A 128,137-nucleotide genomic window follows, 5' to 3' on the forward strand; every position below is an offset into this window, starting at 1 on the left:
ACGATTTGCTGGATTTGGACTCTTTGGTGATTTATCAATCTTGCATTGCACTTTGCAAGATTCGATTCAGAACCGTGACATTGAGTCCAAACTGTAGTAGCTAATGAACAAAACGAATTTCACGCATTCGCACGCGGAACCAGAGAGTTCTCGGGCACGTCTACAACCTCTATTTAAAACCCAAATCACATAAAAAGCCAAAAAACCAAGAAAATTCGAGAAACCTAGGTGAGAAAATGAATGCATAACCAAAAATTGAGTAAAACTCATTAACAATTGCAGAGATAAAGAGAGACCTCAAATCCATCAAGAAAAAAAAAAGAGATCGCCATCTCATTTGAGCCATTCGTGGAAGAACTTATTCGAGGCCTGTAACAGGATTGATAAAAAAATTGTGAAATTATATACTTGTATGTAAATAATATCGGACACTAATATTATAAGGAGTAGGGTGAAGCACCAATAAATATTAAAATGTGATCTTATGGATTATTTAATTTTGTCTTCTTCTTCTTCTTTTTTTAATAAATCTAAAGGTCTCATTAAAGTGAAAATTACACAAAAAGGTAATCACTTACATGTTTGAGATTGGGGTGTCTCTATTTACACACCACATTTGGTCTCAAGGCACACAACTACTCAATTCACATCTTTAATAATTTGAAAAAACACAATTTTTCTTAACGCACACCACAACATTCCATTTTTGCCCTTAGTCCCACACCACTTAGTACACACCTCAAATTCAAAAAAAAAACCCCTAATCTTTCCAACTTTCCAACCCTTACCAAATTCTAACCATATTCTTAACTACCATCATCACCGACGGCTACCATCCCTTCTATTACCACCCTCTTCCCCAACCATCTTCTTTTTCTTCGTTTCTTTCTTCGACGACTCTCACCACCCATCCACTGTCCATCAATTGATACAAACATACCTTCATCTTCCACCACTCTCTCTTTTACATACTAAACCTTTCAACTTCTCAAGCTCCATTTCAGAGAGAGAAAACAAGCAGAGATCAAAGAAAAGTCAAGCAATCGAACGATCAAGATGGCTTTGACTCATCGGTATTCGAATTTTCTAAAGTCGTTCTTCACCGCGGTCTTATACATCCCATCTCTCCGCCGTTCATTCTTCACCAATGATTCAACCTTCATTACCGCCGAGACCAGCATCCCTTTCACCAGCCACAACTGCAAACATCGACTCATATCGTCACCCCCCCAAATAGCTCATAACCTTGTTTCGAGACATGGCGATGATGCGTTGGATGGAGATTGCTGCCAATTCGCTCTACAAAGCGAAACTGATCCGTAGTTTCTGCTACCTCTACGGCGACCAAGAAGCTGTGGCAATCAGAATGGAAGCGGTGATCACCAAGAAGGATTGCATCATCACCGCTTATCGCCATTACTACCTCTTTCTCGGCCAGAGTTGGGAGCAACCAACGAAAGTGCAACACTGGTTATGGTTGGTGTGTAATTAGAATTCTGTCCAAAATGGTAATTTGACTAATGGATGTTATGTATTCAACTAAGGTGTGTATTTGGTCATTTTGATCATTTTAGATAAGGTCACTATTGTAATAAAAAATAATCAATTAATGGTGTGCCTTAAAACAAAATGTGGTGTGTAAATAGAGGCACCTTTGAGATTGAGTTTAATTTTCTAGGAATAAAAGTGGGTTTCGTTAAATGTAAAATTACACATTTGGGTAATCCGTACTATAGAATTTTTAAATTTTTCCTGCTTCTAGAACAAACCCACATTCTGAATAAAAATTTAACACTCTAATTTAACATACTAAAAAACTCCTTGATGCACTTTTTCCAAATGTAACAACGTAACACTCCAAAAAAACTCATTAGTGTACTTTTTTCTAAACGTAACACTACTATGTAACACACAAAAAACTCCTTAATGCACTTTTAAAGAACATAACACTCTAATCAATATAATACCAAACGTAACACTTCAATGTAATACACAAAAATACTAAAAAATTTCTTAATGTACTTTTTGTAACAGCCACAACCCATGATTAATATTAATCCATGCTTAATTATGCCTAATAAGTAATTAAAGTGAAATTTTGCATCATATGTTGCCTTACGTGTGTTTATATATGTTTAACGTAGAAAGATCTATTCATATTTTCATTTCGATTTGCGAATTGAAGGCCTTATCGGCATCCGATTCAAAAATTGACTTGATTTATGTGTTAATTAGAATTTTTAGAATTTTATGGTAGGTTTAATTAAAATTTGATTCGGAATGATTAAATTAGAATAATTAATGCTCAATTAAGCCTAACTAATCAAATTTTGATCTAAGCCTATATAAGGCACCTTTTATACCCCCACTCATTCTTTTCCTTCATTTTATATACATCTTTGAGCTCACAAACACACAAAAATGTAAGAGAGAGAGAGAGAGAGAGAGAGAGAGAGAGAGAGAGAGTGAGTGAGTGAGAGTGGGAAGATTTGGTCCTAAGCTTGAGAGAACTTGAGAATTTGGAGAGAACTTGGAAAACTAAGCTCTTACACTTGAGAATTCTGTGAGACTTGAGCTCAATTAAAAGGAATTGCTAGAAAAGAGAAGGATTTGGAGAGAACTTGGAAAACTAAGCTTTTACACTTGAGAATTCAAGGCTTGAGGTAGAAATTCACTCTTTTAGTTGTATATTTGTAGTCTTTAATGCATGAATTTAAGAGAATTAGTTAATTAAACCACGAATTAAGCTTAGGAAGAAAAATAAAAAAGATGATCATACTTGCATGCAAATTCTTTTGCATTTAGAGCTTTATTTTGAGGAAGTCTCACATGCATGCATTGATCATGGCTTGATTTTGGAAGTTCATCACATTTTATACGTTTTTTTACCTCATTTGATTATGTTTTGGAAGGTTAAAACTCATACCATTACATGCAAGTTATATTTTCAACATTTCAAGTTTGGTTTTGTATAATTGACAAGCTTTTGAGCTTTAGTTTTGTGAAATGATTTCGAATTCACCATGGTTTTACCATTTATAAGTGTTTCCTATAGTTTCCTCAAGTTTTTGGCCCTAGAGACCATGTTTTACAACTTTGAATCTAAGTTTTGAGCTTGGGAGCAAATCTAAAAATTTCAGAATTCTGCTCCTACGCTTAAGCGATGGAATCCACGCTTGAGCAACAACTCTGAGTACGTGCACTTCTGTTCGAGCGACCTGAAATCCGCTTGAGTGTGAAACGCATGCTTCCAGAAGTTCTTATGTTTTGCAGACCACTCGAACGACAAAAGTTACACTCGAGCGAGGGCATGTCTCTCACGCTCGAGCAAGCGTCGAGCAAAAAAATCAAACAACCAGCACTTTTGCAAAAGTTTGCAAACCGCTCGAGCGACCACTCACGTTTTGCTTGTCCGCTCGAGCGTAGGAAGTTACACTCGAGCGAGGACCCTGTTTTCAGCAAGTTTTGTTAAGTGTTTTCAAGTGCATTTTTGCATCCTCATTCCATCCTAGGCATTCCTAGGCCAAGATTAAGACACCATAATGAGGATAAAGAAGTAGAAACACACCAAGATAAGAAAGAACTAAGTTGATTACTCCGTGTGTGTAATTCAGTACGTATTCGTTCTATATGTGTGTAGGTGACGCGCCACGAGATATCTAAATTGCCTACTCTGTCCGTTTACTTGGAGCCATTTGTTATCAGTCAGTAATAACTTAGTAAAGCTATGTTCAAGTTAAATTATTTTCTGTATATGGAATAAGATCTGTTCTACAAAAAGTACATTAAGGAGTTTTTTTGTGTGTTATCTGTGAGCCATCCTTTTTTTGGAGTGTTACGTTTATGAAAAGTACATTAAGGAATTTTTTTGTGTGTTACATCAGAGTATTGTACTAAAAAGTTTTTTTTAATATTATATTGAAGTGTTACATCTGAAAAAAATGCAATAAGATTTTTTTTTCGAGTGTTACGTTTGAGTGTTATATTGGAGTATTACAATTTGAAATTATGCATTTGCCCAAAGTTTTACTGATGGGTTTTTGTACTCCTTTTGAAATGTTTGAAGAATCCATATCCTTTTGGAATGTTTAAAGGATTCCATATTTCAAGTCATTTTTGTACTTCTTTTGAAATGTTTTCCAAATAAAAAGATTCCCATATAAAAATTTATCCCGAATTTGAGTCCCATAGATTGTGTATATTATCTTTCTAGCACAAAAGAAAAAAAGAAGAAGAAGAAAACATTATACAAATAAGAGGTAGTCCCCCGACAGACACTCCGGCGATCAAGTTAGGTTAGGGCAAATTGAGAGAGAGAGAGAGAGAAGTAAGGGATGGAAAAACTTAACCTTTAACGTGTCCCGAAAGCTTTCTTATATCCTTTGCTCATCATTTCCTTGTCCATTCCAAGCTGTCTTGTTAGTCGAAAGTCCATAGCCTAGTTGAAATCGTTCATGGTGATTATGCCACTCCGGCGTGAGGAGTCTTGTTGCATTTAATGCTACGGTGGCCTTATTAAAGGCCTGACATGGGTACAACAACTTTGCACGATCTTTATCTGCTTACATGGCTAATTCCCTGCCTGCCCGGTGCTTGAATGCCATTGGTCCTAACCCAGCACTAGCTTCTTAGAGTTATTGGGCTTTTAACACCTGGGCTATGGGTTAGACCCCGCTGTGAGCTGGGCCTTCTTGCGTACCCATCAGTAAGAAATGTGGCCATTAGTATCAGTAGTCCCTCATTCCCGAGTGCAGCTTTAGTCCAACGAAGGGAATAAGAAAGAAAAGAGTAGTCCCCCATGACGCCAAAGAGATTTGGTGGCCGAACGAGAGAGAGAGTCGACTGGTGTGGTAGCCGATCCAACGTCAGGGCCGACTGCGAAAGAAGGCGCCAGACCAACTGGAAAAGTTAGCCGACCAAGGAGGAAGGTGACCAACTAAGGAGATAGGTGGCTGACCGAGGTGGTAGCCGACCGCTGGGGAGGGTGGCCGATTGACAAGGAGAGTGACCGACCGAGGAGAAAGGTGGCCGATTGAGAAGGTAGCTGATCGTTGGGGAGGGTGGCCGACCAATGATAAGGGTGACCGACCGAGGAGGGAGGTGGCCGACTGACGAGGAGGATGGTCAATCGATGTGGTAGCCGACCGCTGAGGAAGGTGGCTGACCAACTGAGGTAGTAGCCGAGCGCGGAAGAAGGTGGCTAACCGAGGTAATGGCTGACTGTTGAGGAGGGTAGCCGATCGACGAGGAGGGTGACTGACCAATGTTATGGCCAATCGCTGAGGAAAGGAACCGACTGGCGAAGGCATTAATAATGCACGGGGCTCGAGGTACAAGAAAGCACGTGATGATGTGATGTGGAATAGATGGGGGGGAAGAAGAGATCGTGGCAGTACGCGTGGGATAATCTGGACGAGTGGAAGTGAAGGGGCTGTAAAGAAAGGAGGCGGGGCTTGGGAAGACGGGGGATTTTAACTTGGTGAATTTTTGAACTGGCGAATTTTAATCGCAACCCTTGGAATACAGGAAAACCCGTGGCCTTTGGACTTGTGCGATTTGCATACCTTATTGCGAGAAACCAACATATTCCAGACTTTACTTCGTTTATCTCATTTGATTCTCCGTTTTACCATATTGCAAACTTCCTCACCCCTGTAACTGAAACAATATACAGAAACGTAAGGAGGATAACACAAAACAAGGCGCCAACCATGGTGTCTGATGCGTTAGGGGAAGATGATGGGGCTACATTGACGGAACAGTACAGGGTGGAGAGGCTAGTGGAAAGGGGGGCAGTGCAAATGGAGTGACCTATCCCGGCAACGATGATTTCGGCCTCCCAACCAATTAGCCAAGTGGCGTCGGACCACTGGCATACCAAGGCGGATAAGGCCACCTTGACGGAGGAGGACTTGGAGGAATTTCGTAGCAGGTACCAAATTCCGACGGATGTAGGGTTGAGATTGCCAACGGCGAAAGAGAGGGCGTCAAACGTATGCCCAGTGGAGTTCACGCTATACGAAGAGGCACTACGTAGGGGCCTGAGGCTGCCTCTCCTATAATTGGTGGTTGACGTGCTAAACTGCCTAGAGGTGGCCCCAGGACAATTGATGCCGAACGCATGAAAGATTCTATTTACTTGTGTGGTCACGTGGCCATGGGCGACCGGAGGGGAGTAATGACAGTGGACAAATTTTTTTCATGTTACAAGGCTTCAGGGCAACAAGAGACATGGGTGACTGTGATAACCCTGTCTCGTATTATGTTAATTAATCTTGATTATGATTGTGATTATGTGTTTAATGTGATTTTGAGTGCTATTTATATGATTATATATGTTTTTGAATTTTTATCTGTTTATCGTAGGAAAATCTGTTTAACTTTCTATTATAGAATTTAAATTGAAGACCGTAGAGGTTTCAGAAACTAAAATTGACTGTATTATTGTGCTTAGCATGATTTTTAGAGCCTATGGTGAAATTTAATTAGAAACTGATTTGAATCAAAATAATTAGATTAAACTGATTGAATTAAGCACAATTACCTAGCGTTAATCAAGTTTGATTAGGCAAGCATATATAAGGGCTTAATTACACTTAACCTCTCCATTTTTGAACTCAAAATATGAAGTTACACTCTAGAGAGAGAGAGGGAGAACCGAATTTATAGAGAGGAAGGGCTCAACATTGAAGATTTTGCAAGGAGTTTGGAAAACTAGTGAATTAGCACAAGAAATAGGCATAATTGGAATAATTGAAACTCCTAGGTGAGTAATTGAGCTCAAATTCATGAGTTTAAACTCATAGCTAAATGAATTCAAGCATATTATGTGACTAAGAGCAAGAATTGAGTGAATGTAATGAAATTGGAATTGTATATGCATGTATGTTTACATTCACCATAATTATGTTCATTTGAGCATGAAACATAAAGAGTTGAGCACCAAATCATACATGCAAGCATAGTTTTGTCGAGTTTCATGGTTATAAACATCATCTGTACCATTTGTAATGAAATTGGAGTCAATGAGTTACATGCATGCATGATTCATGGAAATATGTAACTTGATTTGTATGGGTTTTGAAGAACTTGAGATGATTTGGGAAATTTGAGAGATGGACCATGATCTTCGGTCAATTGGTTTCAAATTATCTAAGATTTCATGATTACCCAATGTTTTCCTATGTTTTGGCATTGATTTGCAAGTTTTGGAGCCTTTAGGGTTGAGTTTGAGCTCCAAACAGAGTTATGGAAAACCTAGAATTCGGCTTATCTGCTCGAGCGGGGAAAGTGCCGCTTGAGCGTAGAAATTGAACTCCAAGAAGTTTTATAGAGAATACACGGAGGCTCAAGCGACCAAAGCTGTGCTCGAGCGTACCCTGTTTTGCAAAACTTCTCGCTCGAGCGTCGAAAGTCTCGCTCGAGCGTAAATTGCAAGCAACCGGTACTTTTGCAGACTAAAGGGGTCTGCTCGAGTGGGGAGCCCTGTTTCAAAAATTTTGAAAAGTCATTTTGTGTTTTGTTTTTCGTTCTCTTTCATTTCTAAGCACTCTTAGGCATGCATTGAACATTATAAATGAGTTAAAAAGATAAGAAAGAGGCCTAAGAAGAGTAGATAAAATTTAGAATGGATTGAATCGTTTGTGACCCAATATGTTATGCTTATGATATATGTAGGGTCAAGCACAAGGGCAAAGATTCCGCCAGATCACTGTGAGTAATATCTTATTAAAGATAGGTTCAAGTACGTTATTTTCCAAACATTACTTCTATATGAGCCTTATGGATTTGTATTTTGAATTATGGATAAATCTGTCTTTTGCATAAGACTAATTAAATACGAATATGATCATGATCACGGATATGCAACACACATAAATACGAATGTGAAAAAGGATTGGGCCAAAGGCCGTTTGACATAAACGAATCAGGCCTAAGGCCATTTGACATAAACGAATTGGGCCAAAGGCTGTTTGACATAAACGAATTGGGCCTAAGGCTGGTTGACATTAATGATGGGGCCAAAGGTCATTTGACATGAATGATTAGGCCAAAGGCCGTTTGACATGAATGATTGGGTCAGGGGCCGTTTGACACGAATAAATGGGCCAAAGGCCGTTTGACACGAACAAATTGGGCCCGAGGCTATTTGATAAGAATGAATTGGGCCTGAGGCCGTTTGATGCATTTGGGCTTAAGGCCGTTTGATGTATTAGATAGAATCATAAATGGGCCTAAGGCCGTTTGATATGACTGCTACAAATTTCATTCATGTACTCCTTTATTTTGATATTATTCACTGGGCTATCGCTCACTCTCATTTATGTGTGTGTAGGTGAGCAAAGAGATGTCCAAACCCAGCCCCAGTGAAAGACATGAGAGGAGTCAAGTTTTTGTGGTGTCAACACGAACGTCTCACGCATGAGACTTTGTTTTGTTTCTTTTATTTTTGATCCTCTTTTTGTTATCGTAGTGAATATGTTGTATCGCCATGTACATAAGCTTTTCGTTAGGCTGACTGTATGTTTGAAAGGTCCTGGATGAGATATTAATTTTGCCTATACGTGTGAGTTATTATGGAATGTTTGTTTTAACATGTAAGCACAGCTCATTGGACAGAGTTTTCAAATCTGCTTCTGTTTTGGCCCCTTTAATATTTCTGAAATTGTTTGAGGCCTTAGATAATCTCATGATTATTGGCCGGTTATGACCTTAATTCTTAGGGGCGGGATCGGGTCATGACAGTGACCCTGCAAACAATAGCTGAGAGGGGGTTGGTGGCGAAATTACCCTCGTCGGTGAAGGGGTGAAGGCCAAAATGGTTTCTTGTGTCGAGAGACGGCAGAATGGGAGTTCGTACGACTTGGAAAGTCCCAACCAAGTCAGTTGAACCAAAGTTGGACGTTGTAGTGGAGAAGAGAGTCAAATAGGTGAAGGAGTGAAGGGAGAAAGAGCGGCTAAAATGGGATGACCTAGTCCAACCCTCAGCCTTGTTTTCCCTAAAGTTAGGGCCTGAGCCGACCGAGGGAGATCCTGCTCCAGAAGAAATGGAGGTAAGGAGGAAAGGGCAGGAGGCAGAGGATGCGCGAGCTTTTGCCATGGCAGACCAATATAAGGAGAAATAGTTAAGCCCAACGTCGAAGCTGGGTGCAAAAAAGTCGTTCCGACCATGACCCAAACCCTTGGGAGAAAAAGACTTGGCAACATTTGTGCCTCTACGAGTGCCGGTAGATCCATTGAGGAAGAGGAACAAGAAGGAGATAGAGTCAGTTTTGAAAAAGAAGCAAAAGACAGTGTCAGAGGGAGATGAAGAGAGAACGCTGTGGAAGAAGACCAAAAAGGGGGTAGTGAGAGCGCTCCTAGAAGTAGAGGGAGAAGAGGCCAGGGTTAGTGTAGAGGCGGAGGCAAGGTTGACCGAGCCCCTGTTCGTCTAAGTGCTAGACGGGATATGCGAGCAAAAAAGGTTGTCAACGACCGACCAATCAATAGATGTGCCTTCCAAAAAGGTGCTCTTAAAAGAAGTGCCCCCAAGTCAGGAGTTGGGGAGAGAGAGGGCGAGCGAAGCAGAGACGAGCGTCGTGTTGGGGTTGTTTGGGACTGTCACTCATCATGTGTGCACGGTGGTCGGCCGCTTGGTGGGTAATGGAAGTGAAGCTAGGGCGGCTATAAACCGCCTACTGGGAGTTAAGAGGACATGATCGTGCGAGGGATGTCTCAGTATACAGAGGCAGACCTCGTGAGAGGGTTCCATTTAGCACAGATGGAGGCGCTAACCCTAACTGCCGCTTTATTGGGCAAAAGGGTAGAGGTGAGAGTAAAGGCAAAACTGCTTAAGGCCCAGCTGGAGGAAGTGTGGTCGCAGCTGCAGAATGTGAGGGTGAAAACAGCGAGTTGGAAGAAAGCGGCGCGAAGCGCATGTGCCAAGGGCTTAGCGTACACTTAGTGGGCGAAGAAAATGAAGGTGTTAGCGGTGGTGCAGGGTTATCTGGCTGAGCGTGCCAGAATGGGCCAAGCTGAGGTCGCCGCCGAACTGTCAGTTGTTAAGGCAGAACTTGAAACGACACGTCATAAGGCGGTGTCATTAGAGTTTGAATTGGTGAGTGAGCAAAAGAAGACCGATGAAGGTCAACAAGCCTATGCCACAACCAATAAGCGGTTGGAGGAGGCCCTTATAAATAATGAGGAACTGTTTGATCTAGTCTTAAAGGACAAAGAGGTGGCAGATGCACGAGTGGCTGAGCTGGAGAGGGCCCTAGAAGAAAAGAGGGCCAAGACAGTGGAGTTAGCCAGGGCATTGGCGTCTGAGAGGGCTGTTTATCTAGACATGTGCATAGTTGCAGTGGAATAATTTAAGCTATCCCTTGAGTTTCAAATGGTCATTAATGCAACTATGGCAAAGAGCTTGGCCAGGGAGGGGGATGGTGGTGCTAGACCATCCAATGTGGCGGTTACTGAGCTGGTGAAGGGGCAAACCAAGAAAGAAATAATCCAGAGGTTTCAGCAGTCGGATTATTACAAACACGAGATGAGTATGTACTAGGATAGTGGCTGAATGAGCTTCAAGTACATGGCGGAAAAGTTCTTCCCAGACATGGACTTCAGCAGCGTGAGGCCAGGAGAATGGGACATTGTCTAGACCCTGCTGGATGAGGGTGTAGAAGAGGAAGACTTGGCATTTAGCGAGGACGATCGAGGCGAAGGCGGAGCAGTTTGAAGAGCCCCCTTTGTTTTTTTGTTTTTTGTTTTTTTTGAACTAAAATGGTTCTTTGTACTAAAATAGCTCTTTGTAAAGAATTTGTGTTGAAATTACAATGGTCGTTGTCTAATGTTTGTATGGAATATGTGTGTTATGGCTTAGTTTATTTGTGTTGAGACTACAAGGGCAAGTTTATATATACATTTTATTTATAAAAACTTAGCTGGTTGAGGAAAAGTCTGTGCATGTAATGGTAATGATAATATTGTGAACTGACCTGGTGATAATATAAGGAAAGACTATGAACAATGTGAACTTGTATGATTTGTCCGTTGTGTGCGCTCATTGGAAAAATGAGGTGTTAAGAATGAATCTTAGAGTGACATGGGTTTTGATTAAAAAGGGAATTAATAAAGCATGCAACTAGCTGGGGTCTAAATGCTCAGTCTGGCTGAGGCTTGATGGAATGCAGTCTGGCTAAGGCTTATGTGACTCAGGCTGGTTGAGCTCTTCAGTCTCAGTCTGGCTGAGACTTGAGATGCTCAGTCTGGCTGAGGCTTATTTAACTTAGTCTGGCTGAGCTCTTTAGGTTTAATCTGGTTGAGACCTGAGATGCTCAGTCTGGCTGAGGCTTGAGATGCTCAGGCTGAAGCTTGTTTAACTCAGTCTGGCTGAGCTCTTCAGGCTCAGTCTAGCTGAGGCTTGAGGTGCTCAGGCTGAGGCTTGTTTAACTTAGTCTGGTTGAGAGTTGCAATGCTCAGTCTGGCTGAGGCTTGTTTAACTCAGCCTGGCGGAGCTTTTCAGGCTTAGTCTGGCTGAGAGTTGCAATGCTTAGTCTGGCTAAGGCTTATTTAACTCAGCCTGGCAGAGCTTTTCAAGCTCAGTTTGGTTGAGACTTGCAATGCTCAGTTTGGCTAAACTCTTCAGACTCAAACTTGCAACGCTCAGACTGGCTGAGGCTTGTTTAGCTCAGTTTGGCGGACCTTTTTAGGCTCAGTCTGGCTGAGGCCTGTTCTTCAGGAAGAAAGATACAACACCACAGAATGTAGATTGAAAATTTTTGTCATTAAAGCATGGTCCTGTAATTATAGAGTTACACATTGTATGGTAAAGACAAAAATAAACAAGTGTCTTGAAATAGCAAAGTGAATAATCTAACAGTGGGACCATACAAAAATGGAAGACGCCATCTTATTGGAAGTATCGCTTCAAGTGCTCAGCATGCCACGGGTAAGGTAGGTCTCTGCCTTCTGTGTCTTGTAGTCGGTAAGGGCTTGACAATGTAAGCGCTTTCCCACTTAGCCGCTAGCTTCCCCTCAATCGGGTTTTTGGTTGCAAGGGTTGTTGCTCGCAAGACTAGATCTCCCACTATGAATTCTCGGGGTCGGACTCTGTGATTATAGTGCTACCTTACTTTCTACTGGTATGAGGCCAGTCGAACGGCGGCTGTTTCTCGCAGTTCTTCAATGAGGTCTAGGTCGACCCTCCGAAATTCTTCGTTCAATTGTGGATCGGGATAGATGACCCTGGGCGTTGGTAAATCAATTTCTATAGGGATGACTGCCTTGGCACCATATGTTAAGCGAAACGGGTCTCCCAGTCAAAGTTCAGGCGGTCGTCCGATAGGCCCAGAGAACATTCGGCAACTCCTCTACCCAGAGTCCTTTGGTGGCTTCCAATTTAATTTTGATGATTTTCAATAAGGAACGATTGGTGACTTCGACTTGCCCATTGGCTTAGGAATGGCCTGGAGAGGAAAAACATGGTCTGATGCTAAACTTTTCATAGAATTTCTTGAACTTGGCATTGTTAAATTGTTTGCCATTATCTGATACGATGGCCTGTGGGATTCTGAATCGGCACATGATTGACTGCCAGATAAACTTAGTTGTGTTCTACTCAGTGCTTTTAGCAAGAGGTTATGCTTCCACCCATTTGGTGAAGTAATCAATGGCAACCACAACGAACTTGACTTGGCCTCTGCCTGTGAGTAAGGGACTAATTAAGTCGATTCCCCACTTGGCAAAGGGGTAGGGACTATTGAGTGTGATCAGTTTTGCTGGTGGTGCATGAGGTATGTTGGCAAATCATTGGCATTTATCACACTTGAGCATGAAGGCACTGGCGTCTTGATTGATTGTGGGCCAAAAGTAACCCATCCAAAGAATTTTATAGGCCAGAGACCGTCCGCCTAAATGGTTACCATAGACGCCTTCGTGTACTTTGCTCATCACATAGTTCGCTTAAGTAGGACTTAGACACCTGAGGTATGGGCTTGAGAATCCCCATTTGTACAATTGGCCGCCGATGATGATATAATTACACTACCGAGCCCTAACTTTAGCGGCCTCCTGTTTATCGTCTGGCAACACCCCTTGTTCCAAGAACAGGATGATGTCTTGGACCCATGGAATAGGCTCGTTCTGGAGAAAGTGGACCTCTTGTAGATCTGGTGAAACAGCTGGATGGGTTAGGTATTCAACTCGAATGTCGTGACTAAGGTTCGACTGGTCGGTCGAGGCCAATTGAGCCATTTCGTCGGCCTGAGAATTTTCTGACCTGGGAATGTGCCTGATCTGGAAACTACTGAAAAGGCGAACGAGGGAAAGGGCGATGTCTCTGTATGCTCGCATTGTCGCTTCCTTCGCGTCGAACTCCCTAGTTATCTGTCCGACAACCAATTGGGAATCACTAAACAATTGGATATGGTCTACCCCAATGTCTTTGGCCAATCAAAGACCTGCTATCAAGGCCTTATACTCAGCCTCGTTATTATTTGCGTCGAACAGAAAACAGAGGGCACACTTGAAGTATTCGCCCTCTGGGTGGTGAGGATAAAACCAACTCCGCTATCTTCTTTTCAGGATGAACCGTCAACGTTAAGGGTGTGACGCCCCGATTCTACACTATTGGTTGTAGTCAAGGAAGAATCACGAATGAGTCCTATGGTCAATAACCAAGTAAGATCCCAGTTCGCCGGAAGAGACAAATCAGCCTCTCTTCTATGTCCGGCTTTCTTAGACAGCGCACTACCCTTTTAACAGATCTTAAAAGGCATTGACACAAGGTCTCATAAGCAACGATAAGGTTCATACATATAAGTAGAATATAAATACATAATAACCACGAATAACCTTAATTCAAAAGTTTGTTCTGTTACATTACATCCCAAGAAAATTTAAATCTTCACATGAGTCTTACAAAACAACAAAAAGGAAATTTCTAACTTTACTAAGATAGCCAAAAGTCTTTGAAGGTTTCAGCCTCTTCGTCTCTAGCTGTAAGTTCCTCTTCATCACCTGGCATGATACGCCGTGAGCTTTGAATGCCTAGTAAACACACCCACACCCCGTCCTTTTTTTCCAGTCCAATACACAATCTCAAATATAACAACAAGTAGTAAAGCATGATACTCAAAATAGATAAACAAAGGGTTACAAGTTAGATGTTAGTAAACTAGAAATCCCCCAAAGAGATTTCGTCCTCTCAACCACAAGAATCGGATTCGGATTATTCGGTATGCCCCCTCTTTTGCTGCTTTATTGCAGAACTAATCTCGGATGCCTACCATCGATTATATACAGCGTAGCGCCAACCGCAGGGCCTCAAAAGAGACGGTAATAATGGGCCTTGCCCAATTCCCTCCTCACACCAAACCACCTAGGGTCCGAATACAACCGCTCCGTTCAAGGGTTCCGAAAGCCACTAACGCAAGACTTTAACTTCCAAGTAGGGAACGCATCCCAACAATCCACACATCACACATTATCATTATTACTCAAGTGATCGGAAACCCAATACCATCCCAATTAAGTTTCCCATTGAGTTAAATGTTTTTAAACAAGGTTAAACCAATCTTAACAAGATAATAATATCCACATAAGCATGCATCATTAAGATAAAGGAGAATAAAAACATAACCATAATATGTACAACATCATGCCCAGATATGATCATATGCTAATAAACATTTTCATGAACAAAAGAGCATAAAACACCTATGCATAACAAGATTTCCAAATTCAGTATCACATAAGGATTAGAAAAGAAGGGCTATTTTATAATTTTTACCGGACTCAGCCTTCCTATGGTTCGTAGAGAATCTATTCTAGTTTCCAGAACATATTTCGGAAATGGGATAGCTTTCCTAGATTTTAAGTTATTTAGAAAACACTCCAGCGCTGTCCAGATTCGTCGATCGTTACGAAATTTGATTTTCTTGCAAACCACTCATTGTTTTTCCATGAAACTAATTTTAGTTGAAATATAACTCCTTAAGAAAGATTTTGACATAAAATAGAGGTCCAGAATAATTTTATATATTTTTCTAGAATTTTTGAAAGTGGCTGCAGAAACAGATTCTAAGGTACAATACCCAAAATAAGAAGATTTATGAGAAAAGGGATCCACCAAGGGAAAATTTTCGTCTCTTTTATGATGAAAACATGCTAACTGGCATATATCAATGACACATCTGAAAACAATATTTAGAACCCTTAAGAACATGTATTTGAAAAAAGAAAACGAAAGAGAAGGTTGTGTTGTGGCTTACTTGCTAAGCTTTGAACAAAATGACTCTCTTCTCCCTTCCTCTTCCTCTCAAGACTTCTCTCTTGTTCTCTTTCCCTTCCTCTAGCCGAAAGTGTGTGTGTGTGAGTGTGATGCTTGTATTTGCCAAGCTAGGGAGTAATGATATTTATAGGCAATTCTGGTGTAAAATGACATAGAAGCCAACTAGTTGGAATTGAATGGACAAGCTAGAATTTACTTGGAGTTCAATGAATTAGGAGTGCTTAGGGAGCTTAACCTTGGAAAGTTCAATGAATTATATTTATATAGGTCTCAATTAATTGATGGTACTTATAGTATAAGGTACATGTACTAGTTTTGGGAAAATTTTGAATTTAAATAAAGAAGTGAGGGCTTGAAGTTAAATTCATGTATTGGATGTAGAATTCAATTAAATTAGGCTAAGGAACCTAATCCAACTAGGATATTTTGGTTTTGATAAAAAAAATGCTAACCGACAAGATTCGAAATAATTCAAGTAACTAAGGGCTTTAAGAAAATAATTTAAATATTAGGGTTTTTAAAGAGAAAACATTTTTCAGGAGCTTCACAAAGGGTCCACAAATGGGGATTGGTTGCCTCGAGAATGGTTTGTGGCAGTGGAGGGAGTATGTGCGGGGTAAGGTTGGTGAATTCCAGGATGAAGTCAGCAACGGCTTGGCCTTTGATAGTTGTTCGGGGTCGGTAAGAGATTTCGTATTGGCTTAATTCGACAGGCCATTGCATGAGTCTACCTGATGACTCTAGTTGTTGCATAATTTTCTTTAAAGGTTGGTCAATGAGAACCACGATGAAATTCTGAAAACCCATATTTAAATTGTTCTTAAAAGAAAATAAATAAATAAATTAATTAATTAATTGTATTCAGAATCTACCTAAAATATATAATAGTGTAAAAATTAGTTTTAAATTAATCCAATTCAATCACTAACAAAGACCTTATTAAGAACAAAAATGTTGTGGATGTTCAATAATTATTTAATAAAAAAAATATTAAAAAAAAAAGAGAAAGAGAATCAGATTCGGCGACAAGGATATGCAACATGCTAACTTGCATGTAGGCTTGGTAAATTCCACCACATCATGACTCTTGGGTAGAGTAAAATTGTGGCAGAGAATAACAAAATGAGAGAGAGAGAGAAAGAGAGAGAGATCTGTCTATATATACCCTAGATATACTAAGTTTATTCTCACATACAAACAAAAGAAGTATATACGGGTGAGGAGAGATTCAGTAGAAGGAAAAGAAGAGGGGAAGGTTAAGGAAGCAAAATTTTTCTACCATTTCATCACCCATTTGAATCCTACTATTAAGTAAGAAAACCCTCTCAATCCTCTCTTTTTTTTATATATTTGAAATTTTCAGATTACATACATATGATAAATTGTCTAAACTCGTAGATAAGATTTTATTTATACTTGTATAAAAAATTTATGATGGTATATTAAATATTGGTAATCTGAAAATCATGATAATATTGTGGAATTTAGACTTGCATGTATAGTTTATGCAATTAAAAGATTATTGAAGATGTTATTTGACCTTTTAAATCTGTCAGAAAGTTGTACGAATTTTTAGACAATTTTATACTCAAAATTTCGAGATGATTTCTTCTACAAAATTGTTGAGAATGATATCTAGTTCATCCAGGAATTTTGGCAACAATTTTTCAGCTTTCTACGAATTTATAAAATTTTTTAATTAAATCTGAAACTGGGTTGAAAATAATCTTGAATCTACCAGAATGTTTGCCCGAATTTTTAGACAATTTTATACCAAAATTTAGAGATGAATTCTTATAAAAAGTTGTTGATAATGTTGTTTAGTTCATCCATGAATTTTGGCAACAATTTTTGAGCTTTCTACGAATTTATACAAATTTTTAACTAAATGTGAAGCTGTGAGACAGATTTTACTATGTATTTGAAAATTTATTTAAAATTCTATACTAAGCCAAATCTGGTAATTTCTAACTAAAAGATGAAATTTGAGAAGTCTAGTTTCATGATATTTTTTTTTATTATGGATTTGATCTATAAAATTAAGCATGGAATTAATGTAAGCAAATGTGACAAATCTGTGTCATAAAGATTGCTGAAAATTTTACAGGATTATTTACATCTTATTTTTCTGAAATTCTTTCTGAAAAGTGACCTAAACATCCCTATTGAGTATTCTGTTCAATTGCGCGAATTTTAGGATTGTGTAAATAATATATTTAAAATTTTAATATCTAAGTTTTTATGTTCATACCATGGTTTAAATTAATTGTCTATTAAATTTTGGACATTGAATAATTTGTGTTTATTATATAGAGTTAATGATAGAGGGTTAATACCGGTTATTTAGGGTGAGCCCTGGTTTTTAATAATTTTTAAGTAAATTGTGTCGCGAAACCCTAAGATGGCACGGGGATTATTTGAACCTTTATCGGTATTTGGTTTTGGAATAAGGGTGGATGTGCGGGTGGCACGCATGAAAGTTACATACCCCTGGCAGACCGTTCCCTTGGGGCAGACCACGGATGTCATGGCTTGGGTATATAACTCTGGGCGTGGGCATCTTTGGTAGTTCTTGAATATTTGACCAAGGGGGGGGGTTTCCAAATTAACCGTGGCCATGACTTAGTTGTTGGTAAGTTAAACCTCTTTGGCGAGATTTCAAAGGTCACCTAAGTTATTAAAATTATTTGAATTATTTTATTGGTTGTAATTTATGTTTACAATTAGGGAGCTGTTAAGATGTGCACCTCAATAAGATGTGCACATCATATACACATATATTTTAAGCCATTAGATTTTCACAAATAAATCTCAGCCAATGAAGAATTTGATTTGGAATATTGGTAACCCCTTCAACCGGTTACTTTTTTTTTCAAATTGTTTCAGTTTTTTCCCCAAACCCCTCTGTTTTGGAGACAGCACGCAGACCCTCCGTCTTCGCCATCGAAGACCATCACTCGAAGGCCATCCCTGCGAAGACGACCCACCATCGACTTCGCCTGAAGGGAGACAGCACGCAGACCCTCCCTCTTCGCCCTCGAAGACCATCACTCGAAGGCCATCCCTGCGAAGACGACCCACCATCGACTTCGCCTGAAGGTATGTCTCTCTCTCTCTCTCTCTCTGTAACTTTTTTCTCTCCCCCTTTCTCCATGTCCATTGTATGAAACCCTAGACCGCCGCAATCCCTTTCTTTGAAACTGTGAGTCCACGTTTGTGAACTCACTGGGTTTGTTTATAAAAATAGGAAAATATTAGGTTTAGGTTTTTTATGTTTGTTTGCTTTGATAGTTGTTTTGATTCCCTTCTTCGAAATCCCCTTTTGTTAACCCCCATTTCCTGTATCGATTGTTGCTGACACAACCTTATCAGTATTTTGGAGAGGTTAGCTAAAAGGTTAAATATATTGTTATTTGATTGTCTATAACTTTTTATTTATTTATTATGTATTATGAATCGTTTGTCATAATACATTATTTTTGAAAAATTTGATTTTATGTCAATCAGGCTTGACTTTGAACTTTGCATTTAGGGCCTAGGAGGTATTTGTGCTTAAGTGTGCCTCACACTTTTACTAACATTGATTTGAACTCGTAGTAGATTCACTAGTAGCCTTGCTCCTCAAATTAATTATGTCTTGTTACTCATGCAACAAATCATAAAAAGTTGGTGAACTCTCTCAATTTCCCTTGCATCATTGTCTCCAATCAAAATAGAACTCCAATACACTAATTTTTTTACCTTGAATCAAGTACAACAACATTTCTTGTAATATCATGTATATTGCCCGATATTTTTTTGACCACCATTTTTTATGCCATTGATTTAACTGGCTCAATAGAACAAGAGAGCCATTGAGACAATTCCATCCTAATCTCATATATATTTGGAAAACAAACATTGGTTATGGGTTTTTTATGTTTGTTTGCTTTGATAGTTGTTTTGATTCCCTTCTTCGAAATCCCCTTTTGTTAACCCCCATTTCCTGTATCGATTCTTGCTTCCCATTCTTCAAAGTGCCCCTTTCACGTTTGTATATATAGTAGAAGGATTGCGAAGCTCATATCGTGAGAAGGATTAGCTATGGTTTTTGCTGCAAAGAGAGAACCTGAAGAACATAGACAACATGACCACAATATGAAGAGAGATTGAACACAAAATACTTAAAACCTTTGAGCCAAGAAAGGTGAAGTGTTGTAAGAGTTATCCAATTTTGGGTATTTATAAGATTTATGAGAATGTTGTATTGGTTCAAGGAATCTTCATAGTCAGATTACTTGGTATGACAACTATGAATGATTATGTGAAAATCATTTATGCACTTGGATTTACTTTTTGATATCCTTAAAAGCTAGGAATGTTCGTGGAAAAGTCTACTTTTAGAGAGATTTTGTATATTTCATGACAAGAATAACATGCGCGACAATGAAATTTTTGAAAATTTAAGCCTTAAATAGAAGCCCACAACACAAATTAGGCTAAGGACATAGTAGCAGTCCTTGAATTCAAAAAACTATGGATGTATTCAAAGTTGTTGTCTTCTCATTTATTTATTTATTTACTTTCCTTTTGTATGTAACTTAGCCTCTTTTTCTTTTTCTTTTTTAATTGTTTTCTAGTGGTAATCTGCTTTGCAAGTTGTCAAAAAGGTAGACCTACTTGGATTTTTCAGAGGAATGACACATTGACTTCTTGAGAATTTAGTTTAACCATAAAATGAACATACATGAACCTTTTATCTCAAGTTGGTGATAAGTATCTTATTCAAAAGTAGTACTATAACTGTTTCTAGAAACATAATTTAACACTTCAAATACTTTCTACCCACAATTGTGCCCTCCATTTACCATCGCATGTTTGTGTTTGCTTTTTGATTATTTGTATCGATTGTCAATGTAAAGAGTGTTTTTTTAGTTGTTTGCACATATTATATGCATAGTAGAGCCAAAGGCGACATTAATTTTTATGATGATGATCACATCATAATGAAAATTTTATGTTAGCTATGAAATTTGGATTTATCAAGGAAAGGGAAATATTGAAACAAATAAATATTTTTGACTTTATTTTCTTCTTTTCCTTTTCTTTTCCTTTGTTGGCCTCCACATATAATCAATGATCCGAACATAATCTTAAAGTTTTCGTATTTGTATTTGCATATCCTGCATTAAACTGTTTTAGGAAGTAAACTTGTTTTTGCCTGAGAAGATGGTTATACTTGTATATTTTTTTTACATCTTCTTGAATATACAAGTTATGAAATTCTTAAGTTCTATTTACAATAAAGTACCCAAAACAGTGTGTCAAATCTGTTACAGAAAAAAAAAACACCAGATTAAGAAGGGCCTGCCATTATTTTATTTTATAGTAGGTAGAAGGGCCTACTGCTAATATACATATAATTTACAAATATGTGTTTTGTGTCTAGATGCATCACCATATTTGTTGCAAATTAGTTTTCTTTCTTCATGTGTTAGTTCAGCATTGGTTCACTGTTAAGTTATTAAGATTAGGACTCTAAACCAACCGAGTTGACCTAATAGTTGACTTGAGAACCTAACGAATTTTAAATTGTATTTAATTTAATAAGTTGGTCACAACCCATTGTGATATTCAGTTATAACCCAACGTGGTGTTCATCACGATTCATTATAGTGACTTTCTTTTTAATAAAAATGGTATTTGGAGGATTTTGACCATTGTGATATTTATTTTTTCATGCACATTCACAATTATTGACCAGTACCACATGTTGTTAATTCTTTGAAGGATCTCATCATGCTTCATCCTTAGACAACATAACTCCTCCTGCAAGAGTTTTGCTGAGGTTCTTGATTTGGCATTTGAAAAACAAGACAAAAGAGAATTAGGAGATGAAGAAAATAATAATGCTGCACTATGAGAAGGAAACTCATAAGTTTGCCATAATTCACAAGGAAATTCACTGTGCTCCCTTAAAATTTTAATTCATATAAAATTTTGTCTCATTTTTCATCTCTTTTACACTAAATATAAAATTTAGCATTGATAATCGATATGTCTATACAGTATCTATCAGCTCCGATTGCTTTCGCCTTAATAAAAAGGATGTCTAAATATGAATTGAATCGGTTTAGGTTTTTGATGTTTGTTTGCTTTGGTAGTTGTTTTGATTTCATATATATATATACATATATACACTTCAAATTTGGCTTAAGTGTGTGAAATCTGATTTGTGGGTGATTGTATTTTGTACTCATGTAACTGATATGAGACTGTAATTTTTTATTTGTTTATTGAAATCTGTTATGTTTGTAACAATTACTCTTGTGCTGGCTTGTTTTTCCTATTAGAAAGAAAATTACAGTGGTTTGGGATGTATTACCTTTAGCAATTGTTTGGGAATTGTGGAAAGTGAGAAACGAATGGATTTTTTGATGTTATTGTAACTTAGTTGAATATCCATTTAGTTATTTTTGTTTTTTTTTCATCAAAAGCGTTAAAAAATTATCTGAAATTATTTCATTAAATCTCATGAAGGGAGAGTTATTTCTTTTAGCAAATTGAGAACCAATACAGTAAATCAAAATTTCATGGGAAAAAAAAAAAGAAGAAGCATTGGAGATGGGCCTGATCAAATTTGATGAAAAGGGAAATTTTGGATAAGAGGAAGGTGTTTAAAAAGATTTTACTGAAAGGATTTGAGTAGTTCATATAAAATCAAGTTTTTTTTACTCAAATTTGAAATCAAATTAGTTGAAAGAATTGGTGAAAGGTTGGAGATGCTCTAAAATGGTTTATGAGTTACCTTGGAGGCGATGAAATGCCAAAATTTGATAGGACTAAGGCCTACATTAGAAAATCTACAAGGTATTAACAATATAATAAAAGTTATGAAATGATGAGATTTTTAACAGTGTATGAGGACACCAATGTCTTACAACTATTTTTGGGATTCTATGTTTGAGGAGCAAATTATTTGTGCAAAGTTCATAGAAATTTAATTTAGCTACCAAGTTGTTATGATTTGAACTTGTAATTGACCGTGCAAAAGTAAAAATAGGGATATCTATAACTAGTGGTGTGATTTGTAGAACGTGTGTATCTTAATGTGTTGAAATAAACTAGCAAGACGGATAGTTAAAAAGTAAGTTTGTGATGATCGGTATAGGTTGCTTGCATTAGGCTAGGTAGACAAGCATGCATTGTAGGCATAAGATCAGTCTAAGTGTGATGCTTGTCTTTTATACGAGCCTTGCTTCTTGGGCTCGAGCCTTTGTTTTTTTAAGCTGCAAGGTTTTCTTGTAAGCTGCATTCCTTGATCTTCGAAGTGAGTCTTAATCCATAAGCCTCAACAGCCTTTTAAATTGATTGTGACATTGTTTGAAAATAGAAAAATATGTATTAACAGTGAACATGGAGGTAATGCATCTTTTGATGATATGGCTAGCAAGGTAGGCAATAGAAAGCGCGCTTGCCTAGTAACATCATAATCATATGAGCATTTTTTTTATGGGATCATCCACTTCTTTGTTCCACCATTTAGTGTTGTAAAAAAATGGCATGAATTAAAAATTGTCTAATTTCGTCTATTTTCGTTTCTATTCACAATTCCTATTCAAATTCAATATTCAAGCATAACCTATCAGTACTTATTGTTTAATTGACTCGCATTACATGGTGTACTAAACTATTAAATTTTGTCATTTTTCCCTTGTTTTTCCTTTTTGCCCATAAATGCAAGATTCAAATACAATCTAAAGGTATTTTTGTTTAATTGACTCACATGGCATGGGGTACTAAAATCTGTTAAATATTTTTCGTATATAGATTCTTTCTTTTCTCGCCATAATCATTAATTTCCTTAACTATTGTCTTCTTTACTAACTCAATTTCGATGTTTTGTTTTTGTTTGTCATAGGTCCTCAATTACTCCATCTTAACGTCAAAATAAACCTATACCTCCGACATCCCTTCCTTCGTAGCGGTTGCATTAGCAGGTATGCTTTTTAATTTATTTGCTGTTAATTAATAGGCAGGGCACTGGCGGGTGTGCTATTTTATTTATTTGCTTTTAATGAATAGCAGGGCACTGGCGGGTGTGCTATTGTATTTATTTGTTTCATTTTAATTGATATTAGGGTACTTGCTTCTGTGTTTTTGAATTTTTTTTGCTTTGAATTGGTAGCAGGGCACTGGCTGGTGTGCTTATTTATTTGTTTTTTTAAATGAATAGCAGGGCACTGCCAAGTGTGCTATTTTATTTATTTGTTTCATTTTAATTGATAGTAGAGTACTTGCTTCTGTGTTTTTGAATTTATAGCATGGCACTGGCTAGTGTGCTTATTTACTTGTTTGTTTTTAATGAATAGCAGGGCACTGGCGGGTGTGCTATTTTATTTATTTGTTTCATTGTAATTAATAGTAGGGTAATTGCTTTTGTGTTTTTAAATTTATTTGTTTTGAATTAACAAACAACACAATTGACCCCTAGCGACAAATAGCATGAAACTTGTAGAACATAATGGCCTCGTTTGGAAAGTGGCTATTTTAGTAGGCCATTTGGCTTTTTGGCTATTTTAGTAGGTTATTTCAGTTTTGGTGTTTGGGAAGATGAGATGAATTTTTAGTTGGGTTCTTGTATTGGAACGTGTGTTGAAATGATGTTTAAATTTAAAATGACAAATTTGTCCCTAACTTTTTATTTTTTAAATTGATATAGAGGGGCAAAATGGTAATTTTCCCATTGATGTATCAATTCTGGCTGTGACAGTGTAGGCACAGCATACACTGTCCAGCGCAGTGCCTTTTTTTTTTTTTTTTTTTTTTGTTTCTCCAAAAAAACTGTGAACATTGCCACTTTTTGGCTTATTTATCAAATGAGGCTATAATAGCCTCGTTGGCAGCTTCCCAAACAGCGCCAACGTTCTGTTTTGAGGAGAAAGGATAAGAGGATTTGTACATACACCAGAAAAGTCAGGAGTGACATGGTTCAGGATGTCCTCAATGACTTGGAGATTGGGCTTGGCATATACATCACGCCCATCAGGCGAATGGGTTCCCTGAATTTGCTTCATCATGGCACTGTCATCAGATAATGACATCCGACGGACATTCTTGGCCAGTTGCTGCATTATGGGCTTCTTTTCCATTTTTTTGGGAATTAAGAAGGCAGGATGGGGATAAAATGGGTTTTTGTGTGGTTTTGCAGTGGCTCAGGGTAAGCTATACATAAGGACGAAAAGTTGGAATAAATTCTATAATTGAATCATGTTATACCTTGCTTGCCATAGGGTTTAAATTTTGTTAAATCCATGCTTGTCAGGTGGATAGAGATGTAAGAAAAAGGTAGGCCCATGATAACATTGTCTTTACAGAATTTAAGAAGAGGTTTCCCAAAAGATTAATGTTTAATGTTCCCTTAAGCCCTTTTTGAGGTAATTTGATTAACATTAACATGTTAGTTGATAAAGCTACCAGAAGGGTAGGTTTGTGCTTTTTGTTGTGACAACAATACCATGCTCAGTCACTGCTCATGGATATGTTTGGTTTGTTTTCAAATTTTTTGGGGAAAGAAAAAGTAGAAAACTAGTTTGGCAAACTTTTTCTGAAAACAAAATGTTTAGAAATATCATATATTCATTTTTGAAAACCGCTATCACAAGTTTTTGAACTTTGTCATGACGGAACAAACGAAAACAAAGTAACACAGCGGAATCACACAAGAATACAAACATACGAGTGGTTTGTCTAAAAGCCTACATCCACGAGCAAAAAACGACAAAGGGTTTAACTATCAAAAGAAGAGAAATTATAATGACCGACTGTTTCTATCAAAAGTCATTTTTGTAGCAAAACTTTTGTTTAATCTCATAACCCTAATCCTCAAAATAACTCATAATATATATTATGATTGAATGAAACAAGAATCAGGTCAGAACTAGTAAGCCCATTAATTGAGTCGTAAGCATCGCCAATAGGTCATAAGCACAAATTGGATAAAATAACCTACAATTAGACTTTTAATTGAGTCGTAGACTTTTATCTCTGTTATTGCTTATGCAGTTTGTTAAGGTGAAAAGATGTGCAAAATAATATTTTTCGTAGATAGATTCTTTCTTTTCTCGCCATAATCATTACTTTCCTTAAGTATTGTCTTCTTTACTAACTCTATTTCGATGTTCTGTTTTTGTTTGTCATAGGTCCTCAATTTCTCCATCTTAACGTACAAGTAAACTTATACCTCCTCCATCCCTTCCTCCGTAGCGGTTGCATTAGCAGGTCTGCTTTTTAATTTATTTGCTTTTAATTAATAGCAGGGCACTGGCGGGTGTGCTATTTTATTTATTTGCTTTTAATGAATAGCAGGGCACTGGCGGGTGTGCTATTTTATTTATTTGTTTCATTTTAATTGATATTAGGGTACTTGATTCTGTGTTTTTGAAATTTTTTGCTTTGAATTGGTAGCAGGGCACTGGCTGGTGTGCTTATTTATTTGTTTGTTTTAATGAATAGCAGGGCACTGGCAGGTGTGCTATTATATTTATTTGTTTCATTCTAATTGATTGTAGGGTACTTGATTCTGTGTTTTTTAATTTATAGCAGGGCACTGGCTGGTGTGCTTATTTACTTCTTTGATTTTAATGAATAGCAGGGCACTGGCGGGTGTGCTACTTTAGTTATTTGTTTCATTTGAATTAATAGTAGGGTAATTGCTTTTGTGTTTTTTAATTTATTTGTTTTGAATTGATAGCAGTGCACTGGCTGGTGTGCTTATTTATTTATTTGATTTTAACGAATAGCAGGGCACGGGCGGGTGTGCTATTTTATTTATTTGTTTGATTTTAATTTATAACAGAACACTGGCAGGTGTGTTTGTAATTAATTAATTTTATTTTAATTTATAGTAGGGTACTTACAGGTGCTTTTTTATTATTGGCATATAATTGATAGCATAGCACGGACTGGTGTGCTTATTTGTTCATTTTCTATAAAGAAGTAATAATTGGTAGCACAATATTGGCGGGTGTGGTTTTTTTGGTTTTTTGTTTGGTTTTAGTTGTTAGTAGGGTGCTTGCAGACATGTTTGATTTTTTTTGTAAATTGATTGCAAGGCACTGGCAGGTGTGCTATTATATTTATTTGTCCTGGAGATGTAAATTATAGCAGCGCAATGGCATGTGTGTTTTTTAGTTGATTTGTTTCGTTTTAATTGCTAATAGGGTACTTAGAAGTGTATATACAATGGATGAACCTGAAAGTAGTAGGCCTGAAGAGGTCAATACTGAAATTGATGATCAATTTGCTCTAGATGGCAAGGATGATGTTGTTGATGTGAAAGAAGGGTTAGCTTCCCAAACCTATGATAGTTTACGAATGCTTACTAAGGAAGATGTGTTGCAAATGAAATTCAATTCAGAGGATGATGCTTATACTTTCTACAATGCATACGCTAAGGTCATCGGTTTTAGCGTACGAAGAAGTAGAAAAAGAATTACTGGAGACAACAAATTTGTAGAGAGTAGGAAATGGGTTTGTTCAAGGGAAGGTGTAAGAGAAAACAAATACTTGCAACGTGTGGAACGGGTAAGAACTCCTAGGGCAGAAACTAGACTTTTTTGTAATGCCACATTTCGTGTGCGTTATGACAAGACAGCTAGGAAATATGTTGTGACCCACTTTGTAGGGGAACACAACCATCCGTTGGCAGCACCACACTGCGTCCCTTTTCTTTGGTCGCATAGGTTTGTAACAAGTGCAGACCAAGCTCAAGCAAAGGCCATGCGCAATGTGGGTATGAAAACGAGTCAGATCATGGATTTTATGGTCCATCAGTCAGGGGGTTATGAGAAGGTGGGCTTCATTCATAGAGATTTGCACAATCAATTCCAAGCTGAGCGCAAAGTACAACTCGCAGAAGGGGATGCAGAGGGTGCGTTAGGATACTTGTCAGCTAAATTAGATGCAGATCCATTATTTTTTTTCAAATACAACGTCGATAAGGACAACCGGTTGGACAAGATTTTCTGGGCAGATTGTAGGTCTCGAATGGATTATGCTGCATTTGGTGATGTATTGGTATTTGATACAACTTATCGTACAAATGCATATAAGAAGCCATTTGTAATTCTAGCTGGCGTGAGTAACCATTTCATGACAACTATATTCGGATGTGCTTTGTTGCCTGATGAGACAATGGAGACATACACGTGGGTGCTGGAAATGTTAATGGAGGCCATGGATGGTAAAAGACCCATCTCCGTTGTAACAGATGGTGATAGGGCAATGCGTCAGGCAATCAAAAGAGTTATTCCAAACTGCAGACATCGTTTATGTTCTTGGCATCTGGAGAAAAATGCCTCAACAAATGTCCACATACCAGACTTTACAACTGATTTTGCACAGTTGATGTTGAAGAAATGTAAAATTGATGAGTTTGACAATGCCTGGGCTGCTATGGTGAAACAGTACAAGTTGGAGAACAATAACTGGGTGTCGGATATTCATCTGAAGCGTGATAATTGGGCTGAGGCATATCTCCGTGGTCACATGTTTGCTGGAATGAGGAGCACTCAACGTGTCGAGGGTATAAATGCATATTTCAATATATTCCTAAACCAAAAGGTTAGGCTGTATGAATTTGTAGCGCAGTATGATAGGGCTCTTGCTAGAATGCGTGTTAATGAGGCAGAAACAGAATCTAAAACAGAGAATAGTTTCCCGGTTTTGACTACGCCATTGAGGAGTTTGGAGAAACATGCAGCTGAACTCTTTACTCGGAAGATTTTCTCATTGTTTCAACATGAAATCAGGAAAGAGGGTAAATTGTTTGTGATGGAAAGAGTTCAGCTTGAGGATCATCGCACCTACCGTTTTGGTGAGTACAAGTCACCAACATGCACGTGGACGGTTGAGTATTTTCCAGCTAATATCACAATGAAATGTTGTTGCTTGAAGTTTGAGTCGTTTGGCATCCCTTGCTGCCACATGATTGCTGTTATGAAATCTGAACAATTAATGTGTATTCCACCGAGTTGTGTCTTGCAGAGATGGACAAGACGTGGTAGGTCAAAGTGTCAACAACCAAGTCTTACCCAAATTTGTAGCACCCTAACACAGACAGCTCGGTTTGGTATACTCAGCTCCTGTTTTAGTGAAATGTCATATTATGCCTCACACGCGGACAAAGATTTTGAAGAGGCAAGGGAAATAGCTTTCCAGCTGACATCGCAGATGAAAAAACGTTGGGCAATGAGAAAAGAATGTAACGCCGAGGCTGGGGACAAAAATATTGCACCCAAACTATATGGCGTTGGTGATCCGAATGTAGTGAAGACCAAAGGGAACCCCGGAGGGACATCTTCTATGGGTAAACCTCCAAAACCAAGGCGGTGTGGGTATTGTAGGTATGGTACTTTCATTGTATGACCTTTTAATATCCTGTTACATGCATATGATTATTAAAATCGTTTATGCATTATTTGCTACTGTAGGAGCATCGGACACACGAAGCGGACGTGTAAAAAATTGGCTTCAAGTAGCCACAGAGAGGGTAGCAACTCAGACAGTGAACCATTCATGAACACAGAGTTGGATCCCCACACGGATGATATCGATGAATTGCCAATTTATCCAAATGATCCAGTGTAGTTGACTTTCATGATGAGGCTTACAGTGATCGAAACATTGTTTTTACAAGGAGACATTAGTGGCTAGTAGTTATGTTTTGTTAATGTCTTAGTTGTTTTAATCTTAGGCATTCTTAATAAATTTCGTAGTTTGGAGAATAATTTTGAAAATAAAGGTGAAAACATTCAAAATTTGTTTGATTGCTGATAAAATAGGGAGTTGCTCATGCCATTACTTTACAAACAATCACTGTTAATAATACCGAACTGTCTCTATTTCTCTTTTGTAGATTTTTTTAATTGTCTGTTTGCTTGGTAAGAAATGGTGGACATTGCTGTTAGGTGACACATAACTATGCTTATAGTGGAATGGTATGGTATCGATGTATAGGTATAATAAGAGATGATGGAGATGTGCATTGTCAAAATATAAACAACTTCATCACCCAACAAAAAATTTAGTAACATGAACCCAACTTGTCATTCAAACAATAGCGTACCATTAAACCAACTTTGCAAATGTACTTCCTTAAAACTAAAAGCATCTAAGAAAATTTTGGACTTGAGGCTGTTGATGCAGTCAAATTAGGACTTGAGCTTATTTGGCTATTTGCTCACACAAGAGATCCGAATCATGGAATAATCTTCATTTTAAAATTTTATTTATATTTTATTTAATTTCATTATTTAAATTTAATATATATATTATTTAATTTCATTGTTTGATTATTATTATTTTTAAAAACAAATTTATTTAAAATTTTAATTAAAAAAATAATGTATATTTGTATTGATATTTTATTTATTTAATTTCTTAAAAATAAATTTATTTAATTGTGTAAAAAATAAAATAAAATAAATTTTTATTTAATCTAATTAAAAATAATTAAAATATTAAAGATATGTTTAATATTGCTATTACTTAGTAAATAATTAAAAAAAAATAAAATAGTCTTTTATTTATTTATTCTATCCATTCCATCTAACCAAACGTTAAATTTACTAAAAATAATTATTTTCAAATATGTAATCTCATAAAAAAATAAATGCAAGATATATATTCAACGCAACCAAATAATCTGGAGATTCACTCAAGTCCTATGATTCTAATACCTGTATCCCTTGCTGCCATTGGTGGCACTACCTCAGTCTGCCATCCTCCCACCGGTGTCGCCCTACTCCGACGCCGTCATCGTCCCACTGACGATCATTCGAGTAGAAGGTGCAGCAAATCCCGATCAGAGCTATATGAGGGTCTCTCTCTCTCTCTCCCCCCTCTCTATTTATGAAAAGCTCATACTTTCTACTTGTCTTGGCAATGCCAAGAGATGATGAGAGACTTCCTAGTTTATGCTTGAAAATTTCAAATTTTCTAGAATAGACTTGATCAATCTGTCTATATCTCAAATGTAAACTGAGAATATATTATATTTAAACTTTCTGAGAACAATAACTCTTGCCTATTCACTTTCTGAGAAAATATCTCTTGCCTATTCCATAAGTCTGATATAGACCTATAAAATGGTTACCCACATCAACCAATTGTACGCAACACATGGCGTGAGACTTGTCTGGTTACCAGTACTTCTAGTGCTCATTCTATGTGCAGCTACTTATGTGGCACTTCTAAATTTCTCTGTGACATTATATCACAAAATTCTCGGATTTTCATGTAGTCGTCTTTTCATGTTTTTGGTGTTTCATGCTATATGCGTCGTTATTGTCAAAAGTTACAGCCCATCATCTACTGATGTACTTGATCCATTCTTGCCTGTCCTCCACTTTCGTTATGGAGTAGAGGAAGAGCACACCGAATACACAGACAGTACCTATGAGGAGCAGAGCAGCCAACACGGCAGCAAGTACAACGACAATTACAATGATGACGATGACAAAAATATATAAGCCATTTATCATGGTTCGGATGGTTACGATGAAGAAAATGATGACAATGGTAGCGATGGTGTTGTTGGTTAGGATGATGATAAAGACGAATTTAACAATGATTTGGAGAGCAGAATTGAGGGATTCATCGACAAGGTCATAAAAGGATGGAAGGAAGAATTGTTAAGAGAGAATCTTCACAACGGTTATGGGATTAACAGATTTGGAATGAAATACTGTACATTAATGTTCTATAGTATAGCAAGTTTCACTTTTGTGTTTTGTAACTGGTTTTCTATACCTATTTCATTTCTTCTTTTCAAATCTAAACTTCACCTTTTTTGGTTGGGAATTTAGGGTCTACAATTGTTATCTTTTTCATTTTCCTATATGTGTTCACTTTTAGGGACGATTAAACGTGCACCATTGCTTTGCACCACACAAAAGAACTGTTGTAATTTTTTGTTTTCTAATAAATATATAATAGTTTCTTGTGTTACTTGACCCATCTTAAAGAGTAAATTTTCTGTAAATAAAACGCTCGCCAAACCAGAAACAATCTTTTCAGTTGTTGATAATGTTCCAGCTAAAGTTTCTATTTTTCCCCAAATATGGACGAAAAATGTCCTAACAGTACAGTTAAAGTGACTATATAAGGCATGTGAACACTCCTAAAGTGACTCAGTTCCTTCTGCTGCTTCTGAGGTATGTGAACACAAAATGGCATTATATTTGTTTTTTATATAGGTGTCTTCTTAGAAGTTTCTATATAAGGGTGCAATTGAGGTTAGTAGTTGAACACACAAACTTAGAAGCTCTTAATTGTATTGGAACACTATTGGATTAAATTTAAATTTGATTGTACTATTGTATGGTATCAATCCACTCCTAGCCGTTAGTGCAATTTGAATGAGATGAACTCTCTTTCAATTTCTGACTGTGTTTTTATTACGCATTAATAAAAAGAACTTAATTTCAGAAATAGGAGCCAGCTGGTATTGTTGTTCTGCCAATTTTTTTTTCCCCTGAAGCATGTACTCTTTCTTGTTAGTTCTTATAGCAAGTTCCCATGTTAGATTTTTTGTTTTACTTTCTTATATCTTGTAGTTAGTTTTTGCACAATAACTATTGCTTATCTACTATTTTTTGTGTTAGGCTTCTACTCGGGAATCTGTGGAAGTTGTCCGTGATTATTGGGTAATATTCCTTGATTCAGAGCAGCAACTAATCAAACTTGAAGATGCCACGGAAAAAGACAACAAAAAAACCGAGTAAAGGAAAAGCGGAAGCTCCTCACGTTGACCTTGGTATTTTTGCTAAACGGGCTATTACGGTAGAGCGGGCTGTCAAGTTGAAGGAGTTAACTCATACTGATATTCCAGCAATTGTGGGCCACCTGCATATCCAAAACCTAATCGAACGGGAAGGGAAGGCTAATGTCAACCTGGTACGGGAATTCTTTGGTAGCATACAAAAGCCAACTAATACAGAGAACTTGATTCTGAAAACAAAACTGAGGGGGAAAGATGTGGTGTTTTCTGCGGATTGCATATCAAAATTCTTAGACATTCAGCGACCAACACATGATGACAAAACACAATATCCATACCTTCCTGGTGTTGACCTTCCTAATGAAGCCCAAATTGTTGATGATTTGTACATTGAAGGAGTCATACCACAAGACAAGTATCATGTAAAGTTCCTGAAGCCTGACGTTGCCGTTCTTCATCTTATCTTGTGGTACAATCTTGACCCAAGGGGGGTGAAATCCACTTTTGACCATGAACGAGCACTCATGTTGTATGCTGTCCATAATTTCAGCCCTCTAGATGTTCCGAAGATAATTTGGCAAGTTGTGGATTCTGTCGCAAAAGCTAACAATCCACATGCAGCATTACCATTCGGCCTCCTTGTGACTGATATGCTACTTGAGCTTTGTGTACCGACTCGACCAGATGATGAATGGAAGGGGCAGATGAGCCACATAGGTCGTGGAACGTATGGGAAAACACAAGGGCAAAGTCGAAAGCACCGTGAAAGACAAGATCCTACTTCATTGGAGAGCATATCAACTCGTTTGTACGAGGCTGTGTCCATGTTGAACCGGATGGAGTTGCAGCACAAGAAAGACATGAGGAAGGTCAAGTTAGAGCTAAAAAAAATGCGGAAAGCCTTTTGTGGTGAAGATTTTGAGAATTCAACTAGTTCTAATGATAGTGAGCATGAATCTAATGGGTCCAACCATGATGACAGCCAACAAATGGACACAGACAATGATGGTTGAACAAAGTTTGCAAGGCCAATGATTTAGCTGACACTGTTACTTTTTTTTGCAAACAGTGTTACTTTTTGTCCCATACTTTTGCGAACAGTGTTACTTTTTGTCCCATACTTTTGCGAACAGTGTTACTTTTTGTCCCATACTTTTTGTCCCATACTTTTGCGAACAATGTTACTTTTTGTCCCATGTATTTTGAAAAAAAAATTGAAACAATGTTAGGATTCATGGATGGCTTATGTGATGGACAACATTTGGATGGTTTATGTCAACAATATTATTTAGTATGATGCTTCGACATTTTTGATAGACATGTCCAATTATATATTTTTTTTTTGGTTCAAATCCAACGATGTATGTATAGCTTGCTGAAATTTATGGATACCAATTGACTACACAGTTGATACATCGATTCCAAAACTTAGTATGATATTTATGCACGGAATGTGATTAACAACTATAATTCCTTAGATTTCTTAGACGTTCTTTCTTTCTAAGTCGTTGAAGGGTACATTAGGTGTTGCTTACTAGCAAGGAAATGCAGGTCCTCTGTTGCTTTTTTGTAGCAAATACTGTCATTGTTCTTGGTGTTTTTAAAATTTGCAAAGAACTACCTTTGCGCGCCTTCTAAGTGGGGAGATGAAATGAATTATCACTTTCTCTGTATTAACAATATATTTTTTATTTAATTTTTTTTTGTATTGTTCATTTTATGTGTTTTCTTAAACGTAAAATTTAGAAAATTTATTAGTTATTTTGTTACTCTGCCAAGGACTAGTCCTATTACACTCTTGTCATTTGAAATGTGTACATGATAGTATACACTAATGGCACAATTTTAGTTGGACATGAACTGATTAAGCAACAAAAATTATTTTGTACTATATATGTAGCAATGCATGGACTCGTACTCCAGTTTTTAAAACAGTTTCCCCACTAACATTTGGTACATGTGTGTAATTTTTGATGGATTGTAAATGTAACAACCAAGATTAATGTGGTACAGTTAAATATCACAAATAGTTTCATCACCCCAATCTTGAGCAACAATATAAATTCCATACAAATTGAAACCCAAAAAATAATATGTTTTTTCAATCGTCCACAAAATACTACCAAACTGGGTTACTTTAGTCATCCATGTTTCTTCAACCATCTAATATGTTCATAATTGTGAATAAGCATAGTGGCAAAAGTACGGTAAGGCGAATCAATCTTTTTCAAACAGCCATGTTTACAATCAAACTTTTTTTTTCCTTGTAACCTTCCGGAGCCTAGAGTACCTGTTACAAAAGAAATTGCATTCAGTAAGTAATCAGCTGAGTTTATGAAGGGCATAAGTTGTTCATGGTTTGGGGACGCACCTCTCTTTGTATTGTTCAAGCCTATTCATAACCTCAATGTAAATACGGTTGGACGAATCGTTCACTAGGTCAACTAGTAGCCTAAACCTTTCCAGTTTATCAAACTAAGGAAACAAAACAAAAAATTTTCCATCAACAATACCATCATATGACATTGTAATTGCAATAGTGTAATTATGTGGTTAACATTGAACAGTCACCTTGTGTACGCCGGTCGGCATAACAACACCTTGCATGTACTTCATGACAAACATACCACAGTCGTAGCTTCATGACAACATACATATGAATGTCAAACTTGTGTGTAATGTTAATAAGAAAGCCAAAAATGAATAGCGAATGAAAAAATTTTAGAATACCTATCGGTTTTATGTTGGAGACAAGCGTCTTTCAACCTCTCTAATTCGAACTCCTTCACATTTGCAACATAAAGGTCTCCAAAATATTGTTGCAATAACAAATGCATTGTTTGAACCTATGCATGAATGTTGTAAGATAGATGCAGCTGATTGTTTTTTTTCTTTAAAAAAATAAAATAAAATAAACGACTTACCAATTTCCTTGCCATTAATTCACGACGTTTGTCATTTGTGAGGCTGGGACTCGAGTCAAATATATAAGCCATGCGATGTGCCATATCTATGTTGACACAAAACCAATGTTCTTCATGGTCGTTCACCGGAATATATATCTGAGTGACAATAATAAAAAAAGGGTCATGCAACGTTGCCCAACCAGTTTAGAAAATTTATAAAAAAAAAATAGTGACGCCGTTGATACCCTAAAAAACTTAATAAATAATAAAAATATTAGTAAAATGGAGGGGATATTTAAAATAATCCTGTAAAATGGAAGAATGCTTGACACATTACTTCTTGACAGGCATGAAGCTTCCCAGTGTATCGAGACTCCCCAAAATATTCGTCACATAGCTTTGCATGGTCCGCCCCATTGATAATATGTTGCTACAATTGATAATGCACAAGTATACATCAATAAGTATACATGAATAACCAAACATAAACATGACACACTAGACTACTCACCGATACATATGTGGGAAAGTACCACGTCCTATGACACTTATCGGGGAAGAGCCTCCTTTGTGCGTTTGTCAATTGTGCTACAACTAAATTAATAATCTGAAATACATGCATCAAATAATAATTTGAAACCTATATCCTTAAAAATGACTTCACATAGCAATATTGATGCATGAAATGAACACTTACGGAACCACAAATCCATGTTTTTGGTTGTAATGAGCACAAATCGAATCGGGTGGCAAATTCAACCGGCGTGTAAAACAACTCCATGACCACAATATCCTCACTGCATCATGTACAATTGAAGAGTTTCACTTATTGGTGATAGAGAGGAACATACAAACGCAATAAAATTACCTGCTTTCCAAATCCTTATCGAAACAATAAGCCTTAACAATTTGCTCCTCAGCAGATAAAGGACATGGCCTCACAATTTGTGTAGTCGATGACTTGTGAATTTAACCGAACACATAAACAATAAATTGTCATACTTCTTGCAGTGCATTAAAATAAGGGGATTGGAGATCAAGAACAATAATGAAATTAGTAATAACCTCAATGGCAGTAGCAGATGCTTCAAAATTGAGGCCAAGTAGTTTTCCAAGTAAGTTCAAACTCTAAAACAAATTACAACGAACAATAAATAATGAAAAATCCTAAAATATATTTATAGGAATAGCAACATTGTATAACACATATATTATGTACATGACTTACTTGATCAAACTTATCCTCCTTTGTATCGAGAGATGAATCTGATTCATCTAAATGAAGCTTTGTCTTGGTTGGTACTTTCTGAGTGGCTTTCCTTTTCTTACCAGCAATGGCTGTAAAAGGTGAATGTATGTCCACCCGCGCATCCGAATGTTGAGTGCAAGGACCGCCATATGGACCAATGGATGAACTAGATTCATCAATAAGTTTGAGTTTTGGGATTTTCTTTCTTCGATTGTTGTTCAATCTTACCTTGATTTTGTTCTTCGCTTGTTTGGTTTGCTCATGAAGATGGGCATCCAATTGCAAGTTGGATGGTGTGAGCGGGATTCTATTTTCCTCCATGTTCTCTAATGCTACCACAACATTAGGTTTTGGCGGGAGTGTATTGTTCTCATGTTCAACTGTAGGTACAACCGTAGATTCAACCACAACATTAGGTTTTGGCACGAGTATAGGGCTGACATGTTCCACTATAGGTACAACTGTAGATTCTACCACAACTCCAGGTGCAACTATGCCAGGTTCACATTTACAATGGCCGTGCCCCGCTTCCTGTTGTTTTGACATTTGCAGTGGCTCACATTTTTCCATGACCTTTGGAATGGAAGAATTAGTTATTCCACTTTTAACAATAACAACTAGTTCTTCCAAAACACTTTTCATGTCACAAACAGTCGTCTCAATTTTTGAAATCCGAATATCATTCATATTTTTCATTTCCTCACTTTGTACAAATGGTTGCATTGGCTCGTCAACAACAAAATTAACATCAACCTATTTGTAGACACATCGTAAACAATTTAGTTTTCCATTTCAACATGAAAAATAACAAACAAAAACCAAACATAAAAGAAGGGCTACGCTAAGGATGACCTCCTCATTCTGGTAACCTCCTGATTTTTGGAATAGTTTCAGTGTCGCCTTTATTTCTGCATCACCCCAATAAGCCAAGGAGGGGATCGAACGAGCACGACCAGCATCACAACCACTAGGAGCAACACGATCAAAGTAAAATAACTGCATCAAAAAAATGTATTAATTTAACATGTACTATGTAATGAAAAAGGCATTGAAGTCAAGTATTTCTAACAAAACAATTTGTAATTGGTTAGAAGCATACCATTATAAGAAATAAGCATCCATTTGGTTGTGAGTGACTTTTCGAATTGTACTTGCATAAACCACGAACAAAGAATTGAAGAGTGAACTTTGACCAATTATAATCCTTCATGCCATCCACATTCTGAATGAGGTGAATGAATGATTGTTTAACAACATCCTTTGTGGTTGGGCATAAGAAGGCACCTAACATGTATAGGGCAAATATCCTCATAAATTCCTCTCCAGCTCCCTCTGTTTTGGTCAAATACTCTCTCAAAGCATTCAGTTTGATAGGTCCTTGGACAACTCCAAGTTCTTTAAATAGCTTGGGAAATGCTTGTGAGGAATTTTTTAGTTCTATTGTTTTGCCTTCGGCAGGAATGCCCAATAACTTGTGAACGTCTAGTTCAGTAAGGAGGAGTCGGCGCCCATGAACATTCAACGAACAAGTTTTCGGATCAAATTTCTGAACCAACCATTCGCAGAGGTCATGATCAAGCTTTGTACATCTGAGATTCAAGAGCCCTCCTAACCCACTACTAGTAACTGCTTCACGTTGTTCCATGCTCAATCTTCTTATTATTTTAACAATTGATCTCAAGGCAATTCGTGTTTGGAAATGCCACTGACAAAGAATATAGTGGGTATTAGAATAATTTAAGAAAGACACTTTAAATAACTTCATAATAGTGTGTGAATCAATTTCTGTGAGAAATATGAAAATACAAACATGTTATTACAATGTGTGAAATATGTCATAATAAAACAATAAATTGTTGTTCTCTTTGTATTTCACCTTTCTTGGTTTTGTGGGAAGGGGACCTTCGCACTTGGCTTGCTTATCAACAGTCCACATGTCCATCTCTTTGTACTCCTTGTCTTGCTTTTGCCGGGTTCTCCATTCATGTCCTATGTCCTTCTTCATATACATTGCCTCAAAAGTAAATATAAGTGATGCAAGTAGAACATAAAAGACAAAGATAATATAAAATATGTAAACAGTATGTGGTAGGTAGGCAATGTGCAAACCGTGTCGGTAACTGTTATTTGTGCTTCTTGCATGCTTTTGTTTTCATCTTTGCTACAGGTTCAACCAAATGTATAATAAGGGCTAATATTTAAACCGAACATAAAACATGTATTTAAAATCATACATTGAATAGTGTGAAGAAATAATACTTGTAGAAGAAGAAAGCTGGTGTAAATCGTTTGTGTATGCAAGGTTTGTTGCTTCCTTCGCTCATTGTGTATTCTTATATATTATCTACATAAGCAAAGGTGAAATAATCATATGAGACAAAATCAAGTTAGTAAATGCAAGAAAAGTATACACACCAAAAGACAAATAATAATAAACACAACCCCTTCCTTATTTGAGAGATATATACTATGAATACAAGAAAAGCAATGTACTGATTAGTTGTATTTAGTTGACGCAATAATACAAGCACACACTAGTTGTAGCTGATGACTTGATGGGGACTGTTACTACCGTCTCATGTTTTCTCTAATTTCATGTATTGAAGAACATCTAGTCCTTAAAATGTAGCAGAGTGATGACTTAATAACAGTAAATCCAAGCAGAAGCACACTGAGAGTTAAAATGTTGCACGTCATGTTCTGTGGCACCAAATGCCAAAATTCTATATTCTATTTTCTATTTCATCTCAAAAAGGGAAAGAGAAGGATGAGGAGGAAAGAGAGAGAAAAGAATAGGATTTTAAATTCCATTCTCCAAGTACAACATTTTGGAATGGATCTTCAAAGTGATCTTTTCCATCCCTCTCCATTTTTTAAGGGAAAATTAGTGAAAATCCCATGGCATTAACTTGTTCCCATGACTTCTTTGTTAATCTGTAAAGTCCCATTTTACAAATCGTTTGGAAGCTTAAATAGGTCCCATTTTATAAATTTCTGGAAGTTAGAATCACTTTATTTGTTTGTTAGGTATAACAAATTCATCATGGTACAATTGGACACCCAGAAAAAATAACAAAAAAAGAAAAATTTGTTAAAGATTGGACTATTTACATCATCACATGGCGACCAACGAGGGACGCAGTGGATACCCTTTTTGCCTTGCTGACTTCGGTGAGTTGATTATGGTGAGAGTGGCATTTTGGATCAATGCTCATTTTAAGGGGTGTTCTTATTCAGTCCAGGATCTGCAACTTGCAGCAAATCAGGTCAAATAATGTTTAAAGTACAGGTGGTGTTGCTGCTGGTTCAAGTTGCTGTGGCTAGATGCTGCTGTTGTTCTTCTCTGTTTTGGGCCATTTTGCTGCTGCTAGTTGATACCAATTATATGTAGCTTAGGGGATTGTTGTGGGTACCTTAGGGGACTGCTACGGCTGAGTTGTTTTGAGTCTCGGATGGGTATATTTAGCTTATTTAGGTCCTCTGTTGCGCTCATTTTTTAACTCCAAATCATTCTCTTCCAATTCAAGGATTGTACAAATTAATGACTATCATAAATAAAATTTTAAAAATAACTATTCCAGTGACAATGAGGTCTCAATTTCTGGTTTTGTTGTGCTATAAACTAGTCTCTCCCTTTGTACTTTTTTTTTGGTTTTTGTGGTTTCACTATTTCTTGAGTTGAGAGTTTGTAGTTATACTATGATAGATTTGACAATATGGGGTAACACTATAATCAATGAATATCCTAGCAGAAATTAGGCTTAGTTTGATTCCTCTGTTTTCCCCTGTTTTTTTACTGCACAATCTGAAATTCCTTTCACTTTTCAATGACAAAGAAATTTAAAACTCTAACCTACCTATTATGGAGAAAAGTAAGAAAGGGATAGTAGAAGATTTTGAAGTTCAGAATTTTCTTATTCGAATGGGTATTGTATATGCAATATGAACAAAAACATGAGTATTTCATCATATATAACTCATCAAAAACAACTAAGTCTCCAAAAAACACAGCAAACCCTGGACTCAAACAATATCAACAATAAAAAAAAAGAACATACCGTAGGTCTCCACAGCATGAAGGTGTTGGCTAATAGTTGTGGTGGCAGCAGCAACAACTCTATTGTGGGATCAAACAGTGGCTGATACAGACAATATCAGACTGGCGGGTTGAGGGAAATTGAGACCAGCAACGTGAGAGAGAAGAATGATATGCCAAAACCCCAAAACATATGTTTCTGTGGGAGTTTTTGGGTGGCCAAATTAAGCATGTTTTGATTTTGTAGGAAGTTTCAATTTGTTTTTTTTGGAAACACGCACAGACTGTGTGGAGTTTTAAGAAGTCTTATATTATTTTTTTGGAAACAAAATATAACTATTTTAATGGAGGTGGAGTGCCTACAGTCCACAATCTGGACTGGACCGTATTGTTTGGACTTTTTGAGGCCCAATTCATCCCGTTTTGATAATCAGAAATAAATAATTTAGGTGTATTTTATTTTTTTAAAAAAAATTAGGTCCCTAAAATGATCATAATCTTTTCAAATTATCGCATTTGTCATTACAAAAAGTGATGATTTAATTTTAAATACACCAAGTTTATACATTTTTTTGGTGACCACCACGGATTGCTCTATCTTTTTGTGTTAATGAAATACACAAAATTAATGGTTTGGATTCAAATTTAGAAACCGTGATGGGCCTCACGGGCCCAAACAGTACCCTCAGATCCAAATTATGGGGGGTTGAGGTAATCAACCTTTTTAAATTTGGTGAGGTCAAATAATTATGCAAATTTATTAATATTTTTTTATTTTCTATTTTCCACGGACTATTTTTTTTACAATTTTTTTTTTATTGAAATTTCACTTTTACAAAATATCATTTTTCTCTCAAACTATAACTCAAATAAAATATTACTCCACCATCAATTACAGTCTATAATAAAATAAAGGGAAAATTGGTCTACGGTCCCTCTCCCACTTTTCGTAATGGAAGAGATCCACGATATTATTTTTTGATGTCTAAGGTCCCTCCCATCTATCACAGAGAAATTCAGCCCCCTTCATTTTCTCTACTCTCACTCATCACCACGATCAAATACGCACACACACAGAGTTCACTGTTCGTGATTGGAAACGCAATCATCATCACTCTGTTTCTGAAATACAGATCGATCATGGAGAGCTGAGATGATCATCGGAACCCGGCCTGCCTTTCCTTCTTCAATGGCGCACTCTAGCAACCTCCCCTGCGACGAAGACGGCATTTGCATGATCTGCAAGAAGAAGTCGGCGGAGGACGAGACCATCACCGAGAGAGTGAGGGAGCTTGTGTGTTGCTGTGTGTGTATATCTTTTTTTTTTTTTTTTTTACACCAACAACCAGCAGCACAATCTTGAACCCCGAAAGATGTGAAGAAGAGAGAAGATGCGAACTCTAATGCTGCTTCTTTTTCTTCTTGCTTGGCTCACTCTCGTTTCATCTAGCTCTAGCTCTGGTAATTAAATTCTCAGATTTCTGCATTGTTTGGTTGTTAGAGTCAAAGGTATATATTATGGAAGGCAACATCTCTGGGTTCAACTCTCTGGGTTGATCCAAAGAATTTCTCTGGTTTCAAGCATGGATCTTTTGGCATGTTGAACATTAAAGAAATTTTCCTTAGGTTCCACACATCCAGTAACATTAACGAAATCTTTTGGCAGAATTGAAGAATTTGTAATTCATGATCATATAACCAGGATGCTGCTAGAAAATTCAATCCAACCCAGACAAATTCTGGGAATTTCCCAGAGAAATTTTCCGGAGAAATCCTTCAGAGAATTTCTCTGTCAATTTCCCAGAGAAATTCTGGGTTCAAACCAGAGAGAATTGAAATTTCTCTGAGTACCAAAGAAATCCAGAGAAAATCCAGTCTGAGGAAACTAGAGAATGAATCTGAATCCAGTGTGAGCTATGAAACTTATGTATAGTTGGTATAGATCTTTGATAATTGCAAGCTCATCACTGCCTGGTAAGCCCATACAACTTTGTTGTCTTCAATTTTTAACCCTCAAGCAGACAACCTCCTCTTCTTCTTCTTGCTCAATTCTCTATCTCGTATACAAATCCACAGAAGTATATAGAAAGCAGCTAGCACACCAATAGAGATACCTTTGACCCCAATCTATGTGCTTGTAGTGCTATACTGGGTATATAACTTACAAATTGATCCAACCAAAATTAGCTAACATGGAGATTACCAAATATACTAAAATGCTTAGAAAGTCAACCCCGATCTTCCTCTTGGTAGAAAATATACATTCTATAATGACGTCTTTAATTTTACATTGTTTACAAAATAACAGAGAATACCTTACCGAAGCAGTTATTGGCAATAGAGAGATTTTCTCTGCTTAAAGATAATAGATCAATCATCGGGGGATAACCCTCAAGCAGACAAGAATCAACTTAAGAGTATAGTTGGCTTATTAAATAGAACTACAAATAGTAGGTTAGTCCCTCTACTTCACTATAAAAGTGGATTTGACCTTAATGTTTGAGGGAGATGCTGATTTTAGTGACTCACATTGGCAGCAAATTGTGTAGAGAAAATTTGTGTAGTTTTGTGTGGTTTTATCAAAGAAGATTATGCTAGAGAAAATTTGTGTGGCTTTGTGTGACTCTATCCAGAGAAAATTGTGTTAGAGAAAATTTGTGTGACTTTGTGTGGCTCTATCCAAAGAAAATTGTGTAGAGAAAATTTGTGTGGTCTTATGTGGCTCTATCTAGAGAAAATTGTATAGAGAAAATTTGTGTTTTTGATCAAACCAGACAAAATTGATTAAAAGACACAAAAAAAAAAAAAAAAAAAAAAAAAAACAGATATGAAGCTATGTAGAGAAATTTGTGTGGCTCTATCCAGTAACTTCACCAAAAGTCACCAACCAAAAGTCTTTATGTATAAAAGTCCAAAGACCAAACAATTGCAGATATAGACTTTTGGCAGAATTAACATTAACGAAATCTTTTGGCAGAATTGAAGAATTTGTAATTCATAATCATATAACCAGGATGCTGCTAGTAGAGGATCAAACCCACGGCAGATAAATTTGAATTTTCTCTGGAGTCCATGAAAGGCTAAGGAAATTTCTCTGGCAGTGTCCATGAAAGGCTAAGGAGGTCAGAGAAATTCAAAATTTCTCTGGACCAATTTTCTCTGACTTGAATTTTCTCTGACTTGAATTTTCTCTGGACCAATTTTCTCTGGATTGTTGTTGAGGGACCGTAGACATCATGCAAATATTTGATGTCCTTTATACTATAAAATCATAATATCAGGGACCTTAAAAAAAATACCCCTAAAATAAAAGTTGCTCATGTGGCACCCAAAATATCAATTAGTTCTCTGAATAAAATGAAGTTTGGAGGTCTAATTGATATTTTATAGATAGTTTGGACAGTAAAATGAAATTTCAAATGTTATTTCCATGTCAGTAACTTTCATTGGATTACAAACATAACCTAACAGCGGGGGTAAAATTAATCCAAAATTAAATAAACTAAGTGTACAATTAATTTTACTAAAATAATACAGGTTAACTTAATTTTCAGTGATAGTATGAGAGGCAAAATGATATTTTTTTTTTTACCTTTATTGAAATTATTAAATCTTCATATTAAATTATGTTAGCATATTTTGTAATAATAAATATTAATTATTATGATATTAATTACATCAACAATTTCTTCACAGATTAAGGCATGGTTTACATTTTGTAAAATGGTAAATTACACCGTCACCTTGCTTACCTATGAATACTTTCTCACTTTGGACTTCAAGCTATTATATTCTTTTCACTTTGGTCCAAATTGTAAGAGATGTTATACTTTTGTGACGGAAAATGCGGCATGGGTAAAGTTGACCTACATTTGTTTTTGAAATGACCAAACTATTATATTCTTTTCAGTTTGGTCCAAATTGTAACACATGTTATACTTTGGTGACGGAAAATGCGGGATGGGTCAAGTTGACCTTCATTTGTACGAAGACCTCCGCTGTAGACCACCTGAACATGCAATCCTCCATCGTACAACACTTCCATTTACCGTTTGCCATGACCTATCTATTTTGAAGTGGGAGAACAAAGTTTTCCAAGTTCTAAGAATGCTTAAGAACATTACCGTGGTCATATCAATAATTAAGATTACTCTATCATAGTCCAAGAGTAATGACTACTTAGAATTCATTGATACCATGAGAATAAGAACCAATGACTTTCTTCTACTGAAATTGAAAATTTGATGATTGGTTAATAAAGTTTATGAATGTTTCGAGTTTGAATTGTTCTTGTGACAACTGACCCGGGATCCTTGACGGGAATGCGAATATTGTATGTGTGTTTTGTCAAAGTGAGGTTAAAACAGTGGAACATATTCTTCTTTCTTGCCCTTTTGTTTGGAGGCTTTGGTCTATCATTGTAAAATGGTGGGGTCTTCAGTGGGTTATTCCTGGTTCCGTCAATGGAGTGCTACAGTGGTGGTCTGGGTGTAGAATGAAAACGTTGGAAAATAAAATTTGGACAGTTATTCCTCTACCCATTCTCTGGTCCATCTGGACACACAGAAATGAGAGTGTGTTCCAGGGCATCCAACCGAATTCGGACGAGTTGTGTGATATTGTGAAGGTGAGAGTAGCAATGTGGATAAAGTCTTCTGAAATGGCTGTAGTGTTCTCTGTTACTGATCTTGTGTATAATATGCAACAAATGCAGTACTGCATCAGGAATGGAGGCTGAATCTGCTACTATCTGTGCTCTGCTGTTAGACTGCAATGTTGTGCTACTGCTGGTCTGGTTTAGCTACTGCTGGTCTGGTTGTGCTACTGCAATGGTGATCTGTGTCAAGTACTGGCTGCAAGTGGGCTGTGTAAGATAGAATCTGGCTGCAACCACTGGGCTGGGCTGGTGGTTTGCTAAGGTGAGCTTGCTGGTAGGCTACAAGTCAAGTCCTGTGTGTCATCTGATCCAATCTGCTGTGGTTCTGCCTGTGGGGTGTTTTGTGTGTTTGAATCTGTTGGTCTGATGGTGGATGGCTGGTGATCTGCTGGGTAGATGATCTGTTACAATGCGAAGGTAGAATCTGGCTGCAAGTTCTGGGCTGGGATGCTGGTATGATAAGGTGAGCTTGCTGTTAGGCTGCAAGTCCAGTCCTGTGTGTGATCTGATCCAATCTGCCGGGGAATATGCTGGTATGGTTGTGTTAAGACTGTGGGTGCAATTGGTGCTTTGATGTCTGTTATGCTGCTTGCAGTCATGCTTAGGCTAATCTGCTAGTCTTATGGTGGATGACTGCAAGTTATGGGATTGGGATGCTAGTATGCTAAGGTGAGCTTGCTGCTAGGCTGTTACTCAAGTCCTGTGTGTGATTGAACCTGTTGGTCTGATGGTGAAGGGCTGGAGGACTGCTGGGTAGAATCTGGCTGCAAGTTTATGGGTTGGGCTGCCAGTTTTGCTAAGGTGAGGTTGCTGCTAGGCTGCCAGTATGGGTAGAATCTGTTACTATTGCTTCTGGCTGAGACCCAGATGAAGCTGGTATGGCCGTGTATTGCTGATCTGCTCTGTCTTGCTGATCAAGGCCACAACTGATCTGTTCTGTCTTGCTGACCTGCTACCAAGGCCACAACTGATCTGTTCTGCTCTGTCCCTGAGTGGAATGATCTGTGTTGTTTGTTTTGTTTCTTTTTTTCTTTTTTGTTTTTTGTTTTGCTCTGCATGTTGGTTACTCACCAACTTCGAGCTCAGTTTCTATTTATTTTTATTTTCAATAAGTATTCCGAGCTCAGATTGTTATTAGCACTTGTGTGGGTTCTCTCATCCACTAAGGTCGTAAAGTTATAGTTTAGTTGAATCTGTAAATATTTCTTTTAAACCAAAAAAGGAAAATTTCTTCATGCACAATCACTTGATATAGATGGGACTACATCTGGTATTAAAGAAAATTGAATCAAGAAGGAAACTTATACCACTCTTGCATATACTGTACAAGAGGTGGCTAGGAGAATATTGAATTTCCATTGCAGCAGAATTGGACTTTGGTGGTACTTTATTATGAACTTTTGGAATCTACTTTCTTTTCTCACTAGTGGTTACTACTCACTCCCCTTTCCATCCCATTTAATATACCAACCCATAGACATGCAAACCTCATTAAATTAGATATTATTTCCTAATTTTACTAAATATTTTTTTTCTTTGCATCTAAGACCACTATAAAGAAGGAAGTGAAATGACCAAGGAAATGTGCAGTTGTAGCTGATTTCTATCGTTGATGGATTAAGTGCATGTTGTATTGTCTACAATCTGCCCTGCTTAAATGTGCAAATACTTGTAGAAGCTTTTCTTTTTCCTTTTTTTTTAAATACAAAATAATAGCTAATTAATTTGACTGTGTTATATGGCACATAGCATGCATAACTGTCCCCTTGTAATCGTTGATTCTATATTTTCCAGGTGTATTCTTTGACACTTAAGGGGAGTATTATGAACATTTGAGAGAGTTCCACCAACATCTTCCTTCATTGTTGAAACCTGGTGGGATCTACTCATTTTTTAATGGCCTTCGTGGAGGTAATGCCTTTTTTCATGTTGTTTAATGTCAGTTGTTTTTTCTAGTTTTCCTTGATCTTCAACGTGTTTAATCAGTGGACAAGCCAGTACATTTTACTAATCATATTTCAAGTTTAGATGGTTAGGAAAGTTATGGGAAATTATCTTTGAGAGATATTGTGCTCTCTTATGGCTGTTTTCTAGTGTATGACCTTGTCAGTGTATGCTCTGAAGGTAACTGAAACTTGGTTTCATTATATTCACTTTATTAGATCAAGACCAAAGAATGAGTTTAGCATGTAGTGTTTGTTTGTGTATCAATTCTTGCGCATTCTATATACATGCTCTGAAGTTTTCTAGCTTCTGAGCAGTGGAATCAAATTTAACAAAGTGTGTGCTTTGGTTTGTTTGGATGCAATTCCATGGAAGAATAATGAGTTATAAATTTTACGTATTTCGTTTATTCATTTATTCTTAAACAGAGGATTTATTTACAACTTGACGTACTTCACCACTCATGATTCTGAGCTGTACCACTACAATGTTATCCACTGTTTTTATACAAGATATTGGTGCATGTTTTGGTAAATTTGTCTGATAGATGCTAGATTGTTCGCATAAGCTTCTGGATCGCATTGTAGGCTATATAATATATGATGGTTTGAACTTGCAAGATTAAATTTTTCTGGGTTGTTGGTTGAGGCTAATTTTATTTCTTGAGAATGTAAGGGATGAAATTCTAATTAAATGACAATGGAATGGGCATTTGGGAAATTGCTTGATGCCATGTAACTTGTGATGACATAAAGAAATGATGATATAAAGAAATTGGCATGGCATGGCATGAGAATCATGGAATCTGTAACATAATATTGATTAAAAAAAAAACCATTTTTTGAAAGAGAATTGAACTGACGGAATGTAATTCGGACTTGTAGGCTTCGAGTTTGAGCCGAAAACGCCTTAAACTCGATTAAAAAAAGGCGTTCCGGGTGCAAAAATTCAAACCAATCCCCAAACCACCTTGTCGCTCTCACAGACAGCTTCCCCATGACAAATAGGACTTCTGACAACTGACGGAATGTGTTTGGACCCGTAGGTTGGGAGTTAGAGCCGAATACGCCCTAACCTTACTCGGAAAAGGGCGTTTCGGAGGCGAAAAATCAAAACAGCCCCCGAACCACCATGTGACTATCACGGGCAGCTTCCCCATGACAAATAGGACTTGTGACAACTGACGGAATATAATCCGGACCCATACGTTGAGAGTTAGAGCCGAATACACCCAAAACTTAATCGAAAAAGGGCGGTTTGGAGGCGAACATTCAAAACAGACCCCGAACCACCGTGTGAATCCCACCGGCAGCTTCCCCATGACAAATACGACTTGTGTCAACTGACAGAATGTTATTCGGACTCGTAAGTTGGGATTTGGACCCGAATATGCCCAAAACTTACTCAAAAAAGGTCGTTCCGGGGCTGAAAATTCAAAATAGCCCCCGAACTGCCGTGTGGCTCTCACGGCAGCTTCCCCATGGAAAATAGGACTTCTGACAACTGACGTAATGTAATTCCGACCCGTAGGTTGGGATTTAGAGCCGAATACGCCCAAAACTTATTCGAAAAAAGCGTTTCGGGGGCGAAAATTGAAAACAGCCCCCAAACCACCGTGTGACTCTCACGAGCAGCTTCCCCATGACAAGTAACACTTGTCAAAACTGAAGGAATGTAATTCGAACCCATAGATTGGGATTTAGAGCCGAATACGCCCAAAACTTATTCGAAAAAAGCGTTTCGGGGGCGAAAATTGAAAACAGCCCCCAAACCACCATGTGGCTCTCACGGGCAGATTTCCCATGACAAATACGACTTGTGATAATTTACGGAATGTAATTCGGATCCGTATGTTGGGAGTTAGAGCCAAATACGCCCAAAACTTACTCGAAAAAGTGCATTTCGGAGGCGAAAAATCAAAACAGCCCCCGAACCACCATGTGACTCTCACGGGCAGCTTCCCCATGACAAATAGGACTTGTGACAACTGACGGAATATAATCCGGACCCATACGTTGAGAGTTAGAGCCGAATACACCCAAAACTTAATCGAAAAAGGGCGGTTTGGAGGCGAACATTCAAAACAGACCCCGAACCACCGTGTGAATCCCACCGGCAGCTTCCCCATGACAAATACGACTTGTGTCAACTGACAGAATGTTATTCGGACTCGTAAGTTGGGATTTAGACCCGAATATGCCCAAAACTTACTCAAAAAAGGTCGTTCCGGGGCTGAAAATTCAAAATAGCCCCCGAACCACCGTGTGACTCTCACGACCAGCTTCCCCATGACAAATAAGACTTGTCAAACCTGAAGGAATGTAATTCGAACCCATAGATTGGGATTTACAGCCGAACATGCCCAAAACTTAGTCTAAAAAGGGCGTTTCAGGGCCGAAAATTCAAAATAGCCCCCGAACCGCCATGTGGCTCTCACGGGCAGCTTCCCCATGACAAATAGGACTTGTGGTAATTGACGGAATGTAATTCGGATCCGTAGGTTGGGAGTTAGAGCCGAATACGCCCAAAACTTACTCGAAAAAGGCGTTTCGGAGGCGAAAAATCAAAACAGCCCCCGAACTACCATGTGACTCTCACGGGCAGCTTTCCCATGACAAATAGGACTTATGACAACTGACAGAATATAATCCGGACCCGTAGGTTGGGAGTTAGAGCCGAATACGCCCAAAACTTACTCGAAAAATGGCAGTTTGGGGGCGAAAATTCAAAACAGCCCCCGAACCACCGTGTGACTCTCATGGGCAGCTTCCCCATGACAAATAGGACTTGTGACAACTAACGGAATGTAATTCGGATCCGTTGGTTGGGAGTTAGAGCCGAATATGCCCAAAACTGATAATTGATTCATCATGGAAGGTTGCTTTTGTGATTGAACATACATTTCTACATATTTCCTTTTGTGATTGAACTTTATTTTGGTTATTATTTTTCTCACATGTTCTAATATCTTCAATGAAATGGCACTGACAGACATTAATAAGTAGGGATAGTTTTATATCCAATCTAATGATTCAAGTGTTTTTTGCAAACAATTAATGAGAAAGTTGGTAAAAAGAATAGTTTCTATTCACATCGGGCTTTGATATTGGTTTAGCCATAGAATTTGGATACATGTTGCATACAAATAAAAGATTGTTACATTAGCTTTATGTTAGTAATGACAGATTTAGTAATGATTGTTCTGCATTTAACAATGTTCCTTATAACAAAAGACTTTAGAAAGACTGATAATTGATTCATCATGGAAGGTTGCTTCTTTGATATGTTATTTGTAACTTGTTCCCAAATTCATTCATGAAGTTGGGCATTTTTGGGTCCAATTCTAACGTTTTTTTGTTTTTTTTGTTTTTTGTAGATGACTTTGTTGCGTGGACTTTCAGAGTAATATTTTGGTGTATGGAGAAGAAATCTCACTTTTGTATAGAACTAATGTAATACTTTTGTTATCCCCGGCGTTTGTGCAGTTCACTATTACTGATACAAAAAACTTTTGGCAGCCAACAGATAATTACAGGCATGGTACATGGATCACCTTTTGTCGTCGTACATATATATGATTTTTTGTCGTGGTACATAGATGTACTTTTGTCTTGGTACATACATCACCTTTTGTCGTGGTACAGATTACGTGGTAATTTGTACCATGCCAAATAGTCATTTCACATGGTAGTAAATTTATTTTTTGTATATGGAAGGCTTTACTTTTTGTATGATTCTATATTTTGTATGAAATTATTATTTTAATTTGGACAGTAGTTGGTTTGTGTGTACTTTGAGAGTTAAAGTTATTTATTTTTTGTACACAAAAATTGACTTTTGGCGACTAAAAATTTAGTCGCCAAAAGTGAAAATTCTTGTAGTGTATGTCAAAGTCATTTATACCCGACGTCATCATTTGGACATAATGACAACATGACACTAGTAGTGGCAACAATGCTATTATAATGGGCTAAGTCGATGATGATGGTTGTGTTTCAGTGGATCAAAGGGCATGATTAATTGAAGTTGGTAACAATAACATTGCTGTTTAATTCACTAATAATGACAACGAAAGAAAGAGTGAGAGTGAGAGAGAGAGAATTAAAAACGAGAAACGTAGTTGGAGTGTCATGCGTTTTTGTTAGTGACAATGTTTGAGGTAATAAAAACACAAGAACAAAATTACGTATAAATGGCAACCGATAAACCGATCAATTACTATTCGAATATTGACTACATTGATATTAATGATTAGGCTTTTACTAATTCTTTGGAAACTATGAACAAGTTGGGAATTAATTGGTTTAGCGTGGCTTATGAAAACTAATTGATTACTGAATCAATTAGGTTTATTATATCAAGGATCCCTACAATCAATTATGCAATCAATTGTCCAATCAATTGTCATATTTCGATCTCCCTTATATTCTAATGGATTGTACAATCAATTGTGAAAGTTCAAAACACTAGCCACTAATCGATTGTATAATCAATTGTGGTCTTTCAATCCAATCGATTTTGCAATCAATTACGGTTTTCCATTCACTCCAATATGCTATACCAATTGATTACACAATCAATTGTGTTTGAAAATTTAAAAGTTATGATGTTTTGTTAATGTTGTTATGATTTTTGGGACAAAATTATAATCAACATGCCATGTTATGATTCATTGATAAAAGTTATGATAGTTTGTTAATGTGGTTATGATTGTGGGAAAAAAAGTTATACTCAATGTGTTATGGTTATGAATCGTCACTAAAAGTTATGATTTGTACCACCAAAAGTTACGATTCAAATGTTACGATTCAAATGTTATGATAATTAATTACAAATAACTATATTTGTTATGACTTGTTATCATATTGTTATGATTTATAGTGTCTTTGTTATGACACTTTGGTGAATATTATGAAATTGTTATGATTCATTGTAATATTGTTATGATATTACAATGAATGTTATGATTCTTTCTGTAACCTGTTACATGACCGGTTTAGCAGGTCATTGTTTATGATGTGGCACGATATGGGCCATACAATAAGTGCATATCATATGCCCTTTTATAAGGTGCACATTGTAGACTTTTCCTTACAATTATATTATTATCTCGTGTTTATAATCTCATTATTTTCTCTAAAAAAGAATGGTAGGTTGGTTATGTTTTCTTACTGTGTTGCAAAACTCATGGCATATATTTTGTTGCCTTGGCGTTTCATGCCAGATTATATCGAGGAAGGGACTAAGGCTGAAATTGGAGCTGCTGCTAATATCGAACCTTGGCTAACTTAGAGTCAAGAATTTATCAAAATAAAATCTTGTTATTTCTTGTATCAGTACTTAACTATGTTGTGACGTTGTGTGTGAACTTGTAGTTTTATTTTATTGTTGGACTTTGACTATGTAAGAATTTAAAATTTCCTAATTAGTAGTTAAAATTTTATCTAGCAAGTTATTGTTATTTAAATCTTATGACGTTTCAAAAAAAAATTTGGGGCATCACAGAAATAGGCTTAGAAGTAGGGTCAAAGGCGTCTGGAGGCGATGACCAAAGCTAGAGCCATCTTTTCTAATAAGGGATAGTTTTGTTCAGGCCCCAAAAGTGCTCGGCTGATGTAGTAAACCGAGCATTATACCAAGGCTTCCTCTCTTATTAGGGTAGCATTGACCGCGGTGTTGGAAACGGCTAGGTAGAGGAAGAGGATCTCCCCTGGGATTGCTTGGGAGAGTAGGGGAGGGTTCCCCATGCATTGTTTTAGTTATTGGAATGCCTTATTGGATTCGGCGTTCCAGTCGAAGGTCATCCGAAACACCTTGAAGAATGGAAGACACTTGTCAGTTGCCCTGGATATGAAGCGATTGAGGGCTACTTCTCTGCCTGTGAGTCATTGAACCTCTTTCACTGTTCTAAGGGACTGCATTTCTGCTAAGGCCTTGATTTTTTCAGGATTGGCTTCAATACCTCTGTGGCTGACCATAAACCTCAAAAATTTACCAGACCCAAAGAAGGTGCACATTCCTCTGGATTGAGCTTCATCTTATACTTATGCAAGACTTGGAAAGTTTCCCGTAGGTCAGTTAGGTGATTTGAGGAGAGTTTACTTTTGACGAGCATATCATCAACGTAGACCTCCATATTTCTACCTATCTGGTTTTTGAAGACGACATTAATCAGCTGTTGGTAGGTGGCCCCCGCATTTTTCAAACCGAAAAGCATCACACGGTAATGATACGTCCCTCTATCAGTAATGAAAAAGGTGTGCTCCTGATCGGCCGCGTGCATTAAAATCTGGTTATATCCCGAGAACGCATCCATGAAACTGAGCATCTGGTGTCCTGCTATTACGTTGACCAATAAATCTATTCGGGTAGTGGGTAGCTATCTTTAGGGCAAGCTCGGTTAAGGTCGAAGTAGTCAACTCAGAGTCCCCATTTGCCGTTACTTTTCCAAACCAGTACCACATTGGATAACCACTTGGGATAGTCCACATTTTTAATGAATTGGGCCTTTAACAGCTTATCTGCCTTAGCGGTGATGAGATTGTTGCACTTTGAATGAAAGATGCGTTGCTTTTAGTGGAACGGTCGAAATTGGGGCTTGATGCTGAGGCAATGAGTAATGAGAGAAGGATCGATGCCGAGCATATCCGAATGAGTCCAAGCAAAGACATCGTTGTGCTCGGTTAGGAGAGCCGTAAAGTTGGCCTTGGCCTGTGGGGACAACTGGTTACCGATCTTAGCCATCTTCATTGGATCGTTAGAATTGATGGGTACTTCTATTAATTCTTCCACTGGTTCTCCCCTGATTAACTCCTCCTCATCCCTGATGTCAAGACCTTTTATGATCATAGCTTCTTTCATTTTTACTTCTTTTAACGAAGCGACGTAACATTCTAGCCACGATTTGCTCGCCCCTTACAGTGCCGACCCCATGATCGATCAAAAATTTTATTGCCAAGTGATAAGTGGATGTCACAGCTTAGAAAGCATTGAGTGATGTGCGTCTAAGGATAACGTTGTAGGCGGATGGGCAGTCGACAACCAGAAAGGTAAGAATCTTCATATTTTGCCTTCGGTACTCACCGATAGTGATTAGTAAGTCGATGGACCTTATAGAGATTACCTGGTCTCCGGTGAAGCCAACTAAGAGCGTTTGCAGAGGCGATAACTTTTCTTCACCAATCTGTAGCTGCTTGAAAATTAAGGAAAATAATGTCTAAGGAGCTACCATTATCGACGAGCACACGTCGAACCTTATAGTTGGAACTGAGAGAAGAGATGACCAGTGGGTCGTCATGGAGGTATCGGATGCCTTTGCAATCTACATCTGTGAAGGTAATTGGTTCCGACCATTGCTTAGTTTGCTTGGCAGGTCGGTCAACCAGCGTTACTTCCTTGTTTGACCCCTGCCTGATTCGTCGGAGCTCAACTCGTTGTGTCAAGCGCGACGGTCCACCGCACGCGAGTCCACATGCAATGACCCTGATTTCACCAACTGGAGGAGCCGGGGCTCCTGGAGCTCGAGGTTGGTGTTAGGCCCTATCAACCTCTTGTCGGGGCTGGTCAACCGATCTTGGTGGGGTGCGTCTGTCGTTCTACTTTGGGAGGTCGGCCATGGCCCTTTGGTAAGGTCGGAAGGTAATGAACCGAGTTAGGCATCCTTGACAGACCAGGTCTTTGACCTGATCCTTAAGATTGACACAATCATCCATGTTATGACCATAGTTGCGATGGAAGCAGTAGTATTTGGACTGATCTCGTCAATTGGAAAAAAACTTAGAAAGTTGGGGCCATTTCAAGTTATAATCTTGCTGGATTTGGTTTAGGACATGCTCCATGGGCGTGTTAAGAGGGGTGTACCGCTCGAAGCGACTGGGCGGTAGGGGAGGAACCGCTTGGTCGGAGAGTGGAGGTCGGTCAGGATAGGTGTATTAAGGATGTTTAAGTTCCGACTCTTTTCTCTTCTCTTTGGGTTGTGAAGGTTTAGGTGTGAAGTCTTGGCGGGCTTCTAAAGAGTCTTCAGCGTTCATGTATTTCTAGGCTTTAGCAAGGATGGTGGCCATGGGGCCGTCGGAGGGTTTTTGGAAAGAGAGAAGAAGAAATCTGACGGGCGCAGGCTGGCCATGAAGGCCGTTAAGATGACCTTATCATCATTCTCCTCAACCTGGAGGGCTTCTGAATTAAAGCGAGTGACAAAGTTGTGCAACGATTCTCCGTCAATTTGCCGAATATTCAACAACTTGGTCGCCGGTTGTCGCTGACGCTGAGTGCCAATGAAATGGCTCAGAAATGAGTCACTTAGCTGTTGCAAAGTGGTGGCAGAGTCCAGCAGTAATTGACTGAAACATAGTCGCGTCGACCCTTTGAGCGTTATGGGGAAAGCACGATATATGATTTCGTTAGGGAAAGCATGGAGGATCATGAGGGTCCTGTAAGCTTCTAGATGGTCGATCGGATCGGTTGTGCCGTCAAAGGTGTCAATTGATGACATTTTGAACTTGGAGGGTAGGGGTTTGTCCCTGATGGACACGGCAAAGGGGGAGTTGGCTGTTGTGGAATTTTTGTTTTTCATGACTCCCTGAAGTTGGAGCTTCATGGCTTGCAGTTCCGCGTCCCAAATAGGAACATTGTCGCCACCGGAGGGAAATGAGAGTTGAACACTACTAGCCTCACCTTCAGGGACGGGAGTGTGGTGTAATCGATGTAAACCTTGAGGTGGGGGATGTACATCCTGAAGCGGGGGCCGTAGACCCTCCGAATTTGGCAGGTGAGCTTGTGAGATCAAAGGTGGAGGAAGAGGTCCTCAAGGAGCATATGGTTGGAGTGGGTGGTTTGGAGTTTGTTTCCAGTTTGAAGGGATGTCTGGTGACGGTAGAGGAGGAACAGGGAGATCCCGTTAGAGTAAGGCATTGATCAAGGCCTTGTTTTGCTTGGTCAAGCGGTTGATGCTGTTGATGAGTTCTGTGAAATATGGAGGTGGGTTATTTGGGTTAGAGGATTCAGCTTCAAGGTTGAACATTGTGTTGGCAAGCCATGGACCTGGTCGTGACCATCCACCCTAACGTAAAAGGTGGGTGATAGCGGGGTTCCTTCCGGTGACAATGAACACACCTGTCTTTCCGGAATAAAGTTCCCACAGACGTCACCAACTGATGATGCTCTTCCTTTCAGCGGATGATGGGTCGGACTGATCCACACTTCCAATTAGGGGTGAGCAGCGGATATACCGATCCGCCAAAACCGACAGAACCGAACCGATCCGCTGCATTTTGGACGGATGCATGATGACGAGCGGACGGTTGCGGATTGATTTTCTCAAATCTGCCAATTTGGCGGATGGATGGCGAATTTGAGGTTCCTTTGGCCGCAACCGAACCGCCAAACCGCGAGCACCCTTAATAATTTATAAGATTTTGTGTTTTCAATTGAAAAAGAGTTTAAATATTCTGTTAAAAAAAAATTTCAACTTGAATATATTTTTTTAATTGAAAAAAATAAACGTATTGTTTATTTATATTTTTTGGTTTTTAAATCTAACTCTAAAGTAATAAATAGAAAATATGATATATGATGGTTGGTTTTTGTTTTCAAAAACATATATAAATGTAACAATACAGAGACATACATCTCTACTACTGCTATGTTCATGGTTTTGGTGGTTTGAATTGTTTTTATATTTTAAGAACCACATATTGTAATACTTTATGTGGATAAGACATGCTGTGATTGTAATATGTGGATGAGGCATGCAGTGATTTTGATATTCTAAAGTTTCAAACTTTCTTTCTTTGGATGAGGCATGCAGTAATTGTAATACTTTTTTAAGTTATTGACTGTAATACCTTTTTTTTTTTTTGAGGAAGTGTACAAGTTGAACTATGTTGAAAATTTATAAAATTTCAAACCGCCAAACCGATTCGCATCCATCCACCAAACAGCCAATCCGCTCAATCTACATCCGCCGGATTGGCGGACGGATGCGGATTGATTTTCTCCAATCCGCCAATCTGGCGGACGGATGGCAGATTTGAGGTTCCATGGCCGCAACCGACCCACGCCCACCCCTACTTCCAATGGATCTGCTAGTCCTGAAAGAGAAGGAGATGTGCCTGCAAAACGGTCCAAAGGAGAAGGTAGTCCCCCAACGGACACTTCGACAATCAAGTTAGGTTGGGGAAGATTGAGAGAGAGAGAAAGAGAAGTAAAGGATGGAAAAACTTAACCTTTAAAGTGTCTCGAAAGTTTCCTTATATCCTTTGCTCATCATTTCTTTGTCCACTCCAAGCTGTCTTGTTGGCTGAAAGTCTAAAGCCTAGTTGACATCGTTCATGGTGATTCTGCCACTCCAGTGTGAGGGGTCTTGCCGCATTTAATACTACGATGGCCTTATTAAATGATTGACGCGGGTGCAATAACTTTGCAGGATCTTTATCTGCTTATATGGCTAATTCCCTGCTTGTCAGATGCTTGAATGCCAGTGGACCTGACAGGTATTGAATAATTATTAGTTTGTGAAAATCACGTGATTAGCAATTTTATTAGAAAAAATGACCGTATCATTACTTATTTTTCAATTAATTTTGTTTGGAGAAATTAATATATATATATATATATAATAGAGCACTAATAACAAAATAAATTTTTAATTTTTAATTTTATCAATTTAAATTCTAACATTTTGATTTATTTTTAACCTAAACCAATTGTCTATTTTTATTAAGAAAAAATAATAAAAAAATAATATTTTAATCATTAAACTCAATAAAAAAATGAGAAACTACATCCTAGTGGGATAATTTTTTTTTTTTTTATACAAAAATATAGAGGGGTGTAAATGACACTTGCACCTCCACAGTATTGCACTTGTACCTCACCACATAATGGCTTATACCTCACATGTTTTTGTAATTTTTTTTTTATATCCTATTACATTATAATTCCCCTATAAAAAATGATATTGAAAAATTTATTTATATACTACATTGTCAATTTTACTTAACCCAAATAAGTAAATAGTTTCAATTAAAAATAAATAAAATAAATAAATTTTAAATTAATAAAATAAAAAATTCATTTTAAACCCCAAATTTTTTTCTTAATTACCCCATTTTAGTTTGAATTTGGCTTCTCTCTAGTTAAACTTTCAATTGGACCAGACAATTAAGGTTTCTTATCGATAAGAATCATTAAACGCAAGTTTCTTATCAATAAGAGTCATTAAATGGAAATTTTTTACCAATAAGAGCCTATAAAAATATAATCCAGTTAAATTTTTTCAAAAAATTTTACCAATAAGAATCTTAAATTTAATAACTTTTATTGGTAATAAGGTCTCGTTTGGCATGCAGCACTTTTAGCCTAAAAGTCAAAAAATTACTAAAAAAATCAAAAAATCTATAACTTATATTAAAAAGTCAAAGATTCCATTTTCTCTCTACTTTTTGTACATCTTTTTATAAAAAATCAAAAAGTCGTTTCAAACATATTAATTTTTATCTCATATTTTAACCAAAAAAATACAAAAATACAAAAATAACCTACTTCCAAATGAAATCTAAGCTTCTATTTAATAATTTTTACGGAAAAAAAATCTCAATTATTTGATCCAATTGAGGGATTGTTTGGGAAGTGCTAAATAAGTATTCTTTTTGACTTTTTGCAAAAAAAAAAAAAGAAAGTGAAATATGAGTTGAATTTGAAGTGATGAGATGAAAAAATAATCACTTTGCTTAGTTCCATTTTTTCAAAAACATTTTTTAAAAAATTCTACTTTCTTATTTACCGTATTTTTTTGTTTTTACTGAATTTTTTTAATATTTTAACCAATATTTTTTACTTTTTAGACATACCTAACTAGGGGTGTTTGCGATTCGAATTTGAACGGTTTGCGGATCGGTTTGGACCTGCCCGCATTTATGCGATTTGGGGAAAAGACAACCCGCAACTGCCCGTAGTGCGGTTTATGCAGATAGGGTTCGTGGATGTGCAGGCGGTTGCGAGTGGTTTGCGGATTGAACTTTTTTCTTCAAAAATTTATTTTTGAGCCTTATTTTTTTCCTATTTTGTAAATATTTATTTTGGGCCCTTTTCTTCCCATATTCTAAAATGCTCCAACATTAATGATTAATGAATTAAAACTTATAAAATTAAAAACACAACAAAACCAATTTATAACATAAACAAATCATTCAAAATCTTAAATCAAATCATAAACTAATACAAGCACATATTTCAAAATCTTAAATTAGAACTCCATATTCAATAAAGAATTTAAAATTCCAAATCACAATTCATTCGGAACAAGTTCAGTTATGTAACAATAATAATCTGATTAGTATTTATTTAGTTTCAGTTGATATAATACTATTAGCAAATGTAATGCTACAGTAAGTTCAAAGAATAAATGGTGTTTTGTTTTAGGCAAAAATATCTAGGTGGGATATAGGAATGAAATCAACGGTTAATATATACATATATATATAAAGAAGAAAGTGCAGGCGGATTCTTGCGTGTACGGGGTTAAACTCGCAACCCGCCTGCAACCTGCAAACATGGCATATTTCAAACCGCATCCACCTGCATTGTATTTGCAAAACCGTCCATTTGTATGTAGGTTTGGTGGTTTTTGCGGATTAGATAAACCGTTGCCCACCCTTATATCTAACATAAATATACCTAAAAAGTAAAAAATTTGTAAAAAAAACCTTTTAAAAATTCACTTACCAAAAATACAAAAAAAAAAAAAAAAAAACGAGAATTTAGTATATTTTTGTATATTTATGTATTTATTAATTTTTTAAAATATTTTTTTACAAATTTTTTACTTTTTAAATACATCTAAGTAAGATACATCTAAAAAAATAAAAATAAAAAAAGTTTAAAATTTTAGAAATATTCACTAAAAACAAAAAAAACACGAAAATCAAAAACTCAATTTTAAAAAAATTTAATCTAAAAAACTCAAACCAAACCCACTAAATATAATCCAAATAAAATAATTATAATATAAATAAAGTAATGTTATAATTATAAATAAAATAATGTGAAAATTATGGAGCTAGAGCGAGAAAGAGAGGGGAAACCCATCTCTTCAGAGGAAACAAATTTGCTCCGGCGGAGCACCAAGAAAATCAAGCGACGACGGGAGGACGGGTCACTGGAGGAGATTGACGACGATGGAAGTGGTTCCTTTGGCATGGACTTTGGGGAAGCTCGTGAGGTATCTCACGCCCCCTCGAGGCTGCCTGGTTCGTCTTTCATGGAGGCCCTCACTAGCGGTAACACCAAGCTCTGGTACCAGGGCAACAGTGACAATGAGGAAACTACCCTACACGAGGCGGCTGACACCCAGATGGTCCCTGATTGCCCCAGAATCACAGTTCCACCTGAAGAACTGTCAACCCTTCGAGCTCCATGGCGTAAGGCCCTCATAGTCAAGGTCCTAGGGCGTGCCGTCGGATATTGTCTCTTGACATAAAGGATGAAGCAGATTTGGCAGCTTCAACACTCTATTGATGTAGTTAATGTAGGCAAGGGCTACTATCTGGTTTGATTTACATGTAAGGCTGATTGTGTCCATGTTCTGTTGGATGGACCATGGGTTATTCTTGGGCATTATCTCACCGTCAGTAAATGGCGCCTGGATTTTCGCCCACTTGCTAATGAACTACCGTCTACCATGGTTTGGATTCGATTTCCGGGAGTGCCAATTGGATACTTTAATGAAAACCTATTACTTCGATTAGGTAGTTTGGTCGGTTGAGCCATCAAAACAGATAAGCTTACAGCGGATGCATCGAGAGGGAGATTTACTAGGGTCTGTGTTGAGCTTAACCTCAAGGATGCTCTGGTTTCCAAGGTGGGTATCAACAATGTGGAGTTTGTTGTTGAATATGAAGGTTTACACCTTATTTGCTTTGAATGTGGGAAGTATGGCCACAAACAAGATGGGTGTCCATCGTTAATGCCACCTATGGGGACGGAAGTTGGGAATGATACTGTGCCTGAGGCGCCGGCTGTCGACTCCTTGCACACCGGCATCGAGTCAGGGCAAAAGTTTGGATCCTGAATGCTTGCCCAATCACGTTCTCGGGGTACAGTCAGCCACACGCATCGTACGAGTTCTGACAAAATAGATAATCCCTCATTCTCTGGTAATGGTGGGAGGAGGACAGTGGGTCCAGCCAGCGCATATTCAACCATTCAGAAGGGTGAGGCTGTGGTGTCACGTGGTAATATGGGTAATCGTTTTTCAGCCCTAATGGATGCCCATGGTAATGCCTTCCGTGATCAAGTTGGACCAATACCTGCTTTGGATACAATAGGGTTGGGCCCTTTTTCTATGGGTTGTGCTGCTAATGTTGGGTCGTCTGCTGGACAAACCTCCCTATCCATCCCTCTCACCTCTCAAGCTCACTCCAAAAAGCCTCTCCCTCAAAGCCCACGGCGTAAATTACCTGACCCCCCTCTGCAGGTTGCCTTTAGTCCACATAAAGCCACCAACCACTCAAGTGCCACCCCCAATTCAGCTCCCTTCAATCCTTCCATATCTTTACAAGACTTTCCCCCTCTCTGATCCTTCATGGCAGGAGGTTCAGAAACTAGGAGAGAGAGTCAAGATGGCCACTCTTTGGCAGCCCACCCTGTCACCCTACCTCCTATCCCTCCCACTCCTTCCCTACCTCTTGATCAGATGGTCACTACCGTTCCTGGTCGACCACCAGACATCTTGCCCAATTCTAGTCACTCACTACTCGTTAATCGATGTGACCCAGTTAATGGTGCAAGCTGCCCATCGTATTCTAATGAGAATATAGTGCAATCCCGAGATGCTTCTTACCCAACTCTGGATGAGCAGGGATCTGTTGTAGTAGCTGCGGCAACAAAAGTTGATCCACCTGGGTCAACTGAGATAGATATTTGATACGACCTTTGGCCCTCCGTTTTTTGGCCAACTCCATGAAGGTTCTTGTTTGGAATTGTAGGGGAGCTGGTAATGATGCCACGTTCAGGACAATTTGCGAACTTGTTAGGTCTCATGACCCTGTTATTTTGGTCTTACTTGAGACTCGTGTTGCCAACCAGAAAGCGAAACACATAATTCGCCGAACTCGACTTTCAGATATGGCAGCTGTTGAGGCTACGGGTTTTGCTAGTGGTATTTGGCTGTTTTGGTGGGCTGACTTAGTGAAAATGGAAGTTCTCCCTCCCAATCCCCAAGCTCTCAGTGTTATTATTCGAAGACGGAATGAAGCAGATTGGCTCTTCACAGCTTTGTATGCTAGTCCAAACTTTACTTCTCATTCGGAATTATGGCATTATCTGGTGGATGTTGCTTATGGTCTTTCCCTTCCTTGGCTTATTGCGGGCGACTTCAATGAAATAAGTTCCAATGCTGAGAAGCAAAGAGGTGCACCCTCCACCCAACGACGCCTCTCGCGATTCATCCAAGTTATGGATGAATGCCATTTGACTGACTTGGGGTTTTCGGGACCCAAATTCACTTGGACTAATGGCCGCCATGGCCTAGCGAATATAAAAGAACGACTTGATAGAGCTCTCTGTAATGACCAATGGCATACCCTTTTTCCTGCAGCTTGGGTCCAACATTTTCCTAGAGTTAATTCTGACCACTGTCCAATTCTTATTTCACTTCTTGGCGTTGTCCCTCACCCTTTGCGGCGTCCGTTTCGAATGGAGGCTGCGTGGTTAACCCACCCTACGTTTGAAACCCTTGTGCAGCAATCATGGAACTTTAGTGAGAAAGACTTACCGCTTACAATTGAACGGTTCGTGGCTGCCGCTACTACTTGGAACAGGGAGGTGTTTGGAAATATTTTCTGGAATAAAAAGCGTGTGTTAGCAAGACTGCATGGTATCCAAAAAGCTTTGAGTTTGGCTTCCAATCCTTTCCTTGAAGATCTTGAATCTCACCTCACCGTTGAGTATAATCAGCTGTTGTTGCAAGAGGAAATGCTTTGGTATCAGAAATCTAGATCCAACTGGCTCATGTTTGGTGACGCCAATACTCGTTTCTTTCATACTTCGACCCTTATTCGATGCAAGCGCAATAGGATCATGGCTTTAAAAAATGATGATGGTACTTGGTGCACAAACCAAATTGAGCTTCAAGCTAGAGCTGTCAAGCATTTTCAGCAATTGTTTAAGACTGAAGTTGTGGGTCCTGTTTCTGCTCTACCTCAGTCATTGCCCTTTTTAACACCGCAAGAGGTGACTGCGCTAGCGCGCCCTATCAGCCTTATGGAGGTTAAAAATGCAGTTTTCTCTTTAGGCCCCTTTAAGGCCCCTGGACCGGATGGGATTCAACCTTTCTTTTACCAACGTTTCTGGGATACTTGTGGGCCTACTCTCACCACCGTTATTCAGGATATGTTCCAGTCTGGGCACATTCCTGTGGATTTGAATAAAACCTTGATTACACTTATCCCCAAAATTGATCACCCCTCCAGTTTGACCCACTTTTGACCTATTTCCCTCAGTAATGTTACTATGCGGATTCTCTCCAAAATTCTGGTGTTTAGAGTGCAGCCCCTTTTAACCAAGTTGATTAGCCCTTTTCAGGGTAGCTTCATTCTAGGAAGGCAAGCAACTGATAATATTGTGTTGGTTCAAGAGCTGTTACACTCCATGAAGAAGTCTAAAAATACCCACGGTACAATGGCAATAAAAGTCGACCTAGAAAAGGCATACGACCGGATAGAATTGGAACAGGTGTTAACTGAAATGAACTTTCCTCTTTCCTGGACATCCCTAATTCTACAATGTGTGTCTACGACTCAACTTGTAATTCTCTGGAATGGTGAGATTACTCCATACTTTCAACCCTCTAGAGGTTTACGTCAAGGGGACCCCATTTCACCTTACCTATTTCTCTTCTGCCTTGAAAAATTGGGGCGGAGTATATCTGAGGCAGTCACCCAGCGGCAATGGAAACCAGTTAAGGTTTCTCAGCAAGGGCCTAGTTTTTCGCATCTTTTCTTTGCGGATGACATGTTTCTATTTGGGGAGGCTTCTACCAGGCAGATGTCGGTCATTAAGCATATCATGTAATCATTTTGTACATCCTCGGGCCAACGAATTAATTTAAGAAATCTAGGATTTTTTTTGCTCTAGCTGTTCCTCGACAAACTGGACAGGACCTGAGTTTGGACAGTGGCATCCCTATTGCCTCTCACTTGGGTAACTATTTGGGCATTCCTTTGTTACACAATCGCGTGCCAAAAGGCACGTATAATCACATTCTTGATCGGGTCCAGCACAGATTAGCAGGGTGGAAGGCTCGTCAACTATCTCTGGCTGGCCGAGCTACTTTTATTCAATCGGTCTCTTCCTCCATACCTGCCTATGCTATGCAATCTACACATCTTCCTGGTTCAGTGTGCTCAACTATTGACAAATGTTACCGTCGATTTCTTTGGGGTGGTGATCAAGCGCAGTAGCGCATGTCTCTTGTGGCTTGGGAGGATGTGTGTCAGCCTAAAGGAGATGGAGGTTTGGGTCTTCGCAAGATGAGGGATGTCAATAATGCCTTGTTGGCCAAGTTGGGTTGGCGTGTGTTACACGAATCCGCACCTTGGGCTAGTGCTTTTCGCAGTAAATATCTACCAGACAGGAGAAAGTTGTGGGATCCTTGCCCCACCAACTTATCTTACACCTGGCGTAGTATCACCAAGGGAGCTTCTGTGATAAGGGATAGATCTCGCTGGCATGTGGGCAATGGCCGATTGATACATTTTTGGACAGACTTGTGGTTGGATGACTCCCCTCTTCAACAGCGTGTTCTTTCTCCCCTCCCAGCACCTGAACTTTTGCTCAAAATTTGCGACTATTGGCTTGATGGAACTGGTTGGGATTGGCACAGATTGGCTTGTTGGCTCCCTAATGAAGACTTAGATACTTTACGTGCCGTTATGGTTCGAACGGATGATGGCAATCCTGACCTTTTAAGTTGGAAGCACTCCCCCAATGGAACTTTTTCCATTAAATCAGCCTACTCTTTTATTCAGCAGCATAATCCCCCATGGGATGATCTTTCAGAGGGCTGGAAGCTGATTTGGTGTAGTGTGGGGCCTAATAGATGGAAGCATTTCACTTGGCTTGCACGGCGGGACCGCCTGTTAACCAATGCCATGAAGCATCAACAACATTTGAGTGTTGATTCATCCTGTTGTATTTGTTTACACCATGCTGAGACTACACTTCATGCACTTCGAGATTGCCACCGATCGAAACGCGTTTAGTCTGAGCTTATCCCTCCTTCGCATTGGCTACAGTTCTTTTCTCTTCCGTTAGCTGTTTGGATTGATGTGAATATGGGCAAACCCCCTTGGACTGATGTTACAGCCATAATTGGGCCCTAATTTTCATGGCTGCTATCTCATCCTTATGGTTTTGGCGTAACCAACAACTTCATGATAGTGTTTTTCAGGAGCCCATTCAACCGGTGGAACTTATCCATGGCCGGGTTAAGGAATCTCAGCTTCATTCTAATAAGACTTTGCACAAGAAGGATGCAACTACCATCCACGTGGTATAGCAGCACCCCCCGTTGGGATGGGTAAAGCTCAACGTTGATGGTGCAGTCTGTCGGCGCACTGGTAAGGCTGCATGTGGTGGTCTGCTTCGCAATGCTCAAGGACAGTGGTTATGTGGTTTTAAGCAGCAAGTGGGCCACTCCTCAATTGTGTCTGCTGAATTATGGGGTCTCTGGCACGGTTTGCAGTTAGCTTGGCACGAAGGACATCATCGGGTCGTCGTTGAGTCGAATTCAGCGGAAGCAGTTTCGGCCTTGAGAAAAACCAACCCACTGCACCCTCAGTTTAATTTATTACACGAAATTTGGGAGCTTATGGCAAGGAGTTGGGAGTGCGACCTCCAACAAATTGGGCGGGAAGCTAATGTCTGTGCTGATTTATTTGCGAAAGGGGCCCTTAGTATAGCTGTTAACAGGGAAGATTTATTAGATGAGCCTTCTGTTTTGGCTCCTGCTTTAGATAGAGATATATGGGGGCTTGGTTCTTCTCGTAGTGTTCTTCCTTAGTTTTGGCTTCTGCCCAGAGTTTACCAAAAAAAACAAAAAAATAATGTACTAAGGCCTCGTTTGGCAAGTGCCCATTTTAGCTAAAAAATCAAAAAATTACTAAAAAAATTAAAAAGCCAACAACTCATATAAAAAAGTAAAAAATTTCATTTTTTCTTTATGCACAAATTTTCTTAAAAATCTAAAAAATCATATTAAATATACTAATTTTTTTTACATCACATTTTAACTAAAAAATCAAAAATTTACTTAAAAAACCATGTTATCAACCGAGGCCTAAAATATCATGCCAAACCAGCATTAAAAGTTCAACCGGAGTGAAAGCATTCGATTTTGGCAAAAATATATATTTTTTTAAATGTAAAAATGATGCGGCGAGTTGTAATTGGTGGGTATCGGACCCGGCCTTGGCCATTTGGAACGCATTTGAGGGAAGCGATTGGAGCTCTCTCATATCGTTCCTCCTCCTCATCATCATACCACTCAATCTTCAACGGAGAAGTAGAAGTAGAAGAAGAAGAAGAGACATGAACGAGGAAGTCGGTGTTGAAAGGGCTTCTCTAGAGCAGAGCCCCGGAATCTTCATCATCGGATCCTCCAACGTTGGTAAACGTGCCCTCCTCTCCCGTAAGTCTCTCTTTCTTTCTCTCTCTCTACCGATTTATTCTCACTCGGATTACTTTTTACTTGATTCCCTAATTATATTCACATTTTAATCTGAAATTTTATACGAAACTTGTGTATAACATTTGACTGATTGATTGATTCAAGCATTTTAAGTGCAAATTTATGGAAAATTTCTGTCTTGGTCGGTGAACTTGGAATTAGCATGAACTGGAAAATCTGTATTAGGGGGATTTTGTGTTCTGTTGCTTATTTAGGAACTTAAACCCTAGAGTAGATATGTAAATGTCATGGTAGAGATGTCAACACCATTATTTTTAAAAGATCATGATCATAAACAGCAATGTTCAGTAATTGAGTGCTCCTGTTCTTTTTTATGAACTAGAAGAGTAAGCACAGTAGTGAGTGCAATTGAACGTATCGTGGGTGAGAGTCGAAAGGGAGTAATGGGCAACTCAACGATAGTTTTTCATTGGTTGATTTTATTTATTTTAATTCTTGCAATATTCCCTATGCAAAGATAAATATTTGCAAAACCTAATACTGTTGTGGTTATTTTCTGAATAAAAATGTGTGCTTTATATAATAGAATAAATAGAATAGATATATGATCTGTAAGTTTGCAACCCTCATTTTGTGAAACAAATGCATGTTCATCATTTGGTCGTCTTCTTAACCGTCTGTTTTATTGAAATGTACTGCTTACCCTATAGGCTTTCTTTTTGTCCCATTTCCGTGTGTGGTGGCTCATGAATTGGATCCGAAGTATGTATCTGACCTAGACTATAACATCAAAAACCACCATGATAGAGTGAAACCCATCAAACAATGTAGTTAACTATATCTCCACGTTCAAGATACCCAATCAACGAGCATATGTCACAAAGAAATTTTGACAGGAGTTTCATGAGTCATCCTACAAGGCATGGTGCATTGGTGTTGGTTATTTGGATTGTTGTAAACAAAACTTGAACTCCAAAAGTGGACACCTGATCAGGGGAAAAAAATAAGAAAGGAAAAGAAATTCAAAGTGACTATAGAATTCCCTTAGGATGCCCAATTTTTTTGGGTAATTCAGCATCCCAAGATAGGTGGGGCTGAAACCTATGGAATTCCAAAGCTATAAAGTTGATTGATATCATGTGAGAGATGATGTGGATATTGGGATGTGAAAGTTGTGGAAGTGATGATATTGAGATGGAAGGAAAATGGTAGTGCCATAAGTTATAAACGAACAAGGAAATGCATTCATGACTCATGAGGCGCCACTTGTTGAGGGTAAAAGTGAACATCTTTTGAATTGTTTTCATCATTTGCAATGAAGGCCAATTAATGCCCTTGTTTGGAAAAATGAATTGATTCAAGTTGAAGGTGTCACAAGTGCATGGCTAGATGGTGCATGTTGAATACAATGTGAAAAGAGGTAGTTAGTTTGATTTTCACTGATGACATAGATTTTGACTGAACTCAATGGAGAAAAATGGCTTCTACCCAGCCTTAAGTAAATTGGATGTTGGGAATTGTTGTCTTGATCAATCATCGACTGTGGTCAACAACTTAATCCTAATTACTTAAGATGGGGTTATGCTTCTTGTTCGTGTCACATGGCCTTTATATATTTGGCATTTCATGCGAAATTTAAATGGCAATATTCTAGAATTAACCATAATTCTCCTATTGGTCTCACGAAGATTTCTACACCCTTTGCAATGCAATTGAGGGGATGTTGCTAAAATCACTTCTACGAGGTCCTTATGAGGTTTACATCTTTAATGTTTCCCTTGGTTATTGAGTTTGATCCCTTTACCCAAGTTGGTCCTTCAACTCTATTATTCTAGATTTACATGGGAAGTTAATTTGCAATGTTAAGCGCCCACTTGGGTCAAAGCCTTTGCTTTTAACAGGCTGAACACTTGTGAAATGGAGTACACTAAGGGGTTGTTTGGGATTATCTAAATAAGTGCGCTTTTTGACATTTTATGAAATATGGGTTGGGTATGGGTTGGGTTTGAAGTGATGTGGTAGAGAGGTGATGTGACTTAAATAAGATGATGTGACTTAAATAGGATAGTGACTTTTTAACTTTTTGGATTTTTTAGTTTATGCCAAACAAGGCCTAAATTAAACCCTGATCTATCCCTTCGTACTTGTACCTAAAGTGTGAGATGGTTTTGTAGGTGTAGGTATGTATGCTTATGCCATCTGGACTATATTATTTAGAACTGTGTTTGTTAGCTAGTTGCTTTTAAAAGAAATTATAGGTTTCCTTCTAGAAAGATTCCCAAGCTTTGGGAACAGCTGATGGAATTTAATGTGGATTGCATTGTTTTGAAAACTTGGAAACACACATAATCACTCTAACCATTTGTCAATAGGACTAATGTGCCTGCCTGCCTCTCAATCTCAATCATAAGTACCTTAGCTCATCCTCTTTTATTGCTTCTTCATATGAGCAAATCATTTTAAAAGATTTGATTCTTCCCCCAATTATGCTATTAAAAAACTGACGCTGCTGGGAACTCCTATGTAACCCCTGGCAGATTCGTATATGGTGGTTGATGAAGAGACCGCAATGGAGTGTTATATTGTTGCCCATTCTAGATCAGCTAGCCTTGGGGGATTTTTCAAAGGCATGCCCCTGGCCTTCTTCTGGGACCTAGAAGAAGTCAAAGAGAAGGTGGTTTATTTGATATGTGGCTTAAGGGAGATTACACAATTATTATGATAATAAGGTAGTTCAATATGCCTTCGCATGCCTAATGGACTATTTACATGTAATTATGGAGATTATTAACATTGCAGTATGGAGTTGGTTCTAGAGGGAAATTGCCAAAGCAGATTTCGTGGCTCAAAGGGCGGCAGCTTCTTCTCTCTCTTCCTTTTCTCCTTGTTGCCTTTTCCCCTGTCCTTGGTATAGACTTGTTACTTTTTTCTTCTGGAATTCTCCTTCCTTTGAAATTTTTTTTACTATTCAGTTATGTTGTTGTTTCTTTCACATGTGCAAAGCAGTGTTTTTAAAGGCTCAAGGTGCACCAAGGCGCTGAAGGTCTCTTGGGGCTGAGGCTTAAGGCGCAAGGCGAGGCGCGGGTTTTATTGAAGCAAGGCGTACAATCTTAGTAAAAAATAGATAAATTAATATAGACTAATGATTCATACTAGCACTAAGACAATTTGAAAAAAAAAATAATAATAATAATAATAACAAGCAAAGACATGTAATTGCAAACAAAAAACAAAGACAAGTATGGAAGAGAAGCCAAAAAAAAAAACAGAGGAGGAGAAGAAGAAAAAGAAGACTGTTGCTATTCTCATTTTTGCAAACTGCTGCTATTCTCATTTTTGCATTATTCCATGTAACAGAGAAGACGAAGAAAAAGAAGAACGAAGAGCAAAGAAGAAGAAGCGGGGGGGAAAAAAAACAGAGAGCAAGAAACTGAGTTGAAGAAGCAAGAAAAAAAAAAAAACAGAGAGCAAAGAAGAAGAAGAGGAAGAGAGAGAGAGAGAGAGAGAGTCGAAGAAGCAAAAAAACAAAACCAGAGAGCAACCAGCGAAGAAGACAAAGAAGGATTGTCTGTGGCGGATATGGCTCGTCGGGAGAGGGTTCGAGCAGAGTTTGCCCAAGTTGCTCGGATGGAGGAGATTAGCTTTCGGCAGAAATCTAGATGCTTATGGCTAAAGGATGGGGACCGCAATACTAAGTTTTCCCATCGTATGGAAAATGCTCATCGTAGGGTGAATCAGATAGGCCGCTTGCGAGTGAATGGTGTGGAGCTGTCATCTTCCGAAGAGATTAGTGTAGGTATCGTGGGTTTTTATGAGCATTTATTTCGGGATGAGGGGGAGGTGTGGAGACCGGGCCTAGATGATGTTTTGTTTGATGCTATTTCACAGGACGATAGTTGGTTGCTGGAACGACCTTTTGTAGAAGATGAAGTGTTTGAGGCTTTACGAAGTATGCCTGGTGATAAGGCACCTGGTCCAGACGGTTTTTCCTTAGCCTTTTTTCAGCAGTGTTGGGGGGTGGTGAAGGCAGATGTCATGGCCATGCTTGAGCAGTTTCATCAGACAGGGGAATTTGAGCGCAACCTTAATGCCACATTTATTGTCTTGATTCCCAAGAAGGGTGGGGTTGAGGATATTTTGGATTTTCAGCCTATTAGTCCTTTAGGTAGTGTGTATAAACTTTTGGCAAAAGTGTTGGCGAATCGGTTACGTGGTGTGTTGGAAGGGGTGGTTCTGAGTCTCAGAATGCTATGTGGGTGGTCGCCAAATTCTGGATGCGGTCCTAGTTGCAAATGAATGTGTGGATTCTAAAATTTAGTAGGGGCAGGCGGGGCATTATTTGTAAGCTCGATATTGAGAAGGCATATGATAATGTCAATTGGAAGTTTTTATTATATATGCTGCACATATTAGGTTTTGGAAATCGATGGAGGAGGTGGATTCAATTTTGTATCTTTACAATGTGGATGTCGGTCCTTGTCAATGGGTGCCCAGCGGGCTTTTTTCCTACTTACAGAGGGCTTTGACAAGGGGATCCGTTATCTCCTTTGTTGTTCATCTTGGTGATGGAGGCGCTTGGGCGGTTGTTGTCTAGGGCGGTGCAGAGAGGTCTGTTGCAGGGGTTTGACGTGAGAGTGGCTCCTGTAGTTTTGACGGTATTCCATTTGTTTTATGCGGATGATGCGCTTATTTTTTGTGGAGCGAATGACGCCCTGCTTGGCCACTTGAGATGTGTGTTGTTGTGTTTTGAGGTAGTCTTGGGTCTCCGGGTGAACCTTGCCAAGTCGGAATTGATTCCAGTCGGTGAGGTGCCACGGACGCCGGAGTTAACAGTTATTCTGGGGTGTAAAGTGGTGTCTTTGCCAGTATCCTATCTGGGATTACCTCTGGGGTCGTCTTTCAAGGCTAAGGGCGTGTGGGATGCGGTGGTGGATCGGGTGCAGCGACGGTTGGCAGGATGGAAGCGGCAGTACTTATCTAAAGGTGGTAGACTCACTTTGATTAAGAGTGTCTTATCTAGCATCCCGACTTACTTTGTCTGTTCATGTGATCCCAGTGTCACTGGCGCAGCGGATTGAGAAGTTGCTGAGGGATTTCCTATGGGGTAATGGGGGGGAAACTTCCTCTCATTTGGTGGCTTGGGACCGGATTTGTCGTCCTAAGGTGAATGGGGGTTTGGGGATATGGAGGTTGGCTATGTTTAACGTGGCTTTGTTAGGCAAGTGGTTATGGCGTTTTACGGCGGAGAGCACCCGTCCTTGGAGGAGGGTGGTGGTAGCCAAGTTTGGTGAAGGGCGGGGCGGGTGGTGTTTCGAGCGGGTGGGGCAGTCCCATGGTCTTAGTCTATGGAAAGGGATTTGGTTGAGGTGGGAGGAGTTTTGGGGGAGGGTTAAGCTGAAGGTAGGAGTGGGGGATAGAGTTCGGTTTTAGCGGGATAGGTGGTGTAGGGACCTTTCCTTAGAAGTGCGGTTTCCTTTGATTTTTGGTATTACTGCTGATATGGAGGTGCTGGTAGGGGTTGTGCGGTCTGGGCACGGGGAATCGATTGTTTGGAATGTGCATTTGCGCCGCGATGTACAGGATTGGGAGCAAGATCAGCTGCTGGAGCTATTGGATTTTTTATATGCATTGTGTATTGAGGAGGTTGGGCAGGATTCTTTGGTGTGAGATTGTCCTAGGGCTAAGGGGAAGTTTTCTGTTTTCTCGTTTTATGGTGTGCTTGTTCATGACGAGGCTGTTGTATTTCTTTGGCAATGTGTTTGAGTGTCAGGTGTGCCGTCCAAGGTGGCCTTTTTTGTGTGGACGGCTATGTTGGGACGTATCTTTGACCTTGGATAACTTGATTTGTCGTGGCCACATTTTGGTCAATTGGTGCTATTTGTGTTGTGGCGATGCGGAGTCGGTGGACCATTTGTTGGTTCATTATCCGGTTGCTTCCCGTCTGTGGATGCTTGTTGTTGCAACCTTTGGCTTGGCTTGGGTGCAGCCGCATTCGGTTAAGGCAGTTCTGCAAAGCTGGGCTGGGGGTGTTGAGAGGAGGTGTCGGAAGGCGTGGATGCTCGCTTCTCATTGTATTGTATGGTTGGTGTGGTTGGAGCGTAATAAACGTGTCTTCCAAGGGGTATTTCATTTGGTCCCCTGGTTAGAGAGTCGCCTTCTTACTGTTTTGTATAGTTGGGTGACACATTCGGTCAATCTTGATGTTTTGGCTTTTTTAGATTTTGTGGAGGATTTGATTTGTTAATTCTTTGTGTCGTGGTGGCTTTGAGTTTTGTATCTCTTTGCATCTTCTTGATTCTCTTCTAATAAAGTTTGGTTATTTATCAAAAAAAAAATATATATATATATATATAGCAACGAAGAAAAAGCAACGAACAAGAAAGGGAAGGAGAAAAAAAAATACCTAGCAACTAGTGAAGGAAGACGAAGAAGAAGAAGGAAAAAAAAAAAAAAGGAGGTTGAATCGAATACCCAACAACTAGCAACCAGTGAAGAAGAGGAGGAGAAAAGAAGAAAAAGAACTTACCTCAATCGAAGTCGAAGTCGATAGAGACAAGCCTAGAGGAAGAGACGACACAGATTTCTTCGATAGATTAGGGATTTGAGTCGACTGATTTGGGTTGAGTTGCATTGTATGAGTTGTAATCCTATGTGGTTGGATCCTTTTGAACATAGATCAGAGTCGTTAGATCAAAATCATAAACAAAACAAAAAAAAAAGCCCTCTTAGGCTCACACCTTGCGCCTTTCAACGCCTAGCCAAGTCACGGCCAAGGTGCGCGACTTATTAAACGTCCCTCGCCTTGGCTCTCTTTAGGCGCACTGCTTGCGCCTCGCTGTGCCTTGCGCCTGGGTGTGCCTTTCACAACACTGGTACCAAGTAAAAGAGGACAACATGTCACCCAATTTTAGTCATTTAGGCTTTTTCTAGCTTTTAAGATAAGGATTAAAACTTGTGGTAGAGTGTGACTTCAACATTTGTCCCCGACTCCCTGATGCGAGCCAATGTTATTGCAGCAAGAACTTTTTATTGTCCTTTAGTTGACAATGCTTTAATACTGGGGTTTTACCCATTAGGTACATGTTCTCGGTTACAGATTGACACATCTCTCTTATAATTTTCACTATCTGTTAATTGTAGGATTACTCTCTGTGGATTTTGAAGACGCTTCTGATTCATCATCTGATGTACTTGCCTATGGGTATGTGGATTAAAGATCCAATTAATGTAGTAATAATGTGCATACCTATCTGAAATTTCCTAAAGTATCAAATTTTGGTGCTATTGATGGTTTATTTAATATTAATCAGGTGGACAATCAATACAAAATATTACACAGCTGATGTTTCTGTATGGATGGCTCATCTCCATGATGCCTTTTCAATTGGGGCCCTACCAATATATGACCGGTTGGCTGCGTTGGTTATGGTTTTTGACATGAGTGATGTTAGACCCTCTCACTTCCTATCTATTGTTCATATGTGGAAGTTTCATTTTTAATTTGAATACAGTTATTTGAACTGCTAGTTTGCTGTGTGCTAGCCTGATTTATTCATTTGAAGTCATCTATTATCTCATTATCCACAGCTTTCTTCTCTTGCTGCACTCAAAGAATGGGTTTCTCACACCGATATTCAGAACTTTGAAATATTGTTATGCATTGGGAACAAAGTGGATCTTCTTCCAGGACATTCAGCTCATGTTGAATACAGAAGACGCCTGCATAAACTTGGAGAATCTTCTTTTGATCCTGAGTTCTCCGAGTATGGAATTTCTGAAACTGAAGGAGTTAGCTTATTGGGAGATGAAGAATCACCATATGAGATTAAGAGGTCATGTTTGGAGTGGTGCACTCAGCACAACATTGAATACATTGAAGCATGTGCGTCCAATGCTGATTTTGACAGATGTAAGACTCTTTGTTTGTCTTATGTTTCAGTTGCTGGTTTTCAATTTCCATAGTTAATCATGTTGGCCTTCTTGTTTTACAGCCAGTAATGATATATACCCTGCTCTGTCTTTGCAAAAAAAAAAAAAAAAAAACTGCAATAATGTTGCTATATCCTGAGTCTGCTATGCACCGTGTCACTGTCAAATTATCTGTGTCTCCCCTCTGACTCAAGCACCTTAGGCACACATGTTTGAGACCTAAACTTAGCAGATAAATTGTTAAGATAATGTTTATAACTTTTAAGTCACTTTTGTGTTGAAATGGAAGTGTTCTTCGTAGACTAGGTCCTTTGATTTTCCCACATTATCCAATTTTTTGCTGCATGTGTGGTTCATATTTATTGAGCTAAAAAAGAGTTTTTTTTTTTTTTTTCTTGACAGGTTTGTCAGTTGATGGTGATTTACAGGGTGTTGAGCGAATCTATGGGGCTCTTTCTGCTCATATGTGGCCTGGAATGGTATTGAAATCTGGTGATAAGATAACTGAACCATCCTTGCCTGAGAAGCAAGGTTTGATGCACTACTTTCATTGAATTCTTTGAATCTTGTTTCTTTCTGTTTATTCAGATTGCTGAATGTTTTCATCTTTGCTGTTCAGAGTTGTCAGAAGAAGAATCTGACTATGAATTTGAGTATGAAGTATTATCTGCGGGCTCAGCAGAACCATGGGATGATACAGATGGATGGGTATCAGCAGATGGCTCTGTTGCCCCCACTTTTGTGGGGGGTTCAGCTTCTCAGAATATTGAATCCAAAGAAAGTGGCGGAGAGAAAGAAATTGGTTCGGTTGGAAGAGACCACCAGCCTTCTACATCAATGTCTCATTCGCTTGAAGAGGTTGACCGGGAAGTATTGCCCAATGCACATGATCCTGACAAAGCCTCAGAACTTGATAAGGGTACACATTATGACTTTGAGGATTTGGAACAGTTTATGTCTGAGATTGGAAATATGCGTGATAGCTTGAGGTTGATGCCTGATTTCCAGAGGAGGGAAATGGCGGCAAATCTGGCCCTGAAAATGGCTGCCATGTTTGGGGATAGCAGTGGTGATGATGAAGAGGGATGTGATTGATGCAAGTTTCAATGAATCATATCTGAAATCACATCCTCAAATTATCCACATCAGCTTATTAATGGAAAGTGACTATTGGTCGCGGTTTTTATATTTAGTGAAATGGACAAGCTTGGGGTAAGTTTTGCATGTTGCTTTTCTGTTGTGTGTTTATATCCTTAAGCTGCAGAACCTTGTCCACAAGACAGATTTATCGGAATGAGTTTTTACCGAGTAATTTCAGCCCTGACAAGGAACACTTATGAACTACATCAGGTCAGTTCAATTATTCAGAAGATCTAAAATATTTACTTCTCAAATGAATCGCAATCTAGCTGTCTTGGACAAAACTTACTGTGGATTTAATGACTTCACCGTATGATGTGTTTGGCTTCAAGATTTTGATGCCTAACTAGAGTTGTTAAAATAAGATTTTGCTTACCGTATTTGCTGCAATTAGGCAACCATAATTTTCAAATATTCAAATTGTTCTAAAAAATGTCGGCATGCGCGCACATTGCACTTGACCATAATATTTTACCATGTATGTAGTAGGTGTTTCCAAAAGAATTAGAGAATGAATTGTGTGACTGGTTTTCTTAATCTATTTTCTTGCACACCGCATATATGTTAGGCAGAACTCAAAAGATAATTATTTTTGTTTTCCAACTTCTAATTTTTAGGTTAAGGGTTGACTGTTTAGGATTGAGATTGTCATATCTACTTTGTTAGGCATGTTGTTTGTGGGGTTGAAGTTGAACTTGTTTTGGTGCAGGTGTGGTTTTGTGTGTTTACTGAGCCCCTTCTCTTCATGCATTTTTCTATGCTACAAAAATGTGGTTTTTGGGTACAATATGAAAAAGTATTCCCAATTGTTAGGCTCTAGATGAGGAAAAAAAATCTAGCTGTTGATAAGTAATGAGAAAAGTAAGGCCAAGTTTGGGATGTTCCAAAAAAGTCAAAAAGTCAAAAAGTTACTCAAAAAGTTAAAAAGTTAACACTATTCACCAAAAGTCAACAATTACGGCTGCACAACTCCCAATTCAAATTTTTCCCTACAAATCAATTTTTACAATTTTTTATTACACATTTTTCAATAAAAAGTCTAAAAGTTAACACAAACATTCATATTTTCAACCTCAATTTTTTAGTCCAAAAAGACAAAAAGTACACTTATTTAGTCTTCCCAAACTTGGCCTAAATACCGAAAGGTGAGTTTATTTTTTTCGAAAAATGAAGTGATTTTTGTGGTCTTACTAACCATTATGAAAATCGATAAAGAGTTCAATTATAGTACAAAACTATTGATTTTTAGTTGTCACATGCATAAAATTCACGAGTGTGATTACATTACATGGTAAGTATAACCAATTTCAATGACTACACACCTAAAAAAAATACACGAAAAATTATTGGAGATTGCACTTGCAACATATCAAGTTTACATTTACACCATCTATCCACTTTCTTGGTAAACTTTCATAGTTAAAATTCTGGGTTCTCATCTTTTCTGTTAGCATAATCAGGTATAGTGGTTTAAGCATTTGATTACATTGGATGATAAAATATCACGATTGTGTGTGATAAATAGGATTAGGTCTAGTGATAAAGTAAAATCACAAAACCATCGCGAAAATCATCTTGTTCTTTGTATCTAGTTTAACTCATTACTAATCAACGGTTGAAACTTGGAATTGGTTTTTGGTACAATATCAAAAACTGCACTTTCGTATTATAGAAAAAAAAAAAAAAAACACCCTTATATTTGGTTAAGTTTTCATAATCTGTTTTTTGAATATATATTTTTTAATTTAGTTTGGTGAAAGAAAATTATTCACTCCGTTTGTTTTCAGTTTTCAAAATTTATTTTTTAGAAAATTGTACTTTTTTGGTTTTCATATTTTTTTGTTTTTACTGAATTTTTAAAAATATTTTAAGTAATTTTTTTAATTTTTAGACACAACTAATATAAGTACACTTAGAAAGTATAATATTCATGAAAAAAAATCTTTACAAAAATTACTAAATACTAAAAATACAAAAAAAAAATGGAAATTCATATTTTTTGTGTATTTATTAAATTTTTAAAATATTTTTTTGCAAATAATTTGTTATTTAGATACATCTAAATAAGGTATATTTAAAAAGTAAAAAAATTGTTTAAAATTTTAAAAATATACACTAAAAATAAAAAATAAAAAATAAAAAACTTAATTTTAAAAAAATTGAATTAAAAAAACTAAAATTAAATACGTTGATTATTTTCCTTTTTTGTTAATCTAGTGTAAAAAATTTTTTTTTGGGTAAAAAATTCACTATTTTTTTTAAAAAAAAAAATCAACTAAATAAAAATAGTCAGGAATCTTATGGTAGTTTATTTATTTATTTGAAGGTTTATTATTATTATTATTGTTTGAAGTTGGTACTTAGAAGTAGAGTCTAGTCATCATGAAGATTCCTAGAATATGTGAAATATATTGGAGGCATTTGATTGTTTGGGACAGTTAGAATATATATTTTCTAAGAGTGATGCTGTTAGTACCTATCAAAAATTTTTAGACCTTCTATTTTTTTAGATCCTAATCTTAAATCTTAAATTTTAATAATATTTTTTTAGACACCCTACTTATTATCAAATCTATCTATATTCATAATTTTTTCACAATGAAATGCATACTCACCTAATTTTTCATCCCTCTCCTTCCCTGACTTACTCAATCTTTAGAGTTTGAAGCTTTGGTCCAGTATAGAATTCTTGGACCCCAACCCTCCATCACTTTGGTCGCTGTTTCGGTCGTCAACAAAGCATTCCGACGACTCTCATTTTCTCTGAACGCTCTCCATATCGCCGAATCAGTAACCTCTCTCATCCTCTCATCATCATCTTCTTCGTTGTTTTTTGTATCTTCGTCATCGCTGAGATCAATCGAAGATACTCCAATTTCTACTTGATTTGTATAACCGTTTGCAAGATGAGGAAAAACAGAATCATCGTCTGAATCGCCATCAGAATTCTGAATGTAGCCCAAATCCACTGTGTAGCCGAAAAAATGTATTTTGTTTAGAACTATTTTGGCAAACAATAAGGATCCTGTCAGCACTGTATGTCCGAACAAAATTTGTTCATCATTATGTAACTTGAATCCATTTCGATTCACAAAATAAAATAACATGAATTAAATCTATTCAAAATACATAACTTAAATCCATTCCAATTCACTCTTTTCCACTCTAAGTTAGTTTAACAAAGAAAATTACATAACTGACTATCTGCATTAATGTTCGGAACATATGTATTGAACGAAAGGATAATGTTCAGTACTGTATTACCGAACATAATTCTAACAGTCAGCAAACCAATATCGAACAGCTCGAACGAAACAAGAACGACCGAAAACGACCGAGAATGTTAATGCAAGACAGATAAACTTATAAGATGATAAAGTATACGTTATACTTGAAGCAAAACTTTCAAGTTCAATAGCGTTGATGATGGTAATGAAGATGACACATTCAAGATTTAAGATGATTATGAAAAATAATAGATTTAGGGTTTATGTTAGTTGGTTATGAAAAGTAATAGGTTTAGGGTTTACAAACATGGAATACGTATAATTGGAGTTGAAGGTGGGGATGGAATATTATAGAGTATTAGTTCTTATTGATAGGTGAGTATTCCATTTAATAACATCTTTTAATGTAATTTTACTTTAGGGTATAATTGTAATAAAAAAAAAATTATAAAATGGGGGTTCAAAGAATTTTGACAAGTGCTAATGGCAGCATTCTTTTCTAAAGGTTTTTTTTACTTTTTTTTTGGTTTTTGGATGAGATAATTTTAATTCTTAAGTCTCGTTTGAGAATAAATTGTTTTAATAATTTTTTTATTTTTTTTATAAAAAATATAAAAAAATAATATAATATTTTTTTAACTTTTTAATTAAAATTGAAAGTGGCTGAAGGTTACCTTAAAAAAAGAGAACTCTTACCAAATCTACCCAGTGGCAGGTGCATAGCTTTATGGTAGTGCGCATTGGGTGCGCATGATGCAAACCCCCTCATGTATATGATGTAAAACGTGTTAATTTTTAGGGCTTTGTTTGGTTTTATTTGTGAATCAATTTTTAAAATCTTTTTTTAGAAAATTAAAATTTAATTTCATAAAAAAGAAATTAAAAAGATAATTTTGAAATTTTTAAAATTATTTCACCATACCAAAGGTAAAGTTATATGAAAATCTTGAGTGTTTTTGATTTATTATTTTGTTTAATTAAAGTAGTTTTTATTTATGTAAAAATTTAAAAAAATAAAATTTGAAAACTAAATTTAATTTAAAATTACGACCTAATTATATATATACATATATATTTATATTGAGTAAGATCCAACCATGTAGTGTCGTAATTCTATTAACTTATTGAATGGTAATTTGAAGTTATAATTTAATGTGATTCTTGATATAATTTTAAGCACACAATGTTGTAATGAAGATCACATTGCGTCGTAAAGAAGGAAAATAAGTAACATTTGTCTTACATTGAACAAACTGAAAAAAAATGTGAATTTTAATATATATTAAAAATGATGTCTTTATTTACATACTTAAAACTTTAGACTTTTCTTAAGTGTGCAACTTACACCTTACACTTACGCCTTTCTGTTTGCTGTTCTGTTTTATGTTTACACATTCCACTTACACCTTTTGTGTTGGTTGCATATGGTGTGCAACCTTAAGGGGTTGCACACCATAACAGGACCCTAAAACTTTTAAGTGAATAATATGAGTTCTAAATAATATATATATATATATATATATTTATAATATATTTAAATAATTTATGTCAAGTGCTGGTGTTAAGTATATGGACTCTGAAATATTATTCAATATTCAGCTTTCCAGATTAATATCCATCTTCATAGAAATATTGCATTGTCATATTATGTTGAATTGGTGTTCATATTTCTGATATGGAGAATTCTTATGCCTTAATTGATGTTCCAAAAGTGTATATCCATCCCTGGTGTATGACAGGTGATAAAATAAAAGATAAAATTGTTGTTTCTCATCTGGTTGGGAAAAAAAAAAATAGTGTTCTTAATTATTATGTTGAATTTGATTGAATTTTTAAAGCAAAACATGTACTAAAAAAAGTATGACTGAGATTTGTTTTTCTTTTTTGTTTGGGCAAATTACATTAACAGTCCTTATAGTTTGAGACTCGTGTCACTTTGGTCTCTGACTTTTCAATTATGACACATTTGACCTTGAATTTTAAATCTTGTTCCAAATGAGGACAATTGAAGATGCCATTGTTTAATTTCAAGGGCAAAATCGCCAATTTAATAAAATATAAACTAATTTGATAAAAATAAATGTTAAAAACATATTTTTAATTTTTTTAAAATTATTTTTATCCACCAATGATAAAATTATATAAAATTGATAAAAATTAATAAAAATTACATGATTAATTTTTAAAAATTAATTTTACATGATCATCATCCAAACGCATAATAAAATTTAATTTGGTAAAAAAAATAAATAAATGTCTAAAAGATTTATCAATTTTACATAATTTTATTTTTAGTGGGTAGAAATAATTTTTAAAAATTTAAAAATATTTATTTGACATTTATTTTTGTCAGATTAGTTTATATTTTATTAAATTGACGATTTTACCCTTGAAAAATCCAATGATATCTTCAATTGCCCTTATTTGAAATAAGATTCAAAATTCAGGGTCAAATATATCACAATTAAAAAGTCAAAAACTAAAGTGACACAAGTCCCAAACTATAGAACTATTAATGTAATTCACCCCATATGTTTTAATAGTTAATTTTGGTAACATCAAAACCAACCAATTAACTGTTTCTAATTAGAACTCACTGTTTATAATAAGAAATAAAAGCTATCTTTCTCATCATTTTTCACTCCATATAAGAAATATTTATTTTTCTCATCATTTTTCATCAAATTATTCCAAACAAAATACATTAAATTATAGTTATATAATTATCAACATTTGATCAATTTAATTTTTTTTTATGAACAATATATTTGATAAATTTTACAAAAATAAATAATTTGAATCATTAAAAAAAATCTAAAATGAACCCCACTAGGGGGCACAAACAAGTGGAAAGCATAGGTGGTAAAAAAAACTTGAAGCTTACACATAGAATCATTTTAGATTTGCTCCTCTCCTATGTAGCATTACTTTTTCTCTCCCATGTTGGAAAGAGTAGTGGATGCGGTTGTTAACCAAAAGATTCATATTAAACTTTGTTGTGTTTTCTTTCTTCTTCTACTGGGTATTAAGATGTTTTGAGATGAGTGGGAGTATGAGTGCGACTAATCTTTATTTATTGGGAACTGATTTATAAATAGAATTTGTGTACATAAAATATATTCAGTATAATTAGAAATAAAAAGATTATATTCAGTATAAAATTTTTGTACAAAAATTCAATTGCCCTTATTTATTAGTAGGTCCTTCCAATGGTAGAATGACACATGTTCACCCTTTTTTTGTCAAATTAAATAATCATGTGTTTTTGGTGTTGTTATTTGGCTGGTTTTAAATAGGTTGACATATCAGATAACTTGTCGTGAATGAGGGACTTTGTTAGCATTGGATTGCTTTTTGCTGTACCAATATCTCTCAAAAGCCCTCCAATGGATGCTGCACTTTTTTACCAAAATGGTTAATTTCACTTTTTGTTTTTTTTTTTTTTTTAAAAAAGGAGCTAAATAAAATTAGGATAACTTACACTCACTTCCACTAGGATTTAAAAAAATAATTTTATACTTTTGACATAATTATTTTTTTGTTATGTAGGGTATCCTGAGTCAGCTTACACGCACCAGACTAAGTCCCTGTAATCCGAACAAACCTTTTTAAACAGGGCTTATGCTCTGCGGTCCGTGGCCCCAAAATATACATTTGCTACTTAGGGGATTCGAATCTGAGACTTGAGAGGGAACAAACCTTCAGGCCCCAGTCGTCACCCACTAGGCCAACCACCCTGTGGTTATTTTGGCATAATTATACTAACTTCTTTTTTTAGTAAAGTTAAAGTGATCGAAAGTAATGCAGATGATAGGTAGACACTGAAATAAACGAAGATAAATATACATTTTAGTAATAAATGAATAATAATATCATTTTTTTCTTTATTCATACAACTAACAAATTATAAATAAAAAAACACTTAACTTTTATGTGAATTAAAAACGATAATTTTTTATGTGATATTCCAAATAATAATATAAATATGATGACAATTTGTTTCTAGTCCAATTTTTAGGCTGAAGGGTCCAATCTTCGTGGTTGTGGGTCTACACTAGTGTCACATACTGACTCATTAGGAATGCGAGTTCTACACCAAGCACCTTGCAAGCGCATTAGCTTGTGAGCAACAAGGCAGGCAGGGTAGATTCCTATCGCATCTCCTGGGTTGGTCCTCGGGCATAATGTAGGGGGTACGCAGTACCACTCGTGGAGCCGGCTCTCGGGAGGATGACAAACACCCAATCCGTGACACTAGGCTCATCTTATAGATTTGAACCGTCAATTTATAAGGTCATTAAATAGATATTCATGTAAAAATTTGAGTTGATCATACATTAGAAGCTATATAATTTGATCATATTTCTCTTAAATATGAACGAGCATGATTTTGAGAATATCGATCAAATTTTTATTTTTATTTTTATTTTTTCATGTCACACTTCCCTTAAAAAAATTTGAATAAAAATAATTTTAAGAAACTACTGATATTTAATCAACTTGATTTTTATATAAATTGTTTGTTCACCCAAACCCTACAAGTTGAGCAGGTTGAATCACGAAAATAAAATAAAATTAGATGACTACATCATCATTATAAAGTTTTTGAAAGACTGGATAATTATTGAATACCAATCCAAATTGTTGGATCAAAGACAAGTTCAGCTTTACAAATTTGATGGGCTTTAGTAATGTTATAAACTCAAAAGTCATCCCCCCCAAAAAAGAAGACATTATTTGATTGTGATTTGTTTCAAATATGAATCATGTAAAATAATAATTAAATTTAAATGACAAATCATTTTCCGTGATGAAATTATTGAAAATTCCTATTTCTGATTTTAGTTTTTGCAACTATTAAGTTGTACATCATAAATTAGCTCTCTTTGATGCTTTCTTGTGAGCTGCGCTTGGTAGGCCGCATCTTCTTACCAAATCGTTCTCTTTCTCTTCACTTCTTCACTTTCAAGATAACTGTCTTTGAAGATTAAAGAGAATTGATTGATTCTGTAAGGAAAGAATATTTGCTACCAAAAGATTTCTCTTTTTTAATATTTTTGAACCCCCCCCCCCCCCCCCCAAAAAAAAAAAAAAAAAAACAAAAATTTCAAATGTCATCAGAATATTTGCTACCAAAAGATTTCCCTTTTTTTATATTTTTGCCCCCCAAAAGAAGAAAAAGAAGCTAACTTGTGGTTCACAAGTTAGCTTGTGGTTTAAAAAGAAGAAGCTAACTTGTGGTTTAAAAAAGTTCTAAAAAAAAAATATATATTAAATTATTTATTAATAGCTAAAAAAATTATATCTTATATTAACTTTTTTACTTATATATATATTTTTAATCAACTTTCCAAATGCATTACTTAGAACAATCAGATAGAACAGTTGGCTCACTGGTCATTTGGAATAGTAAAGGTCAAAGATTCAAGATTCAAGTCGATGCGATTGCAATTTTTTCATTGTATTCTAACTTACTAACCTACCAACATTCTATCATATAGCCAAAAATAAAAAAGTCATTATAAAAACAAACTTTAAACACCACCTAACTGCCTGTACTTAAAAAAAAATTCATGATAGATTTGTTATGAGAAATGTTATATATAATTTTCCTTCTGATCTCATTTTCGTACTCTAAGAGATAAGTGAGTGAATCTCATGTGAATTTATGAATGTGAGCTCTATTACTTTGTTTATAAGAATTAAAAAAATATAATAAAAAATAAGATTATGTACAAGATTGGTAATTTCTTATCCAATCGCTGATGATTTTCCATTCTCCAATTCTAATGAATTTTAAGATATGTTCAATAAATTAAAAGACATTAAAATAGAAAGGCAGTAAAATTTGGAAACAACACAATATCTAATACTCTTTACCAACATCCAGAGCTGTTGCATCTACGACTACTTTGACATACTTTAATTTTAGAATATAATTTAATATTGCAAGTATTTGGCGACAAGAACAGTATGCTGGATGACCGACCCATGTGGGAGGAATGATTAAAATTGCAAATCTCACAAATTAATCATTTCTAATAGTATATACAACTACCGGCGGTGGTAGTTTGGTGGTAAGTCAATCCCTCCCTCCCTCAATTTTTGTTTGAAAAGAGTTAAAATAGTTTAATTTTTTATTTTTTTTTTTGGATTATTTTAGTCTGATTTTTTTAATTTTATTTAGTTTTTGTTTTTGAATTTTTTGACTTTTGAAAAAATATAATAATTATGATTTGAATGTGATATTTTATTTTATTGACTTATATAACTAATTTTATCTTTTGTACTTTTTTAACAAAAAAGCTAAACCAAACATAGTTTTAGGCCTATTTTAGAAAGTGGGTCAAAAGCCACTTCTTAGTTTTTAATCCACTTCCTTCTCTCACAAAAAAATAAAAAAAAAAAAACTAAAAAAATAATTTCTAATCATTTTCCCAAAACACCATTTAGAATTGGTTTGGCAAGGGCTCATTGGGCTTTTTTGACTCAATAAGCCATAAAAGACAGAATAGGCTCATGGGTCACAACAGACAAAATATCCCATCCAACCCCATAATCATTACACTCTTCTCTCACAAAAAAAATCAAAAAAGTCAAAAAGCCAAAAGTCTTTCCCAAACCAAACTTTTGAGCCCATATAGTCAAAAAAATCAAAAAACCAACTAACTTCCTAAACGGAGGCTTAGTATAAGATTTAAGAATTGATACATGGGTATGTTTGCAGATGTATTGTACTCCTATTGCATAATAATTTGGAACACTTGTTGTAGCAAGACAATTGCTATCCATCAGTGTCCCAGTGGATAGTCCCTTTTCATGGGTTGAATTAAATTTGATTAGTAATCGATTATCTCAAGCTAAGGACATTTGTTGTGGCGAGATAGTTAGCATCTACTAATGTCTTAGCAAGAGTCCTACAAGTAATGTTAAATCTCACTAACAACGGATTATTGACCAAGCCATACAAAAGCTTTCTTTTTTTAGCATTAAAAAAAAATATATGTTTGGTTAGAATTTTTTAAAAATTCTTTTCAGAAAATTCTACTCTCTTGTTTTTCGTATTTTTTTGTTTTTATTGAATTTTTTAAATATTTTAAGTAATTTTTTTTTATTTTTTAGACATACCTAACATAAATATACCAAAAAAGTAAAAAATTTATGAAAGAAACCTTTTAAAAATTCACTAAGTATCAAAAATACAAAAAAAAATACGAGAATTCCGTACATATTTTGTATTTTTATGTATTTATTAATTTTTTAAAATATTTTTTCACAAATTTTTTACTGTTTAGATACATCTAAGTAAGGTATATCTAATAAAGTAAAAAAAATAATTAAAATTTTAAAAATATTCACTAAAAACAAAAAAAATATAAAAATTAAAAAACTCAATTTTCAAAAAATTTAATCCAAAAAACTCAAACCAATCACCCTATGATATTTACAACTAAATAATCCTGAAAAATTACCAAAACCATGAGCTGTAATCCTCAATACAAAATTTACATAAAATAGTTTTTATTAGACCACTTGTTTTAGGTTTAAAATCTCAAGCACCGAGGAGTGATGATCTCTCTATCTTCCCTCTCTCTGAGTGTAAGAAATCATGTTTCCTTCCGTTCTTCTCAAAAAGGCAAGAAACCACTGGAAGAAGAAGAAGAAGAAACAGCGTCCTCTCTCGCCTTCAGCTCCGCCTCCGACCTCCCTCCTCCTCCGCCGCCGCCCTCTGCCGCCTCGCCGCACTTCCGGCACCTCGTCACGACGAAGATCTGGCGACACGACGGGCACGACGAGTGCGATCCGAGCCACGTGTCGATGCAGGTCACGTGGAATCCATGGCCGCACTGCGGCAGCACTCGGATCTCGTCGCCGTCGGCGTACTTCTCCAGGCAGATTGCGCACTCAGCTCCGCCGAGCTTCGTGGCGGCGGCGGAGGAGTCGTAGGTGAACTTCGGCAGCGACTGGAGGATCTTCTTCTTCAGGCCTTTGTTCGAGGCGGCGTTCGATGATACGGTGGAGGCGCGGCGGAGCCATGCGCAGCGGGCTACGGCGATGAGGCCGACGACGCAAATTAAGGCGCAGAGCAAGGCGGCGAGGATGACTACGAAGTCGGACTCGACGGCGACTGCCTCCGGCGGTTGCGCCGCCGTAGTCGACGGCGATGAAGATGAGTTGACGGTGTTGAGAAATCTAGTTGGACGAGTCATGATGAGTCACATACGAGACAGAGAGAGAGAGAGAGAGAGAGGACAGGTGGGGGAGGGGTGTAGTTTTGAGAAGATGTTTTCAGAGTGTTAGGGCTGACAGTTAGGTCGGTTTTTATAAATGGAAAGGAAAGGAAGGACTGAACTGAAAAAAGTGAACATACATGTATGTGGCAGTGGAATAAGACAAATGGGAAGACCATAGCTTGCTTGCTGTGGTTAAATTCCTAATCTCATTAATTTTTTATTAATTAATCAATAAATTTTAATTATTGAATAAATTACAAACAAATTTCGGAGATTTATTCAAAATACGAATTATCTTTTATAGTTTTGAAAACTACATAACACTTTTTTAAGTTTTAAATTTTATAGCAAGTAATCTATTTCATTAACAAATCATCAAACTAATTAATAATTTTTAATAATGTTATTTTAATTAATAGCTCAAAAATTTTTATTGTTGTATAGGAGAGTAGTTAAAATTTTATTTTGTCTATTAATTCTGTTAAATAAAAATTTTTAATAAAGAAATATTTATAATTTTTAAAATTATAAGAAATCATCTATATTTTAAGTAAATTTAAAGGAATATATTTTTAATTTATGCAAAAGTAGTCGATAGTCTCGGCTTACATTTGATTGTCGGATTATTATTTGAAAAAGTTCCATTCCCCTACACCCCTAATGATGTGAAAAACAATACTAATCAATCAATTCTTTTCACTCTTTTCTTTGCTTCTAAAATTTTAGGAAAAAATTGAGGGATGTAGCATTGCTATTAGGATAAATTATAAATATACTCCATAAAGTTTTCTTAATTAAAATACGAATTGTCTCTTGTAATTTTAAGAATTATAACCTTGTCCTTTAGAATTTCTTATTTAATAACAAATAATTATTTTTATTAATAAATTATTAAGTCAATTAATTATTTTTAATAATATTAAAATTTTATTTTAATTAGTAAATTAGGTGATTCAAACTGTTCAATAGAATAGATTAGGGAGCACACCCCCAATTTTTGTTATATGTATGGAAATAAAATAAAATACAAAGAATCACTATACCAGTGATTGACAACTTCACAAAAGCACCCTGTTCTTAGACATGAATACATGTATAACAATTTATGAAAAACAAATGGTGCTTTGTTTCAAAGATGAAACAGTGGTCTATGAGCCGGCATCTTCTGTCCTTCAAATTTTTATCCAATGTCTCAATTTTCAACCATCATAAATTCCTTGACATGATTAGGAATATAAATATAGAAGCCACAGATTAAGAGTAGAGAAACCTTCCCATTGGAATAACTTCTTGCAATAAAAACCAAAATTTAACAGTGTACATATAAATAGTATCTATTTTCTATTTTCTATTTTCCTACAATCTTTCAGTTGTTCATAATGATCATAAAGCAACAATTAAGAATTCACATCTCTGCACAAGTTAGAACATGTTATAAAACAAATTACAACATTTCCTGAATAAATACATACATTGAAGAATTCGCCGGAACGACAGTGGGTGAAGTGAATCAACAGCATAAGCTTTCTTCACTTCATCATAGCAGGCTTCACAAATGAGAAATCGTCTTTGTTTCTACTGTCATCACCAACGTGGGGTGCACTCGTTTCAGTCTCTGAATCATCATGATCATCTGTTACAATCAAGTTGGCTGTTGATGGATCGGCTTCATAATCAGAAGTTTCATGGTCATCATGGGTGAATGAGCGGGTTGAGTGCCCACTAGTCTTGAAGCGGTGGAGCGTGGCTCCGGAGGAGTGCAAGGTTGAATTCATTGAAGCAGTTGTTGAGCTTCCTCCACCCAGGGTTTGGGTAGGAGACTTCCCTCCCTTCCCATGCTTATTCTTGACAGCCATGTGCCACTTCTTAATGGCCTTGGATGTTTGTTCATCAAAGATGGATTTCTTCATACGTGAGCCCATCTGCAATATTCACCATGAGAGTCATGAGCAAGTCAATTATTAGACACACCAAGGGTCAACATCAATAGTTTACACTGTATTCTTAAATTCATAGAATAATACTTTGGAGGAACTAAAATGTTTCCTATTTCCATAATTTAGATAGGTTGGTTTGCTTTGAGTTGGGAAAACTGGTCAGATCCTAGGAGCAGGAATGTAAAGCCTGATAAAGAACTTGAATATAAGAGTTGGCATTGTCTAAAATTTGTGTTACTACACTTCGTTTGTTTCGGTGAAAAACATTTTCTATTGAATTTTTTTCAAAAAATATTTTCTGAAAAAACAGTTGTCCTATGGTTGCAACCTTGAGACTAATGTGCTAATTGTTGCATTAGTGGGGTGGGGGGTTGTGGCGGTGGGGGTGGCAGTGGTGGCATTCTGATGCAGAGTGTTTGGCCATAGAGTTTCTGGAACTCATGGATAAACGAGGCAAAGGCAAAAGGCACTAGTAAACGCAAGATGGAACGTGCTCGAAATAATGTGATATTTAGTCAGTATATGGAATATGACGTGACAACCAACACCCATTGCTCACCATAGCCTACAATGGATTTCGGTCAAATTCCCATATTTAGGCATTCAATTTCTCGATTTTTCCATTTTGGGAATATTTGGTTAGTCAATAACTCGGTATAACTCAGTCTAGACGAATCCAATTGAGATAAGATTTTTTCCAGAATATATATTTTTCATTATATTTTCCAGATTTGAGCTTAACTCAAATCTTTTCTATTTTTTATAATTTTCGTCATTCCTTTGATTTAGGCTTGATTAGCAATTATTGTCTTCTCCTATTTATTTCCTAATTGCATTAGGGTTTTGTTTTATTATAAATAAGAGTTGGCTAGACAGATTTTTTTGGAGGATTAATTATATTTCTAGAGAGAATATCTCTTTTATCAAATTCGTGATTGTTTTTTGTGTTTGAGTTTCATCCTATTCCCCTTCCCTGCATCACATTGGTAATTTAGTCCCAAAAAAACATATTGCACCTTTTAAAAGTGAAAAACATTTTTCACCTAAATAGATTTATTTTCGTTGATCACAGGAAACATTTTCTGTTGACTTTCTTTTTTGTTGTACTAAATACTAGAAAATACAAAAAATACTTTCCGTCCAAACAAACAGAGTGTCAATAGCATTCAGTTTGCCAAGAAAAACTTGTTCAATGCCACAAACTAGAGGAAGGAAGAGTTAACGGAGCAAGTACCTGAGCTATAAGGGCATAGAGGGGAAGTGTAATGTAGCTGCAGAAGAACAGAGCTCCAATCCTGTGAACCATAACAAAGTTCACTCTGACAATTCAAGATGCTATTTAAATTGTGAGAAGAGAAATTGTGGAAGAAATACTGACCCTAAGCAAAATTTTAAAATTACAAGCTTGAAATTATTATGGAAGCAAGATGTCATCCCAAATTCATACTGCATAGAAAGAAAATTTTGTCATTTATGTGAAGGCTTTTAGGAATGATAAAAATAATAATTGACAAAAAATAAAAAAAATAAAAAATCATATTTTGATAGCAAAGATAGAAATAAAAATTCATTACCAATATCCACAAGTAATATGTTATCTGGAATGCATTCTGCATGCATCATAAAAGCAATTAAATATCTGTTAGTAACAGAAGGAAAGATTGACCCAAAAACAGGTTTTTTTTTTTTTTTATACCGAAGTATCTCAATACAAGTAGAATGAATCAACAATTTAAGCGTAAATCACAATTACAAATAAACTCTCAAAGAGAAACCTCAAACAAACATGACAATAATATGATTCATATGCAGGTAGGGAAAGTCGAACGCCTAACCTCCTAGTAAGGTGTAAGAGCTCTAACCAATGGGCTAATCCCTTTGGTCATTAAGGAGAACGTTTAAAATAGAGAACGAGTACTAAACTTTAGAGATCACATGTCTTTCCATATAATTCCCCAATTCATGTTACTCTAATCTATGCACACCAATTTTCTTTTCAATCTTTTCAAGAAGATACTAATGAGATATCCTTGGTCTCTACTTATATCCTTGGGTTCAAAATGAACATTAATGAGTAACCCAATTCCAACATGCATATCCCAACAGTATGGATTGACAAGAAAAATGACTCTCTACTCCTGCTGATTTTGAAAGTTCAAACAAACTAATATACTACTCGCTCTGTTGTAGTTGGGAGATTATATAGATTTATCCTCTGTAAAAGAGAACATTTTATACCTGAAACAAAGCAAAGTGGATAAGATGAAGAACTAACTGTGGCGAACCAAACCAAAAATATTTGTTTGAGCCTTGCACAAGAGGAATCCCTTGAACCACTGAATGTCTTTCAGTGATGTCAAGGGCCATCCTACACAAAATAGCTTGGAGCTTTGTTCCAACAGCTAAGATTATCTGAAAACAATCATAGGTCAACACTCATTTTCAATATTAATCTACAAAAACACATGACTGAAAAAAGATTCCTTACAATCAGAGGAATTAAGGATGCCCAAAACCATGCCAGCCACCCTGAAAAGAGAGATGATAATTTATAAGGAAATACCCTCTCTTAATTCAAGCTGCAGGAAAAAAATAAAAAATAAAAAATATAATTAGAATGGATATCACTATGAAAGAGTGCCTCACCATGAACGTTCAGGAGCAAGAAAATCACAAATGATGCCCATAAGACCGGGCTGTCAATTTAAGCAAAATTACATCAAAACTTGAAAACATTTCAGAAAAATCACAAATATATATTAAAAAGAAAGGAATAAAGAAAGAAAATTACCTGACTCCCACAACTGTCTTAAAGTCATTTTCTAATGACCTTTTGATATATTTTTGGAAGTCAAATTTACTTCCAGGAGCCAAATGAACCTACAGAAACAGCATGGTGAGAAGAAAGAAAGATAATCCAAAATTGCGTATAGGTTTTTGTACCACAAATCTCTCACACTGATGAATCCATTGCGCAAGGTCATGTAGTCAGACTTACTAACAGACTTGAAAAATTGTCGGAAGAAGCATCCCTGCAAGTTTAGAAGTATATCACTAGAAGCTTATGTTGAGTTGAACATATGACAAATGATTCGTGATTGAATGTTTAAACCATCAGAAAACTGAACTCAAAAGCCCTAGCTATTTTAAGACTAGTCAAATGTCCCAATCCTAGTCACTTTTTTTATTTATTTATAATAATAATTATCATTATTTTTATTATTATTTTTGTTAAACCAATCAATATGTCCTCAACCAATTTACAGTCAATATTACTCCATACAGAGGAGTAAAATCACCCATTAAGCATCAAGTAAGCTGGAAAAGAGTCAAACCTAAGACAGTTCTTGAGTCATTGCCTCATCCAGCTTACCTAACAGTACCGGTTCCTTAGTATCAAAATATTTTTACTTCTAACAATAAGTCAAATAAATTATACTATTTTGCCTAAAAAAGATCAAATGAAATTGAGAATGTCAGAATTATATCTTACAACATAAAAGAAGAATGGAATCCTAGTCCAGAAACTAATGTGTCTTCTCACAAAAGATGTCTGTTCAGTAAGCCTGAACCTTGAAGGATCTGTACGTTCCCAATGTAGACAAAACAATAGTTTAATGAGAAACTCATATTCAGGACCAAGAAACAGAAAATTTCAAACTAGATCGCAATGAAATTGTCCTTTCTATCATGTAATGATACCATAGGAGAACTCATATCTAGGGGATAAAGTCTCCTGCTCCCACTGCTTCCACCCACGAATCTGCATAATGCAGCTTACATCAAGCAATGAAAAGTTACCTGTAGAGATGATCTGAAATCTAAAATGACAAGTACAACTATAGAATGAGTATCAGAGCAAAGGGCTGTTAACAGGTTTACCCACTTTGGACTCAAGAATCTTAACCAGGGACTCGAGAAGTTTTCAAGCTAAAGTTGAACAAGCAGGCAAATAACTCATCTTGGCTTGTTTGCTAACTTGATTTAAAGAAACTTTATTGCAGCCAGGCATTTCCCAATCATTATATTGGAGAAGATATTGTTTAAAATTCAACTGATTTTAATAGCAAAAACATAAACCATTTCAATTAGGTAAGAAGCATCGGGTGGTCAGCCATGAGTCTCTGACCACCCACTGTATCCTAAACTCCCTAAAATAACATCATGATTTAGATGGCATTAATATTCCCAAGTATAACAACCAAAACACATAAGAAACAACCATATTTCAAATTACCTTTAGTCTACCAAGCGTCATTGTGACAGCACTGTATAACACATGAATGACTGCTAAAAAGAAAATGAGGATGCGTAACTGAGTCATTCCTTCAAAAGATATAAGTGGCACCTTCCCCTGTTGTTGGCAAGAATCAGGTTAAATAAATGAAGAATAAATTGCATGTCAGGAAGTTGTAGTAAAGATCCTACTCAAAAGTAGGGAAATTAAAGTTATTTAACTGAAATGAAACAACAGAAGAAGCAAGTATTGAAATGAAAGGAGTGTAAAGCTTTGGTTTTAATAAATTTGAGGTTCTGATTATGCAAACAGAGTTAATAATATGCATTTAATTCAATAAAGAAAATTGGTCCCAGAATTGTATTGACTCCAGGGACTCTTAATAATATTCACAAGATGTTAGACTGTCAGGAAGAAAAATATGTGCTCTGCTTTTATACTCTCAAGAGTTTTGAGTCAGGTGGAATTGGAATCTGAATGACTAATGCAACCGTGAAAAGTAGTCACTCTAGGTTTCTATAATACACCAATCTTTTACTATCACTCAACTTTGATAATGAACTCATATAAATTGTGTTTTGGACTTATTGTAGTACCCCTTGTTGAATAATATTAATAAAAATAGCACAACAACATCATACCTACCAGGGACAAAACTAGGATTCTAATACCGGAGGGGCCATAGGTAGGGTGCAAGCCAGGTGGGTTGGACTGGGTTCAAAACTTGCCTCGATCCTGCTCCAGTAATGCTCGAAATTGCCCATGCCTGTCCAATTTCCAAACTCGACTTGCCAACCTAAGATATTTAGTCCGAGTGCTATTCAAACTCAATAAGTTTAGCTTGTGTTAGGCACGTGTTGCTTACAAAAGATTGAGTTGTGCAATTGAACTTAATTTTTTTAGACTTTTTTTTTTTTTGCTAGAAAACTAGAATCTATTTTTTGGGTTGATTATAATTTGTTTATAAACCAAAAAAACTCATTCATAATTTCGCAATCTAAAAAAAAAAGTTAAAAACAACAACAAAAATATATATATATATATATATATTCATAAAGACATGTCCCTTAACTAGTTAATAAGAATCAAATAACAAACAATCACACTTCAAATATTGCACAAAATAGATTCAATCGTTAAAGCAAGTTATATTTATAGTATTGCTTTAACATATTTTATATTCAATTTCAATTTCCTTCAAACACATGCCATATTGGGTTAAACATTTGCTTTTGAAGACATGAACTAAGAACCATTGAATGGGCAGGGGGCCATGCAATACACTATGGGCCATCCCTAATACCTACTACGCAACAAAACCAACTGCCAACGATATCTATATTAAATCTTGAAGGAAAAAAAAAAGCAATCAACAATTTCACGTTGCACCAATACATTCATAATTTACTCACTATAAATGAATAAATAGCAAGCAAAAGTAGCCAATACGGTACAAATTTGTAGCCCATATGGCATTGTCTGAAACTAATTAAAACGTCAAATCTACACATTGAAGTATTAAAAACATGCATTGATTTTATCAGAAGTGCAATATTTTTAGATTAATAGGTTTACTTGGTGAAGTAAAATAAATATTAAAAAAACAAAAAAGTAAAAGAAAGAAAATACAAGAGATGCCCATTATTAATTATCATCACTCCTAATTCTTTAATACTACAAGAATATTGTCAATTCAGCACGCATGGTAGCAATAGGAACACTTACATCCTCGCACTTGAAAATATTGCTATCAGCAGCAGCTAGAATTCGGTGCTGATACCATAAAAGCCTCCTTTGATGCCCCCCTTCTGTACTGGTAGTGGTAGTTTCAGTTGCAGGACAGGGCAACATGGTGTCGGCAACCTTGGTGGGAATACAGATTTTTGCAATGTACTTCTGCCCAAATGTCAGGAGTAGCGAAATGAATCCGAGAACCATCAACTCTGCAATAATCAGACACGGGTCTAATACTAAAACAAAGTACTAAAACAAAGTAAAGGGCAACTATGAAGTTAGAAAAATGTTCTAGCTCAGTTTTTTTATTGGGTTGAAAGGGAAAAAGCATTGTTATCAGTGATCATAAGTTATGTTCTTTACCAGACTTAACCTTCTCCAGAGCTTCAATCAGAGCTTTCTTGTGCCTTTCCCTAAACCACTGACATAAGATTTTACTGTGTCAGTACCTCAATATTTTAATCAGAAGAACCCAAATTGAAACCAACAAATTCAAAAGCTATTGACAGAATTAAGCAACATGAACCAGTAACCTAACATAAAGGGGAATTTTTTTAAAAATAAAAATAAAATGAATTTAAAAAATGGAAATTAACAGGAAAATAACCCCAGTAAACAGCCTAAACAGACCAAGAAGAAGCCAAGCAGAACACAACTAACTCACTGTTTGATTGTACCATCCGTAACCTTGATCCCCTCCAGTCTAAAATCTCGACTGAGGGCAATGTTTATGGGCCGTTTTGATAATATGAACCGTTCATTTTATCGAACATTTCGTATATTTCATCACACACAAAATTAGGTTAATCTGATAATTTATTCAATTTAAAGCATTTGTTACCAAAAAAATATATAGTTTATTTTTAAAATATAATTGTCGTCTATTTTTTAGTGACAAACATGATAAATTAAATATGTTACGATTATTGAATTTACATAATTTTTTATGTAAATAAAGCATGCAAAATACTCAACAAATCAAATTATAAAAACAGTTAGAAGTGCCGTATTAGGCTCCATGGCCCAAACAACGTCCGGGATCTGCCTCCATTAAAAAAGTAACATAAATCAAAACTTGTTTCCCCAATAAATAAATAAATAAAATCATTAAATCAACCAAAAAGAACACCTAAAAACGATAAAATATCAGCTAGACCCACATGCAAAAAACCAAAAAAATCCAGTCTACAAAAACAAAAACAACAACCCACAAACAAACTAATTAGGCAAGAACTTGGAAAAACCAACAAGAATCAAAAGGAATAGCACCAGCAATAATGAATTCCCCAAACAAGTTTTGGAGCAGAAAGAGTTGAATAATTGTTTTTTTGTGGTAGGGGGTATAATTGAATTGAAGGGTCGTTAGATACCGTTCCAAGTTTGTGGAGAGTCTTCTCCAAGGAAATGGAAATGATGATCATGACTGCACACAAAACAGCAAGCGCCCATGTTGGCGTCTGATCAAGCTTCCTTTCCGTACTGCTACTGCTACTGCTACTGCTTTCCCCCGCCATTCTCTCTCTCTCTCTCTCTGTATATATATATGTTGATATTTGTTTATGGGTGTGTGTTAATTGTTCTGGAGGAGGACAGTTCTCTCTCTCTCTGTATGTATATATGTTGATATTTGTTTATGGGTGTGTGTTAATTGTTCTGGAGGAGGACAGTTGAGAGAGAGAGAGAGAGAGAGAGAGAGAGAGAGAATGTTCTTCAATGAGTAGACACAGAGCAATGTCTGTTTTACTTTCGCTCTACAGTAGGAGACTGGTATCGGTATAGCGAATCAGGATTCTCCATGATGTTACTACTTAAACTTCCTATTTGTTGGGTGATTAGGTCCCCTTTTAGGTTCAATTTTGATAATTCGAATCGTTCATATTTTAAGATTTGTTGAGTATATCATATCTGTAAAAAAATCAAGTTGATCGGATATCAGAAAGTATGTGTTCGGAAAACTAACTAAAAACTATTTTTTTAGAAAATTTAATAAACAGTTCTCCGAACACATGCTTTCTGATATCCGATCAACTTGATTTTTTACAGGTATGATATACTCAACAAATCTTAAAATATGAACGGTTCGAATTATGATAATTGAACCTAAAAGTAAGTCTAATGACTCAGCAAATAAGAAATCAAGTAGTAACCGCAAGGAAAAGATCCTGATTCTGGTATATATATAGCAGGCTTAAACGTAGTCCACAAATTTTTGTTGGAAAATTATTCTGCCTATCACCCAATTACATACGTTGAGTATAAATTTGTGTAAATTTTAATTTTTTAAAAACTTATATAAATTTGTATTTAATTTATGCCGGGATTATATGCGATGTGCATGGCACACAGTATTTTTTATTTTTGTTCGGTCACCCACATGTTATAAAATTGAGTTTTTTTTTTAAAAGTATTTTTTGAATATTTAAAAAAATTAATTAATCTAAATATACTTAAAAAGTATAATATTTATAAAAAAAAATTAAAAATTATCAAATACAAAAAAATATATAATTTAATATATTTTCATATTTTTATGTATTTATTAAATTTTCATATATGTATATGAATAATGTTTGATTTATCAAATTTTGTTCCTTTCGAATTGTCAGAATGAATATCTTGGGCAATTTGGACGGAGCAAAATTCAATAGATGTAGTGACACTGTATATATATACAGAGAAAGAGAGAAGAAAAATGCTAGGAGCATATCCTTATAAGCTTATAACTTACTCCAAATATATTTATGTGGTAGAGATTAAATTGATAAAATATGAATCTATAAGGAAAATAAATTTAGACAATCATTTTTTTTTTTTGGGATGAATTATAAGTGGATAAACTATAGGTTGATAGGAACCCCTTTGGGGGTGTTGCTGGAGAGAGACTGTTCGTATAGATATTTTTTTTGAGAGTTTGGTTTTTTTAGGTTCTCAATTGGAGAAAGTGTTTTAGTTTGATAGGTTTATTTTTCCCTTAATTTTAATAATTTAAATCGTTTATTTTTTAGAAGAATATTTATGTAAAAAATCAAAATAATTGAATATCGGTAACTATATATTTGAATGATATTTGTTTAAAAAAAATAGAAGATAAATATAATTTTAAGAATACCTATTATTTTTTGTAGTATAAATTTGATTAAACATATATAGCTATCGATTTTTAATCATCTTAATTTTTTTTACATGAATATTTTACTCAACCAATCTTAAAAAATGAATAATTTAAATCATCAAAATAGATCTCAAATAGTCCTATCAAGTCCAAACGTTCTGTCAAATGAATATGACAAACTTCAAAAAAACCAAACTTTTTTTTATTATACAAATACACCAATAATTTCTAAGTTATGAATTTTGTTGCACTTTAATTTTTTAATTTTAGAATTTAATCAATTAAATGTTAGTAATTTTTTTAGTAGAGTTACGACAATTCATAACTTAAAAATTAAGCTAAGTGTGGTAATATTACCTATTTTTTTATTCAAACATTTTCTAATAAAAAATGTATAACATTATCATAAAAAATTATTATAAATGAGTAATTTCATTTATGTTGTGACTTTACCAGAAAAAAATAAGTAACATTTACCATAAAATATATAACATATATCACAAAAATGTATTTTGAGAGAAATTGACCCTTCTTAACCAAGATCGGTGAGACACAAAATAACAAACAAGGAAGAAAAAACGAATCAAACAAATCACACACACAATAACATAAGGATTTACGTGGTTCACTTCAGAATAGGCCCCCCAAACCCCCAATTAGACCCAGTGTTTGAGTGAACAGCAAGGTTGAATAAACAGTACTTATCAGGGTCCACCGACCCAACAATCTCCTACTTGGAACCTGATAACATAAGCTTTTCATCATCTTCATCACATAGAGAAATGTCGCAACAACTTGATCTTCCTTCATCAATCTTGAAGGCCAACTGAAGTTGCACACAACTTTAGTTTGTCAATGGTGACTGTCTTGGTCAACATATTTGTTGGATTCTTACTGCCTTGGATCTTCTCAAGTGACAAGACTCCATCATCTACAAGTGAACGAATGAAATGGTATCGCAGCTGAATGTGTTTCATCTTAGAATGAAAAGCCGGATTCTTTACAAAATGAATAGCACTCTGACTGTCACTATACAAAATACTGATCTCTTACGTCTTACCAAACTCTGCTAGGAAATTCTGTAACCAAGTCATCTCTTTCCCAGCTTCAGTAATAGCAATACACTCAGCCTCTATTATAGAAAGGGTCACAATCTTTTGTAACTATGAAATCAAACTCACTGCTGTACCACCCAATGTGTAAACATAACCAGTAGTACTTTTTTTGTTATCCATATCACCAACCAAGTTTGTATTAACATAACCATGTAACCCAATGCCGGTTCGTCTGAAACAGAGTGCCATTCTGTAGTACCACTCAAGTATCTAAGGATCCACTTCACTGCTTCCCAATGCTGCTTGCCTGGATTACTCATGTACCTACTAACCACTCACATTGCATGTGCAATGTCTGGTCTAGTACAAACCATAGCATACATTATGCTACCGATAGCTGAAGCATATGAAACACGTTCTATGTAAGCCTGCTCTTCTTCGATCTTCGGAGACTGCTCTTTGGTAAGTCTGAAGTGACTAACCAATGGAGTGCTCACTGGTTTTGTATCATCCATGCTAAACCTCTTGAGAACTTTCTTGACATACTCTGTCACGACCCAACCCCAGGGGCTTGGGATTGGAATCGCAACTTTATAACTTTTTCTATTTGTAGCAAATTAAACTGCGTAAGCGGTAATAAAAATAATTAAATAGGAAATTACTCAATTTTACTATTTTAATAAGAAAAAATACATTTATAGGGCTTTTATTATTTTATTATTTAGTGATCGGCTCCGAGTAGAACAAAAAGGAGCAAAACATTAAAAAAAAAAAGAAGAGAAGAAAGACAAAAAAAAAAAAAGTTCAACATCAATCCACGTGCGGGTTCCATTTCGTGAGGTTATGGGTTTCCTCTACATCTCGTCACCTGAAAGGGTAACAGCTATTAGCATACAACAGAGTGAGAAATATTATACCAAGAGTATAGGGAATACAAAATAACTATGGATAATTAATTAAGCCAAAACATTTACATAACTCAATTTGGTAAATAAATCATTTAAGTGGCAGAAACTGAAATACAGAAATTATGTAAATAAATAACCATAACCACGGTACAGAATAGAACAGAACAGAGATCGCAGAAGTGACAATTAGAACAGAGGTCAATGGATCCATGACAAACAGAGAACCACAAAGTGGCCAAACAGAGGCCAATGGTTATTTAAGTCCCCCAAGGCGTAGGACTCCCGTGGTGGTACTTACAAAATATAATTGTTTATAAGGTTATAGTCAAATATTCTTTAAAATTTAAACAAACATATCATGGATTTCATTTAAACAAATAGAGTTTAGAAATTAATCCACGTAACTGAAATATTTCTAAAATATAACTTGAATTAATATAACTTATAAAATATAACTTGTATAAAATAAATTATGGTAAGTCAAAATATATGTAAAATCTATTATGGTAACTCAAGGTATAATATAACTCACTTTAAGATTGAGTCTTACTAATTCTTTTATATTTTTGTTGGTTTTCGGCTCCTCTCTCTTCTACTGATCTCCTTTCTCTCCTTTTTTTTTTTTTTCCTTCTTTGTTTCTCCGTTCACTTTGCAGTACCTCCTCCCCCTATTTATACACGTACTTCAAGTGCTGACTCATCCTTATCTAATGGCCTACATGATGAATCATTCCCCTCTCCAAGCCGAGATGTATAGATGGCCTCATTTTATTTCTTTAGCAATATTTGTAAATATTTGCAAATCTATTCATTTAGGGTGTGTTTGGTAACGTTTACGTTTTCAGTTTATATTTACAAAAATTTTATAAACTGGTTTTTGTTTATTTTTAAAAAAACATAAACTACAAACGCGTTTGGTAATTGACAAAATGTTTAAAAAAATTTAAAAAAATAAAAAAGAGTGAGAAATAGCAAGTGGCGGCAGAAGACGGTGCTGGAAAGTGGTGACAGTGAGTGGTGGGTAGCTGGTGGTGGGTGGTGGCGGGTGGTAGCGAGTGGGTGGTAGCGGTGTGGTGGCGGGTGGTGGGTGGTGGTGACAGGTGGGTAGCGGATGGCGGGTGGTGGTGGCGGCAGGTATGTGGCTGGTAGTGGTGGTGGGTGGGTGGGTGACGGTGGCGGGTGGTGGGTGGTAGCGAGTGCGTGGTGGAGGTGGTGGTGGTAGATGGCGAGTGGTGGTGGGTGGTGATGGTAGGTGAGTGGGTGACGGTGGCTGGTGACGGGTGGTAGCGAGTGGGTGGTGGTGGTGGTGGTGGTTGTGGCGGGTGGTGAGTGGTGGTAGTAGGTGGGTGGCGGATGGCGGGTGGTGGCGGGTGGGTGGTGGATGGTGATAGTGGGTGAGTCGGTAACGGTGGCGGATGGTGGGTGGTAGCGAGTGGGCAGTGGTGGTGGTGGTGGTGGTGGTGGTGGTGGTGGGTAGTAGTGGCTGGTGGGTGGTGGATGGCGGGTGGTGGTGGGTGGTAGCGGGTGGTGGTGGTAGTGGTGATGGTGGGTGGTGGCGGCAGGTGGATGGTGGGTGATGGTGGTGGAGGTGGTGATGGCAGGTGGGTGGCAGGTGGCTGGTGGCAGGTGGCTGGTGAGTGGTAGTGGCAAGTAGGTGGCGGGTGGTGGTGGCGGGCGGTAGATGGTAGTGGCGGGTAGTGGGTGGTGACGGGTGGATGGCAGGTGGGTGGTGGGTGGTGGTGGTGGTGGCGAGGAGTGGGTGGTGGTGGCGAGTGGGTGACAGGTGGGCGGTGGGCGGTGGGTGGTGGTGGCAGGTGGGTGGTGGTAGAAAATAGTGGCCGGTGGTGGCTAGTGTTAGGTGGTAAAAAAAAAAAAAACTGAAAACTCAAAATGAAAACACATTTTTTGTGTTTTCATTTTTTGGCCAAATTTATAAACTGAAACTATTGATTTATAAATCAAAAATTTTACCAAACAAGTTTTTATTTGAGTTTTTTAAATTTTTGTAAATATAAACAGAAAACTGAAAACGTAAGTGTTACCAAACGGCACCTTAATGCTTAATATATTTGCAAATCTATTCATTAATTGATGATCAAATACATGGAAATTATTTATTATATTTGTTTTATTTTACTTTTATTTATTTATTTATTATCTTTGACTTTAATTTGGCCCAATTAGTATTATAATTCTATATTTGTGTTAATTTGACACCAAATAATAATCTCTAATTATTCCTATATTTGATAACCCAATGCCAAATTAGATTCTGTATTTATTATTATTTATTTAATAATATATTATCACATACACTCATAGTTATATATAACTATAAATATTTATGTAGCATTTAATTAAACGTTCAGGATATCACATACTCAGCCTATGACAACTTCAAAGTACCATTGGCCTTGTCCCAATGAACCCTCATACCAAGGATTTTGTTTACAACTCCAAGATCCTTCATCTCAAATTGGTTGGACAAAAGTTTTTTAATCTTTTTATTTTTTCAATACTAGATCCTGCAATAAGCATATCATCAACATATAAGAGCAAAATAATATATCTTTTATCAAAACTCTTGAAATAACAACAATGACCTGCTTACCATCTTGTAAAACCGCTGCTACACATAAACCCATCAAACTTCTTGTACCACTGCCTTGGGGCCTGTTTCAAACCATACAAGCTTTTTCAAAATTTGCATACAAACTCTGCTTTGCCACATGCTAAGAAACCTTGTGGTTGCTTCATGTAAATTTCTTCTTTAAAATCATCATGAAGAAAAGTCGTCTTCACATCCATCTGCTCAAGGGGCAAATCTTCAGCAGCCACAGTTCCCAACACCAATTTGATAATGGTCAACTTCACAACTGGAGAGAAAATTTCAGTGTAGTCAACCCCTTCCTTTTGCTAAAATCCCTTTGCAACCAATCTAGCCTTGTAACGTTTACTTTCATCATGTTCCTTTTTGACCTTGTAAACCCACTTGTTGTGCAAAGCTTTCTTACCCACTGGTAATTCAGTCAACTCCTATGTCTAGTTTGCCATGAGTGAATCCATTTTATCCTACATAGTTGACTCCCACTTAATTGAATCATCAACTTGTAAAGCCCCATCATAACTTTTGGGTTCACCCCCATCAGACAACAACAAATAATGTAAAGATAGAGACCAATGCTATGTAGGTTTACACTCTCTTTTTGACCATCTTAACTTAGGAGTATGAGTATGTAGCTTAGTTTGTGGAATAAGATTTTCAGGATTATTCTGAATCCTACTATTCAAATCACTCTCACTAATCTCCTCTAACTCAACATGCTCATGACAAGTAACAGATTCAGATTCAGATGCAGACTTATTCCTATCTTTATACATTACTTTCTCATTAAATATGACATCTCTACTTTTGATTATTTTTTAATTTTTACCATCCCAAAATCGATAACCAAATTGATCAACGCCATACCCAATAAAAGTACATTTAACAAATTTCGGATCCAGTTTACTTCTATCAGCATAATTTATATGGACATATGAAACACAACTAAATACCTTCAAAAAAGAAAGATTTACCTCTTTACCGCGCCAAGCTTCTTCTGGTAACTCTTTGTCCAATGGAACAGATGGATCATGGTTAATCAGATATGCTGTAGTGTTAATTGCATTTGCCCAAAACATCTTTGGTAATCCGGCATGTATCTTCATACTTCTAGCACATTCATTTAGAGTTCCATTCATGCATTCTGTAATGCCATTCTGTTGAGGTCTCTTTCAAATAGTCTTTTCCATTCTAATTCCACTTTCTGCACAATATTTCTTGAACTCATTATCTTCATATTCCCCTCCATTATCTGATCTCAAGCACTTAATTTTCATATCTATTTCAGTCTCCACCAAGGCTTTCCACTTCTTAAAAGTAGTATAAACTTCAAATTTATGTTTCAGAAAATGAACCCATACCTTTCTCGTTGAGTCATCAATAAATGTAACATAGTATAATAATCCTCCAAGAGATGAAACTGGTGTAGGTCCCCACTGTTAGACTTATTTATTTTGATGATTTATTTAATTATGTTTTAATTTATTTGAAAGAGAAAAATAGAATCAAAATTTATTTTGTCCCATTATTTCCTAAAATGTTGTTAGAATGTATTTAATATTTGATTAAATCAGAAGTTCAAACAACTCAACACAAAGGTTCAAACAGCCTAGCACAACAGTAGGTCAAAGGTTCAAAAGGTTCAAGTGAAAGATATTCAAATTAGTAATTATAGAAGTACAACGGCTATAAAGGTTCAAAAGGCCAAAAGGTTCAAAAGGTTCAAGTGGAAGATATTCATATTTGTAATGATGGAGTGAAAGATATTCAAATTGGTAATGATGGAAGTACAACGGCTATAAATTCAAATGACTACAACGGCTATAAACGGTTATAAATTCAAATGAATACAACAGCTATAATTTTCATTATATATATCAAAGCTTCTAATGTAAACAAGTTACAAAAAACCTGAAAATATTCTTTGATCTATAATCACTCATATCTTTTCTCAGAAATTATACACTGAGCCTTATAGCTTTAAGTCCATCTTTCCTGTGTGAGATTTACAGAAAAATCAAAGCTTCATTTTATATATCTATCTTTGAGAGATATTTATTGTAAGCTTTCTTTGAAAGTAAAAATACCATTTCATCTTGTAAAAGTGTTGCAAACACTGTGATTTTCAAATTTTGAGAGTGATTGTGAATCACTTAATATTTGCAAGGATTTGAGCTTGTGAAGTCTGTGTAAAATCCGTGGAGGATTGCTCAATTTGTAAAGAGGTTGTTAGCACCCCTGTGAAGCTAGAAGATAGTGAAAAATCTCAAGTGAAGCTTGAGGAGTGGACGTAGGCTGAGTTAAAGCTGAACCACTATAAATTTGTTTGCCTCTCTTTCTTTTATCTCTTTATTTTATTTTAAATTGCCATACCTATATTTCACATTTTTACTGTGCTAAAATCATTAACTGACATAGTTGTTAAGACACTTGTTTTAATTATTTTTATTTTATTAATTATATTTATCTATTGTGCCAGTCATAATTTTTATTAGGGTATTATTAATTTTTAATTATAAAAGCCTAATTCACCCCCTCTTATGTTGTCTTTTGTGTAACACCCACATATCTGTATGAATCAACTCCAACTTTTCTGATTTTGGTTTCCTACAACCCTTTGAAAAACTGACCCTCTTTTGTTTGTCGAAGATACAATCCTTATAAAAGTCAATGTCCACCAATTTCAAATATGACAGTTTCCCCTTAGATGCAAGTACCTTAATCCCTTTTTGACTCATATGCTCAAGTCTTTGGTGCCACAGATTTGAGTCTTCCTTTTTACTAGCAATTGCTATTGCATCCCTATTGTTTGTAGTCATGTAAAGGGTGCATTATTTTTTACCACGAGCAACAACCATGGCTCATTTGGTGATTTTTTACAAACCACCCATAAAGGTTACAACATGACCTTCATCTTCAAGTTGTCCAATAGAAATCAAGTTTCTTTTCAAACTAGGCACACGTTTGACATTCTGTATCTTTCAAATAGATCCATTTGGCAACCTGATTGTTGCATTCCCTTTACCCACAATCTTCAAAGGTTCATTATCAGCCAGATAGATCTTCCCGAAATCACCACCAATATAATTTTCATGATTTCCCTCTGTGAAATAGAATGGAATGATGCCCCAGAATCTAAAATCCAAGATTCAAGAGGGCTATCAATACTCAAGATCAAAACATCATAAATCTCCTTCGTTGCATCAATAACAGAATTCTGATTTTGATCACTTTTGTTCTTATTCAATGTCGGGCAATCTCCTTTTAGACGTCCCTTCTTTCCACAGTTCCAGCAACTCCATCCCTCTCCAGTTCTTGACTTGCTTTTGTGTTTGGATTTTGATCTGTTGCGGTTCGGGTTTTTTCCTACCAATCTTCCTCTAGCTTCTGTATTCTGGGCAGAACCTGATGTTTCCCCTAATTCCCTCCTACGAATTTCTTCACTCAAAATTAAATCTCGAATATCATTGTAATTTAACTTTTCTTTTCCCAAAGAATTACTCACTGCCGTTACAGTACCATTCTAACTTTCTGGCAAACTAGATAGAAGAATCAAAGCCCTAACCTCATCATCAAATTCGATAGATACAGAACTCAATTGTGTTGCCACAATATTGAATTCGTTCAGATGCTCAGCCATCGAAGCACCTTCTGTCATCCTCAGATTAAGCAATATACGCATTAAATAAACTTAATTTAGGGCAGAGGATTTTTTGTACATGTTTGAGAGTGTCGCCATGAGCCCGCTGTAGTCTTCTCTTTTGCTAGGTTAAACGCAATGTTATGAGACAATGTTAGCCGAATGACACCTAGCACTTGGCGATCAAGAAGAGTTCACTCATCATCCTTCATCTTTTTTGGTTTCATCATATAGTTTTTTCTGATACAAATAGTCTTTAATCTGCATCTTCCAAAATTCAAAATATGTGCCATTGAATTTATCGATTCTAACCTTTTCGTCTAAAGCCATCGCTTCCACTTGAACCAATGCTCTCATACCAATTGTTAGGAATTGACCCTTCATAACTAAGATTTGTGAGACACGAAATAACAAACAAGGAAGAAAAAATGAATCAAACAAATCACATACACAAGAATACAAGGATTTACATGGTTCACTCCAGAATATGGCTACGTCCACAGCTGCTGCCGTTTTCATTATGATAAAAAAAATACAACTCTCTTTTAACTTAAAAGAAGCGTCTCTTTATCTATTTATAAGTATAGAATTAGGGTTACGCGGAAGGTGCTTATCAGGGTCCAAAAGAGGCGCCTCTATTGGACTCAGTGTTTGAGTGAACAGTAGGGTTGAGTGAACAGTGCTTATCAGAATCTACCGACCCAACAAGAGTGTGTACCATCACATTACACATCTCAAACTGTAAACTGCAAGTTTAAATGGGCTATTTCACACTGTCTAAATGAAATAACAAGAATTAAGTTTACTTTAATTTTTTTTCAAAAAATAAATAAATATAATTATATTTATTTAGTGCTTTTTATTTTATTGAAATTTCATGTAAGTTTTTAAAAATATTTCAACCATGTTAAGCAATTTAATTGATTGAAACTAAGTTGAAATCAGATTAAGTTGGGAAGATATGACATTATTTTTGCTATGATTTAAGAGTTTTTTTAATTATATTTTATATGGTGTTTGGTCATGACTATATATATATATATATTTATTATAATTTTCATAGGATTGAATTATGGCATTTTAGAAATCAAATCCATAAATATGATAATTTGCATATAGTGAGGATATGGACTATAACATTATCTCTTAGGGGGTGTTTGTTTGGAAGGATTAGAGTGTGGAATAGGACTCCTTGTCTATTGCATGAGATAGTCCGATGTTTGGTTCAAAAAATATAAGTTGGACTAATAGTCTAACCGGACTATCAATCCCTTATTTATAAGATTATTGTGTCCAATGGAGGCGTGTGGGATAACTCCTCCGAATTTGAAGGTTAAAATAACAATTTTGGCCCTCATTTTTTGCCCTCAATTTTTTTATTTATATTATTTTTAATTATACGTAGTAAAGTAAAATAAAATTTAAAAATCTCAACTAAAAATTAAATTAAATTAACACTCCAATGGATTATAATCCCCCTTTAAAAATTCAATTTATTTAATTAAAATTAAAAATAAAAATAAAATTTCAATCTATACAATTTATTTAATTAAAAATAAAATTAAAAGTTCAATTTATTGAAAAGTTCAAATTAAAATAAAATTAAAAAACTTCAACTAAAAATTAAAATAAATTTATATGATTTTTTTTTGATGTTCCATTTATTTAATTTTTTTAAAAGTTTTAGTAAAAAAATTAAATTAAATAGGATACACATTGGATTCAATAGAATATTCCAATCCAAATATGTAATCTCATGACTAAACAAACATAAGATTCAATAGAATAATCCAATTCGGATATCTAATCACACGACTAAACAAACATATGATACAAATACAGTCCAATCAAATAATTACAAAGATCACGCAATTCCCTCTATTACATATTTATAATATAAAATTTTCATTACATTATCTAATAATAAGTGTGTTATTATTTTTTAATTTAAAATAATTATAATTTTATATTTTTATTTGATAACCACTAAATTTATAATATAGAGATTCCAATATTGCATTTTTGACATAGACAACAATATATTGTTTTCAACTAGTGTATTTTTCCTCCTGAGGGGCCTACCTTGCAATTAAATCCATTTCAATGAAAATTATAGGTTTGGTCCAGGGTATCACGTAACTATAGATTTGGCTAATTATAAACTATTTTATCTTTTTATATTTCCTAATCACTCAATGCAAAATTATGAGTTCCATTCTCTTTAAAAATCATAATGCATGGGGAGCAACGTTGCCTCTAAATCAACCAATAATTTTTTCATTGGACCAGTTGGAAAGTGCCACGTAATATCCTCATTCCTGCGTGCCTAAAGAAAAAATATTTCATGTCAATGTAGCATTGGCTCCAAAAAAATAAATGGCTTGATTTGTGTGGGAGTAATGTCACATGAGCTATGAAATATTTTTTAAGAAGGAATTTGATCGTATTTGAACGATGCGGGTCTATGTTTCAATTTAAATGGTAATTTCTGCTCAAACAAAAAAAAAAAAAAATTAAATGGTAATTTACGCTCACCTTTGTTAAAAAATTATATTTTAATTTAGATAACATTTGTGTTTTTTTTTTTTTTTTTTTAAAGTCATATTAGAAGTGACTATACATGTGATGCATGTGTATATAATAATTTTATTTTAGAAAAATAAGATTATAAACTGTATGATTGAATTCAAAATTTAAAAATTGATATGAATTTGAAAAAATTAGACATTGAAAGATAAGAAAAAGAAACCTCATAAAAAAATTAGAAGCCACTAAAACTTAGGGGTGAACATTCGTTGGGTTGGTCCGACACTACATAATAAAAGACTTTGTATTTGTCCAAATTCGACCCTAACATCAGGCTTCTACATTTACCGAAGTCCCGCCCAAAAAATAATTATAAATTCAAAATCCACCAATTGGTTTATATGTTAAATTTTTTTTTTAAAACATTCCATAATTAAATACAATCACACATTATATTTATTAAATAAATATACCGGTATCATTATAAATTGAAAGATTTTTTAAATAAATTCAATCACATGTCATCACAAATGTGAATTTTAATAATATCAACAAAAATAAAATTTAGATCTTAACAAAAAATATATATAGTTTAATATATATAATAAATTAATTTAATAGCGGGCTGGATTGGATTGAAAGTATAAATTTCAAACCTAATCCATTAATATATTGGGTTAAAAATGTTGGCCCAGCCCAATTCTATGGGCTAAAACAATCCTTCCAAACTCTAAAAAAAAATAGGACTGACTGAGCCGGATGGACTGGGCGGGCCAACGGACTGCCTACCTCTACTAAAAACGTGAATTTCAAACGAGGCCTAACTCTGGTCGTTGGGCCGGAACATGGATGCACTAATATTTGGGCATAAGAGTATGGGCCAAAGCACATTCGAGCCCATGTAGTGTTCCGATGTTTCCCAAGTTCCACCTGTCCATATTCTGTGTGACAGTTTTTTTTTTTTTTGGTCCAGCCATCCGGTATCCGACCCTTCGGGCCGACTAATCCGGATTCGGGGCGTAGTTTTGGATGGTTAGACTCAAAGCCCCTCCCAATTGGTGATGCGGGGAATCGAACCGTAGTCCTTCCTACCAAGTCAAGCTCCAATCGCCACTTGACCACCAACCAATTGGTATTCTGTGTGACAGTTGTTTAGACCAAGTGGGTGGTAATTCGATATCATCGAAAACATTTCATTTTATTTTATTTTATTTCATTTCATTTCATTTCATCTCTCTCTCTTCTGCAAAATTCGAAGGATGACTTGTGTTTCGAGTCCATTGATTTCAGCAAGAAACCCTCAGACCCAGTTATTCTCAGGTAATTTTCACCTAATTTACTTGTTCTGATCAGTTCTTCTATCTTTGCATGACATATTAGCGTTTTTCATTCATTGGGGTCGTTCTTGTTTTGAAAGAACCAAATCAGTTCTTCAATTTTCTCAAATTCATATACATACATGTGAATTTTGTTTCTGAGATTTATGATTGTGCCAAACCTAAGTGATTTTTTTGAGCTAGTTGTAATATCTCAACATGGGGTTTCGGACTTGAAATTTGAACAATTGAAGGTGAAGCTGTTGATAGTCAAGAAATTAGAAGCCGCTACCAATACTGATTGATACAGCGACCAATTTTGGGTTTTGGGTTCTCTAGTTTTGTGGTGCAACTTCCATATTTTGAAATTGTCCTGGCTGTGATTGTGAATTCTCTTGGTAAATCGCAATGTGCTTCTCGGTGTAGCTTTGCAATCCCATGGAGATACCTAAATGAGCACTAGATGTGTTTCTATTTGCTTTTTCAGAAGTTTCTTGGTTATCTGTGTACTTTGTGGTGTTAATGAATGATTCTATGCTGAGTAGTTTTTGAATGTTTTGACACTATGAAGTAATTAAAGGGCCTTATTTTGACATGGTTGTTTGTCATGGGGCGTCTAGTTGGTGTATCAAACACTCTCTATCTATGAGTTTTGATTTATTTTTAGTTTGTTTGTGTAAATAGCTGAATTGTGTTTTTTAAGATATTTTTATAGTTATAAATTTATTATTGAAAGTTCATGGTTTAAAAACGGGTTGCAACCGTTATGTAATGTCTTTTTTTAACTGTATAGGGAATCACCACAACCCGTTACGGCCACTATAGCAATGCGATTGAATTTCACAGGTATAACCGTCGCCACCATTTACAAAACACCTGTGACGCCTATTACGGCACTAGTACAACCGTTACGTAATAGTGGTGGCGGCAGTGGCTGTTACATTTTAAAACCTATGATTTGCTTATTTTCTCCTATTTTAGCTTTTTTTATTTATTTACTCAACATTAAAGTTGAACATATTTTTTTTATGTAGTTCTAATTTGGAGATACGAATCATATGGTTTTAATGTGATGAATCTCTTTATAGTAACAATATTTTGTATTTTTTGGAATGTGACTTATTCACTCTAAATATATTTGGAAATATTATAAGATGAATAAATCATATGTATTTTAATGTTGTACAATATTTTGCATTCTTTACATTGGAATTGTTGTATGGATGATATCTTGATATTTGAGTTATGGAATTTATGTTATGTTATGTTTTTTATTTTATTTTTTTATATATATTTATTATATTTTTATTTTTCATTACCATTCAATAAACTAATCATATATGTGACATATGATAAATGTATAAACATATAAATTTTTAAAGTGTCCAGGGGTATCATTTCTTGCATTTTTTGAAAATTGATGTGTCAACGTGTCATTGTCATATTCATGCGTGTCATATTCGTGTCCTCTATGCAACTTGGTTACAACTTGTAAAAGCTGTAGAAGCATATAAATTATAATCATCCAGGAAAGATCCTTGATTCATTAATATCAAATAATAATAATTTTCTTCATTATTCAACAATGGATTTCAACTATATATATATCACCAAAATGGACAAAAAAGATTAAAGGAAAACTAAGAAAGAGATTACAAATTGAAATTAGTGGATAATAAGCTCCCTATAGCAGCAAAAAAGCATCTAAACTTAGGTTGGTTGGTCAAGTCATTTCGTCACTCAATTTTCATGATGAAGTGGGGTCTGGTTCTTCCACTTTCCTTGCCAACAAAAGAGTTTTTCCAGCTGTTTCTACACTCTCAAGTTGCCTGGATGAGAAGTTAGGGCAAAATTGGGTGAGAGACATGATATGGCTTCTTTTTGCGGAGGCCAAGCAAAATATGTAGTCAATATTCCTCCACACCACACCACACCACACCACGCCAACCAAGACTAATGTATAAATATTATACGTTAGTTTCGAACAAGGTTGTTAAAATCAAAATCCTAGGACTGTTGGAGGGGATACAAGATTGGATAAGGGATAGTAAGATTGCGCCAAAAAAATGAAAAAATGCATAATGATTTGAAACCGACACTTTGCACTTGTTAGTAGAAGTACACAAAAGAAAAGGAACAAGCAGTAAATAGATTTGGGTTTGGAAATATAAAATAAGAGAGAAAAATAAAAGAAAAAGAGAGCTCTATATATCAAATTTTTTGTTATAGTTACATTTATGCCATAGCACTTAATAGAAGAAAGGACAATCGAGAGAGAGAGAGTGATTTGGATTTGGATTTGGATTTGGAACACCTTAAAGGAAAATAAAGAAGAGCTACATAATGCAATAAGGATACACAACCCTTGTAGTTCAATTCTATAAGACCTTTATAGTTTTATTTCTTTTGGATCCACCTTTATTTGGTGAAGAAGGATGATTCTTGCTATTTTTGGATTCCTTTTTGGAACTGGCCAACATTGTGGTGTTGGGTTCCAACAAGGAATCCATTAACGTGGAGCAAACTTTGCATCATGAGTTCAAGTATGAAAGGGGCAATCTTTGGAAAGGACAAGAGAACATAGGAGTTGTTGCTATGCTAAATGCTGGTTTAATTATGATGGTCACCTAATGTTATATGAACTTTTCAAAATAAATCAAATACCCGTGTTAGACACTCGACACTTGGACAAGGGTGTGGGAAATGTATCCGATACTTTTCGTCGGACACTTCTTATATATTTGTATTTAACACTATGATTATATGTATATATTATTACATAATTGCTATAAAATGAATAAAATTCCTTTTTGACATTGTTACGTATAACACCATTTTATCTTAAATACTAGATTAAAAATATAAAAACATGGTGTTTTTATGTCAAGTTTGTGCACCCTTGAATTTGAAGTTTGATGGGTCCGACCTCTATATACGAACCCACACTCGATACCTGTACTGAAGTCCATGTAACATTGACAGTTACAAAGTGAGCCTTGGTTGGCATTTTACTAGACAATAAAATAATTAAGTCATATTTATCTAATAGATCATATTCAAGCATTAATAACAATGAATAACAAAGGAGAATGGGGTTTATTGTGTGTTGAGAACAATTATTAGTTTTTATAAAGACTACATTGCTTCTCTCACATAAATGGGGATTGGGGAGCACTGCTTCATTTTTATATAGGCCAAGATGATCTCTTTAGAGTGTAGTTTCTAAGCTCATTATTATGGTAGAAAATTTTATTCTCCAGGATAAAGTAGGATCATAAAAGGTAAATTTTGAAATGGGAATTTTATTTCTTCTTTGTTGTTGGGTTTTAAGGTTGGGGTGGGGATGGTGGTGAGATGGTTGGAGTGGAGCCTTCTAGGAAGATGGTGTGCACTAGGGATGGCAAAAGGGCGAGGTGGGGTGGGTTCCTCACTCCCCATCATTGATCCCCGGATGAGTTTCACTACCTCGTCCCTGCCACGGCCTCAATCCTTGACTGAGATTATTTTTGACACCCAATCCCTGCCCCTAACAAGAGTGGTTCCTCCGCCTCATCCTTGATCCCCAAAATTATACTACTCCTCTGGTAAAATCAAAAGAAATCAAAGCAAAGAAAGGGGAGAGGGGGGGGGGGGGGGGAAGCACATAAAAAAAGAAGATATCTAACTAGGCAAAGAAAAATGTCATCATGTATGATAGTCGATAAGTTAATAGAGAGAGGTAGGTAAGAGAATTGATGTGGGAGATTCTGGCATGATGTGATAGTTTATATATGCACTGATTGTATATAAGGAATGTTTTTTATCATGACAATTCTTACTGCATTAGCCCACTGCTTAATGTGGGGGAACTACATAATAATCACGTTGCCTTAATTGTTACGGGAATTTGTAAAATTAATTAAACCAAAGAAAGAAGTTTAGGGAGAAATTCAAGTGCACATAGTATTACCATGCAATGAGCAATCTTGTTTTGCGGTAAGGTTCACAATATTGTTAGGTTAATGAGAGACAAGACTTGTTCAACTAATTCTATTTACGACTTTTTATTAGCTGGTGACACCACATAGAATGATGTCACCGTTACACTCAATATTTTCCCATTGCAGGCTGCTTCTTTTTTACCTAAGCAATATTTAATGAGTAGTTCTATACAAATAGAAAAATACAAAATTATTATACAAAACGATGTGGTATATTGTGGTCTTTTTATTTAAAAACATAATGCCCATTATTTTGATAATAATTTTTAATTGGTGGAATTATGCTGTAACGGGTGTCGTGCTTTGTAGAATGACTCTTGTTATATATAAAATATTAAAGGAGCTAATTACACCAATTGGAAAGTGGTACAGTTGGTTAGTCTCCTTAAATGCTATTCAAAACATTTGGGTTCGAGTCTTGTTCCCAACATTATATTTTACGCACTTGCTATTTAAAAAACAAATAAACGAGGATGGGGATGGGGATGGGGATGGGTGTGGGCATCCCCGACCCAATCCGACTTCAATTGGGTTTTAAAAATTTATCTTTATACCCATCCCGAACCCCGACAAAATGGCAGAAATCCACTCCCATCGATGGTGGAGACAGAGACTGCGGGTCGGGTCGGGTCGGGTTAGGTTGGATTGCCATCTCTAGTGTCACCAGAGGTGTAGGATTTGAGAGTAGAAATGATCTTTGATGGAGAGAGAGAATGGCGGCGAAATCTTATGAGCTTGGTGGATGTAGTGCTTATGTGTGTCTTGAATGCATGAAGGTGGAGATCTCCTCATATAGGAAAGTTGGATTGTGGAAGCAAGCTCATCCATACATGATGCCATATGCTCAAGGACAAGTAGCATGACTCCATTGGTTTGATAATTTGGAGGTTTCCCAACTGCCAATTGCGTCGATGATCAAATTTCGGATGGGCTGCAATGGTAGCAGGTATATTAAACCTCAGTGATTATACTAGAGAATCTAAAGTGGGTAGTTATGTTGAGGGGAGGGAATTTGACATGTGACTTGTTAACACAACTCGAACCGTACAATTAATTGGAGGGTTAGGGTTGGTCATTTTTTAACATGAACACGAATATGACACAACCTAACAACATGAATATTAAATGGGTTGTGTTAGGGTTGAACATGTGTAACCCAAACACGACCCATCTAATAATTTGTGTCGACGTATAGACACAAACCCACTATTGACCGCAAGTAACCCAAATGCAACTTGAATCTAGTAGCCCTATAATCTTAAATGCTTTAGTCTCAACCATTGAATTATATATTGGTTTGGAAGAGCTTGTTTTGTTTTTGAAGTTTTGTTGGATGTTTGAATATTAATGTGTAACAATAGTTCAAATTGGATGTGCAGTGGATTCGTAATAAATATTTTGAATTATTTTCACGACATATTGACATATATCTTAGAAACAAATGCATTTAAATAGGAAATATAATTGTATTTTCATGAGAGTGCTAGTGAGCATGTGTCTTGTGCTAAGAAGCACAGACACTTCTAAGAAGGTGACGTATTCGTATCGTCTCTATGTCGGACACCAACACTCTTTGGACACTTCCCCGACACGTGTCCGACACTCTTCAAAACTTGTCCTATTTTTTAATTTTTTTTAAAGGTCTGGACACTCTTTGGATACTTGGAGGACACACGTGTCTATTGCTTAGACACACGTGTCTATTGCTTAGACACACGTGTCTATTGCTTAAACACACGTATTTATCGATTAGACATAGGTGAAACTAATTATAAGTTTGAACAAAACAACTTAAAATATAATAATAAAATAAAAATCATATAAATTTATAAGAATTAGTGTTATATTGTAATTTTTTATTATCTTTGAATGATATATTCATATATATAACATATAATAAATATATAAAATTATAGATTTTATGCGTGTCCCTCACTTGTCGTGTCCTGCATTTTTTGAAAATTAGCGTGTCGACGTGTCCGTGTTGTATTCGTGTCGTGTCACGTGTCCGTGTCCGTGCTTCTTAGGTCTTGTGCAAGTAAAATCCTTGGCATAGAACACAACTCACTTGTTGTGGCTTGCATGTCCATGGAAGTGCAATTACTTTGAGTTAACCCCATTTAAATGTAGTTTCCCATATATATTATCGTTTCGTGTTAATGTTTAAACATGTTACCCTTATTATGCTTGTAATGTGAAACAAGTTTGCTTGAAATAACAAATTCTTATACTAACTTTGTTAGGCATGTCGTGTTTGGGTTGACATGATTATAAGTAGGTCAGGCTAGTGCCAAGATAATTGACACGGTTAGTTAAATGGGCTATGCTAGTGTTAAGGTGTTTTGGACACGAACCCGCAATGACTCGAAAATGACATGACACAACATGATTCCCACCCCTATAATGAGTCACATCTCTTGATCAATATCCCCCTTATCATCTTGTGGTCTCTCTTTCTAAGATATGTTGAGGTGCGGGTCTCCCATGGGAGAAGAGGACAAGACATCACCTTAACGAACCCTCAACTCTAGCTTCCAACCCACAAATCCTCTGGTGATCTTGAGTGAGGTTATGGGTCGCTTGAGTCTCCCATGATTGAGACACCAATTGTGATAGGATTCCAAGACTTGCTTCCAACCTAGGCTAGCGTCCTAGCGTCAAGGTGCCCTTTGATGGAGTTTGTAATAGAGGTCCATGCTCAGACCTAGCTGAGACAGGACGGAGCATAAGTTATTGTTCCCTTAGGCAAGTTAGACGCTAGCCTCACGCAAAATAATAATAAAATAATCAAAATAAAAAAAAAAATTTCTTGTTTGATGGGCAAACGAAATAAAAAAAAACTCTCTTTGTCCAAAGGCTTAACAAAAAACATTAAGTCTCCTTATTTAAAGGTCTACCAAAAAAATACAAATAACTTGTCCAAAGGCTCAATAAAATAAAAACTATTATTCTCCATTGGCCCCTAATGATAAGGGTCTAGAGAGGGGGAAAAAAAAATCCTTTTCGAAAGGCCTAACAAAATGAAAACCATTCTTGTCGAGGCACTGTCAATAGTAATTGTGGTAGACCTCATTATAACTATAAGAATAGATATGCAAGGAAAGTGAATTTTGCACAAAAAATGTTACAACATAAAAAATTAATGAATATTATTTAAATATAAAAATCCCCCTTTAAGATTTTGCTTAAGGCTCCCAAGAGTATTGGGCGGACTTTGGATGGAGGGCACGCTTGGCTGAAGAGTGAGTGTGCATAGCAATTGGAGATTGATACTTGGAACAACTAGGGGACATGCTTGGATGGGCAATTGCTCAACTGAGTCTGAGCCAAGGTTCTAAGCATATGCTGCAGTGGAAATGGTGGTGTTCTTTGGTTGAGATATGCTCAGCCTAGCCAACCTGTGCGTCAAGAACATAAAGAGGATACTTTTGTCTCTTTGCCTAGGCTCAAGGGCTAGGGCATTGCGTGTGTTATCCTTGGCCAACCTGGCTTGACCCTGGAGGAGAGCATATTGTTGGTTCAGTGGCCATGTGCCGAGTTTGACTGGTGAATCCAATGTGCTGATGTGGTAGGCTCAGGGAGATGATGTGCAGATGACTTGGCTTGCCATGTGATGAATTAGATGTACACATCACGGAAGGGCATTGAGTCTTGGTTGACCATCATCTGGTAGCTAGCAAAAGTGATCTTGTTGTAGAGTTATCAGTGTTCTATTGCATTGTGTGTCAAGCTTGAAGCGTGAAGTTATACCATGGTGCTCTGTAATGCATGCAGTCAAAAAAGTGTCTAAAAAAATAGTGTCTCTGCATTTTTAACCCTCTGAGCAGTTTTTAATTATTTGAACAAGCATTTAAATTTGTCGTGAATATATTTGAACATAATTTGCCATGCTATGGTAGGCCACATATGACGTGATTAAATAAGCTTTCATGCATTTAATTAGGGCATTTGGTTTTGGGGTTCTTAATATTTTCTCATTGTAACCAAACATATGATGTTAGGTTCGTCTTTGATGCAAGTGGACCAATGTCTTAGCTCGAAGAACTTGTTGATGAGCACTACTTACCAGGGAAAAGTGAAAGCACTGAAGTACAAAAGGCCATTTACAGTGCAAGCAAGGTAAATTTATTTTTGAGCATAGATATGTTGATTCTTTGTTTGGACATACTTGCATGTAGTTGAAATAGTCTGACAGTCACAAGATAAAAAAATTGCATCCACAGCAAGTTGCCTCTCTCTCTCTCATGCATATGGACATGCAAATGCATACATGCATGAATTGTTTGCCTTCTAGTTATTGTTGCATTGTTCTGGTCCCCTTGATGCTTGCTTACTATTTCAGATTAAGCATGACCTTGCTGATGCTGACTACAAAAGATAGTTTCTAAACTTTTACATCTATGATGATTTTCAAAGAATCCTGTTTTAGTTCTTGAGCAAATTGTTGTGACTTCTTGTCAGATTGAACTTTATTTTTTCTAAGACGATTATTCACTTTGTGTGCATGTGCAGTGCGGATGGTGGAAGGCCAAGTAGTGCAAGTATCTTTGTCGGTGGCTTTGTCTTGGGTGGAATTGTTGTTGGAGCACTAGGCTGTATATATGCACCCCAGGTATGTGTGTATTCCTGAACTGTTGTCTATCCATTGGAATTGGATTTATTTGGTCAAATCTCTGGCTTGTTTGATATGAGGTACTTCAAATTTGATTGGATAACATAGTTGCTGTGAGGTTCATTTGCCTTACAGATCAGCAAGGCACTGGCAGGAGCAGACAGGAAAGATTTGATGAGAAAGCTGCCAAAATTCATATATGATGAAGAGAAAGCCTTGGAGGTGAGATCTCTCTCTTGCATTTTGGCTTCCATTTAAAAAAAATTCTTGGTTATTTTTTTTTTCCTTTTGTGGAGCTGACTTTCATCCTTTATTATGACTTTTTTTTTGGGCACCCGTTATCTAAGTCTTACCCTGGTTGGAATTCGTTTCAGTTCCACAATTTCTAGTAATTTGCTTTATATTGTGCTGCATTGTGTGCAGATCATCTTCTGAGATGTAAATTACACAAATGTCTCTGCTAACTCTTCCTTTGACCTTCAACCTTTAGCTAAAAACCTACCGGTCTCCACTGGTGCAATTGTTGATTTGTTTTGAACCCTAATTTATACTTTTCTAGCTTTGTGCATCACAATTATCTTTGGTTTTCTCCTTCATCTTCCCACTTACGAAGGATGGAGCCTTTGAGGATGACAAGTCCACATAAGAGTCTGCGACGTGCCTGAAACATGTTGAGAAACGTGCTGGACATGCGTCCAAACATTTGTTACTAAATTTTCGGCTTTCTTTTAAACTGAACGTGTTTTGGAGACGTGTGGAATGTGTATCTATCACCTAGACAGGCATAAGAGACACATTTGAAGAAATCAAAATGGAAGCCAAAGATTAATTTAAAAAATAAAAATTGAAATAGTTTGAATCTATACCCATGAATTCCTCCTTTAGGCTTTTAAAATTTTAAACCCTAACAACTTCCAATTTCCTTGTGAATCCTTGGACCTTGAGAGGTACGTATTCAACACCCAAGTTGCAGGAATCGCGCAATCAGGTGACGAATCTCCATGAGAAACGCGATTCCTCGTTTCTTAGAAAGAAACATGTAAGAATCGCGTTTCTGTAGAGAGAGAAACGCAATTCTGTCCTAGATAGGATCGTTGGTGGCTATGAACAAAAACCCTAACTGAGAGAAAGAGGAGAAAGAAGGTGAAGAACCTGAAAGTCGTCTGGGTATGTCCTGCTTCTTCGCTTCGTTTTTCTTCTCTCTCTGTGGCAGATCGTCTCTCTCTCTCGCTCTCGCAGATCGTCTCTGGCAGATCGTCTCTTTGGCAGATCGTCTCTCGCAGTTCGCCTCTCTCTCTCGATCTCGCAGATCTGCTCCTTCTGTTGATCGTCATCGTCTCCTTCGTCTTTTGCCTTCTCGCAGTTCGTCTCTCACTCTCTCTCTGGCCACCGTTATCTGATTCTAAGTAATATACTAATATATAAATAAGATAAAACATATATAATATATATCATATATATTAATAATATATATAATATATGATTATATATATTAATATATATATTTAAAAAATATATATATATATTAACACATTATTATTTTATATATATCATATATATACATATAAATATAAAATATATATATATGAGTATATATTATACATATTAATAAAAAAACACAAACAAATATATATAACATAAAAAAAAAATTAACAATAACACATTATTTAAAAATATAATAAATAAAAAAATAATTAATGTGTATTAAAATAAAAATATTTATAAAAAAAATTCTAATGTGTATTAAAATATATATATATATATATAGTACCGCTCCCCGAGGCGCTCCCAACCTAAGAAACTTCTATCGGCTCACGCTTCCCCGCTCCCGCTCCCGCCCCCGCTCCCGCTTCGTGCAACTAAGCCCAAGACACAACCATCCGGGAAATTATTAGAACAAATCACAGGCTCTCTTTTTCTATATATATATATATATACAAAAGGCACCAAAATACATAGTACATATACAGAACATCAAAGTATACCCTTATGTAATTATCTCCTATATATCAACAAGCATATACAACTCTCCCAAGAAATCAGCAAAATCACACAAAGAAAAAGGAAAAGTCTCCTGAAGCCAAAAAATAAAAAATCAAGGAGACAAGAACTACCCCTTCTAAATCCAAAATGGAGCTCTCAGCATTATCAAAAGATCTCCTCTTCGTAAACACCTCAAGCTTGCTTTTTCTTAAACCCTGCCACTCTCCACCAACCTAAGATGATGATGATGATGTTAATAAAACAGGAGTTTGAGAAGTAGAACCGTCCTCTTATTATTAATTTTTTTTATAAAATAAATTATTATTATTATTATTTTGTTTTTCATTCATCTATGGTCATCTATTTGTGGTTTACCCTTAATTCATCATATTTTTGGAAGCTTGATTGATATGATCAAGCAGCCCCCGAATCTGTATTCTTTATCACATAGTACATGACATATACGTTATTCATTAAATATTTAATTTAATAATTTTTTTTTCTATGATATGGTATATTTTTAATTTTTACTAGGGATCTTGTCATTGATTCATATTTACAATATGAACTCTCATCCACTTTATATGATTTGATGAGAACAGAGGACACGCAAAATCCTGACTGAGAAGATCGCACAGCTGAACTCTGCCATAGATGACGTCTCTTCGCAGCTCCGTGCTGATGATACCCCAAATGGCTCTGCTGTAAGCCCGGATGAACTTGAGGCTTCCATATGACAAACTGTTCAAAAGGTATCCTGAAGTTGTTTATAGATGAGAAATGTTTGAAACAAATCCTTTAAATTTTCACTAGTAAACTGAGGGCTCAAGGTGGGGCCCTTATGCAAGACCAAGTTTCTGGGATGATCACAACTGGATGCCTCTTATACCAAACTTTACTCTCATAAAGGTTTACTACACACGCAATGATGCCCTCTTATCTCTTCATCAACTAAATGTGTGGATGCCTTGTTCTTTTCTTTTCTTTTTTTAATAGTAAGGGAGCAGAAAGCTACATCACGCAATCATGGGGGCATTTCCCTAAATAAGTCAAAATATTAAATTAATTTTTAAACTAAGCCTAGTTTTGAAAGAATTTTCAAAATAGGCTAAATCGCAGTTGTGAACCACGATTTCAACATATATGCGCCTGTCTCGCGTAGATAGGAAATCTTAAAATCGTGGTTATAAAACACGCTTTTGATTAAGAAATCGCGGTTACAAAACGCGCTTTTAATTAATTTTTTTTTCTTCTGAAATCGCTGTTATGAACCACGATTTTATCCAAAAAAAATTTTCTTCTGAACTCACTGTTCTGAACCAAGCTTTTGTCCAAAAAAAATTTCTTCTAAACTCGCAGTTCTAAATCACGATTTTGGCCAAAATATTTTCAAACACAAATTCATTCTAACACTATGACATACATATATATTTATTCAAATTTATTCTGACACTATGACACTATGACAAACATTTTTAACACGTTTTCTGTCTCTCTCACACTATGCCACACATATATATTTTGTAATAAAATTGAGACTAATATTAAATATATATAATAATAATTTATAATAGCAAATAATAATCAATTATATAATTTTTGTAAATATAAATCATTTTTATATAATTTTAGAAATAATTTTTTACAAATTAAATTGAAACAACCATATATACGTATGTATATAACCTGTCTAAAAGTTAAAATGATAATTATTTTTTACCCTTAAATAATTTTTTTTTTATTTTTTATTTCATAACCACATTAATTTTTAATTTTTAAAAAAAAAATTCTAAAAATCAAACCATACATAACCTAAAAATCTTTTGATAAGTCATTTTTTACGTTAGTAACTTATTTAATTATTTATTAATTTTACGACATTTTTACCATCTGAGGCAGGTTTGGTAACGATTTCGTTTTCAGTTTTCAATTTATATTTACAAAAATTTTAAAAAACTATCATAAAAACTTGTTTGATAATTTTTTAGTTTATAAATAGTTGTCTCAATTTGTAAATTTGAGGAAAAAACGTAAATTCAAATGTTTTTCAGCACCAAAATGTTTGGTGTTTGTTTGGGGACTTTCTAGATTCCATTATAGGGATTAGTTTCTCTCTAGTTTGTGATCGGACTAAATGGTATTACTGGACTTGTGGAGATCTATTCATGGGTTTCGTTTTGATAATTCAAACCGTTCAATGTGTAGAACTCGTCGAATATACTATGCTTGTAAAAAATCACATTGATCGAATATCAATAGCTATTTTATCGGATTAGATTTTTGTCAACTGTTTATTTTTTCATCGTCAATTTTTTTATACAAAATTGATTTGATCACGTAATTATCAATATTCGATTAACATGATTTTTTTACAATTATATAGCACTCGGTGAATTTTACATATTAATGGTTCAAATTATCAAAACAGGACTCGTGGTAAGCCTCTACAGGCCTAATGACACCCCATACGGGAGGGAAGCCAAACTCTCCATTATTGATGTATGGTTTCTTTCAGTCACTCTCTCCCAAACACATAATTGAGAGGAAAAATAAAAATGAGCATTTGGTAGGGCACAATGTGTAAATGACTTTTGTCTCTTTCTCGATAATGATTCATCAAATGTCAGCATCTCACAAATCATATTATGGGGATCAAATTTGAATAATAAATTTTAAATATCATCCCATTGTTTAATAAGCTCCAGCTTTCATATCTTTTATATCTACGCATTAATAGATAATATTCAAAAATTAATACTCAAAAATTTTAATTACTATAATACTATTTTTGTGTGGTAGATGGAAAGAACTTAACACGAATTATGAATTTGAGTAAAAAAAATTCACAAAGAAAGAAAGAAAGAAAGAAAAAGTGTGAAAAATGTATATGAAATGTAATTATATTTCATTAATATTATTCTTTTTTCTTTTTGAATTTCTACTGAAATTTATGATTCAAATATAGTATCAAAGTATTTAAACTCACCAAAATTATGTGGTTCAATACTTGAATGGGTTAGTTAAGAAAAATAAAAAGAAAATTGGAATCTCTTTTTATGTGAACAAAGACATAATAATCGTAGTTAACAAACAGGACTAATCATGCACTTTATTAGAGGATTAAGAATTATTATTATTATTATTATTTTTTTATTTACGTGTAGATATTAGTCGATGTGTTTGTTTAAGATTGTTATCTTATTTTTAAAAAATTTAAATATTAATTATATGTCATATTTAATTTTTATTATAATTATAATTTATTATGTTGTGTTTGGATAAAAAATTTGAACAGAAATTTAAAATGAGAAAAGAAAAAAGTTAAAAAATTTTGAATGAAATATGAGTATTTTTTTTTTATTTTCTTTTTTCTTTTTAAATTTCTATCCGAATTTATGATTCAAATATACTTCTACACTTCCTTATAAAATGATATATCAAAACAACAAAAATATAAATATATTTTATGATGAACATAGTTTATGGTAAACTTGGGATGTAATTAACCACTTTTTATTTTTATTTTATTTTATTTTTTTGCATTAATGGAAGCAATAACAATGTCATGATGTTTAATCAAGAGGAGTTTGGAGCTTCTAGAGTGATCTCAGATGTGCTTAGTCAGAATCCACTAGCTAAGAAAGTCTACAACTATTTTAGTCCAATCAATGTGATTCATGAGAAACTGGTGACAGTTGAAAATTTTTATTAATCACTGAGATTGTATTTGAAAATAAGATTTGTGAAAGAAAGGTTAAGGAAAAATTATTAAGGTTGTAATTGGATTTAGGTTTGAGAAGAAATTTGGGGCTGAAAAATAAAGGAACAGGAAAATGTTATATATATATATATATAATCAATTTATATTTCATTCGCTTTTCTCGATTTTATTATTATTATTATTTTTTCAAATCCTTAATCTAAAGAAATAATTACCAGTCAATTTTATTGATCGAATTTATTTACTCATAAGTTTTTTTTTTTTTTTTTTTTAATGTTATTTACGTATCTGTCCCTTGTTTTGACAATGAGAAGTTTTTAAGACTTTTTAAATGTGTTTTGTATATGTAGAATGATTATCTAGTATTGATAATGATATTTTAAATTTATCAAAGTGATAAATTATTGGGACGTTTTGACTTTTGTTTGTAATTTTTGATTTATTTTAGTTTATTTGCGTTAATTTGTATTATATATGATATGAGAAGTGTAAGTAGTTAAATTTTATTTTTGAATTTTTTTCAACAGTCATAAATTTATCATTAAAAAATAAAATAAACTTTTTTGATAAATAAATCCAACTCACACTATCAGCTTGTAATTGAGCCTCCTCCCAATACAACAAAAGAAGATAAGTGTTGTCCCAATGGATCCTTTATCAGATTCGATGTTTAATTTGAATTTTTCAATCGTGCAATACTGTTTTCTTTTTTATCAAACAAAACCAAATCAAACAAAGTTTTATGTTTTGATTAAGTGCGATTGGATTGTTTAAATAGAATTTGACACAGAATTTACGCTATGTTTGGATTGAGTGATTTGGAGAGAAAAGAAAAGAAATTTAGAGATATGTATTTTTCTTACTTGTTTGGATAACCTAAGTGGAGAGAAATGGAAAGAAATTAAGAGAAATGGAGAGAAACTCATTTATCTTGTAAGCCTTATTTTTAATCTTCCCAAAAGTGGAGAGATTGAGAGAGAAAAGAAACCACTATTTTTATAATATCAATTTTGTCCCTATAAAAATAAAAGAAATAAAATGATTGAAAATAAAAAAGGTTATTTTGGTAATATAACATAAAATAATTTCTTTTTTTTCTCTTAATGAAATATAATCAAACAAGAATGAGAGAAATCATAATCATTTCTTTTCTTTTATTTCTTCCTTATCTAAACAAAAATAAGAGAAATCACAATATTTCTTTTTCTCTTATTACTTAAATAATTATTTTTTTTCTTTTCTCTCCTAAGCTTTCAAACACAGTGTTAGTGCTGACAGTAAAACTATCTTCACTAACATTCAACACTACTCTTACAAACGCTTAAGGCTGTCTGTGTAAAGATAAAAAAATTCTATAAACAAAACAATAAAATTAAATTAAAAAAATAATCAAATGAGATGGTCCCAAAAAAGAGAAGTTCACAATAATCAATATGAGTGACGTTATATCTCTTAATTTTATCTCTTCAATTTTACTTTTAACGATATGACTCACTCCATATAAAGGCTTTATTTGGAAAGTTATTATTTTAATAGGCTATTTTAGTTTTTGGTTATTTTAGTAGGTTAAAATTTTTGTGTTTGAAAAGATGATTAGATTTTTTTGTGGTTGGATGTGATGTTTGTGAGAGAAAAAGTGAAATGATTATAAGTTTGATGTGATATTTTATCTTATTAATTATTTTAGCCTATTTTATCTTTTTATGAATTTTAACGTAAATTAAGTTATTTTTTTTCTTGCCAAACACGCCAAAGTAATCTCACATTTTTCTTCTCTCACATTTAATTTTCTTAATTCATACCATTAAAAATAAATTAAGCCTCCGTTTGGGAAGTGGGTTGGCTTTTTGGCTTTTTGGCTTTTTGGCTATTTTAGCCTGGGCTATTTTAGCCTGGTTTGGGAAGGGCTTTTTGGCTTTTTTGGCTTTTTTTGTGAGAGAGGATTGTAATGATTATGGGTTGGATTTGATGTTTTGTTTTTTGTGACTAAAATAGCCTATTTTATTTTTTGTGACTATTTTAGCCAAAAAAACCTGACTTTTTGCTTGCCAAACGAAGGTTAAGTGAGCAAAATTAAGAAATGAATGATTACTCAATTAACATACAGGGGAGTCAGAGAGCCAATTATTTGTTTTAAGCACAAATATGGTGGGCCACGCTGGTTGGAAGCTTGCCTGACATTTAAAAAAAAAAATAACCAAGCAATCATTGCACAGTGACAGCCTTACAGGAAAAAATATTTTAAAAAAATAATTCAGTTAAATTTTTACAAAATGACTACATATTTATAAATAATTAATTAATTAATTATAATTTTTTTTAATAAAAAAATTTCAACTAAATTGAAATTTTCCCAGAATGATAAGGGAAGCTAAGACAGAGTAAAATACAAATTAGTGGTAATTTTTTTAAAATTGTAACTGGAATGAGAATAATGAAATTAAGAGTATTACTATTTGACTTTTTGTTGTGGTTGTTGTTGTTATTGATCTTCTCTTCTTTTGGCCTCGTTTGGGAAGTGGCTATTTTAGTAGGTTATTTTAGTTTTTGACTATTTTAGTAGGCTAAAATTTTTATGCTTTGGAAGATGATTGAATTTTTTTTATGGTTGGATGTGATGTTTGTGAGAGAAAAAGTGAAATGATTATGGATTTGATGTGATATTTTGTCTTATTAGCTATTTTAGCCTATTTTATTTTTTTGTAAATTTTAACCTAAATTAAGCTATTTTTTTTCTTCCCAAACACCCCATTTATCTATTTTTATTATAGTTTTATCTTAACATAGGGCCTGTTTGGGAAGCACAAAATAAGGCTATTATAGCCTATTTTGACAAAGTAGCCCAAAAGCAACACTATTGCAACCTTTTTCAAAAAAAAAAAAAAAAAATTCTGCACAGCCGGCAGTGTAGGCTGTGCCTACACTGTCAGCTACAACCTTTGTCCCATCAATAATTAAATTACCATTTTACCCCTTGATATCAATTTAAAAAAATATATTTTTAGGGATAAATTTGTCATTTTAAATTTAAACATCATTTCAACACACTTTTCAATACAATAACTCAACTAAAAAATCATCTCATCTTCCCAAACACAAAAACTAAAATAGCCTATTTTAGTCAATTAGCCAAAAAGTTACTAAATTAGCCAAAAAGCCAACATCCCATACCAAAAAGTCAAAGATTCTCTTTTCTCTCTACTTTTTGCACATCTTTTCGTAATTAGCCAAAAAGTCATCCCAAACATACAAGTTTTTTTTACCTACCTTTTTAGCCAAATAGCCAAAAAGTTACTAAATTAGCCTGTTTCCAAACGAGGCCTAAAATAGCCAAAAAGCCAAATAGCCTACTAAAATAGCCACTTCCCAAACGAGGCCAAAATTTCATCATTGCTTATATTTTTAACCTCCCTAAATTTAACCTTAATCCTACTCCTAACCGTGTTCCACGAACCTTGGTCGGCGCCTCACCTTGTTATTCCTAGCTCCAACAACCCTTTGCACTCGTTCTCTTTTCCCCTATCGTTCTCTTTTTCCCTCAATCTCTTTATCTTTGTTTGCCTCTTTCTCTCTCTATTATGGATAGGGCTATGGAATCGTAAGGTGGGGATTGTGACAGTGGACATGCCAAAAAGGTGGTGATTGTAATATTAGGGGTTGCAAAGGTGGGCATTGTGAGGATGAGGAGTAGAAGGGGTAGAAGAGAGGGTTGTTGATGGGGGGATGGATGGG

General features: G+C 35.9%; 7 protein-coding genes across 12 annotated transcripts; 5 read left to right on the top strand and 2 right to left on the bottom strand.

The window, feature by feature from the left end:
• Window positions 1-17,996: 17,996 nt before the first annotated feature.
• Window positions 17,997-33,169, top strand: LOC145788716 (uncharacterized). The gene is made up of 4 exons (XM_082923012.1): window positions 17,997-18,367; window positions 23,169-23,247; window positions 25,450-25,528; window positions 31,915-33,169. Exon 4 carries the CDS (start codon window positions 32,000-32,002, stop codon window positions 33,041-33,043), a length of 1,044 nt encoding a protein of 347 aa, XP_082779138.1. The 5' UTR covers window positions 17,997-18,367; window positions 23,169-23,247; window positions 25,450-25,528; window positions 31,915-31,999; the 3' UTR covers window positions 33,044-33,169.
• Window positions 26,492-27,672, top strand: LOC145824269 (protein FAR1-RELATED SEQUENCE 5-like). The gene is made up of 2 exons (XM_082923892.1): window positions 26,492-27,521; window positions 27,653-27,672. The coding sequence occupies exons 1-2, from the start codon at window positions 26,492-26,494 to the stop codon at window positions 27,670-27,672; spliced, it is 1,050 nt and encodes a 349-aa protein (XP_082780018.1).
• LOC145823511 (protein FAR1-RELATED SEQUENCE 5-like) lies at window positions 27,694-29,498 on the top strand. Its single transcript, XM_082923011.1, has 2 exons — window positions 27,694-28,653; window positions 28,741-29,498. The coding sequence occupies exons 1-2, from the start codon at window positions 27,704-27,706 to the stop codon at window positions 28,895-28,897; spliced, it is 1,107 nt and encodes a 368-aa protein (XP_082779137.1). The 5' UTR covers window positions 27,694-27,703; the 3' UTR covers window positions 28,898-29,498.
• A 32,997-nt stretch (window positions 33,170-66,166) lies between the features above and the next one.
• LOC114319722 (GTP binding protein) lies at window positions 66,167-75,832 on the top strand. Of its 4 annotated transcripts, none has more exons than XM_082867019.1 (8): window positions 66,223-66,509; window positions 69,047-69,183; window positions 69,309-69,417; window positions 73,650-73,710; window positions 73,820-73,955; window positions 74,097-74,418; window positions 74,841-74,969; window positions 75,058-75,832. In XM_082867019.1, the coding sequence occupies exons 1-8, from the start codon at window positions 66,410-66,412 to the stop codon at window positions 75,531-75,533; spliced, it is 1,470 nt and encodes a 489-aa protein (XP_082723145.1). In that variant the 5' UTR covers window positions 66,223-66,409; the 3' UTR covers window positions 75,534-75,832. The 4 variants fall into 4 exon arrangements, with proteins under 4 accessions (XP_082723144.1, XP_082723145.1, XP_082723143.1 ...); XM_082867017.1 differs by having other exon boundaries at window positions 66,270-66,509; window positions 69,047-69,238; window positions 69,326-69,417; XM_082867020.1 differs by having other exon boundaries at window positions 66,340-66,509; window positions 69,047-69,238.
• A 10,355-nt stretch (window positions 75,833-86,187) lies between these two features.
• Window positions 86,188-87,347, bottom strand: LOC114307859 (RING-H2 finger protein ATL8). Its single transcript, XM_028253307.2, has one exon. It carries the CDS (start codon window positions 87,013-87,015, stop codon window positions 86,434-86,436), a length of 582 nt encoding a protein of 193 aa, XP_028109108.2. The 5' UTR covers window positions 87,016-87,347; the 3' UTR covers window positions 86,188-86,433.
• A 951-nt stretch (window positions 87,348-88,298) lies between these two features.
• On the bottom strand, window positions 88,299-96,608 carry LOC114307857 (MLO-like protein 10). 3 transcript variants are annotated; one of them, XM_082867021.1, is made up of 15 exons: window positions 96,318-96,608; window positions 95,311-95,368; window positions 94,939-95,156; window positions 93,214-93,330; window positions 92,679-92,739; window positions 92,470-92,558; window positions 91,934-92,008; window positions 91,768-91,856; window positions 91,623-91,672; window positions 91,465-91,505; window positions 91,215-91,388; window positions 90,551-90,586; window positions 90,355-90,422; window positions 90,211-90,271; window positions 88,299-88,961 (listed from the first exon to the last, which is right to left on the bottom strand). In XM_082867021.1, exons 1-15 carry the CDS (start codon window positions 96,459-96,461, stop codon window positions 88,569-88,571), a joined length of 1,674 nt encoding a protein of 557 aa, XP_082723147.1. In that variant the 5' UTR covers window positions 96,462-96,608; the 3' UTR covers window positions 88,299-88,568. The 3 variants fall into 3 exon arrangements, with proteins under 3 accessions (XP_082723147.1, XP_028109107.2, XP_028109106.2); XM_028253306.2 differs by lacking the exon at window positions 91,215-91,388; XM_028253305.2 differs by lacking the exons at window positions 92,470-92,558; window positions 92,679-92,739.
• A 13,315-nt stretch (window positions 96,609-109,923) lies between these two features.
• LOC114307856 (uncharacterized) lies at window positions 109,924-121,635 on the top strand. Its single transcript, XM_028253303.2, has 5 exons — window positions 109,924-110,113; window positions 118,091-118,208; window positions 118,602-118,701; window positions 118,837-118,923; window positions 121,287-121,635. The coding sequence occupies exons 1-5, from the start codon at window positions 110,053-110,055 to the stop codon at window positions 121,419-121,421; spliced, it is 501 nt and encodes a 166-aa protein (XP_028109104.2). The 5' UTR covers window positions 109,924-110,052; the 3' UTR covers window positions 121,422-121,635.
• The last annotated feature ends 6,502 nt before the right edge of the window (window positions 121,636-128,137 follow it).

This window comes from Camellia sinensis, chromosome 4 (assembly GCF_055761805.1).
Source record: "Camellia sinensis isolate YWXY chromosome 4, ASM5576180v1, whole genome shotgun sequence".
NCBI classification, from domain to species: domain Eukaryota; kingdom Viridiplantae; phylum Streptophyta; class Magnoliopsida; order Ericales; family Theaceae; genus Camellia; species Camellia sinensis.

What these genes read in the sequence shown, in the direction of transcription:
- LOC114319722 (XM_082867019.1), top strand. Translation starts at nt 66,410, where the DNA reads ATGAACGAGGAAGTCGGTGTTGAAAGGGCTTCTCTAGAGCAGAGCCCC. An exon ending in TGGTTTTTGACATGAGTGAT is followed by an intron (nt 73,956 to 74,096) that starts GTTAGACCCTCT and finishes CATTATCCACAG; the next exon opens with CTTTCTTCTCTTGCTGCACT. An exon ending in CAATGCTGATTTTGACAGAT is followed by an intron (nt 74,419 to 74,840) that starts GTAAGACTCTTT and finishes TTTTCTTGACAG; the next exon opens with GTTTGTCAGTTGATGGTGAT.
- LOC145788716 (XM_082923012.1), top strand. Translation starts at nt 32,000, where the DNA reads ATGCCACGGAAAAAGACAACAAAAAAACCGAGTAAAGGAAAAGCGGAA.
- LOC114307857 (XM_082867021.1), bottom strand. Translation starts at nt 96,461, where the DNA reads ATGGCGGGGGAAAGCAGTAGCAGTAGCAGTAGCAGTACGGAAAGGAAG. An exon ending in TTCCATTCTTCTTTTATGTT is followed by an intron (nt 92,009 to 92,469) that starts GTAAGATATAAT and finishes CTAAACTTGCAG; the next exon opens with GGATGCTTCTTCCGACAATT. An exon ending in TCCACTTTGCTTTGTTTCAG is followed by an intron (nt 90,587 to 91,214) that starts GTATAAAATGTT and finishes TGATGCATGCAG; the next exon opens with AATGCATTCCAGATAACATA.
- LOC145824269 (XM_082923892.1), top strand. Translation starts at nt 26,492, where the DNA reads ATGGATGAACCTGAAAGTAGTAGGCCTGAAGAGGTCAATACTGAAATT. An exon ending in CATCTCCGTTGTAACAGATG is followed by an intron (nt 27,522 to 27,652) that starts GTGATAGGGCAA and finishes GATTTTGCACAG; the next exon opens with TTGATGTTGAAGAAATGTAA.
- LOC145823511 (XM_082923011.1), top strand. Translation starts at nt 27,704, where the DNA reads ATGGTGAAACAGTACAAGTTGGAGAACAATAACTGGGTGTCGGATATT. An exon ending in AGGCGGTGTGGGTATTGTAG is followed by an intron (nt 28,654 to 28,740) that starts GTATGGTACTTT and finishes TTGCTACTGTAG; the next exon opens with GAGCATCGGACACACGAAGC.
- LOC114307859 (XM_028253307.2), bottom strand. Translation starts at nt 87,015, where the DNA reads ATGACTCGTCCAACTAGATTTCTCAACACCGTCAACTCATCTTCATCG.
- LOC114307856 (XM_028253303.2), top strand. Translation starts at nt 110,053, where the DNA reads ATGACTTGTGTTTCGAGTCCATTGATTTCAGCAAGAAACCCTCAGACC. An exon ending in TCAGACCCAGTTATTCTCAG is followed by an intron (nt 110,114 to 118,090) that starts GTAATTTTCACC and finishes ATATGATGTTAG; the next exon opens with GTTCGTCTTTGATGCAAGTG. An exon ending in CCATTTACAGTGCAAGCAAG is followed by an intron (nt 118,209 to 118,601) that starts GTAAATTTATTT and finishes GTGCATGTGCAG; the next exon opens with TGCGGATGGTGGAAGGCCAA.